The 117729-nt window shown below is 50.5% G+C and overlaps 3 protein-coding genes, 1 long non-coding RNA gene and 1 other non-coding gene across 5 annotated transcripts in view; 2 read left to right on the top strand and 3 right to left on the bottom strand.

Annotated features, from left to right (window-relative positions):
• Nucleotides 1–1551: 1551 nt before the first annotated feature.
• LOC121851062 (fibroblast growth factor receptor 1-like) lies at nucleotides 1552–2342 on the bottom strand. Its single transcript, XM_042344579.1, has 2 exons — nucleotides 2215–2342; nucleotides 1552–1841 (listed from the first exon to the last, which is right to left on the bottom strand). Exons 1-2 carry the CDS (start codon nucleotides 2314–2316, stop codon nucleotides 1665–1667), a joined length of 279 nt encoding a protein of 92 aa, XP_042200513.1. The 5' UTR covers nucleotides 2317–2342; the 3' UTR covers nucleotides 1552–1664.
• Nucleotides 2343–6296: 3954 nt separating this feature from the next.
• Nucleotides 6297–62468, bottom strand: LOC103190693 (fibroblast growth factor receptor 1). Its single transcript, XM_042344522.1, is given in 20 exon segments — nucleotides 6297–6593; nucleotides 6967–7072; nucleotides 8533–8650; nucleotides 8653–8669; nucleotides 9342–9412; nucleotides 10196–10318; nucleotides 11827–12011; nucleotides 12641–12751; nucleotides 13221–13342; nucleotides 14313–14458; nucleotides 18260–18456; nucleotides 22490–22634; nucleotides 26694–26884; nucleotides 30441–30564; nucleotides 33697–33866; nucleotides 37525–37635; nucleotides 37974–38237; nucleotides 53929–54154; nucleotides 61349–61505; nucleotides 62387–62468. Coding segments are annotated over 18 exon segments (2502 nt in total). The 5' UTR covers nucleotides 54053–54154; nucleotides 61349–61505; nucleotides 62387–62468; the 3' UTR covers nucleotides 6297–6416.
• On the top strand, nucleotides 15077–15149 carry trnat-cgu. Its single transcript has one exon. It is a non-coding gene; the product is annotated as a tRNA-Thr (tRNA).
• A 20632-nt stretch (nucleotides 62469–83100) lies between the features above and the next one.
• LOC121851039 lies at nucleotides 83101–103142 on the bottom strand. Its single transcript, XR_006085821.1, has 3 exons — nucleotides 103128–103142; nucleotides 94276–94511; nucleotides 83101–83259 (listed from the first exon to the last, which is right to left on the bottom strand). It is a non-coding gene; the product is annotated as an uncharacterized LOC121851039 (long non-coding RNA).
• Nucleotides 103143–113638: 10496 nt separating this feature from the next.
• Nucleotides 113639–117729, top strand: part of tacc1 (transforming, acidic coiled-coil containing protein 1) — a 37309-nt gene continuing 33218 nt past the window's right edge. Inside the window, exon 1 of the mRNA XM_042344465.1 lies at nucleotides 113639–114046. Within this exon, the coding sequence (XP_042200399.1) occupies nucleotides 113937–114046 (110 nt within the window). The 5' untranslated portion in view covers nucleotides 113639–113936. The remainder of the gene's footprint in view (nucleotides 114047–117729) is intronic.

Genomic DNA, 117729 nt, shown 5'->3' with positions numbered 1-117729 from the left:
AGACGTGATAAGGCTCCGTATCAAAGGCGAGGATTATTATTATTATTATGATGATGATGGTGATGGTGGGTTTACAAAGGGTGAATTGTCCTTCCTGTGAGCAAGTGGTTGGGAGCTTTATCTGAAGGGGGGGGAGGGCGGCATAATAATAATTATAATATAACGTGAGGCACAGGGAGGCCACTGGATGGAGTCACTGGTCAACGGAACAGGAAGTATGTCAAGCTGACCCACGCAGGAAGTGAGTCGCGTACGACCGAGGTTGGGAGGGAGAGCGGACGGGGTTTGCTTGTAGGTCACCGGAGCCATGACCTGTCGGTCAGGGATGATGGACTTCCTGGTACCACAACAACAACAACAACCGCCGCCGCCGCCGCCACAACTTGCGTTTGCGTTCCAATCGCTCACCGGGTGGTGAACACAACAAATTTCAATCCCAATCCCTTTTCCGCGCACAGTCCCACCTCACGCACGTCCCGGACTCCCCCTTACGTCGACAGTTTGTGCGGGAAAGTCCAACGAATCTGCACCACCACCCCCCACCCCCCCCGAACACGTACCCCAGCAAGAACAACACACACCCAAACCCCCCACCCCACCACCCACCCACCCACCCACTCTTTCTCGCCAGAGAACAGTATCACCATTTCGGGTACAAATCCTGGTCACCAACTTATTTTTTCCTTTTTTTTTAAAAAAAGTCTTTTCATGTAAATATATTTATATTTATACATATTTGGCTATATTTACAAAAGTATGCAAACACTGTCTCGTCTTCTGCAGTCCATAATTTGAGCGCTGGGGATTCAACGCGACCTTTTTTTTTTTTCGCACGGTATATAGAACAGTCCCCCCCCACCCCCCAAAAATAATCGAGTGCACCAGGTCCCTCCAGGAGTCCAGGCTAGAGTTCGGCAAACACCCCAGCAGTGGTAGTTGTAGCCGAAACTTGTCCACGGACACAAGTTTCCGGAGGTTTTCCAAAAGGATTTGACTCTTCCACTGAGCCGTGTTGTTCCCAGAGAGCGAGAGGGTTATTTCTGTCCTTTTATTACGCCCCCGTGTTTTTTTTCTCTCGCGCGGAACCTTAACACTTTTGACAGACCTGCACCCACGTGCGGAGGCTCGTTCAATCAATCGCAGTCTTGTCGCTACTCGCAGTATCACTGGGGGGGAACGGTTAAGGTGAACAGGGGGTAAGAGTTGCTGACGAGAGCGATGGGGAAAGGGGATACTGCGCCTTGTTGTTTCCTCAGTGTTTATATATGGCTTTTTCTCTCGTACAATTCCCATCCCTTTCCAGTCATCCGTAAAAGTCCAGGTAAATCTCCGTGGAAAAAGTGGGGTGGGGGTGGGGGGACATTTCTTTTTTTACACTTGATTTAACAGTTGCGGAACGAAGATTTGCGAATTGCTTCGACAACTTGCCTCGTGGAGTGTACACGTACACACACTCACGTTACGTACACACTCACAGACTTGCTACAGATGACTGTGTGCGGGTGTGTGTGTGTGTGTGTTGTGTGGGTGTGGGTGGGGGGTAGGGGGGGATGTGGGGGAAAGGGGAAAAGAAATAAAACAGTTATCGATTCGACTCAGTTACAAACTGAGATCTTACGAGTTGAGTTCCCACACTGGACGTGACCAAAAAGGCCCGACTTGCCTCAGTGTTTCCGCTTGAGTGCTCCGTTCATCTGTCCCGGGTACTTGGGAAGGCACGGTTCTTCAGGCAGAGGGTCGTGGGAGAACACTGAATCCTCCCCGGATGAACACGTCGAGCTCCTGGTGTCCGGGAAGCTGGGCGAGTACTGATCCAGAGTCACCGACAGGTCAAGGTACTCCTGCAAGTCAACAGCGACAGGTTACGCTCACACAGCGCCAGGCTTTCACGTCCCAAGGCACTGGGCTGGACAGCCAGGGGTTTGGACCCGAGCTGGGGGTCGGGATCAGGAGGGGGTGGAGGGCGGGGGAGAGGGTAGGGGGGTGACCGAAGGAGCGGTTGGTCGAAGAGGAGGGTCTTGAGATGGGCCTTGAAGGAGGCGAGGGAGATGAGCGAGGCGATGGGACTGGGCGATGGAGGCGAGGGAGTGAAGGGGTTTGAAAACGAGAGAGAGATGACTGGGGGAATGGGCTCCTGATTGTTAGCAATTGGCCTCCCTCCCTCCCACACTCCCTCCCACACTCCCTCCCACACTCCCTCCCTCCGCTCCTCACCTGATTCACAGTCATTGCAAGAATCCTGTCCAAGTCTTCCACAAGCTGCTTAAACGTAGGCCGTTGGGATGGCATGACGTGCCAGCAATCCCTCATTGTCATGTACCTGGGCACAAATATATAATACCATATAATAATATAACAATAGTCCAACGAAAGGTCATCGAGACCCGAAACTCACTTTCCTCTCTCTTCCTCTCGCTCTCCATAGGTGTTGCCTGACCTGCTCCCAGCGACTTCTGTTTTGATGTTTATCTAATATTCCTGGCGTCCGTTAGTTAAGACGTCTTTTCGACACGAACAGACGTGGAGGCGGTGACCAACTAACTATTATTTCATTTGCTTATTATTTTGAAGGGGTAATTACCCCCGGGAAAGCGATCCGCCAATCGACTAACAACCGGGTTCCTACCGACCGCTGGATAAACAGAGGCAAATATATCAAATGGAAGCATTATTATTATTAATATTATTATTAATATTATTATTATTATTATCCGCCAGGTGCTTTGACTGGGCGGCCACGAGAGGAACGAGAACGCAAGTCCTGATCCTTCTCTTGCGGTCTTCTTGATCCCGACAAATCTGTCTGCACAATGTTAGATAAATAAACCTGTTGGATAGGAATAAATATATTCTGTGCGTGCAGGAGCAACGTAAGTAAATTCCGAGCTCACTCTCGCGCGGGAAAATCACCAACCCGCATAAATAAATGAGGCATTTTTTTTTTTTTTTTTTTTTAGCTGAGAAAAAAAACGTGGTTCAAAGCCGGAGATGTTTGCTTGAAGAGTTTCCCTTCCGAAGCAAATACGCAGCGAGATGAATCGGTTTAATTGCACAAACAGATGAAATATTTCCTTCCGTGTGAAGGGCTCTGTGTTAAGACCCACCAGGAAGAAATCGCAAAGTTTTCAATAATTTTTTCTATCAAAATATGAGATCGAGACGTCTCAAAGCGCTCCACAGGATCCACTGTAAAGCGCAGTGACTGTGTTTTGTGGGCGGAACGCGGCAGCCGATTGCGCACAGCAGCGTCCGTCCCGCAAACAGCCGCGGGTCGAGCGACCAAACGATGCGTGTTTTTTTTTGGAAGGAATTATTAAATGCAGCGAAAGTTGCGCGCAAGAGAGTTCCTGGGCTCGTTCTCTGAGGCTGAGGAGAGGTGCGGTGTGCTGGGTGTTGCGGTCGAAACCTTTGCAGATAGGTTCGACAGAGAGAGAGAGAGAGAAATGCAAGAGAGTTGCGTTCGCAACTCGCGTTTGGTTCAGACTGCGCCCCTGATGGAACCTGGGTTTGCGCCAAAGAGCGAGCGTTTCACTAACCATGACCGTAGCGAGTCACTGAACCCCACTGCGTTCTCTCTGCTTCACCTATGTTAGCTCCGAGGAGCAGGTTTGCACACGAAACTCGTTGGTTTGCGCTTGGCTTCATGGAAACGCTATTAAAACCTCATTTTTCCCGCTCCCTGCGGAGCAGCGAGCCCCAGATTTGAAGAGGACAGACACCCTTGTCCCCAGATCCCACCAACCCGCACGAAACGTTCGTCGGACATTAATAATAATAATAATAATAATACCCTTGCGTTTGATGCAGCTCCTCATCACGTCTTCGAGACGTCTCAAAGCGCTTCACAGGATACACGGTCAAATGAATTGCCCTTGTGTTTTTGTCTGCATAACATGGCAGCCAAGTGTCCCATAAACAGTGGCGGATTGAGTGACCAAATTATTATTATTATATATTTTTTCATTTCCTCCCTCCCTCCCTCCCCTCCCTCCCACCTCCCTCGCCCCCAAGTCTGGGCTGGCATCTGTGCCATTAATTTGAGGCGGGGATCCGCATACCCTTACCAAACGGTACGTACAATAAGGTCCAAGTTCAGAAGGAACTCCAGGAGGTATTAATGATAATCCTCGCGTCAATAATCTTCGAGACGTCTCAAAGCGCTTCGAGGTGTTTGGAGATTCCATTGGGGATTCACAGTCGATTATCTGGGATGCCCGGGTCAAAATGTTCGAGCGAGCTCGCCTGGTATTACCTAATTTATTGGTTTTTTTTAATAAACAGAAAATGTTTTGTCTTTTTATATATGTTTACGCCGGTTTTAAAACGTGATATTGTTAACAGGGGCTGTAGTTATTCCCATATATTTACCATTTTGTGATTAAATTCTTTTTAACATCTTATCTGACTTTTGGGTTTTGTTGGTAGTTTCCTCGGGAAGGATTTCCGTGTTTGATCCCCAGTGTTTTATCATCTCCGTGTCTTTCTCGCACCGTTTCACACGATCAGTTGCTGTGGAGTTGCTCTAAACTCAGTGACTGCGCAGGTTACCAGCAGTGCGCCCAATGATAATAATAATAATAATAATCTTTGCATTTGACACAGCGCCTTAATCAAAGTCACCGAGACATCTCAAAGCACTTCACCGAATGTACTGTAAAGTGTCGTGACTGTGTGTTTTGTGGGCGAAACGCGGCAGCCGATCGCGCACAGCAACGTCCCCCACACACACGGCCGTGGATTGAGTGATAGACGTGATAGGGCTCCGTATCAAAGGCGAGGATTATTATTATTATTATGATGATGATGGTGATGGTGGGTTTACAAAGGGTGAATTGTCCTTCCTGTGAGCAAGTGGTTGGGAGCTTTATCTGAAGGGGGGGGAGGGCGGCATAATAATAATTATAATATAACGTGAGGCACAGGGAGGCCACTGGATGGAGTCACTGGTCAATGGAACAGGAAGTATGTCAAGCTGACCCACGCAGGAAGTGAGTCGCGTACGACCGAGGTTGGGAGGGAGAGCGGACGGGGTTTGCTTGTAGGTCACCGGAGCCATGACCTGTCGGTCAGGGATGATGGACTTCCTGGTACCGACAACAACAACAACAACCGCCGCCGCCGCCGCCACAACTTGCGTTTGCGTTCCAATCGCTCACCGGGTGGTGAACACAACAAATTTCAATCCCAATCCCTTTTCCGCGCACAGTCCCACCTCACGCACGTCCCGGACTCCCCCTTACGTCGACAGTTTGTGCGGGAAAGTCCAACGAATCTGCACCACCACCCCCCCACCCCCCCCGAACACGTACCCCAGCAAGAACAACACACACCCAAACCCCCCCCACCCCACCCCCACCCACCCACCCACTCTTTCTCGCCAGAGAACAGTATCACCATTTCGGGTACAAATCCTGGTCACCAACTTATTTTTTCCTTTTTTTTTAAAAAAAAGTCTTTTCATGTAAATATATTTATATTTATACATATTTGGCTATATTTACAAAAGTATGCAAACACTGTCTCGTCTTCTGCAGTCCATAATTTGAGCGCTGGGGATTCAACGCGACCTTTTTTTTTTTTCGCACGGTATATAGAACAGTCCCCCCCCCCACCCCAAAAATAATCGAGTGCACCAGGTCCCTCCAGGAGTCCAGGCTAGAGTTCGGCAAACACCCCAGCAGTGGTAGTTGTAGCCGAAACTTGTCCACGGACACAAGTTTCCGGAGGTTTTCCAAAAGGATTTGACTCTTCCACTGAGCCGTGTTGTTCCCAGAGAGCGAGAGGGTTATTTCTGTCCTTTTATTACGCCCCCGTGTTTTTTTTCTCTCGCGCGGAACCTTAACACTTTTGACAGACCTGCACCCACGTGCGGAGGCTCGTTCAATCAATCGCAGTCTTGTCGCTACTCGCAGTATCACTGGGGGGGAACGGTTAAGGTGAACAGGGGGTAAGAGTTGCTGACGAGAGCGATGGGGAAAGGGGATACTGCGCCTTGTTGTTTCCTCAGTGTTTATATATGGCTTTTTCTCTCGTACAATTCCCATCCCTTTCCAGTCATCCGTAAAAGTCCAGGTAAATCTCCGTGGAAAAAGTGGGGTGGGGGTGGGGGGACATTTCTTTTTTTACACTTGATTTAACAGTTGCGGAACGAAGATTTGCGAATTGCTTCGACAACTTGCCTCGTGGAGTGTACACGTACACACACTCACGTTACGTACACACTCACAGACTTGCTACAGATGACTGTGTGCGGGTGTGTGTGTGTGTGTGTTGTGTGGGTGTGGGTGGGGGGTAGGGGGGGGATGTGGGGGAAAGGGGAAAAGAAATAAAACAGTTATCGATTCGACTCAGTTACAAACTGAGATCTTACGAGTTGAGTTCCCACACTGGACGTGACCAAAAAGGCCCGACTTGCCTCAGTGTTTCCGCTTGAGTGCTCCGTTCATCTGTCCCGGGTACTTGGGAAGGCACGGTTCTTCAGGCAGAGGGTCGTGGGAGAACACTGAATCCTCCCCGGATGAACACGTCGAGCTCCTGGTGTCCGGGAAGCTGGGCGAGTACTGATCCAGAGTCACCGACAGGTCAAGGTACTCCTGCAAGTCAACAGCGACAGGTTACGCTCACACAGCGCCAGGCTTTCACGTCCCAAGGCACTGGGCTGGACAGCCAGGGGTTTGGACCCGAGCTGGGGGTCGGGATCAGGAGGGGGTGGAGGGCGGGGGAGAGGGTAGGGGGGTGACCGAAGGAGCGGTTGGTCGAAGAGGAGGGTCTTGAGATGGGCCTTGAAGGAGGCGAGGGAGATGAGCGAGGCGATGGGACTGGGCGATGGAGGCGAGGGAGTGAAGGGGTTTGAAAACGAGAGAGAGATGACTGGGGGAATGGGCTCCTGATTGTTAGCAATTGGCCTCCCTCCCTCCCACACTCCCTCCCACACTCCCTCCCACACTCCCTCCCTCCGCTCCTCACCTGATTCACAGTCATTGCAAGAATCCTGTCCAAGTCTTCCACAAGCTGCTTAAACGTAGGCCGTTGGGATGGCATGACGTGCCAGCAATCCCTCATTGTCATGTACCTGGGCACAAATATATAATACCATATAATAATATAACAATAGTCCAACGAAAGGTCATCGAGACCCGAAACTCACTTTCCTCTCTCTTCCTCTCGCTCTCCATAGGTGTTGCCTGACCTGCTCCCAGCGACTTCTGTTTTGATGTTTATCTAATATTCCTGGCGTCCGTTAGTTAAGACGTCTTTTCGACACGAACAGACGTGGAGGCGGTGACCAACTAACTATTATTTCATTTGCTTATTATTTTGAAGGGGTAATTACCCCCGGGAAAGCGATCCGCCAATCGACTAACAACCGGGTTCCTACCGACCGCTGGATAAACAGAGGCAAATATATCAAATGGAAGCATTATTATTATTAATATTATTATTAATATTATTATTATTATTATCCGCCAGGTGCTTTGACTGGGCGGCCACGAGAGGAACGAGAACGCAAGTCCTGATCCTTCTCTTGCGGTCTTCTTGATCCCGACAAATCTGTCTGCACAATGTTAGATAAATAAACCTGTTGGATAGGAATAAATATATTCTGTGCGTGCAGGAGCAACGTAAGTAAATTCCGAGCTCACTCTCGCGCGGGAAAATCACCAACCCGCATAAATAAATGAGGCATTTTTTTTTTTTTTTTTTTTTAGCTGAGAAAAAAAACGTGGTTCAAAGCCGGAGATGTTTGCTTGAAGAGTTTCCCTTCCGAAGCAAATACGCAGCGAGATGAATCGGTTTAATTGCACAAACAGATGAAATACTTCCTTCCGTGTGAAGGGCTCTGTGTTAAGACCCACCAGGAAGAAATCGCAAAGTTTTCAATAATTTTTCTATCAAAATATGAGACCGTGGGGTCAAATCTGTGGGCCAAGGTGAGACTTATGTAGAACCTCCTCCTCCTCTATCTCACCCCAACCTCTTTCTCTATATACTGAAGTCAGAGAAGCCAGGACCCTGGCGCAACTTAGCAATAATAATAATCCTTGCGTTCGACCCGGCGCCTTATCACGTCTTCCAGACGCCTCGAAGCGCTTCACAGGATAGATTGCAAAGTGTAGCGACTGCGTGTTTTGCGGGCGAAACGCGGCAGCCGATTGCGCACGGCAGCGTCCCCCCCCCACAAACAGCCGCGGGTTGAGTGACCAAATTATTATTATTTTTTGAAGGGATTATTCCCCCTGGAAAAGCGATCCCCCAATAGACTAACAACCGGGTTCCTACTGACTGCCGGTAACCAGAGTGTGTGTGTGTGTGTGTGTGTGTGGGGTGGGCGGGTGGGGGGGAAGTAAGGAAACTTGCCCAATGTTTCGCCCTGACCTGACCCGCCCGGGAATTGAACCCGGGTCCTCTCGCTTGCGAGGCGAGGGCTCTAACCCCTGAGCTACAGGGAACTCCACCATGTTCTTATCATCCTCCATCCAGCGCCATTTGGCCATGGGACACAAGGCTTCCAATCGGCGAGACTTTACTCACAGTTCGTTGGTGCAGCTGGATGGCTTGTCCATTCTGTGGCCTTCTTTCAGTAGCTTGAAGAGCTCCTCTACTGGGATGCCAGGGTAAGGAGATCCCCCCAGCGTGAAAATCTCCCAAGCAACACCCCAAAGGACCAGCTGTGGAGCACAAACCAGGCTTGGCGTCAGTGTGGTGGGAGGACCTTTACATTACAGCTTGTGAATGCACCACCATCTTGACGTACTCTGCTCGGTTGTTGTTGCTGTAGTTGTTCTTGAGGTCCAAGTCCAATACCGTGTACCAGGCTCACTCTGGACCAGCTATTTAATCCAGGTCCTCTTAAATGTGGTGCCAGGGTGTTGGCAAATAGACTTGCCCGCTGTGAAGCTGGGTGCTTACTTAGCAACAGGTCAGTGCAGGCGGAGCCCTCCACCTCTCCCTCCCTGCAGCCACTTCCCACGAGATATCTTCAGACTGATTTTACCAACCTTGAGAGGCCTATGGGGCTGAGGGAACCGTAGGAACAGGAGGAGGCCATTCAGCCCCTTGAGCCTGTTCTGCCATTCCATAAGATCATGGCTGATCTGTACCTCAACTCCAATTACCCACCTTTGCCCCATATGCCTTGATCCCCTGACCCAACAAACATCTACCCACCTCAGACTGGACAATGTGAAGATGGATTCAATGGACCCCAATGGAATTCGAAACAAGAACCTTTTTGTCCACAGACAACAACAACAACAACAACACACGTCATTTACACAGCGCCGTTCACGTTGGGAGGACGTCCCAAGGCGTTGGACCTGAGCCAAAGGGATTGTACTTACACGTCACTCTGGTGTGTGTATATTCGATCAAACAAAGCTTCGGGAGCCATCCATTTCACTGGGAGTCGACCCTACAACAACAACAACAAAATGAGATTTATACGTCGCCTTTCACATCGTGAGGACCTCCCAAGGCGCTGGACAGTCAGCTGGGGTTCGGGATCGGGGCGGGTGGGGAAGGAGGATGATCGAAGGCACGGTCGAAAAGGAGGGTCTTGAGATGGGTCTTGAAGGAGACGAGGGAGGGGGTGAGGCAGAGGGGCTGTGGGATGGAGTTCCAGAGGGTGGGGGCAGAGAGGCTGAAGGCCCGAACGCCAATACAAAAACCAAGAAACCGAGTGAGAAACAACAGCTTCTGTACTTTCACATCACAATGTCTCCTCAGCTGTTTCCCCATCTCCTGTCTACAATAATAATAATAATAATCCCGGCATTTGACCCGGCGCCTCGTCACGTCTTCGAGACGTCTCAAAGCGCTTCACGGGACACATTGCAAAGTGTAGTGACTGAGTGTTTTGTGGGCGAAACGCGGCAGCCAACTGAGCACAGCAGCGTTCCCCCACAAACAGTGGTGGATTGAGCGACCAAATAATGTTTTATTGGAAGGGATTATTACCCCCGAAAAAGCGATCCCCCAATCGACTAACAACCGTGTGTGTGTGTATGTGTGTGTGTGTGTGTGGGGGGGGTGGGGGGTGGGGGCTGGTGGGGGAGTTAGGAAACTTGCCCCACATTTCGCCCTGACCTGACCCACCCGGGAATCGAACCCGGGTCCTCTCGCTGGCAAAGGCGAGGGCTCTAACCCCTGAGCTCCCGGGAACTCCTACAATGACGGCAAAGGCTGACACACTCACATTTGTTGTCTTTTTGTAGTAGTCGATGTGGTGAACGTCCCGGGCCAGCCCGAAGTCAGCGATCTTCATCACATTATCTTCGGTAACAAGAACGTTCCTCGCAGCTAAATCCCGGTGGATACACTGTGAGGGGAATCATAGAATCATAGGATTATACAGCGCAGAAAGAGGCTATTCGGCCCATCGTGTCTGTGTCGGCTCTTTGAAGAGACCTTCCAAATCAACCCCACTCCTCCCCCGCTCTCTCCCCACAGCCCTGATCAACCCCACTCCCCCGCTCTCTCCCCATAGCCCTGATCAACCCCACTCCCCCGCTCTTTCCCCATAGCCCTGATCAACCCCACTCCCCCGCTCTCTCCCCATAGCCCTGATCAACCCCACTCCCCCCCTCTCTCCCCATAGCCCTGATCAACCCCACTCCCCACTCTCTCCCCATAGCCCTGATCAACCCCACTCCCCCGCTCTCTCCCCATAGCCCTATCAACCCCACTCCCCCGCTCTCCCCCATAGCCCTGGTCAACCCCACTCCCCCCGCTCTCCCCATAGCCCTGATCAACCCCACTCCCCCCTTCTCTCCCCATAGCACTGATCAACCCCACTCCCCCCCTCTCTCACCATAGCCCTGATCAACCCCACTCCCCCCTTCTCTCCCCATAGCACTGATCAACCCCACTCCCCGTGCTCTCCCCATAGCCCTGATCAACCCCACTCCCCGCGCTCTCCCCATAGCCCTGATCAACCCCACTCCCCCCTTCTCTCCCCATAGCCCTGATCAACCCCACTCCCCCGCTCTCTCCCCATAGCCCTGATCAACCCCACTCCCCCGCTCTCTCCCCATAGCCCTGATCAACCCCACTCCCCCGCTCTCTCCCCATAGCCCTGCAAACTTGTCCTCCCCAAATATCTATCCAACAACAACAACAACAAAATGACATTTACACGACACCTTTCATGGCGGGAGGATGTCCCAAGGCGTTGGACAGAGAAGAGTTACGGACCTGAGCTGGGGGTCGGGATCGTGGAGGGTGTAGGACGGGGGGGTGGGGGAAGCAAGGAGATCGAAAGCACGGTCGAAGAGGAGGGTCTAGTGATGGGCCTTGATGGAGGCAAGGGAGGGGGCGAGGGAGGGGGACTGTGGGATGGAGTTCCAAAGCGTGGGGGGGGTCACAGGCCGAAGGTGGGGCTGCCGAGGCAGGTGGACATGAAGCGGATGTGTGTGCGTGTGTTGTGCCTTCAAGCTGTGATGTTTTCTCTATAGGACAACCAAAACTGGCAAACTCTGTGCCAGTTAAACAATTGTTTTAACTGTCGCCAGCTATGCCAAGCTCTGGCCAATACAACAATCGTATACAACAACAGGATAGCGCCCCAGAGCACTTGACAGTGGCGGAGTCTGACAGTGAGACTGAGGGGCGAGGGGGGGAGAGAGAGAGAGAGAGAGAGAGAGAGGGGGGGGCGAAGGGAGAAAGAAAGTCGGGGGGGATGTGATCGGAAGCACGATCGATAAGGATGGTCTTTAGACGGGATTTGAAGGTGGGGAGTGAGGGAGAGAGGGAGGAAGGGAGAGCAGGAGGGAGGGGGTGTTATTCCTCAGGGATGTGAACCTGGAGAGTAGCGAGAGACAGACATACCTTGTTAGAAGCCAGGTACTCCATGCCTCGGGACACCTGGTAAGCGCAGGAAATGAGCTCCTTGAACGAGAGCTGCTCATCGGGAATGTGGTTGGGGCAATAATCCATCCCAGGAGGGCGTCGAGCTCGCAGGTATTCCCGGAGGTTGCCCTTCGAGGCAAATTCCACAATGACATACAACGGCCCTGTAGAAAAGTGTTCAAAGTCAGTCATGCACCTTTCTCATCCTGCATCAAATTCGTCTGCAAAACACACAGTCACTGCACTTTACAGCGCGTCCCTGTGATGCGCTTTGAAACGTCTCGAGGACCTGATAAGGCGCTGTGTCAAATGCGAGGATTATTATCATTATTATTCTTAATAACTCGTGCAGCCATTGCATCGCATTCTTCTCTTAGAATAATAATAATCCCGGCATTTGACCCGGGGCCTCATCGCATCTTCGAGACGTCTCAACGCGCTTCACAGGACACACTGTAAAGTGTAGTGACTGTGTGTTTTTGCGAGTGAAACGCGGCAGCCAATTGCGCACAGCAGCGTCCCCCACAAACAGCCGTGGGTTGAGTGACCAAATTATTATCATCACTATTATTTTCAAAAGGCATTATTACTGCCCGGAAAAGCCATCCGCCAATCGACTGACCCGCCCGGGAAGCGAACCCGGGTCTCTCTCTCTCGCTTGCGAGGCGAGGGCTCTAACCCCTGAGCTACAGGGCTTCTGAGGGGATGTGTCGAAGCAGTTGAGTGACGCGAGCAAACTTTCTGCCGACCGGTGACCTTCACTGACGCCTGACTAAGTGGCACCGTCACTCACCGTCCTGTGTACACGCTCCCAGCAGGTTGATGATGTTCTTGTGTTTCCCGATCATCTTCATCATCTCCATCTCTGAGATGAGGTCTGACAGGTCCTTCTCTGTGGCATCAGCTGAAAGCACAGGAGATAATAATAGTAATAATAATAATACTAATACTAATAATCCTTGCTGGGGGTTGGGATCAGGAGGGGGTGGAGGGCTGGGGAGGGTGGGGGTGGTCGGAGGGTGACCGGAGGCACAGTTGGTCGAATAGGAGGGTCTTGAGACGGGCCTTGAAGGAGGCCAGGAAGGGGGCAAGGCGGAGGGGCTGTAGGATGGAGTTCCAGAGGGTTGGGGGGTGCAGAGAGGCTGAAGGCCTGACCGCCGATGGTGGGGAGGGTGGGGGGGGACATGGAGCAGGCCGGAGCCCGCTGAGCGGAGGGAGCGGACGGGTGGATAAGGGGTTAGCAGGTCGGAGAGGTCAGAGGGGGCAAGGCTGCGGAGGGCTTTGAAGGAGATGTGTGCAGGGCGGTGAACTCGATGGGCCTTGGGCTTTTTTTCTCATCTGGCATTTCCTGTGTCCTTATCGGTATCACTTACATTTCAACATCTTCACGGCCACCGTGATGGGTTTGCTGAGCTTATCCTTGTCAATGCCAATCGTTTCTCCCAACACAACCTGTCCGAAGCAGCCCTCGCCAAGAGGTTTACCCAACATCAGCCTGAGAGGGGAGCAAGAGAAGCACTCAGTAAAGCAGCGCAGTGACTGTAGTGAGGAGTTCCCTGGAGCTCGGTGGCTAGAGCCCTCGCCTCGCCAGCGAGAGGGGACCCGGGATTTTTGCTGAATGGACGGTCTGCGATGGGAGAGACTGGCAGAGTGATGGCAGGGGAGAGAGTGTCAGAGTGATGGCAGGGGAGAGACTGGCAGAGTGATGGCAGGGGAGAGACTGGCAGAGCGATGGCAGGGGAGAGACTGGCAGAGCAATGGCAGGGGAGAGACTGGCAGAGCGATGGCGGGGGAAAGACTGGCAGAGCAATGGCAGGGGAGAGACTGGCAGAGCGATGGCAGGGGAGAGACTGGCAGAGCAATGGCAGGGGAGAGACTGGCAGAGTGAAGGCAGGGGAGAGACTGGCAGAGCGATGGCAGGGGAGAGAGTGTCAGAGTGATGGCAGGGGAGAGACTGGCAGAGCAATGGCAGGGGAGAGACTGGCAGAGCGATGGCGGGGGAAAGACTGGCAGAGCGATGGCAGAGGTAATTTCATGTCCCAGGAAATCCTGAGCCAAAATCCAATTCTAATTTCCGCCCATTTCTTGGCAGACTGAAGGCCGTATTCCTCGGGGCTTTCTTGCGTTGCCCCCCCCACCCCGCAGACATAGTCTGCATTACGGGGGTTCAGCATCCTTGCCCCCCAACACTCTGGAAATCTACCCCACGATCCCTCCGTCTCACTTGCCCCCCTACTCTTGCCTCCTTCAAGTCCCGTCCCAAGACCTTTTTCTTCGACCGCGCCTTTGGCCACCCTCCCAGCCCCAACCCCTCTGCCCTCCACCCCTCCTGAACCCCAACTCCCAGCTCAGGCCTCCCCCCGAATAAACCCCCTGACCGTCCAGCGCCCCCGGGACGTCTTTCTTTCCGACGTGAAGAGGGCGCTGCGCGAGCCTAACATCACCGTCGCTGCGGTTGAACTCACTTATCTCTGGAGAACTCCCAGTGCGGATCTTCGGGCAGCTCGTACTCCGAGACCCCGGCCAGCATTGGGGTCCCGCTGGAAGAGTGGCGGGTGGTCCTCACCAGCAGCACCCCCGAGTGCATCGAGGAGCTGGAATCCACCGAGACCTGTGGTGGGAGAGCGAGAGACCGGCAAACAAAAATGCTGCTGGTTACAGTCTGCGAGAAAATCCTGCGGCACAAACACTAACACCGTCAGCAAACACGACCCTTAAAAACACTTCCGGTCCAACGCCTTTCCTTCCCTGGTTGGAAATCCTCATTCGGGACCTACCGTTTGGCTAAAAGTACCTTTCTCCCCCCCACCCCCACCCCCCAAACGGTGGTGATAATTTACACACATACACACGCAATTGCACGCACACTCACGCACGTACTCAAACACGCACGCACACCCACAAGCGCGCACACGTCTCTGTTGGCGCTTCTAAAATACGCTTCTCCCGATACTGCCCCTCGATTCAAATCCGCCCGCAATGCCCGGAGCAACGCCCGTTTGCGCTCGAGCGACTGAGTCGCGAACGGAGACGGGGAGATTGGGAAGTGGGGAGTGAGAGGTTTCCCAAGAACACCGTTAGCCCCCGAGAGAGAGGAGGGGAGAAGAACAGCGAGACTGGCACTTAAACTGCCTCTGTTAAAGCCACCATCACCTCTCTCTCTCTCCATGTTGTTCCCCCTCCCCAGCAGCCCCTCTCCCTCCCCCCCCCCCACTGCCCCTGGTGGAGTTTCCTGTGGCTCAGTGGTTAGAGCTCTCGCCTCGTAAGCGAGAGGACCCGGGTTCGGTTCCCGGGCGGGTCAGGGCAAAACATTGGGTAAGTTTGTTTACTCTCCCCACCTTCCCCCCCCCCCACACACACACCCCCCCCACACCCCCACCAGCAGTCAGTAGGAACCCGGTTGTTAGTCGATTAGCAGATCGCTTTCTAGGGGTAATAACCCCTTAAATAGCAACAATAATAATTTGGTCACTTCAACCCACGGCTGTTTGTGGGGGAACGCTGCCGTGCGCAATTGGCTGCCGCGTTCCGCCCACAAAATACACAGTCACTACACTTTGCAGTCCGTTCCGTGAAGCGCCTGTGAAGGCGTGATAAGGCGCTGCTTCGCAGGCGAGGATTATCATTGATTGTTTGGTTGCCACAAATTCAGGACTTGCTCGTATCGGGTCAATATTAGGTCTTCAGAAACCACTCCATTATGATGAAGCAATAAAGACTCTTGGAAAGTGTCCTTCACCTCACCAGCTCACTCCAGCTCCCAGCGAGACACAGAAGTGCCACCTGAACCGTTCCCCTGTGTCAGTTTCTATTGACTTGACTATATTTTACACTAAACTCTCACGTGGAGCAAAGCGGAGGCTGCAAAGTGGACCTAAGTCTCTCTCTCTTACACACAACAGCAACCTGTGGCCACAATACCTACCTGCATCTGCTGCCTGCCCCTGAAAGCGATTATACCTGCAAGCGAGGAGAGACAGGAGAAGCACCTATAACCTGGTAAAGTACTGAGACATCTTCTGTCCTCCCGAGATGCTCTTAGTTCTGTGTAGAAGCAGCTTCTTGGTTGGGAAAGATTACGTTTACCTGACAGTTTCGGACACCAAACAGATCACCGCACAACTTGCCCACCCACCGAGGACGATCTTACCTGTCAAGGGCTCTGTCTCCCAAACTGTCTCGACAACGCGCTAAGGCGATATATTATAAAATGTAAGGACTGTCGTTGGATCCACAAGCCTCGTAGATGAGCCTAGGGTCACTTATGGAGGGTGACTGGGTTATTTTTCTCAACGCCAGTTCTTTCTCGAAGGAGGTTAGGGTTTTTTGAGGTGGTACTTAGCTGAATCATAGAACCTTACGGCTGTAACCTTGTCCTCCGGTTACCGACCCACCCACCCACCCGCCAGTTTCTCCCCTATATACTCCTCATCATCAAAACCCCTCCTAATTTTGAACCGCTCTGTTAAAGCTCCCCTTCAGCTTCCAGCAGAAACGTAAGTACATTCATTGACTCTCATTTGTTTCAGCTGCGCAAATTGGCTTTGAGCCACTGATACGATCAGTCTCTCAGCCCCACACACAGCGTACTGTGCGGTAGCCAAGCAACTTAACGTCAAGTAACAGCACTGGAACACGGGTTTAAAAATAGAAGTGCAAATTGTATAAAAACCCAATTCCACCACATTACTTCGCCCACAAAACATACAGTCAATTCGCTTTACGGTATATTCTGTGAAGCGCTTTCGAGACGTCTCGAAGACGTGATCAGGCGCTGTATCAAATGCAAGGATTATTATTATTATATTATTACGATAACTACTTCCAGTAGATATTAGCTATTGCTTTGTCCCAAGGAGAGATGAAAGGAGACCGTAAGATAATGTGCGGTGCCTTCAGATACCTTAACGGGTCTGAATAAAAACTTGGGAGAAAATATATTACCCACTCGCTCACTGCTCAATATAGAGGGAAACCACAAAGAAATAACAGAATTTCTACCCTTAATGCAGCGCTCTCGCAGTGATAGAAGAACATAAGAAATGTTAGGCCAAAAAATTACCAAGGTCCATCTACGAGGTCCTTGTGGAGTCCTGCAGCTCAGTGGTTAGAGCCCTCGCTTCACAAGCGAGAGGACCTGGGTTCGATTCCCGGGCAGGGCCAAACCTTGGGCAAGTTTCCTAACTCCACCCACACACACACACACTGATAATAATCCCTCAAAAAACAAAACCGCTTTTCTGGGGGCGATAATCGCGAAGAAACAACTAAAAAATAATAATAATTTGGTCACTTCAATCCGCGGCTGTTTGTGGGGACGCTGCTGTGCGCAATTGGCTGCTGTGTTTCGCCCACAAAATGTACAGTCACTTCACTTTATTATTATTAATATTATTATATTATTAAGGATTATTATTATCTCGTTTGCCTTCCACCCTGGTGGTCCCATACACATATGTCCTGATCCGTCTGTGTACTATCTAACTCCCATAATGTTATTTCCTAAATCTATCTATTCCGCGTTGGAAGGAATTACCATTTCCTGCTTCAACCGTTTCCCGAGGGAGGCTGTTCCACAGCTTTACTAATCACTCACTGAGATGTGAGTGTTTGGACTGTCGGGAAAATACTGCAGAGTTCAACAAGAACTCTGGACCCTTGTTTCAGTGCCCATTCACAATCAGGTTATTTATTCACTGTCAACAAGGGAGAGATCTTCATACATTGGTTCAGTGGCCTCTTATTTGGCAGACAACAGGGCATATGTGAGAGCAAGGGGTTGGAGGGGTGGGGGAGGGAGATACGTTGGGTTTCCTTGGAGCTGAACTGGCCCCAAGGTGACCTGCCCGGCAATGAAATGTCAGCCTCGAGCCCCCTCCTCTGTGCCGGTCTCGAGCCCCCGGTTCCTGAGCCGGGAGGGGCCGCGGTGTCCCAGGGCACTCGCTGCTGATGGCAGCACAGCCCGGCCCGGCTTATCGGCAGGACCTGGAAGGGCCGACCAGTCACTGGGGGCCGGGAATCCTCCCGCTCAGCTCCTGGTAACCCCACAGCCGAAGCCCTAACTAACTAATGGGGAGGGGGGGTCTGAGCCGGACAAGCAGTGGGAAAGCTCGGCCAGACAGTGCTCTCGCCAACCTGCGCCTAATAATCTCCGGAATTTGGTAAGCAGTGTGCATTCCTCCAGGGAGAGAGAGAGAGAGAGAAAGCGAGAGAGCGCATCCCATCCCAACAATCTAACTCTAAGACGCAGGGAATTCTCAGTTGGGTTTGGAGAATCTTGAGCAACGGTGACAGGTTTCCGTGTGGGTCTGACCCACAACCCCCCCCACCACCACCCCGACTGCCCGAAAACGAAGGAGCGCTGCCGCGAGCAAAAAAAGGGTTTTTGAACTCTTTATCTACTTTCTGTTACCTGTCTGCGGAGGGGAATGCTCTTAGCCAACTTGTGCACAGCCAGTTGGCTGTTGAAGTCGGGTTTCTTGGCTGTGCTTTTCATGCGGATGATCACAGCCACGACCACCATACAGCTCGTCAGGAAGGCTCCGGTGCAGTAGATGATGATTTCCAGGTAGACGGGGGAGGACAGAGTAGACGGTTTATCTTCTATGGCTGAGCAAGTCAGAAGAAGAGGTCAATCGAAGAGACACCTGGCCAAATGTTTCAATAGAAATAGCCATCCCGTGGGATGTGGTACGTACACAGACTCTTAACACAACAATCAATGGATTTAATCAGCGTTAAAATCTCCCGAAACATCGAATTGGTCTTTTTCTTGTTGTTATGAAGACATAAAAACGCTGTTCTGTGAGCCCTAAAATGCCCCAACATTGCACATCGTGTTTTTGTTTGTTAATCCCGAAACAATTGTTTCTCCTGAAGTTTCGCCCACAAAACACACGGTCAATTCACTTTACAGTGTATCGTGTGAAGCGCTTTGAGACGTCTCGAAGACGTGATCAGGCGCTGGATCAAATGCCGGGATTATTATTATATTATTATTATTATTATAGCTGCTTGGTTTGGGTGAAGGCACCAGCAATGTTTACTACCGTTTAATTCCATCTTTCATACCATTGAACTTTCCACCAGTTTAATTTTTTTCGGGCAAAGGGGGAGGTGGGAGAATAATTCTCTTTCTCAGGCTGAGCCTTATATTGACGCTACGATTGGGGGGGGGGGGGGGGGGGGAGGGGGTAGTGAGTGTGGTGTGGAGGAGTTCGGGAAGAATGAAGGGCCTTTGTGGACCAAAACTGATCTTCTGAACACCCTCGCACTTCAAAGCCGCCTGAAGAGTGGGACAATCCTGAAGGAAGCTTTGAGAAGTCCTCCCGATGTGAGAGAGGGCCCTTCAAATATCTCTTGCAAGGAATTCTTATGACTAACACACTCGCTTGTCCCTCGACAAAGGGCAAATGTGGTTCGTAGAATGGGCTGTGTGCGGTAGCCTTAATCGCTGGTGTTAGAGTGAGTCCCACTTAGCCCATCAGTTCACAAACTCTGCTAATTTGGCAATAACACGAGTAGCATTTTTTAAAAATATATATATATATGACTGATATTAGAATAAATGAGATACTGTACCTGACTATGAGAGTTCAAAACCCATTTAGCGACTTAGTGTAAAGCATCTCTTCTCTTGCGGTAACAACTCAAGTTCTCTATTTGCAATTACTCTCTCAGCACAGACCGAACGCACGCAGTGCAAGCTTATTGATTCAAACACAAGACACAATGCATACACAGGCACCTAACGTTCGCCCCCCCCACCACCCCCGCCCGACCCCAAACCCACCCCCCACACCCCCTCCCTCCTATCCCCTCAGCCCTCCCCACTCCCCTCACCCCACCCTAGCTTCTGCCTCGCACCAGCACAAAGATATCAAAGTGAAACGCCCAATTCGGAAGAGATGTCGACTCAAATGAACCAACCATTTGGTCTGAAGGTCCCTTGACAGTCAGGCAAGAGTGATTAAGACCACTGATAATTGTGGAAGTGTTTTGTCTGTAGCCTGCAGTGACAACTTCCGATTGCCGCCAATTATCAGCCCTTGCCAAATTAATCCCTTGATGGGACTTCCGCCTGAACGGAAGTGACATCAGCGGAACATGCCCACGCAGGGGCATGCCAGTGCAGCAAGCAGGTGGGTCAGTTTGTAGAGATCATGCAAACAAAAACAAAAACCAAACCAAAAACAAATGACCCCAAAAGAAACCCATAAAATCCGTAAAGTTTTTTTTTCCCCTCAAAAAAACATGTTACTTCAAGGCAAACGCGACTGCCAAAGTCAACCTGTCTGCCAGGGCATGAGACAGTAGGGTTCGAATCGATGGGTGTTGGGCTGAGAGCCAGTCTTTTACATTTCAAGAGGGATTCGAGAGGGAAAAGACTTGAATGGCAGTCAGTTTTGGGTCTGATTCAGGCGATGGGTTTGGTTTGACGGCAGGATTCCAGTTTGCATTGGAGTTTTGGCACTGCTTCTCAACACAAGGAGCTACTCCTGATTACCGAGTGTAAAACCGGGACTGTTTTGACTGATTGTATCTCGAAGATGTGATAAGGCGCTACATCAAATGCAAGGATTATTATTATTATTATTATTGGTACAATTTGGAATAAAGAATATTGCCCGTGGGCTGTGCTATTTATCATCGACCTCACAATACTGAACTCACAACTACTTGGAATTTTACAGAAGGTTTATAAACTACCTTCCCCCCCAGATCCCCCCAAAGAAAGATTTAATTCCCAAACCCTGAAACTGAGCCAGTCCGAATTTTCGGTTTAATTTGCACTCTCCTCATTGTCTATTGTGACTTAATTGGACCGACATGTCAGTTGCCTATATGTTTAACCTAAGCCCACTCTCTGATCTGCGTTCTTTCCAATTTCTTCCAACAGATAATATCCCTTACTCCAGGTTTAACTGAAGTCTGAGTCTCTGATGTGTCCATAACCCATAGCACCAGCTGATAAATTTGGTCACTCAACCCATGACTGTTTGTGGGGACGCTGCTGTGTGTAATTAGCTGCCGCTTTTCGCCCACAAAACATTCGGTCAACTCACTCTACGGTATACCATGTGAAGCACTTTGTGACGTCCTGAAGACATGATAAGGCGCTGTATCAAATGCCAGGATTTTTATTATATTATAATGCAGAACGCTGTAGACGTTCAAAGCCAAAGATTGAGACTGCATCAGCTGTGTTTTGAGTTGCTTTTATTCGGAGATTTGACCAGCTGGTCTATTCACTCAGTCACAATACCACAGATGGATAAAGGTTGACAGGCATTAGGTGTGGCTTTGAAAAGCATCACCTCGTCTCTTAATTAGAAGTCCACAAGAAATATTGTTCGGACATTGGCAAATTTTTCATAGAATCATAGAATTATACGGCACAGAAGAAGGCCATTCAGCCCATCGTGTCTGTGCCACTCTTTGGAAAGAGCTTCCAACTCCCCCGCTTTCTCCCCTTCTCCCCATAGCCCTGATCAACCCCACTCCCCCGCGCTCTCCCCATAGCGCTGATCAACCCCACTCCCCCGCTCTCTCCCCATAGCGCTGATCAACCCCACTCCCCCGCTCTCTCCCCATAGCGCTGATCAACCCCACTCCCCCGCTCTCTCCCCATCGCCCTGATCAACCCCACTCCCCCGCTCTCTCCCCATAGGCCTGATCAACCCCACTCCCCCGCGCTCTCCCCATAGCCCTGATCAACCCCACTCCCCCCGCTCTCTCCCCATAACCCTGATCAACCCCACTCCCCCGTGCTCTCCCCATAGCCCTGATCAACCCCACTCCCCCTGCTCTCTCCCCATAACCCTGATCAACCCCACTCCCCCGCTCTCCCCATAGCCCTGATCAACCCCATTCCCCCGCTCTCTCCATAGCCCTGATGCTGTTGCGTAATTGCCAACGCCTAATGCCCGGTGACCAAAATCATTCATCATTCATGCTTGCGAAAAACCATTGCCTTTGTCTGTGACGTCTGCTGAGATTTCCTGTCATTCCGAGTTATTTCCCCTTTTATGACAAAAGTCACTCGATCCACACAGTACTTTGAAGTGCGTCTTCCTGGAAAGTGCCAAACATGAGCTCGAACGCTGGGTTTTGAGCAACTTCATGGAATCATACAATTGTGCAACACAGAAGGAGACCATTCGGCCTATTGTGTCTGTGTCGGCTCTTTGAAAAGAGCTTCCAAATCAACCCCACTCCCCCGCTCTCTCCCCATAGCCCTGATCAACCCCACTCCCCCGCTCTCTCCCCATAGCCCTGATCAACCCCACTCCCCCGCTCTCTCCCCATAGCCCTGATCAACCCCACTCCCCCGCTCTCTCCCCATAGCCCTGATCAACCCCACTCCCCCGCTCTCTCCCCATAGCCCTGCCAACTTGTCCTCCCCAAATAATGATCTACTTCTCTCTTAAAAGTAGTTATCGAACCGGCTTCCGCTGCCCTCATATTTCACAGAGCAATGCCATGGTTGTGGCGATCGGAATCGGTTCGGTTTTTATGACCCTGCTTTCATGAGTCGCTCCTGGTTGTAGAAGCAATGGGTGTTGTGGGGTTTTGCACGGGAAGGGGGGGGGTGGGGGGGAGGGGGTTGGTTAATGGTAGAGAGACAAAGAGCAGTTTGTACCTGGAAGAACTGTCAACCATGCAGAGTGATGGGAAATCCCAATAGAGTTACCCGCCAAACACGTATACTCCCCAGCATCCTCAAAAGTTACATTCCGCAAATACAGAATCTCCATTTCCTTGTCTGTGGTATTAACACCAGCCGTCTAGAAGAGAAAACGAAAGCAAACGGACAAAGGAGACCATGTAAAAACTCGACAGATTCAGCCTGGGAGAAACCATCTTTGATTAGTCTCGTTTGCCCATCCCCCAGGGAGGACGAGAGAAGAGGCGTGGGGGTGTGGGTGGGTGTGTGTGTGTGTGTGGGTGAGGGGGGGTGTTAAGGCAGTTCCCAATTCACCTTCCAGGACCACAGGAGCTCAGACGTACCGTACGTACCCTAGGAAGCAAAAAGGTCTTTAAATGGATGTTAAACCCGCCACCATTTTGGTTTTATTGCACCCATCTCAACATGCGAGCGATGGGATTCATGGAGAAAAGTAAACCCACAATGTTTGGGAACAGTCAAGATTCGGAAAAAATCCATGGAAAAGGAGGCACATTCAAAATAACAGTGGGAGGCAATTTATCCCATGGCCCTTGAAAGTTACAGACCACTCTAACTTGACTTCTCATCTGTTTCCATTGAGTCGCTCTAAAGGCTTTAGTATTTGGCCACACTCAATGTTGCACCACACAATGCATTTTATCCCCTGTCCGTACATCTCACTCAGTTCAATTTGTTTGGCCTCAGCCTCGGAATAAAAGCGTCCCACTGTACGAGATTGGAAATCCAGACAAAAACAAGACAACTGTGTACTGAATCCACAGCAATAGGAAGACAGGAAAGAAACAAGACAGACAGTCAAACAGTCTCGTTTGCCAATGGGACTCAACTCAAATAAAATCCTGCCTGGAAACTGCAGCGCACAGGTTCAACTTTTCAACTCAACGTTGGCTGCTGTGTAAATATTGGGCGGTTTCGCTATCTTCGAACAGAAAAATCCCGTTCCTTCTTCCAAGGAAATCTCTCTGTTCTTCACTCCTTTCCTCTCTAAGTGATCGGGCTCGGTAGGACACACTAAAAGCTCTTTCTAAGGGAAAGAGAGGCCTAAGAACCATCAAGTCTGGCCTAAATGTGGAATAATAAACCCGTGAAATATAATATAAAAGCGTTGTGAGACGTCTCGAAGACGCGATAAGGCGCTATATCAAATGCAAGGGTTATTATTATTATTGCTTCACTCAAAGGGCAAGGGGGAGCCCGACAATGTGGAGGACTGAGTGCAAAATGCACCTCGACAGCGCTTAGGGAGTTGGCCGGTTATTTCTTTCCAAGAAAATACGTGGAGAACCTTTCTCCCCTAACCCACGCAGCATTTTAGCGTTGAAAATGTTGATAAATCAGCAAGTGGGTCAGTTTCAACGGTGGCTAAAAGTTTCTGGGCAGTTTTTTTGTTGCTGCTGTCCACGGCAAAAAAAAAAGGAACCTTGTTATTGTGATATAATTCAGTCTTGCCACAAAACGATGGATCTCCCATCTCAGATGAATCTCACTGGCGTCGAATCCAACGGCTGACAGACTAGTTATTACCTGCCCAGCCCAACTCAGCTCGGATTAATGCAGAATAGAGACAACCAGGTCTTGTGGCTTGAATTCCTAGTATAGCTGAACGTATACCGCAAATTACAAGCAACGTTTCGCATCTGCCTTGCTCCTCTTCCAGACTCAAGTCTTGCACAGATTCCTCTAGTCCTTCGAAGCTAGCGAAATAGTGTCTTCGTACCTTAAATGAGTCAATAAACCCACGGTTGTTTGCGGAGACGCTGCTGCCCGCTAATCACGCAGCCAATTCGCTTTACGGTATATTCCCGTGAAGCGCTTTGAGAGACGTCTCGAAGACGTGATAAGGCGCTAGATCAAATGCAAGGCTTTATTATTATTATTATTATTATTATTATTAAATGCTCTACTCAATTGCCGGGTCAAAAATCGGGTGTGAATAAACCAGAATAATAGGGTGGATTTTCCTGGGGCTCAACTTATTATGTATAACAGCCGTAAATTCCCTTATATATTGTTTTCACCTGCAAGATCCCAGTCTAACCCCCTGATCCCACACCGGGCAGTATCTGTGACCTACACGTGAAGCCCAAACACAGGCCGGGAGAGAGAGAGAGAGAGAGAGAGAGGAACCTTTTGAGGTAAGTCACACACAGAGAGAGACGACAAGGGAGACTGACACCAACAGACAGGACCTCACAAGCAATGCAACACGACACACAGACGCAGACACTGTTCGGTTACATTGTGGGCATTTTTCCATGCGTACTTCTGATTTTCTTTTGCACATAAACAGGGGGAAAAAAAAGGGGTAGAGAACAAAAGGTTTGAAACGTAGCCTCTCCCTGGTAGTAAATGGAGTATCTTGACCCATTCATTGCTCACAGCTAAGAGTTCCCAACCCCTTTTTTTGTGGCTTGTTTTCTGGCTTTTACCTTCTGCCTTTGGCCTGAGGACTTTGAGCCAAGCAGATTGATTGGCCTCACCAATATAATTGGAAACTTTACAAATATACTGTCCGCTGTCAGCTTCGGTCACATTGTGCAGTGTCAGAACTTCCACATCTGAGCTATTAATCCCCGAATGCTAGAAACAAAAAACCAATAACAGAGGAGAACATTGATAGAGCTGCAAATAAATTTAAAAGAGACTTTGAATGAAACGCAACATACATTGGGTTCATTTTCCCACGACATTGGAGGCACAGGCAGAAGTCGTCGAACTTGGGCCCCTTCTTCCATTTGACGCTCAGGAACCCAGAGCGTAATAATAAAAAAAGACATTGCAGCGATCGAAGTGGGGGTTAAATTCAGAACCAACCTGGAGAAACTATTTCAGTGGGAAACACACGGAACAGGCTCCCGAGGGGGAGACAGTGGAAGCAGAAGACGTCATGGGTTTCCAGAACAAACGAGATAAGATTTCTGCTGGAAAATAATCTCTCGGGGGATAAAACGGAATACAGTTCGGGGGACATGACATGTCAAGCCAAGATGGTGGAACTGGATGGAACTCGGTCTCCTTTCGCCCAGCAAATCCTTATGTTCCTATCGGAAAGTTTGCAAGCACCGAGGAGCACTCCGGGAAGAGCTTACCAGCCAAGCGAGATGGCTTCACCCGTATCACTGCGCAGTGATAGATGTACAATACATCTCCGGGACTCGTTAGCCAGTGAGTAGCTCCTGCAGTGCAAAAGTGGCTGAACCATTTTCCCCATTGTAATGGTGAGGTGCGGGGGCGGGGGTGGGGGTGGGGAGGTGTGGGGTGGGGAGAGAATTAATTGCCCTAGCTCCGAAGTAAGACGAGAAAACAATTAAGGATCTGGCACTTTTACAATTCCTCCATCTGAAAAACACACGCTCTCGTTTATTTATATAAAAACCCTTCAAAACGTCAAATACACTTCGAGGGTATTGTGCCTTCGGCCATTTTTCTCCACTTTGTACAAAGTTAGTTGGACTCGGGATGTCCTGGAGCTCAGGGGCCATGCCCTCGCCTCGCAAGCGAGAGGACCCGGGTTCGATTCCCGGGCGGGTCAGGTCAGGGCGAAATGTGGGGCAAGTTTCCTTACTCCCCCCCCACACACACGCCTGTGTTTACCAGCAGTCTGTGGTTGTTAGTCGATTGACCAATCACTTTTCTGGGGGTAATAATCCCTTCCAAAAGAATAATAATTCGGTGGCTTCAGCCCACGGCTGTTTGTGGGGGACGCTGCTGTGCGCAATTGGCTGCCACATTTCGCCCACAAAATACACAGTCACTACACTTTACAGTGCATCCTGTGAAGCGCTTTGAGACGTCTCGAAGACGTGATGAGGCGCTGTGCCAAATGCCGGGATTATTATTGGTATCGTTGAATGGCTGTTGTCCTGTGTGGTTTGGCTTTCTCTAAAAGCCGTGCGTGCCCTCGTTCAGCTGCACAAAGTGAGGGGGGGGGGTCAAAGGTCTGATCCGTGTGAGAACTGTGTCAATCGTTGTACTTACCGCCAGCAACACGCCTAAAACATGGGTACCAAAACACGCGCTTCCTTCCAAAAGAACCCGGCACTTCACACTCTCCAGCGGGAGACATTACCGAGAGAGGCCGGAGCGAGGGACAGTGTGTGGCTGTGACCTCCTAACCCATGGTGGGGTGGGGGGGGCAAAACCCGAGGATATTTACCTTGAGGACCTGGACATAAGGCGATCCGTCAGGACCCACTCTGCTCCCGTTCACGTCCACGTGTTTCAGCCACTGGATGTGTGGCTGAGGATCGCTGTAGACTTTGCACTCGAATTCCACGTCGGTTCCCACCACCACGCTCCTGTTGGCCGGCAGACCAGCCTGCAGGATAGGCCGATGAGGGGAGCGCTCTGGAAATAAACCCCCAAACGTTCTTAGTAAGCCAGCGCCAGGCGCCCAGCGGCGTCACGAGAAGCGCTCGTTGTCGTTACCGAAGGGTAAAACGTTGAGCTGCTTGAGTTCCGCGATGGGATTGGGCCTAATTTGGCGTTATAACTCGGTGTTAAGCGATCAAAAAAGGAAGGTCAACACCCTGCCTTTAGCCACTGCGCCCCGAAACTCTTGTCACTCTCTCCGTCAACCCTCTGCCTTGCCCCCCCCCCCCCCACCCCCCCTCCCTCCTTACTTTCAAATCCCACCTCGCCCACAAATATACAGTCAATTCACTTTACAGTGTGTTCTGTGAAGCGCTTTGGGACGTCCTCCCGACGTGAAAAGCGCTATATCAAATGCAAGGATTATTATTATTATTATTATTTGTGATGGTGTAACACCAAATGAATCCCATCGCATGGCGCGGAACTCAACCAGCTCAACCTTTACCCCTCGGGTGAACGACGACAATAACAACAACAACAATAACAACGACGGCGACGACGACGAATGCTTTTTCATGTTGGGAGGACGTCCCGAGGCTCTGGATTGCAAAGGTTTCTATGGAGCCTCGCGGTAGAGGGTTGAGGAATATTCAGTCACCACAAGGATTCCAAGACTTGTGAACGCTGTTGTAAATATTGGGGTTCAGCCCCTCTCTGTCTGTGTCGCTGGCGGGCTGCGTGCCCACAGCACACCATGCGCCCCATCACCCCAGCCCTCGCCAGGCTCCACCGGCTCCCAACCACCTCCCTCCCCACCTTCAAACCCAGCCTAAAGGCCTTCCTTTTTGGATCGTGCTCACGGTCCCAACCTCTTAAAATGTTTCAGCGATAATAATAATCCTTGCATTCGACACAGCGCCTTATCGCGTCGCTGGGACGTCTCAAAGCACTCCACGGAACGTGCCGTGTAACGTGTAGCAACTGTGCATGTCGAGGGCGAAACGTGCACAGCAAACAGTTGCGCCCACACCGTTATTTGCACTGCACGTGATTTAAATTTTTGTAAGAAAAAAAAAACCTCTCCCCGTCTTGGGAACCCTCTCCCCCCCACACCCCCCCCGCGCGCACCACCACCCGCTCCCCGCACTCTCCCTACTCCCAAAACAAACATGAGCGCGGGAGCGCACAGCAGCGCACAGGAGCAAGCCGAGAATTCCTAGGAAACCCGACTAAACACTGTGACGTATCGGGGACTCCTAAATTACGAGCGTTTTCAGGAAGTCAGTTTGTCCGAGCTGAGTGTTCCTGAGCTAAAACGTGCGCTCGCGTGTGCGCGTGTGTGTGCGCGTGTGCGCCCGCGTGTGCGCGTCTATCAATCTGTTGCTCACATCCGCCTTAAATTACACAGCGCACACTCGAAGTGCCTTCGATCCCTTTCCTTTCTTTTCCTCTTAGGGCCTCAACGGCTTCCTGTTCCTGCAAGCGATGGGGCCTGTCTTGGGGTGGTGATGGGGGGGGGTTGGGGGTGGGGGGGGGGTGGGGGGAGGAAAGGCACTTCGGTTTGAACACAATAATTAGGAGGCTGTCCAGCCGGCTCGAACGCCAGCCAATCCAGCCAGCCATCCTGGTTTCTTCCAGCGAGTTAAGTCCGAGCGAAAGAAAAAAAACAGCGGCATTTTAACCCTTCCGCCTCCCTTTTCCCGAAATCAACTTCTTTTCTTTGTTTGGGCTTTTGTTCTCGCAGCTCTCTCTCTCTCCCTCTCTCTCGCTCCGTCTGCCCCACATGGATCTAACCGCTATCAAGTGTCAGTCAGACATTCCACTCATTTCAAGATGCCTGGCCCGAGGGTTCAGGCAATTGCGAGGCGAGGTTGAGGCTGAGAGCACCACTGTTTCCTTCAATATAATAATAATCCGGTCGCTTCGAACCCCACGGCTGTTCGTGGGGACGCTGCTGCGGGCAATTGGCTGCCGCGTTTCGCCCACGAGCGCGTCCTGGCGAAGCGCTTTGAGACGTCCCGAGGACGCGATAAGGCGCTGCGTCAAATGCCAGGACTGGTATTATTATTGTTGTCGGTTCTCTCACTTTTTTTTAAGAGCACGAGCAGAACAGAGCGCACGCGATAATGAACGCAGACCCAGTATTTTGATTAAGCAGCAAATTAAAACCTGGCTTTATCAGCCGGACCGGCAGGATTTATAGCTGCTATTTCTGTGTCGGTCTTAACAAAGGTACTGCTGATGTAAATCATTCTCTCCCCCTACAGACCGCAGACTTGTGAGTTAACCCAGTCGCACATCTGAACTCTTGCGTACTCAATAAGCTCTTATTCCAAATGTCTTCACTTTGCAAATTTTGCTGCTTCCTCCCATTTATCAGCTGCTTTGCAGAGCGGGAGACCATTGGGGCTCGTGTGGCGTAAAAGAACTTACATTTTTATAGCGCTCCAACACATCTTTAAGCTCTTCATAATAGCTGCTGCCAAAGTGCACTGTTTTGCAGCCAAACTCAGCTGCCATTTATTTCTGAGCTTGTGAGGCTCCACCCGACAACCACCAGTGAACGGCCAATTTTATCTGGAGGATAGTAATAATCCTCGCGATTGATACAGCGCGTCACGGGATTACGCTGTAACGTGAAGTGACTGCGTATTTTGTGGGCGAAACGCGGCAGCCCATTGCGCACGGCAGCGTCCCCCACAAACAGCGACCAAATTATTATTATTTGGGGGGGAATTTGGAGGGATTACGAGCCCCGGAAAAAGAAAGCTTCCGCAAAAAAAAAAATGTAGGGGTTTCCCGTGAAAACGGTCGTCGTGCAAAACACTGTTTTTTTTTCTATTCTCACTGCGAGAACACAGTAAGTCTCAATTTTACTGAACACATCAAAGATCAATGAAGATACCCAAGTGAATTGCGCCCAATCGGCTGCCATATTTCGCCCACAAATTAAGCACGAGTGGTAATGAAACTGCGAGGTGATCGGAGGGCAAATGTTTTCTGAACCAAGGCGAGGTGAGCGACTGTCAAGGACAGAGAGAATTAACACCGTCACCACCTCACACTTTGTTCCATTAAGCAACGAATCCTTTCCGCGCCCTCTCTCAAATGAACCCGCGGAATCGGATCGAAAAATAATCACACATAAAAATAAGGTTAAATTGGTCCTTCGATCCAGGACTTGTTTGTGTGTGTGTGTGTGTGTGTGTGTGAGTATGTAAAAGTGTGTGTGTGTGCGCGTGTGTGTGACATTAAGTGTGTGTGCATGCGTGTGTGTGCAAGTGGGTGTATAAGTGTGGTGTGTGAGTGTGAGTGTAAGTGCGTGCGTGCGTGTGTGAGACTGCAAGCGCGTGTATGTGTGCGCGCGTGATTCCAACGCGATCCGACGCTCCGTTCGTGCGGCGTTTGCGCAGTCCAGTCAACATTAGAGCTGCGGATCAACACAATCCTTTTCTGAACGCTGACTCTTTCCAGATCAAACCTTTTGGGGGGAAATCTGACCGCAACACATCGGCAGAGAGGGGGAGGCGAGGGGGTGGGTGGGTGGTGGGGGGAGAGCGGCTGCAGGTTAACGAGGTTATTCTCTTACCCACGACATCCAGTTGGTAAGTGTGGTTGATGGTTCCATATTTATTCTCCACCACACAGGTGTAATTGGCTTTGTCCGATGGCACGACTCCTTCCATGATCAGACTCCAGTGCTGTGATCGGACCTTTGGAGAGGAATAAAATCATCCCATCAGAGAACTGTACAGCACGGAAGGAGGCCATTCGGCCCATCGTGTCTGTGCTGGCTCTCTTGTTACTCACTCAGTCACTCACTCAGTTACCAACTCGACACCTCCCTCCCTCAGTACCTCACTCACCCAGTCACTCACTCAGTACCTCACTCACTCACTCACTCACTCTCTCGCTCACTCACTCACTGACTCACTCACTCTCCTTAATTAATCAATCCCGTTAGAAATCAGCATACATTAAGCCCCAGTGTCTTCTTTGAGAGTGACAATAATTTGGTTAGAATCGTGGGTTAATTTGATAGTTGTCCAAATCCTGACTGCCCAGCACCCTGGGATGTCTTTCTGACATGAAGAGCGCTATACAGGTGTAATTGTTGTTGTTGTACATGTTTAGGTATAACTAAATACAATAAATAAGCTCTCGATATATCAGGCATCATACACATATCTGGGGATCATGGAGGGCCACTGTAATAAGAATAATCCTCGCACTTGACACAGCGCCTTACCACGTCTTCGAGATGTCTCAACGCGCTTCAAAGGATACACTGTAAAGTGTAGTGACTGTGCGTTTTGTGGGCGAAACGCGGCAGCCAATTGCGCACAGCAGCGTCCCCCACAAACAGCCGTGGGTTGAGCGACCGAATTATTATTATTAGAACTTTATTTTGAGGGGATTATTCTCCCCAGATCCGCCAATTGACTAACAACCGGGTTCCTACCGACCGCTGGTAAACAGAGGCGTGTGTGTGCGTGTGTGTGTGTGTGGGGGGGGGGGGGGGGGGGGGGGAAGGAAACTTGCCCAACGTTCCGCCCTGACCCGGGTCCTCTCGCTCGCGAGGCGAGGGCTCTAACCCCTGAGCTCCAGGGAACTCCACAAGACAAAACAAAAAGGGGGCAAACCACAATCTTGTGCGCGTTTACTAATCCGGATCGCTGGCCCGATCAGACTCAGGGGGGAAGCTCCGTACTGAATAGCTCTCCGTTTCCAGAGACCCGATTGTAAACGAAACTCAACGTCGTGTTACCTCCAGATAATCCCAAAACATTTGCTCTCTTTGACCCACCGGGGAAGAGAAGGGCAAAGAAAGGCCTTCGCGAATAACCTTGCCCTTTGCGTGAGGGATGGAATAATCTCTGTCAGCTGTTGCGGTGATAGCCTTGACTCCAGGGCAAACCGAATCCAAGCGTTTGAGCAGATGTTGCAAGAGCTTGCTGCTAGTCACCCTGGAACATCTGGTGTCAGCCATTTTGAGATAGAGGAGCCAACTCGGCCTTTCATCTCCCCGTAAATATATCCTCCGACCTTCCACTACGAAGCACGTTCACTGAATTATTTTCGTATCTGAACGAAAGACTGCGGACTCGCCCGCGGAATAAAGTCACAGGACATTCCGCATCCTGTGTCCTGCAGCTCAGGGTTAGAGCCCTCGCCTCGCGAGCGAGAGGACCCGGGTTCGATTCCCGAGTAGGTCAGGTCAGGGCGAAACGTTGGGCAAGTTTCCTTACTCCCCTCCCACCCCACACACACACACACACACACACACGCCTCTGTTTACCAGCAGTCCGTGGTTGTTAGTCGACTAGCGGATCGCTTTTCCAGGGGTAATAATCCCTTCAAAATAAAATATAACGCCTCATCGCGTCTTCGAGACGTCTCAAAGCGCTTCACAGAATAAACCGCGAACTGCAAACACAGCCCCGCAAACTTGTCCTCCCCAAATAACGATCTACTTCTCTTCTCTTAAAAGCCGTTGTCCAATCAAATGTATCACGGCAAATATTAAAAAAGAATAACAACAGCATCTGATCGATCGAAACCTCGGCCCCACAAAGTATAATAATCCTATCCCGTTTCCCCATTTCATTCCATACCGATTCGGTTCCAAGTTCTTTTCAAAACAGAAACAAATGCAAAATTACGTTTGTAAAGTGCCTTTCACGTCGAGAGGACGTCCCTCCCAAGGCGCTGGACAGTCAGGGAATAGGACCCCGAGCTACGGAGGGGGTGGTTGGGATCAGGGAGGGGTGGAGGGCAGAGAGGGTAGGAGGGCGACTGAAGGCACGGTCACAGAGGAGGCTCTTGAGACGGGCCTTGAAGGAGGTGAGGGAGGGAGGGAGGGAGGGAGGGAGCTGGGCGAAGGGAATGTGGGATGGAGTTCCAGAGGGGGTTGGGGCAGAGAAGGCTGAAGGCCCAACTGATGATGTATAACACAAAGATGTGCATTCCTCAGGGCAAAGACAGAGAGAGAGGATCCATTTTTCCTGAGTGACCCGATACCTGAGCCAACAGCGAGGCAGGGAAACCTAACACCTTTGCTGGAATGCAGACTGGTCTACCAGGCGTCAGGCAAACAATCCACTCAGGGGCCCTTTGAGATGATTCTTGGCCAACAAGAGAAGCTAAACTGTGAGTCCTAATATGCAAACAGACACTACTTGTCGGTCGGTCGACCCGGCAGAGAATAATTCAATTTATAGGTCGAACCCAAGATGGGATACATATGGATTTCATTCGGTTTTGACCGAGAAGATTTTACGATAATAGTAATAATTTGGTCTGTGTGACTGGACACTGCTGTGCGCAATTGGCTGCCGCGTTTCGCCCGCAAAATATATCACAATAATACGATACTAATCCCTCGCATTTGACACAGCGTCTGGTCACGTCTTCGAGACGTCTCAAAGCGCTTCACGGGATACACTGTCAAGTGTAGTGACCCTGTGTTTTGTGAGTTCACTTTACGGTGTATCCTGTGAAGCGCTTTGAGACGTCTCGAAGACGTGATAAGGCGCTGTGTCGAATGCCAGGATTACGTTGGTGTTGGTGGCCGGGATCGGGAGGGGGTGCAGGGCGGAGAGGGGGTAGGAGGGCGGGGTGATCGAAGGCGGGGTTGGTCGAAGAGGAGGGTCTCGAGACGGGGCTCGAAGGAGGGGGGGGGGTTGGGGAGGCGAGGCGGAGGGACTGCGGGATGGAGTTCCAGAGGGTGGGGGCAGAGAGGCACAATGGGGAAAGAGGAGGGGTGGCGGTGGGGGGTAAGACCAAGGGATTGAGGGAGGGAGTTCCATAGCTAAGCGAGGGGCATTCGCAGACTGTCGGACTACCTTGTATCCTCCGATCCGGTGATCTGGCTTGAAGTCCTTGCCGTTTTTCAGCCAGCGCAGGGTGGGGGTTGGGTTCCCCCCGGCTGCGCACCGGAACTTGACCGTTTTCATGGCTGGCACAGCATGAAGCTTCTTCTCCATCTTCTCTTGTTGGGCCCAGTACGGAGAACCTGTCGAGAACGCATTGCGGAGGCGTCAGCACCAGACTGAGATGGTTCACAGGTCTATATCGGTACGACTAGGGTCACAGAACACACACCGAGATAATAATAATAATAATAATAATAATCCTGGCGTTTGACACAGCGCCTTATCACGCCTTCGAGACGTCTCAAATCGCTTCACAGGATACACGGTAAAGTGTAGTGACTGTGTATTACGTGGGTGAAACGCGGGAACCAACTGTGCACAGCAGCGTCCCCCACAAACAGCCGTGGATTCAGTGACCAATTTTTTTTTTGACGGGATTATTACCCCCGGAAAAGCGATCCCCCAATCGACTAACAACCGGGTTCCTACTGACCCGCCCGGGAATCGAACCCGGGTCCTCTCGCTTGCGAGGCGAGGGCTCGAACCCCTGAGCTCCAGGGAACTCCACTAAAGGCTCTTAAGCCACCACAGAGACCGTCAGAGCCTCGAACGTCCTCGCAGTTAATTTTGAAACAGCTTCGAAACGCCAATCGATTGGAAACCACTTGGGCTTTTATTGAGTAGTGGGTTATTTATAGGCTTTATTTGTAGACCGTCTCTCTGGCCTGGAAATCGATGTGACCTGAGCAAAGCGAAGGCTGTAAGGTTGTATTTGTGATGCTTAATGTTTTTTAATTATATACGAAATATTAATTTCTACGCGTTAAGAATGTAACCCACCCATCACCACAACAACAACAACAGCAGCAGCAGCAGCAGCAACTTGCGGGACTTGGAAGAGGGGAGAGCGGGAGGGGGCGCGAGGCGGAGGGATTGAGGGAGAACGTGACAAGAGTTTCGGGGCGCGGCAGCTGAAAGCCCGACCTCCGATGGTGGGGCGGAGGGCGCGAGGGACGAGCAAGGAGGCCGGGGGGGCTAGTGAGCGGGTGGTGGAGTGGGGAGCGAGGAGGTCGGAGAGGAAGGGCGGGAGGTGCCGGGGGAGCGAAGGGATTTGAAGCCCTTTAATGAGGTCCGTTTGATTTAACGACTAGCTTATTAGCAGGGGTTAAATGTAGCTTCGCCGGACAGGTCGAGGTCAACTACTGATTAAAACGGCTACAGCTTCAGACAGCTGCGTATCTCAAGGCTGAAAAGCAAGTGTGGAAGGCTGCCCGGAAGTTGTCCATCTCTCTCTCGTTCCCTCTTTCTCCCTCTCTCTCTCTCTTTCGCTCTTTCTATCGCTCAACCCACGGCTGTTTGTGTGGGGGGGGGACGTTGCTGCGCGCAATTGGCTGCCGCGTTTCGCCCGCAAAATACACAGTCGCTGCACTTTGCAGTAGGTTCTGTGAAGCGCTTCGAGACGTCTCAGATAAGACGCTGTTTGAAGCACAAGGATTATTATTATCGCTGTTCTATCTCTCTTGCAGGAAGCAGAGATGTTAACTATTGATTCATAAGAGGGTGTTGAGCACCGAGAGATGACAAAGCTGTTTGGAACTTAATGATAATGATAATAATAATAATCCTCCCATTTGACACAGCGCCTTATCACGCCTTCGCGGCGTCTCAAAGCGCTTCACGGGCTGCACTGCGCAGCGAGTTAGGCCACTGTTATATTTTGCGGGCACACACTTTGAAGATGTTTAAGGCCGCTTAAGACTGAACGTTGGCTGCTATCATGTTTAAGTGGTCCGGGTATAAAACGTGTGCCTTTAATGGGGTCCTGGTTGAGTTTGCGCAATTCAGGCCTCACTATGTGGTGTTGCTCCTCAGCAAGCCGACGCAAAGATAAACGGTAACCTTTTGGCGTTGGCGACTTGGATCTATTTGATACCCGGGGTGTGTGTCGGGTGTAGCTGTCTTGAGCAGTAACACTCTCAGTGAACCCCAGAACAGAAATTATATCTGTCTGCACAAGTGGGGCCACGAGAAATGGCCTTCAGACCACCTTAAGAGCATCTGCTGATGTCGAGTCGCACAGCCCCGCAGTTTGGGAGTATTAACGGGACCTTTCCTTGGTGTTATTCTGAGCTTCACATGCCATTAGGCCCATCTTGCGGTGGGAGTTCCCTGTGGCTCAGTGGTTCGAGCCCTCGGCTCGCAAGCGAGAGGACCTGGGGTTCGATCCCCCGGGCGGGTCAGGTCAGGGCGAAACGTTGGGCAAGTTTCCTTACTCCACACACACGCGCCTCTATTTACCCGGTTGTTAGTCGATAGTGGGATTGCTTTTCCGGGGGTAATAATCCCTTCAAAATATATTAATAATAATAATTTGGTCGCTCAATCCACGACTGTTTGTGGGGACGCTGCTGTGCGCAATTGACGGCCACGTTTCGCCCACAAAGCATAGAGTCACTACACTTTACAGTGTGTCCTGTGAAGAGCTTTGAGATGTCTTGAAGACGTGATGAGGCGCTGGATCAAATGCGAGGATTATTATTATTATTATCTTTCCCTGGCTCCACTGGCTCCCTGTCCCACAGCACACAACACCCACACTATGTCAAGTCTCTCCGAGCTCTTGCCTCACCTCCTGTCTCCACCACCACAACCTCTCAACCGAAACCGTCAGCTCCACAAACATGGAGGCCTGAAGCACGTGAGCAAAAAGGGCAGGTTTGGCCCAACTGGCAAGGTATACACTCTCAACAAGAGATGACTGTGATCTTATCAATGGCATTGTCTGATTCCTGCATTCAATACAGACATCACAGGCTTCACACTGGGCTGACCTTCTGAGCAGCTTGCGAGTAGATTGATGGAGAAAGCCAGGGGCAAAATGGGTGTAGAATAACAGTGCTTGTAAACGAGAGGAGATCAGTACAGCCGTATACATTGCAGAGAAGCTGTTCGCTCACACGGCTTGCGAGTCCAATTTATCAAGGGAACAAAATAGCTTAAGTACAATATAGTCTACTCTTTTCCCTTCAGCGAAATACAAGTTTAAATGAGGCGAACGTGATATTTCCTGCAGTCTCAGGTTTTCCACTTAGGTTGCGCTCAGCTCACAATTTTCTTATGCGTAGGTACCAGCGAGTAATGAAGCTGAACATGTAGTAGATGCACCAGGAGCATTGGCAGAAAGAGTAAAGGATGGAGGGAAAGAGATGGGAAGTGTGATTTACACTGAAGGGCTATAATACAAAATGGTCTTCCTCCTGTAGCTCATTGGTTAGAGCTCTCGCCTCGCAAACGAGAGGACCTGGGTTCGATTCCAGGGCGGAACGTTGGGCAAGTTTCCTCACTCCACACACACACACACACACACGGCGCTGTTTACCAGCAGTGAGTAGGAACCCGGTCGTTAGTCGAGTGGCCAAATTAAATGAATAAGAATAATTTAGTCACTTCAATTCACGGCGGTTTGTGGGGCACGCTGCTGGGCGCAATCGGCTGCCGTGTTTTGCCCACAAAATACAGTCACTACACTTTACAGTGTATCCTGTGTGAAGCGCTTTGAGGCGTCTCGAAGACGCGATCAGGCGCCGTGTCACGTGCAAGGAGTCAATAACAATAATCCTTGCACTTGATGTATTTTTTTAAGGGATTATTACCCCCGGAAAAGCGATCCACCAATCGACTAACAAGCGGGTTCCTACTGACTGGTGAGATGCCCAAGTTATAGCCCATAGCTACCATAAACTCAGCCAAAAAATTGGTCCCAATCTCAAATGCTCCCCTCCCCTTCCCCTAACATACGTGCGTGCTGCTCATCCAGGTCACTCTCGTCTGCTTTGTCTTCATCATCACCTTCTTCCTCCTCCTCATCTTCGTCGTCCTCATCATCATCCTCCATGGTGAACAGAGAATCTGCCAATGAGAAACAAGTTATTTCCACCCCGGGTCTCTCTGGCCATAACAATCCTCGAAGCGTCTCGATGCGCTTTGCGGGCGAAATAAAGAAGGGAAGAGGGAACGGAACGTGCTGTGAATGACCAACTAAGAGTAAGTGACATTTACCAGAGCCTTTCACATCAGGAGGATGTCCCCAGGCGCTGGATGGAGAGCCGGGGATCCTCACCCGAGCTTGGGGTTGGGTTCAGGAGGGGTGAGTGGGGGGAATGGGGGGTGGAGGGAGCGGGGAAGGTAGGGGTAGGAGTTCGAAGAGGAGGGAGGAGAGGCAAGGCGTAGGGACCGTGGATGCACACCTGAGACGTTGACGGAGAAGTAGGAGGTCTCGCTCCCAGATGGACCGTTGGTTACACAGGTGTAAAGGCCGGAGTCTTCGCGGACAGATTCGCTGATCTGCAGGTACTCGGCTGTGATGCGGGTCCGATTGTTGGTGGGCAACTGCACCCCATCCTTGGTCCAGTCGATGCTCTGAACGTCATCTCTCAGGCGACATTGCAGCTCCAGGGGGCTGCCTGGGTGAGCGGAATAGGGCTTCACCTCGATCTTCTGCTTCAGGGACACTGAAACGCACAGAATCGCAGGGACTATAAAAGAGCCGTGCAAATTAATCACACTCCCCCCACGCTCTCTCTCTCTCTCCCCCCCCGCCCGTAGTCCTGCAAACTTATCCTCTCCGCAAATATCTATCTACCTACCTACCTACCTACCTACCTACCTACCTACCTACCTACCTACCTACCTACCTACCTACCTACCTACCTACCTACCCTACCTACCTACCTACCTACCTACCTACCTACCTACCTACCTACCTACCTACCTACCTACCTACCTACCTACCTACCTACCTACCTACCTACCTACCTACCTACCTACCTATCTATCTATCTATCTATCTATCCACATTTTAATTGACGACGAGGTGGGAAAGAAGTGGCTTCTCGGGTCAGAGAAAGCTCGGTTGAGAAATAATGCCTAGAGATAGCGGAAATCAACACCGAGCACAGTAACACTGGAAAGACATCGCAGTGTCATGTTACCGGCTGAAAGGGACAGATAATGTTTCGGATGTAATCCCTCATTAACAACTGCAAGTTTTCGCTGGTGGTGGGGATGGGTGGACTCATTTTGCTCCAATGTCTTCCAACTGCACTGCACGGCGAGTTGGGAGGTTGGGAGTAAACTTGGGAGCGAAAGTACAACCGGTACAATCTCCGGATTGTTAAGGAAATGGATTTAACGATGAACACTGGAGTCCTGTGGCTTAGAGCCCTCCACCTTGCGAGCGAGAGAGAGAGGACCCGGGTTCGATTCCCGGGCGGGTCAGGTCAGGGCGAAGTGTTGGGCAAGTTTCCTTACTCGCCCCCTCCTCCACACACCCGAGCTGGGGGTTGGGATCAGGAGGGATGGAGGGAGGGGAGGGTGGGGGGTAAGAGGGTGACTGAAGGCCCGGTCGAAGAGGAGATGGGCCTTGAAGGAGGCAAAGGAGGGGGTGAGGCGGAGGGACTGTGGGATTGAGTTCCAGAAGGTGGGGGCAGGGAGGCTGAAGGCCCGACCGTCGATGGTGGGGTGGACCGGGCGGGGGGTGTGGAGCGAGCCGGAGGGAGGGGACAGGTCGACGAGGCAAACAGTCACCATATCCTTTAATACTCCCCTTACTCAAAGGTCTATATAAATTCCTTTCAAAGAGGAATTTAGATCGACTCTGCCTCCGCAACTACTTATGACAAAGAATTCCACGTTCCAACCATCCTCCAGTGTCAAGAAATATTTTCTAACCTCCCCTCTAATCCTCTCTGCGATAATCTTGAACGCGTGCTGAGGGGAAGTAACTGATCTTTACTCATGTGTGCGGGAGCATTTTGGTTCAGGCCTGAGATTAAATTAAATTTAGCATTTAAACCAGAGCGAGAGACAGAGACAGAGAGAGAGAGAGAGAGAGAGTGCATTTCGTTCTGTGGTTGTCTTGCCCATTAGCTGTGGATCTCTGCAGAATTGATTATAATAATTATCTTCGCTTTTGAGACAAAGCTTACAGTGCCAAATCTCTCAAAGCGCTTCGGATGTAACTGCCGTTGAGTGCAGTCGTTGAGAAATTGTAGGGAAATATAGCAGACTTTTGCAAACAACAGCAGGATCCCCTCCAAACTGCCACGGCCTTGCAAGATTATTGGCTCGGAAACAATGAGAAAGTCTCTTCTCTCTGCCAATATTGCTGGCAATTACATCGAAATAATGATTCAATGATTTGAAAATGGTTACGTTCAACAAATAACGGGATGTTCCCATTTGGAGCCACGGGAAGGGACGATGCCAGGGTCAAACCAACTGAGCAGAGGATGCAAACGCTCACTTTGTAAATAAAAATAATCATAATCATAATAATAATCCTCGCGTTTGACCCAGCGTCGTATCACGTCTTTCGAGACGTCTCAAAGCGCTTCACAGGATACATTGTAAAGCGTAGTGACTGTACACTTTGTGGGCAACGCGTGGCAACCAATTGCGCACAGTAGCGACCCCACAAACAGCCGTGGATTCAGCGACCAAATTACTAGCATTATTTTATTTGTTTAGTGTAATTATTTTGAAGGGATTATTACCCCCGGAAAAGCAATGCGCCAATTGACTTACAACCGGTTTCCTACTGACTGCTGAGTGTGTGTGTGTGTGTGTGTGTGTGTGGGAGGAAGGAAACTTGCCCAATGTTTCGCCCTGACCTGACTCACCCGGGAATCGAACCCGGGTCCTCTCGCTTGCGAGGCGAGGGCTCTAACCACTGAGCCACAGGACTCCTCGCCTCGTTCAAGGCTACTGCCTCAGCTCACTGTCTCTCGATAGCTGCTTCAGTGTCAGGGTTTTATGCTCAGTAAAAAAGGCCATGATACTAGGCTCTGGCACAAGCCAATTGAAATCCAATTGAGACCAGACGTTCTGCTTCCCCTGAAGTGCCGGATTTCTAACGGCTAAATCTTAATTTCCCGAGCGGTAAACCAATTTCTCTGCTTGCGTCGTACATCAGAGCTGACAGTGGGTCATTCGCAGAGCGAGCATCTCAACAGGTTCAATCTCGATTTCCAATACGGGTTCCTTACGGGCAAAGCTGATGAAGCCATTTATCTGGGCGTTGAAGAGGGTCATCAATCCACCGGCCTTTCTATTTCCTGGACCTTTCCCCAAGTTCTGGTGACCTAGACTGAGCCCAGAGCTCAGAATGTGATCTCACCAGCACTTTTGTGTATCAGCATTACCTCAATAGCCTTAGACTCTGTGACCCTATTCGAACACACACGTCATTTTGTGTTTGTGTTAGCATCTGCTTTCCTGATGATTATCCTTGTCATCGGCATTGCCAACGACTTATTTAAAGATCCACTCTATATCCAAACAACACAACAGAAAATACACAGAACCTCCCGGCCATTTGAGCCTCAGGATTAGCGACTGTACATGTAACGCTCTCGTAATAATAACAACAATCCTGGCATTTGATACAGCGCCTTATCACGTCGTCGAGAAGTCTCAAAGCGCTTCACGGGGAAGTTTAGTGACTGTGGGCAAAACCCGGCAGGAAATCCATTGCGAACAGCCCCCCCTACAAACAGTCGGGGATTGAGTGAACAAATTATTTTTTTTTGAAGGGTTTATTACCCCCGGAAAAGCGATCCGCCAATCGACTAACAACCGGGTTCCTACTGACCCGCCCGGGAATCGAACCCGGGTCCTCTCGCTTGCGAGGCGAGGGCTCGAACCCCTGAGCTCCAGGGAACCAGAGGCGCGTGTGGAGTAGGGAATCAAACCCAGTTCCTCTCGCTTGCGAGGCCCTAACCACTGAGCTGCAGGAACTCCGCACAAAACCTGCGTAGACCAGGCACTGAACCATGGAAAATTCCCGGAGAGTATGGCTTAACCACTTAGGGAATTTACTCATGTGAGCGAGGGAGGGAGGGAGGGAGGGAGGGAGTGAGCGATTGGGGAAATCCCATTTCGAAGACTTCGGACTGTTGGTATCTAATTGTTTCGGGGCTCACGTCAGTTTGGGTCACTTGTCTACGCTGCCTTTTATTGCTTAGCGTTCGTCCAACATATCAATGGCCTGTGCGTTGCGTCCCGTGACTTGCCTCAAGCAGTTGGGAGTGTCTTGCCCTTTGACTCCGGCCTCAGCCCTAGTCCAATGGGAGCAAAACCATCCCCTAAATCCCTGACATTCGCTCTGATACTTCTGCGGTCACGCACTTAATGGGAAACAGGCCCCCTGGCTCTGTGGGAACAGAATCCTGCCTTGTGAAGTCACAGTCTCTGCCCCTGTTGGTAATCCTACCCTACCACAAGAGTATAGCTTAACCAGAAAAGGACCCCACTGCACTGACACGGTCTGATCCAGCAATTATTCAGGGCTTCAGCTACTCTCTCTCTCTCTCTCTCTCGGTCACTGCTCGGAGATCGCAAATTCTGCTCCGTATCCGATATCACGAGGGGTCTCGGAATGCTTGGCCCGGGATTTGCGGGATGGCAGAGGTTTTTTTTTTGTGCATTGCGGAAATCCGTCCCCTCTTCGATTCCAAAAGTCGCCGCCCGCAGTTATACGGCGAGTCTCATTCCACGTTGTCTCAGGACAAAATTTGGACGAACAGAAATATTTCTTTCCCTCAATCTCTCTCTCTGCCCTCACCCTCTGGAACTCCATACCACAGTCCCTCCGCCTCACCCCCTCCCTGGCCTCCTTCGAGACCCGTCTCAAGACCCTCCTCTTCGACAACCCTTCTCTTCGGTCACCCTCCTACCCCCTCCACCCTCCCCGCCCTCCACCCCCTCCTGATCCCAACCCCCAGTTTAGGTCCAAACCCCTGACTGTCCAGCGCCTCGGGACGTCCTCCTGACCTGAAAGGCTCCGTGTAAATGTTGTGTGTTGTTGTTGTTGGAAGAGAGAGAGAGAGAGAGAGAGAAAGAGAGAGAGAGAGAGATTTGGGACGTCGCCATGTGAGCAAATGTCCAACAGGACATTTGTTGTGTTCAACTCAACACAACTTTTTCATGGAGGAGCTTTTTTTTTTCTTCTCCCTATTCAAAACTGCGTGCAGTTCAAAACAGGCGCCACTGTTTGTGTTTGGGGGGGGGGGTCCGCGTTTCGCCCGCGAGAAACACACACGGTGGTCGCTGCGCTCTCGCTTTGCGTCCCGCCAGGCGCTTCGCGACGGCTCCAAGACGCGATCGGGCACTGCATCAAACGCAAGGGGATTATTAGTATTATTTTAGGCAAATTACGGGGATTAACATGAAATCTCGTGCCTCCAGCCAGCCGGTCCTCTTCATTCTCCTTCCCTCCCTCCCTCCTCCACCCGCACCTCTTTCTTTCTCTCTCTTTCTCTCTCTCTCTCTCTCTCTCTTCCTTGCTCCGCACAAATGGTGGCAAGCCAGGCTGCAAGGGGATTTCTTGAGCTGCATACATCAGACAAGCCTGAACAGAACGCTGTGTTTGCCCGTCAATGAGTGCAATAAAACGTACAACAAAGAAACAATGCGGTGGACAATGGGGGCATTGACTGTGTTTCATCAGCAGGTAAAGCCTCACTCCTTTCTTTTGCACACAGTTCCCAGCTGGGACCTGCTATAGGCATTTCCTGAAGACATCCACATACCACACAGTTCCACAAATCCCAACAGGAAATGTACTTAAGGCAGGAGGGCTTTGAATTGCAGAGCAGATCTCCGTGTATATATATATATATAAAAAAAACAGCCACTCAAAAGTCAGTCGCTGTTCAAAAACCCGCAGAGATCTCCCTGGTCCATTCATTAAAAAAAAAGCATCTGCTGTTCTTTCTCTCACTCTCTCTCTCTCTCTTTCTCTCTCCGCATGAATATTCAAGATACTCGAGAGAGAGAGAGAGAGAGAGAAAGAGAGGAGGGAGGGGTAGGCCTGTGGTTGAACCCAATCTTCTCTGCGCTATCCTCGATCGTAAAGAAGGGAGAAAAGAGGTGATGGATAATACCTCCCCCCCACCCCCATTATTATAATCCCAGTAATTAATAACCCTCGCATTTGATCCAGCGCCTTATCGCGTCTTCGAGACGTCTCAAAGCGCTTCGCAGGATGCACTGTAAATTGTAGTGACTGTATATAATTTGCGGGCGAAACGCGGCAGCCAGTCGCGCACAGCAGCGTCCCCACAAACAGCCGTGGGTTGAAGCGACCAAATTATTATTATTATTGTTGTTGTTGCTGGTAAGGTTTCGGGATGGTCTCACAGACACAAACACACACACAAAGACACACACATACACACACACACACAAAGACACAAACAAACACACGCACACACACACACTCCCAAAGTTTTCCATTTGCATTTTCACGTCAGGAAGGGATTAAGGAGAGACACTTTTTGTTAGAAAAACACAGACAGACAGACAGACAGAGAAAAGCTCCCACCTCTCTGAGCGAGACAGAGGAGATAGGGCATGTGTGTGGTGCCATGGAACGAAACTCAGAGTAAATGGTTTACAAAGCCTTGAATACATGCGCGTGAGCTGAGGAGGATGTGGGCGGAGGGGGTCGGGGGGAGGATAAAAGAGAATTTCCACAATTATCTTCGCTCCCCAGAGCTCACGCTGTTGCCCGACAGACAGTCGCACCAATGTGTCACCACAAGATCAGTTTTAATCAAATCTGCGAGGAAACGGCAAGCTCGGGCACACGGTGCAGAATCACCGCACCGCACAGCGCAGAAGGAGGCCATTCGGCCCAACGTGTCAGTGCTGGCTCTTTGAAAGAGCCGTCCGAATTAATCCCAATTCATTCACAGGCCACGCTGGAAAGTGTAGTGGCTGTGTGTTTTGTGGGCCAATTGCGCACAACGACGTCCCCACAGACAGCCGTGGGTTGAAGTGACCAAATTATCATTATTATCATTTTATTTTGAAGGCATCATTACTCCTGGATTAATTAATCCGCCAATCGACTAACAACCGGGTTCCTAATGACTGCTGGTAAACAGAGCTGTGTGTGTGCGGAGGGAGGGGGGGGAGCGAGGAAACTTGCCCAACGTTTCACCCTGACCCGACCCGCCCGGGAATGCAACCCGGGTTTCTCTCTCGCTCGTGAGGCGAGGGCTCGAACCCCTTGAGCTACAGGAACTCCACTTGTGCATTTAATTCCTCAAATTGGGGCTGCACATGCCGTAAAGCATGAACGCTCCTCATACACCTGTTTCCATTAGATGCGGACTGGATAGTCTCTGGACTCGATCCCACAAACACAAATGCTAATGGAATGCCGTAGGCTGCGCAAACTCCGAGTCATGGAAGATTCTGACTCACTCCGACCGCCTTCATTCCTGGACAATATTTACTTTTGAGTTAAGAGGAGGGTGGGAGAGGATCATTTAAAATGCATACACTGTGTGTCTGTGTGTGTGTGTGTGTGTCTGTGTGTGTGTGTGGCTGTGTGTCTGTGTCTGTGTGTTGTGTGTGTGTAAGCAGAATGTGTCACAGCAGTTGATTGAGAATATCGGCCAAAAATACCCAACGAAGTGACACAAGAGTTAGAGAGAAGCCAATTATTAAACAGCCATCTCTCCTCCCACACTCTTTGCCAGACGGAAGAGAACCACAGAAGTTTACAGAAGTCCTGTGACTCAGTGGTTCGAGCCCTCGCCTCGCAAGCGAGAGGTCCTGGGGTTGGATTCCCGGGAGGGTCAGGTCAGGGCGAAACCTTGGGCAAGTTTCCTTACTCCGCACACACACACACACACGTCTCTGTATACCAGCAGTCAGTAGGAACCCGGTTGTTAATAATAATATTAATAATCCTTTGCATTTGATACAGCCCCTTATCACGTCTTCGAGATGTCTCAAAGCGCTTCACAGGATATATTGTAAAGTGAATCGACTGTATATTTTGTGGGCGAAACGTGGAGTAAGGAAACTTACCCAATGTTTTCTAAGGAATATGTTTCTTTGCTGAGTAGAAACACTAATCTCAACATACAACAAACATACACTTTGTTACCCTCAATTTATAGTAATAAATAATAATAATAATAATCCTTTCATTTGATACAGGACCTCATCAAGTCCTTTGAGACATTTCAAAGCGCTTCACAGGATACACTGTATTATAATAATAATAATAATTTAGTCCCTTCAACCACGACTGTTTGTGGGAGACGCTGCTGTGCGCAATTGGCTGCCGCGTTTCGCCCACAAAATATACAGTCGATTCGCTTTACAGTGTATCCTGTGAAGCGCTTTGAGACGTCTCGAAGACACGATGAGGCTTTCTCTCGGGTTTTGAGTGGAAAGGACATAATCTTTCTAAGAGGTCAAGTCACCGTGAACTCTTCTCTGAGCCTGTGGATTCTCCATCAGGAATCCAACTAAAACAACAAGTTTTCGACCCTTCCCCCCCACCACCACTCACTCCTCGAGACCTCTGGAATAACAAGCGTTAATCTCTGGCTGTGGAACACCTGGTTCTGAGCCGGTCTCATCCATCAACATCCAGCCTCATATAAAATCCGCAAAGGGCCTTTAACTGTAGGTTACGGCAATGGCCGTTTTGCAACACGTGGAAAGGAAATCTCAGACAAAGCTATTTCCTCTGGTGGTTGGGTGGGGGAATCCCGAACAAGGAGGGAATCACCTTAAAATTAGAGCCCGGTCCAGTTCGGAGTTAAATCAGAGGCAGTTTTTCACCCAAAGGGTTAGTGGGAATCTGGGACTCTCTCTCTCTCTCTCTCTCTCCCCCAAATGGCTGTGGGTTATGGCTGTGGATCCATTCACGTTGCCCGGACTGAGGTGGGCTGATGGTTGTCAGGTCAGGGGATCAGGGGATACGGGGCAAAGGCGGGGAATTGTGGTTGAGGTACAGATCAGCCCTGATCTTATAGGATGGCGGAAACAGGCTCGAGGGGCTGAATGGCCTCCTCCTGTTCCTATGTTTCTAAGGCCTTTCAGTCATCTTCGTGCTTCGGATGATCTTATACATGATATATGTATACACACACACACATTAATAACCCTTGCATTTGATACAGCGCCTTAACACGTGTAAACCTCGTGTGTTGTTATTATTCTTGCTGCTTATCAATCAATCTGGATCCAAAGCATTCGGACGTGAAGCGGAACCTTACCACGCTCCACGACTAGCAATGCGGGAACACAGCGACCAGGAGGAAGCCATTCAGCCCCTCGAGCCTGTTCGGCCCCTTCTATCAGATCACGGCTGATCTGCGACCTCAGAGAGAGTCCCACTCACCCTTTGTGCGGAAAAAACTGCCCCCGATTTCACTCCAAAATGGCCTGGTTCTAATTTTAAGATGACTCCCCTCTTAATTCTGGATTTACCCCTCTCCGACCCCACCCCACCCCATCCACCAGAGGAGATAGTTTCTCTGTAGCTACCCCTGATCTGCGTTGGTAGGCAACAAGAGAAGAGCGTACGGATTTACCGAGAGACCCGCTGACTGTTCTGGAGAGCAGATTGGGCAATAAAACTGTGCACAGCCTGTGAGCCCAGGAGACTGGATTCTGTGCAGCGCAAAACACACACGTTTTTTTTTTCTTGTTCGCTAATAAACGACCAGAGATTTCAGAGCAAACTGGAGGGAGGGAGAGTGAAGCGAGCGAGCGAGCGAGCGTGCAAGCGCGCGAGAGAGAGACAGAACCTCTTTTGTCTGCTTGCCCTGTGTTTTAATAACCAGCGTCGAGTATTGTAGTATTTACAGCATTCCTTTCAGCACACCTCAGCCTACTTTTACGCGGATCAGATTTCTCTCCAGAACCTGCCTGGCGAAGGCTTCAGTGAATATTTTTCTTTCTCTGCAAAAGGAGCAGCTGCAGTTATGAACTAATCCTTTCAGTACCAGACAGGCTGGAGTTTGAGCCTGGTGTCTTCACGCACCGGACGCAGTTTATGGGCCCGTTACACTCCATGATCCGTGATTATATCACTACAGACTTGGAGAGGGAGTGAGTGCCTTTCACACAGCGACGGCTTCAAAGAAGCCATTCGTTTTTTTTTTGAAGTAATAACGATAATAAATAAGCCGAATAGTAATAATGATCCCGTTTGGACCCGGCGGCTCGTCACGTCCTCCCGACGTCTCAAAGCGCTTCACGGGGATACGCCGTCAAGTGCAGTGACTGTGTGCTTTGTGGGCGAAATGCGGCAGCCAATTGCGCACAGCGACGTCCCCACAAACAGTCGTGGGGTGAGTGACCGAATGATTATTTTTTTGAAAGGGATTATCCGCCAATCGACTAACAACCGGGTTCCTACTGACTGCCGGTAAACAGAGGCGCGCGTGTGTGAGTGTGTGTGTGTGTGTGTGTGTGGGGGGGGGAAAGGAAACTTGCCCAACATTTCGCCCCGACCTGACCGGGAATCGAACCCGGGTCCTCTCGCTCGCCAGGCGAGGGCTCGAACCCCTGAACCACAGGGAAACTCCACTTGCACGTAAACGGAATAAGTTAGTCCAGATTCTAATACCATATTCATTACAGTCCGTGAGCACAAAGGGGCCTCAAACTCAGGAGGTGAATAGGCGGCTCTAATTTAACTGCTTTAAGTAGTCGTCCGTTCACATGCGGAGGCAGCGGTTTTGGCCCGAGACGCAGGAGATTTGTGGGGGCAATTTCCAGAGGGATGTAAATGGTTGAGACTGGAATAAAATAAGAGATGGACCCAGACAGTTGGACTGAACTAGTATTTTCCAGGCCTGTGTTACTGAGATACTTCCCTCCAAAGAGTGTTCCGACCAAAAAGGTCATTGACCTGAAACGTTAACTCACGGTCCTCTCTTCTCTCTCTCACGCTCTCTCTCTCTCTCTCCATAGATGCTGCCTGACCTGCTGAGCCTTCGCAGCGCCTCCCGTTTTTATTTCGGATCTCCACCTGCAGTATTTCGCCTTTTTTTTGTGTGTCCCTCGCAAAGTGTGTTCTGCCTCCATCCTCCGAGTTTCTTGCTCGCTCTAAAGCCCTCTATTGCCTTCAGTTGAAGCCAGACAACGACGACGACAACAACAACAAATTGCATTTGCAGAGGGAGGTCTTCACAGAACAGACTGTAAAGTGTAGCGACCGTATATTTTGTGGGCGCACCGCGGCAGCCCATTACGCGCAGCATCGTCCCCACAAACAGCCGTGGATTGACGTGACCGATTTATCCAATTCTAATCTTAAAGCTTCTGCCCTTGGTTCGAAACCCAGTAAAGCACTTGCCTCCCTCCTCTCTCTCTCTAAGCTGGTCAGTTGCCCTCATAACTTAACACACAGTAAAGCCCTCCGCAAGCTTTTACAGCTAATGGCCTTCCGTAAAGATAACTTTCTGAAGGGCGTCAAAGAGCCTGGAAGCAAACGTCTGATAACAGTCGGTATCTGCTTCAGTCGAAATCCGTCACAGTAAATGGCCGACTTCAGAGTGGATGTCTGACCACAGCACTAAATGTTAATCATTCACAAAAAAACCTGTACCAACTTGGTTCAGTGCGTGGAGTCCCTGGTTAGTGGTTAAGAGCCCTCGCCTCGCGAGCGAGAGGACCCGGGTTCGACTCCCGGGCGGGTCGGGTCAGGGCGAAACGTTGGGAAAGTTTCCTTACTCCCCCTCCCACCCCAACACCCCCCCACACACACACTCACACTCACACACACACACACGCGCGCCTCTGGTTACCGGCAGTCAGTAGGAACCCGGTTGTTAGTCGATTGGCGGATCGCTTTTCTGGGATTAATAATAATCCCTTCCAGATATTTCGAATACATTTAAATAATTATAATTCGGCCGCTCAACCCACGGCTGTTTGTGGGGGGAACGCTGCTGCGCGCGACTGGCTGCCGCGTTTCGCCCACAAAATACACAGTCCCTACACTTTGAAGTGTGTCCTGCGAAGCGCTTTGAGACGTCTCGAAGACGTGATGAGACGCCGGGTCAGATGCGAGGATTATCATTATTATTATTAATAATAACAATGTGAATCCGTTGAGAGTTGAGGGAGGAGTACAGTTTGCTTATCGTGCGGTCGGTCTGGTTTCAAACATTTGGCCTCGAATCCCACGTAACAGTGTCCCCATCGGTTGCAGTTTCCCCGCTGTGGCCCGTGAAGCGCTTTGAGACATCTCGAAGACGTGATAAGGCGCCGTATCAAATGCGAGGATTATTATTATTATTATTATTATAATAATAATAAGTTAGCAGCATCTGCTGCTACCCCTTGTTGACGTGGAGACGCGCGAAGCAAATTAAGCTTCTCTCCGGCCTGTGTTACAGCAACGACACGATCCAGAGATGAATCTCCGTGTGTGTGGGCAACAAATGATAGTTCCCACCGTGTCACAGACACGATTAACAAACAGAGTTGCAACACAACCGGGCAGATGTCATCGGAATCAGTCACCGATATAAATGCAAGCTGTTGGTGTTGTTCAGCCAGACCCTAACACTGTAGTTGCCCCCCCCACCGCCCCATCCTTCAACTCCTCTGTCTCTCCCCCCGCGCTCCCCGATCTCTCCCCCCGCCGCTCCCCGATCTCTCCCCCCACACTCCCCGATCTCTCCCCCCTCTGCTCCCCGATCTCTCCCTCCCTCATCTCTCCCTCCCTCTCCCCCCATCTCTCCTTCCCTCCTCCCCCATCTCTCCCTCCCTCCCCCCTCCCCCACCTCTCCCTCCTCCCTCAATCTCCCCCCTTCCCCATCCCTACTTCCTCTCCCCATCCCTCCCTCTCTCCCTCTATCCCCTCAATCCATCTCTCCCCCACTCCCTCCTCCGCTCCCACCCCCAAACGCCACCTCTCCCTCTCCCCCCCACCCCCTGCGGGAAGCACTTTGTAAAAACATTGCCACAGCTGGCAAGGTTAGCCTTTGACACTCCGTCTGCGCGATAATGAATGGGCAGTTTCCAGATTCCAACCCCCCTCCCAACCCCGCAACCCCCCCCGCCCCCCCCCACCCACACACACCTCCCCCCGGAGCTGAGCAATTAATCACAGCTCCAGACCCATCACCTCCCTCTGCCCGGCAGCTTCCTGTCGCGCTGCCTTCAAGAAGGAGATGACCACAAGGCAGACACGTCTCGGCTTATACCAACGGTACCTTATCTAAAGCTCTGACAAATGCCAGAGGCCTCAATCCAGATACAGAGCACCATTACACACACACACACACGCGCGCACACCCACACTCTAATGGAGCCCAATAAAAGTTAGGATGTAAACACGAACGTGGACTGTGTGGGGTTGAGTGTGTGAGTAACACACCCATCACTAAAAGGATTCCTTTCGCGCCGTTAGACGTCTGTACTGTCTGCAGCTGGGCCATCCCCTCAAGAGTTTTGTGAGTCGTAAATTTGGGGGGAATGACACATCACAAAAGCTCTGCGGATTATCAAGTTTGAGGCCAATTTCATCAGGAAGTCCTGTGTGTGTGTGTGTGTATGTGTCAGAGGAACATAAGTTGCTTAACTGCCCCAATCTGGTTTTATAATTTAATACACTGTAATATAATAACGATAATCCTGGCATTTGACCCGGCGCCTGATCACGTCTTCGAGACGTCTCAAAGCGCTTCACGGGACACACTGTAAAGTGTAGCGACTGTGTATTTTGTGGGCGAAACGCGGCAGCCGATTGCGCACAGCGGCGTCCCCACAAACGGCCGTGGAATGAGCGACCAATTTTTTCAAGAAAGGAATTGTTACCCCCGGAAAAGCGATCCGCTAATCGACTAACAACCGGGTTCCTACTGACTGCCGGTAAACAGAGTGTGTGTGTGTGTGTGTGTGGGTGGGGGGGGGGTGGAGTAAGGAAACTTTCCCAACGTTTTGCCCTGACCTGACCCGCCCGGGAATCGAACCCGGGTCCTCTCTCGCTTGCGAGGCGAGGGCTCTAACCCCTGAGCTCTAGGACACAGGATACAGAATCCAGTTGTGCGCTTGTAAAATAATCAAAGCTCCCACACTTGATGACAAATCTCCCTTCAAGGCTTTAACAGGGAGAGGCCCAAACTCCTCAGTGAATGGCTAAGATGTTGGTCATCAGAATCGCTGCTTGTTAACTGCCAATGTTGAGGTTTGTCAGACCAAAACCACGAACAGGTCTGAATCACAGAGGCTGTGGTCTGTAACTGATCACTGAGATCACTTCAGGGCAGCGAGAACAGGCACATGTGCTCCATCACTTCAGAAGAACCTAAGAAATACCAGGCGACAACATAGACCAAGGTCCGTCTAGTTTGCCTTCCACCTTCCTGGCACGCACGCGCGCACTTATGTTACATGATACGTAGGTAGTTTGGTAGGTAGTCCCAAACTACCTACGTATCATGTAACATATGTCCCAAACTACCTACGTATCATGTAACATACGTTCCAAACTATCTATGCATCACGTTACAGATGTCCCAAACTCCCTATGTACTATATCCGGTCACACTATTCCCTAAAAGAAAACTATCTCGTCTGTGTTTGAAGGAATGGACATTTCCTGCTTCAGCTGTCCGTCCCTCGAGGGAGCCGTTCGTTCATTTCACGAGGGAACAAAAAGCTCTATTAAAGATTGCCGCACAAAACTGGAAACATCTCAGAACTACCAGACTGAGAAAGGGAGCAACAGAGAGAGAGAGAGAGAGAGATAGATGGATGGATTGAAAGAGGGAAAAAAATATACACGATAATAATAATAATAATCCTTGCATTCGATCCAGCGCCTTATCGCGTCGTTGAGACGTTCTCGAAGCGCTTCACAGGATAGATTGTCAAGTGGAGTGACTGTGCATTCTCCGGGGAAAACTCAGCAGCCAATTGCGCACAGCAGCGTCCCCACAAACAGTCGTGGGTTGAGTGACCCCCAATTTTTTTTTTGAAGGGATTATTAACCCCAGGAAAGCGATCCGCCAATCGACTAACAAACAGAGGCGTGTGTGTGTGTGTGTGTATGTGTGGAGTAAGGAAACTTGCCCAAGGTTTCGCTCTGACCCGGGATTCGAACCCAGGTCCTCTCGCTTGCAAGGCGAGTGCTCTGACCACTGCTGTCGGACTCCACAATGAACAGGACCCAACAAAGCCAAGCAGACATGGATGGTGAGGAACGTATCTGTACGTGACTCGGAGCAGACTTATCTGGAGAAGATTTCCTCCTGCATTTATCTGAGAGTCAGATAACCAGAAGTGCCATCGTTATAGATGTTACATAGAATTACTGAGAACAAGAAGGAAACAGTCCATTCGGCCGAACTATTCCACACTAGTGTTTTCGTTTTATATTCCACACAACAATAATAATAATAATCCTTGATTTGATAGAGCGCTTTTCACGTCCCCGAGACGTCTCAAAGCGCTTCACAGGATACACTGTACGGTGAACTGACTGTATATTTGTGTGCCAAACGCGGCGGCCAATTGCGCACAGCAGCGTCCCCACAAACAGCCGTGGATCGAGTGACCAAATTATTATTTTAGTTGTATTTTTTTCCCCCCCTCGAGGGTTGATTATCAGGCGCGTGGAGTAAGGAAACTTGCCCAAGGTTTCGCCCTGACCGGCCGGGAATGGAACCCAGGTCTCCCCGCTTGCGAGCCGAGTGGTCTAACCACTGCGCTACAGGGCTCCACTCATCCCCGTTTGACTCTCGCACGGGTGAAAGCTTCCTCTAAGGCACATTTTGGAAATCTATTTCGGTCGAACTTTGTTTATTTCAGTTAGAATTCCGGGCCGGACGCGATGAATGCAACCCATGTTTTCAGATGCTGCGCTCCTGACTGACGGATCACGCGACAACCACAACTTCCTCGGAGAGAGAGAGAGAGAGAGAGAGAGACAGCTCTGACCGAATCCCAAACCACCATCATCTGCCGTCGCCCCTCACTCCACAAACAATGGCCCCTGAATCCTCCTGTGGAGGACTTCTGGTCCAAACCAACAGCACCACCCGATCTGACCACATAATACAGACCGACCACAGCAACGACAACTTGCATTTATATCACACCCTTCACATCGGGAGGGGACGTCCAGGTGGCCATGAGCACGGTCGAACCGGAAGGTTTTTTTTTGGGGGGGGGGGGGGCGAGAGAGAGAGAAGGGGGGGAGAGTGGAGGGATTGAGGGAGAGTGTCCCGGAGTTTCGGGGCGCAGTGGCTGAAAGCGCGAGGGACGAGTAGGAGATCGGTGCCAGTCGAGAGGTGGGGGTTCGGGGGTGAGGGAGGTCAGGAAGGGAGGGAGGGAGGTACCAGGAGTGGTAAAGAGGGGAGTAGTCCTTACCTTGCTCTGGTAAGGTGAGGGCAGGCCGTGCCACGGAGAGGGACACGGATACCAAGACTGCCCAGTACACACAGTGAATCCAGCTGATCATTCCACTATTGCTTCTGCTTCTGCACTGCTCCATGTATCACCATTTGTGCTCCACTTGCATCCGGATTCCTGCTCCGTGCAATTCCCAACCGGACAGCAACGAGGGGGAAACTCGCTCGATTGGAATCTTTTAAGGCTGTGGAAAAGCGAATACGTTTCAGTGGAATACAACATTTGGTAGGAATCCTCCAAATTAATAGTAATAATTTTACCCCAATTATTATTATTATAATAATTATTAAAATGTTACCCCAATTATTATAATAATAATCATAATAATTATGTATTATAATAATTTGGGGTAAAATTATTATTAAAATTTCACCCCAATTATTATAATTATTGTAATATTTAATAATTATTGGAATTATTGTGATTATAATAATCTTTGCATTCGTTACAGCGCTTTATCACATCTTCTAGACGTCTCAAAGCGCTTCACAGATTACACTGTAAAGTGTAGTGACTGTGTATTTTGTGGGCTATGAATAACCCATCGGTTTGACCGCAACTAAAGTCGCCGAGTTTTCACAGTACGATTACTGGGAATAACGTCCGAAACATCTTGACGTTCACTGAAAGTTCCCTCTTTAGAAACGAGGACATTTATCGCGCGGAGAAAGGGCGTTCGGTCTCTCGTGTCGTGTGTTGGCTCTTTTATAAACCATAATACAATAATACTCCTTGCATCCGATGCAGCCCCTTATCACGACTTTGCGACGTTTCAAAGATGGTACTGTGAAGCGAATGGACTTGGTGTAATTTGTGGGCGAAATAACTATTTATCCTCTCGAAGCCTCGCAGAAGTTTTCGAACCCCCTGTTTGGATTCCCTTCTTAACCTTTGCTCCAGTGAAACCAAGACCGAATGCTTGGAGTGTTTAGTCAGACCTGTGAGCGGGAGGTTTGTTTAGGTGAGGATGAATCACTTTTCCACTCGCACATGTCTTGTGCCGGACCTCGTTGGTTCCTGATCCACCAGTCGAGGGTAAGATTCATTTCTGGAACCTGACTTGAACATTGTTCCTGGTTTCGGTCACCACCACTCGTGTCTATGAGTAATCCTCACACTTCTGAGAGCCTCTGAAGTCGCGCCAAAAAGACTCAGTAATGGAGAGACTAATCTGTTCCTGCCCTCGCACTTCCCTACCTCTCCGACCTGCTTACCCTCCCCGACACCGGCTTCCTGTTCGTCCCTGATCCACGACGGTTTGTGGGAGCTGCTGCTGTCCACAATTGGCTACCCGTAAATAAACAGTCACTACGCTACTCTACAGTGTATCCTGCGAAGCGCTTGGAGACGTCGCGAACGTGATAAGGCACTGTGTCAAACGGAAGTATTATTATTATTTTTCCATGGGGGGGAGGGAGTAAAGAAAACGACAAATATCCCTTGAAAAGGTTTTCGGAAAAGTCTCGCAAGGTTTGGGGGAATCGTTCAAGGGTTTCATTCATGTTTCTTGCCAACCAGAAAGAGCAACACAAGAGTTTATTGGCTTAAATCAACCAACGCCGAAAAGAACAACAAACAGAAAGTAATCTATGTCTTAATATTTTTGCTTAGCATCAATGCCTTGCTGTAACTTACTGTGAGCATCAGTCCACATCAAATATCTGCCCCCACACAATGGGGAGACTGTCTGTGCAAACCGATCAATGTTCGGGCCAAACCCAACAGCCCTGGTATCTGGGGTTAGCGTTGACCTAGTAGCCTGGCCTCGAAACAGCGGACACGCTGATAATAATAATAATAACCCTTGGCCATTAATACAGCGCCTTATCGCGTCTTCGAGACGTCTCAAAGCGCATCGCAGGTTTTTTGACTGGGCAGCTAATTGCACACAGCGGCGTCCCCACAAACAGTCGTGGATTGAGTGGCCAATTTACTATTATTGTTGTTTTTTGTTGAAGGGATTATTACCCCCGGAAAAGCCATCCGCCAATCGACCAACAACCGGGTTCCTACTGACTGCCGGTAACCAGAGCCGCGTGTGTGTGGGGACGGGGGTAAGGAAACCTGCCCAACATTTCGCCCTGACCTGACCCGCCTGGGAATTGAACCCGGGTCCTCACGTTTGTTGAGTGGGCGCCCAGATACAAACGCGGAAATGGAAGCTCTCGTCCTGTGGGATACGAACATCAAATAAATGGGATAACACTTCCTTCAAAATAATAACAGTAAAATGATCACTCAATCCACGACTGTTGGTGGGGAACGGCAGCCGGTTTTCGCCCACAAAAATACACAGTCGGTTCCCCAGGCCGCACGGTGTCTGAATATTCTACACTACGCCATCAATCTTCCCACACGTACGAACAGGAGGAGGCCATCCAGCCCCTCGAGCCTGTTCCACCATTCTGTTAGACCATGGCCGCCCTTGTCCCACATCCCCCGACCTAACAAACATCTATCCACCTCGGTTTGGACGAGGTGAACGCAGCCGTAATCCACAGCCTCGACCGACGATCGGAAGAGTACCGGCAGTTTGATTGCCAACCCCCTGACTCGTCAGAAACCTTCTCCCTGATGATGATGATGATAATAATATAATAATAATAATAACCAGAGAATCTAGTAAGCCTTGCATTTGGTACAGCTCTGTTGAGACGTCAGCGTGAGTGTTTTGCGGGCGAAACGTTACCTGATCTGACCCGGATCGGGCTCTGTTCACAGAATCTGTCCTGAGGTGAGAACAGTCCCACTGAACAACTGGTTAAAAGCGCCTCAACGACAGCTCAAGCCACCCCAAGCCTCGTTCAGACTGACACCCACAGCGGTGCAAGCTTCCAACGGGCTGAACGTGACAAACCGTGACAAACAGCGTGTTCGGAAGAGCCTCTCGCAAGGCTTCCTGCCTCCTGCTAATCTACAGAGCTGTTTGCACAGGAAATTGAAAATCAATCTGGATTAGTTTGAGTTCGGATGCCATCCGTTTACGCTGCGCCCACTCAGAGAAAAGGCAAACAGGCTCTGAGTGTTCAGAGTTGCTATCAATCAAACGTCGAATAATCACAACAACGATGCCTTCAGATGACGCCAGGGGTTCGCTGTCCTGACGGCAAAACTCTACAGTGCCATTCCCAGCCATTTCTGTTCAAAAAAATCAGATTTTTTTCCATTCCGCGCTCCTGTGAAACAGTCACAAGAGATTTTTCATTCCCAGTCCGCTGCTAACTGGAGAAGGTTTTCCACTGGAGTGGCGTTCCCATAGCTCCACTTTTATATTATTGTATGATTGCAGGTTATTATGTTATTACACTTTATTTTATTGCAGAGGGTCAGAGAGCTCGCCTCGCAAGCGGGAGGACCGGGTTCGATTCCCGGGTGGGTCAGGTCAGGGCGAAATATTGGGCAAGTTTCCTTACTACACACACACAGACACAGACACACACACACGCCTGTGTTTACCAGAGCGTTAGACGATTGTGGGGGACGCTGCTGTGCGCAATTGGCTGCCGCGTTTCGCCCACAAAACATGCAGTGAACTCGCTTTACGGTGTATCCCGGTGAAGCGCTTTGGGACATCTCGAAGACTCGTTAAGGCGGGGGCTCAAAAAAAAATGCAAGGATTTTTACCGTTATCTGCGGATTGAGGAGACACAGGTTAGGGCGATAGATCCTTCCGAATGATATATAGCTTGTTCCACTCCTGCGAGACGTCATGAGAGCCCGAAGCACTCGCGAGTTATAGGGCTTTCACGCTGATTGGAAACACGGCTGGTGATTGGCAAGCGAGCGTGGCAACCGAGGACACACGTGTCATTACCTTACCTCGACTGAAAGCAGCAACGCACCTCAATTCATTATTAATACAGCAATCAGTTCGAGTAACGTGTAGCTCACTGAGAAGAGAGCTCGCGGGTATTGACACGTATAAATTGCCGGTGCGCCGTAACTTCAGCCCAGTGGCTCTCAGCTCAACAACAACAACGACAACGTCATCATCGTCGTCCCCAATTCTATCTATCAATGGCCAAGCTATGTGTGGTATTAGCGGGTTAGCCCCCAAGGCACACGCTGGGCTCCCCCACCAACCTGCGCCTAATACTCTCCGGAATTAGGTAAGCGCGGGGGTGGGGGGGGGGGGGGGGCGTCCCTCCAGGGAGAGAGAGATAAAGAGAGAGAGAGAGAGATCGCAATCCATTCCAACGATCTATCTCTGGGGTTTCCAGGTGTGGGGGGGGGGGGATGTGGGGAATTCTCAGTCGGGTTCGGAGACTCTTAAGCCACGGTGACGGGTTTCCGCGTGTTTGTCGGGACACCCGGCCGGGAAAGAAATAACTCTTCAGGCAAAACGGTCTCACGAGGCTGGGATGAGGTGACATTTTGGGGTCTCGGGAACTGACAGGGATCCAGAAACACAAAGCAACGTTACGAGACAAAAATGCGCCATCGATAGGGATTAACCGCAAACCATTTGGAAGCAATTAAAAACCTGCTCCGCTTTAAACTTTCCAACAGCTGTTGCAAAGTTCCACAAACGCGGCGGTTCGGGGTGGTTTTGCTCTCTAACTTGCTCAAAGGAAAGCACTGACTGGCAAACCAGGTTTCAGTGTGTGGGGGGGAGTGTGTGTGTGGGGGGGTGTGTGTGGGGGTGGGTGGGGGGGCGTGTGTGGGTGTGGGCGTGGTGGGTTGTCCCTCTACGCCTAAACCTCAGCAACACATTGCATTACAAACACAGAAAGAAATATGGCTTAAACACCGGGGACTGTCTTACGAGAGCAACTCGGCACAAATGGGAGTCCCCCGAGCTCAGGGGTTCGAGCCCCGGGCGGGTCAGGTCAGGGCGAAACGTTGGGGAAGTTTCCTTACTCCCCCCCCCCCCCCACACACACACACACACAGAGACACACACACACACACGCGCGCCTCTGGTTACCGGCAGTCAGTAGGAACCCGGTTGTCAGTCGATTGGGGGATCGCTTTTTCGGGGGTAATAATCCCTTCAAAATAATAATAATAAATCGGTCGCTCAACCCGCGGCTGTTTGTGGTGGGGACGCTGCTGTGCGCAATCGGCTGCCGCATTTCGCCCACAAAACACACAGTCACTACACTTTACGGTGTATCCTGTGAAGCGCTTTGAGACGCCTCGAAGACGTAATGAGGCGGTGTATCAAATGCCGGGATTATTATTGTTATTATTATTATTATGATCTCTATTTCTTGTTATTTATTGTCATCTATTATTATATTATTATTGTTATCTAAACTTTGCTTTGAAACATCTCGAAGATGTGGTTCGGCACTGTATCAAACACAAGGATTATTATTGTTATTATTATTATTATTATTATTATAATCTTCTCTGTTTCTTGCTGTTTATTGTCATTTAATTATGATATTTATTATTATAATTATCGTACAATGGACTGAAAACAAACAGACGATTGTTCTTGATTGCGAACAGAAATAAGATTCTATCACCCACCCACACCCCCACCCACACATCCACCCACACCCCCCCCCACACCCATCCACACCCATCCACCCCCACCCATCCACCCCCACACATCCACCCCCACCCACCCCCCACACACCCCACACACCCACCCATCCACCCCACACACCCACCCCCACCCACACACACCCCCATACATCCACCACCCACCCCCAACCCCCCACACATCCACCCCCCCCACCCACACATCCACCCACACCCCCCCCCACCCCCCCCCCCCCCCACCCCCCACACACACCCACCCATCCACCCCCACACACCCCCCCCCACCCACACACACCCCACACATCCATCCACCCACCCACACCCACCCACACACCCACCCACACACCCAAAAATAAATTCACACGACACGAAGGAAAATAAAACACCACCGTTTAAAAATAAAAGCCGATTAACAAAAATAATCAGCAACAATTAATCGGTCCAAACTTTCCCGTCGAAGTAAGTGCGACAGAGCAGCAAAAGGGAACTGTCGCTTTCCCATCAATTGATGAACGAATTGTTAATTGAACGATTAAATCGATTGATTGTCGCTGATTCGTTTCTGAATTGGCTTTTTTTTTTGAGGGGCGATCACTTAATTAACGAATTGTCCGCGATTTCGGGACCGTATACTCCACGTGAGTTGGGATTCGACACCTGGAATCTACTCACTCACTCACTCAGTTACTCACTCCCTCACTCAGTCACCCCCTCACTCGGTTACTCACTCACTCAGCCCCTCACTCACTTAGCCCCTCAGTCACCCCCTCACTCAATCACTCACTCAGGCACCCCCTCACTCAGTCACCCCCTCACTCAGTCACTCACTCACTCAATCAGCCCCTCAGTCACCCCCTCACTTACTCCCTCACTCAGCCCCTCACTCACTCCCTCACTCAGCCCCTAAGTCAGCCCCTCACTCACCCCCTCACTCAGTCACCCCCTCACTCAGTCACCCCCTCACTCACCCACTCAGCCCCTCAGTCACCCCCTCACTCAGTCACTCACCCCCTCACTCACTCACTCACTCAGTCACCCACTCAGCCCCTCAGTCACCTTCTCACTCAGCCCCTCACTCAACCCCTCACTCAGTCACTCACTCAGCCCCTCAGTCACCCCCTCACTCAGTCACCCACTCAGCCCCTCACTGACTCACCCCCTCACTCAGTCACCCACTCACTCACTCACCCACTCACTCAGTCACCCACTCACCCACTCAGCCCCTCAGTCAACCCCTCACTCACTCACCCACTCAGCCCCTCAATCAGTCACTCACTCAACCCCTCACTCACGCCCTCAGTCACCCCCTCACTCAGTCACCCCCTCACTTAGCCCCTCAATCAGTCACCCCCTCACTCCCTGAGTGCCCCCCACTTCCCCCCTTAGTCACTCCCCCCCTCTGCCCCTCACTCCCTGAGTGCCCCCCACTCCCCTCCAGTCACCCCCCCCGTCACTCTCCCAGTCTCCCCCCCAGTCACTCCCCCACCCAGTCACTCTCCCCCCAGTCACTCCCCCCCCCCAGTCACTCTCCCCCCAGTCACTCCCCCCGGTCACTCCCCCCCCAGTCACTCCCCCCCAGTCACTCCCCCCAGTCATCTCCCCCCAGTCACTCCCCCCCCAGTCACTCTCCCCCCCCAGTCACTCCCCCCCCAGTCACTCCCCCCCGGTCACTCCCCCCAGTCACTCCCCCCGTCACTCCCCCCCCCCCCCCCCCCGGTCACTCCCCCCCCAGTCACTCCCCCCCCCGGTCACTCACCCCCCAGTCACTCCCCCCCCAGTCACTCCCCCCCCGTCACTCCCCCCCAGTCACTCCCCCCCCGGTCACTCCCCCCCAGTCACTCTCCCCCAGTCACTCCCTCCCAGTCACTCCCCCCCAGTCACTCACCTCCCGGAGGGAGTAACTGAAGTCTCGGTGCAGTTCCAGAGATGAAATCCAACTCCGGTTTAGTTGTTCTTTTGGAATCACGAACTCGGGGGAGAATCCAAACACTTTAACTCGAGTTTATCCCTATTTTCTCTTCGAAATTCTGACAAATCCTGGACTTTTTTGGGGGGAAAGAGTGGGGGAGAGGGGGAGTGGGGAGAGGGGGAGAGTGGGGGGAGAGAGTGGAAGAGTGGGGGAGAAAGACTTTTTTTTGTTGGAAAGTGTGTGGGGAAAAATTCTTGGCACTTTCTTCTTTTCCTTATCTCCTTCTTTCTTTTCTCTCTTCTTTTCTTCCTTCTCTCTCCCCCCCCCACACCACCCCTTTTCTTTCCCTCTTTCCTTCTCTCTCTCTCTCCTCTCCCCTTCTTTTCTTTCTCTCCTTTCCCCCTTTCTCCTTCCCCCACTTCTCTCTTTCCTTCCTTCCTCCCTTTCTTTCCTTCTCTCCCTCCCCCTTTCTCCTTCTTCCCTCTCCTTTTTCCCCCCTTTCCTTTCTCCCCCTCTCTCTCTTTCTCCCTTCTTTCCCTCCTACTTTTTCTTCCTCTTCTTTCTCACCTTCTCCCCCCCTCTCTCTCTCCTTTCCTTCCCCCTTTTCTTTCCCCTCTTCACTTCTTTCTCTCTCTCTCTCTCTCCTTCACCCAATAAAACAATTGCTTTAAAGAGCCAAACACTCCCCAACAGTAATGTGGATTACAATGCAAAGGTGTGTGTGTGTCTGTGGTGTTGTTTTCCTGTCTCCCTCTTATTTAAAGAGATTATTTCACAGAGAGTGAGTGTGAGAGAGAGTGAGTGTGAAAGAGAGTGAGAGAGAGAGAGCTGCCCCAGTCATCCCCAAATCTCTCCCCTACAAACCCCCCAAACCCAAACCCCCCCAAAAAAAAATTCTTCTGGTTTGCAAAACAAAGTTACCCCCCAACAAAAGAGAGAGAGAGAGAGAGAGAGAGATGCACTGATCTCAGTCACTATCACAGACCCAAACAGAGACTTTAAATGGACTTAAACCTCTCCCAAAAGCTCTTCCCCTTCTCCTCTGGAAGGTTTCTTCTGTGTGTTTCGTTGCTGAGTGTGTGTGTGTGTGTTTTGACTGCAAAAGTGCCCCCCCCCTCCCCTCCCCTTTCTGTTTAATTCTCCTCCTCCTAAAGCTGATTGTAATTCTATTCACTGCCTCTCTCTCTCTCTCTCTCTCCCTCCCACCCACTCCCTCTCTCCTCCCATCCCTCCCTCCCTCCCTCCCTCACTCCTGAAACTCACCCAACACTTGGAATCTCACTGCGCTGTGGGATTCGCAGTCCCCCCCCCACCTCCATGGGCATTTACGTCAAGACCCTCCACGTCTCGGAGGGCTTCACGGTGGCGGGACCCCATTCCGAGCCGGTGGGGAGGGCTGGGGGGTGGGGGGGAGATGGCGGGGAGGGGGGGGCGGCCGTTAGCACGGTCAAAGAGGAAGGTTTTCGAGCACGACTCAAAAGAGGGGAGAGAGAGAGAGAGAGAGGGGGTGGGTTTGGGTGGGGGCGGGGGGGAGAGGCGGAAGGATTGAGGGAGTTTTGGGGCGCAGCGGCTGAGAGTGATAGTGGGGCGGAGGGCGCGAGGGACAAGCGGAAGACCCCGGGGGGTGGGGTGTGGGGGGTGTGGGACAGTCGAGAGGTGACGCCGACCATAATCACATAATCGCTTTGCAGTATATTCTGTAAACAGGAGGAGGCCATTCAGCCCCTCGAGCCTGTTCCGCCATTTTATAAGATCATGGCTGATCTGGACCTCAAGTCCCCTCGACACCCCCCCCCCTCCAACCCGATCTGACAAACATACCACAAAAATACAGCGAGAGATCTGGGGTCGATTCCCAGCGGGACAGGGGGGACCTTCACTGCAGAACCTAAGTCTGATAGTAATCCCTCAAGAAAAGAAATAATCAGAATTATAGAGTCGTAGAATTTTACAGCGCAGGAGGAGGCCATTCGGCCCATCGTGTCTGTGTCGGCTCTTCGGAAAGAGCTTCCAAATCAACCCCACACCCCACTCTCACTCTCTCTCTCTCTCTCTCTCTCTTTCTCTCCCCATAGCCCTGATCACCCCCACTCCCCACGCGCTCTCTCTCTCTCTCTCTCCATAGCCCTGATCACCCCCACTCCCCCGCTCTCTCTCTCTCTCCCTCCCCATAGCCCTGATCACCCCCACTCCCCCCCTCCGCTCTCTCTCTCTCCCCATAGCCCTGATCAGCCCCACTCCCCTCTCTCACTCTCTCTCTCCCCATAGCCCTGATCACCCCCACTCCCCCCTGCTCTCTCTCTCTGTCTCCCCATAGCCCTGATCAGCCCCACTCCCCCGCGCGCTCTCTCTCCCCATAGCCCTGATCACCCCCACTCCCCCACGCTCTCTCTCCCTCTCTCTCTCTCTCCCCATAGCCCTGATCAGCCCCACTCCCCCGCGCGCGCTCTCTCTCTCTCTCTCTCTCCGTAGCCCTGATCAGCCCCACTCCCCCACGCTCTCTCTCTCTCTCTCTCTCTCCCTCTCTCCCCGCAGCCCTGCAAACTCATCCCCCCCCCTCGAGTAACCATCAGCGTCGCGAGTGGCCGCAACCCCACGACTCCGGTGCAAAGACTTCCCCCCCCGATGAAATAATGATGAGAATGCAGAGCCCATGTCGTGTCAGCACACAATGGGAAGCGTACGGACGAGATGGATAGTCGAGGGGGTTTGCTGAGCCTCTGCACACCATGCGTGTGAGGGGGGGGGAGGGGGGGGGAGAGCTGGCACTCTGCGTTATTACCGACAGTTTCAGCAGCTGGAAAAAGCCTTTGTTAAAGTACAATTCACCTGGAGCTCAACAGACCAAAAAAGCCCAGAGTGCACAGGCCAACGAGATAAACATTACCGCATTCAATGGAGACAAAAACATTTCAAAACGCCAGTGGGTATCAACCCCCACCCCTCAACCCCCCCCCCCCCCTCCCCCCCACTCCGCACCCACCAACACCACCACCTCCCTCCCCCCCCCCCGCCCCCCACCCGACCACCTCCCCCATCATCTCAATTCCATTTACAGTCCACCAACTCTATGAGTACGGTCCCGGAGCTCAGGGGTTTAGAGCCCGCGCCTCGCAAGCGAGAGGGAACCCGGGTTCGATTCCCGGGCGGGTCAGGTCGGGGCGAAATGTTGGACAAGTTTCCTTACTCCCCCCACCCCCCCCCACACTCACACACACACACACACACACACACACGCAGCGCCTCTGGTTACCGGCAGTCAGTAGGAACCCGGTTGTAAGTCGATTGGGGGATCGCTTTTCCGGGGGTAATAATCCCGTCCCCAAAAATTATAATAAAAATAATAATAAATTGGTGACTCAAATTGGAGACGTCTTGAAGACGTGATAAGGCGCTGTGTCAAATGCGAGGATTAGTATTATTATTATAGTCAATAGGATTGAAGAAATAATTGTCAAATCTAGAAAGGCTTTGTTAGAAAGTTTTTTTTTATACAGAGACACGATTTTGTTAACAACGGAATTATAAACCCATGTCACCCAAATCTCTAAATGTAGCAACAAAACAATACAATAACGAAGCAATTGACATTTATCCAACGCTTTTCGTGTCAGGAAAACGTCTCAAAAGCCTTTCACGCACCCGTTCTGTGAGGAGGGAGGGAGCTGAAGAAGGTGGGAGAGAGAGAGGAGAGAAAGCAAAGATAATGATGATAATAATAATAATAATCCCGGCATTTGACACAGTGCCTTATCATGTCGTCGAGACGCCTCAAAGCGCTTCGCAGGATACCCTGTAAAGTGTAGTGACTGTGTATTTTGTGGGCGAAACACGGCAGCCAATTGTGCACAGCGGCGTCCCCCGCAAACAGCCGCGGGTTGAATATTTCTTTTTGAAGGGATTATTCCCCCCGGAAAAGCGATCCGCCAATCGACTAATAACCAGGTTCCTACTGACTGTTGGTAAACAGAGGCGCGTGTGTGTGTGTGTGTGGGGGGGGGGTGAGGGGGGGAGTAAGGAAACTTGCCCAATATTTCGCCCTGACCTGACCCGCCCGGGAATCGAACCCGGGTCCTCTCGCTCGCGGGGCGAGGGCTCCAACCCCTGAGCTCCAGGGAACTCCACGCGTAGACAGAAAGACACCCACATCCGTGGTCCTATCCCCTGGGTCACCATTCTAGGTTGGGTTTCAATGGGGACAACATCTCCATTTAGCACGAAAGTCTCTTCAGTGTCGCTGGTCGCACTCCACCACGGAAAAGCCACCCGCCAACCGACTAACGACCGGGTTCCTACTCGCGCAGCGCACGGAAACGTCCACCAAAAGACTCCCCAACGAGATTTCCCCCTTCTCCCCAACAATTGAAAGCCACCAAGAATTCTCAGCAAAAACAAGAGTCAGAAACGTCCCAGTTCTTCTTCCCTAACAATCGTGTCTTGTGCGGGAGGTGCGACGCGATAATGAGACCCTTTGTGATTTCTTCTTCTTCGTGTCGGCAGATGAACGAGGAGGAGGAGGAGGATTTTTTCCCCCTTTCCCCGAAGACAATGGCCCTTTTCTACGCCTCCGTCAGGCTCTGAGACAAAGAGCTGCTAAAGATAACGCTTGGTGCTGCCTCAGAGGCTGAATGGAGTTACCTGGCTCTGACCCGCTCCTCGCCAGGCTCTTTTTGACCGTGTTTAAGGTCACCTCCGTCACTCCCCCTTCCCGCCAGCCCCCCCACCCCACCCCAACGGGCTTGGGGTCAGACTCCGCCACTGTACCCCACGTGTCTGAAGGGCCCAAGTCGTCGTTGTCGTCGTTGCTGCCGCGCCGGAGAAAAATAACCGTGTGGTAGTCTGGTTACTCCGTTAGTTAGCGTAAGGTTAAGGGTTAGTCAGCGTCAAGCAGCTCTGAACTGAACCCGAACACAGGTTTCATTTCCCACACCCGAATGTTTGTGGGGGGGGGGGACGTCTGTGGGCGCAATTGGCTGCCGCGTTTCGCCCGCAACAGTCACTACACTTTACGGGACATCCTGCGACGTCCTTCTCCAGAACTCGCTAAGTGGTGCATTTTAACCCGAAGATCTTTAAAGGATGAAAAATTCGGAGTTTCGGGCCCTCGAGTATTTATTTCTGCTTTGCTTTCAGACCGAGGACGGATACACGGAGGGAGAGTATACACGCAACACACACAACACACACGCGCGCGCAACACACACACATCACACACGTGCACTACATACACACACACACACACACAAAAGGCAGTAATTTCAGGGGGTCCCTAAACTAAGAAAAATGTCATCTTTCTGAACCATTTCGAACGTCCGAAATAAAACCGTGTACTTTTTCTCGCCCCTCCCCTTCAAACAAGGGCCTTTCACGGCTTTTATCGTAATTTTGTTTTACTGGTTTCGCCCCCAAAAATGCACAGTCAATCCACTGAACAACGTGTCCCGTGAAGCGCTTTGAGACGTCTCGAAGACGCGATGAGGCGCTGTGTCAAATGCCAGGGATTATTATTATCGTTATGAATTATAATAATATAATAATAATAATCCTTGCATTTGATATAGCGCTTTTCACGTTGGGAGGACGTCCCAAAGCGCTTCACAGAATATACTGTAAAGTGAATTGACTGTATATTTGTGGGCGAACGCGGCAGCCAATTGCGCACAGCAATGTCCCACAAACAGTCGTAGATTGAAAATGACCAATTTATTATTGTTTTGGTTTTTTGGAGGGATTATTATTAGGCTCTGTGTGGAGTAAGGAAACTTGCCCAAGGTTTCGCCCTGCCTGGAATTGAACCCAGGTGTCTTGCTTGCAAAGCGAGTGCTCTAACCACTGAGCTACAGGACTCCACATTATTATTATACAGAGCAGTTTTCCGTGCGTCCATCGTTCACTCACAGCTGACGATTCCATAACGTTCCTCATCTCGGGATTGGAGGACGCTCTCTTCGTTTCATTACACGAGCGGTTTGCAGTCGTTTTTTTTTCCGATAAAGCGATTGGAAAGGAGTGGAACGTTCTGAGCCAGAAGCTATAATAACAGCTTACAGCTGAGCTCTGCGCCTGACGAGTCCGCCACTCAATTCAAGACAGATTCTCCCAAAAGGCCTGTACCAAGGTCCGCAGTTTTGACAACCCTGACAACAAACTGTCTGGGAGTTTCAACCCTGTCAATTGTCACAGACACGACTGGGTAACCAGCGGCGTTGTGTGTGTGTGTGCGTGTGGGAGGGGTGGGGGGGTGTGTAAGGAAACTTGCCCAATGTTTCGCCCTGACCTGACCCGCTCGGGAATCGAACCCGGGTCCTCTCTCGCTTGGCTCCAACCACTGAGCTACAAGAAAACCGCCAGTCCTTTGCACCTTTGATGATTTATTCTGGTCCCAATAGAAACTTGTGCATTCCACATGGCAACCATCTCGATCAGTGTCACCCCAAGAACCTTCAACACTCTTCCCAACCGGAGGATCCCTCCGACGCAATCCATTCAACCGCCAACGCTCAACAATTCTGCAGGGTTTTGGGGGGTTTACAGAGAGAATATATTCCTATCGATCGAAACTTTTCTCCTGCGGTTCAGAGACCGCAGTCCAAGGTAAATACCACTTTTCCCGGTCGTTGCTTTAGAAAAAACAAACCCACGTCTTTTTTTTTCCAACAAAAACAGCCTCCGTTCGAGATTTCGGAGCCGAACTTTGGAATCCTGATTGTTTCTCCGCTCTGAACTCTCTCCAACACGTCAGCCTCAATTCAAGGATTGCCAGAACTGTACATGTTGTTCCAAAGGTGACCTTGTCAGCCATCCAACCAAAGTTAGGTGGCGTGTTTTGAGTTTATACACTTTGCGGAGATTTAGATCAATCTGTGATGATTACGATCAGCGTCACATTCACCGAATACCCTTTTTAATAATGATAATAATAATAATAATCCCGGCATTCGACACGGCGCCTGATCACGTCTTCGCGACGTCTCAAAGCGCTTCGCAGGATACACTGGAAAGTGTGTATTTTGCCGGCGAAACGCGGCGCACAAATAAGTGCAGAATAAATTGCTCACTCAGCCCCGCGGCTGTTGGTGGGGGGACGTCGCTGTGCGCAATTGGCTGCCGCGTTTCGCCCACAAAAGACACAGTCACTCCACTTTACAGTGTGTCCCGTCAAGCGCTTTGAGACGCCTCGAAGACGCGACGAGGGGCCGGGTCAAACGCGAGGACCAAACTCCCACCTGACCCTCACTCCAATGGAGTGCGGAGGAGGTGTTGAGATGACCTCCTGTCTGTCCATACACTCCCAAACATTTTTCAATGTGCGATGTTTTTCCTGGGCTCCCGGTCAAGATTCTTCCACCATCCAAACCAGGGCCTAATTCTAAATAAAAATAATAATCCCTGCATTCGAGACAGCGCCTTATCACGCCTTCAAGACGTCTCAAAGCGCTTCCCAGGATACCCTGTAAAGCGTAGTGACTGTGTGGGTGTGGGCGAAACGCGGCAGCCGACTGCGCACAGCGACGTGCCCGCAAGCAGCCGTGGGTTGAAGCGACCAAATTATGTTTTATGATGACGGTTATTTGTCCGCTAGTAAGTCCACAACATCTGATGGATCCCTCGTCTGTCCCCCTACAGCCCCCCACCCCCCAAAAAAAACCAGTGAAAGCCTGACGTGCAAGGGCTGGAGTTCAGTTTAACAGAAGAGGAAGCAACCTTGTAAACTATACCTACCGGCTTCAGACCACCTGGAGCTGAGAGAGTTTTATGAGCAGGAACAGTGAGATGGATAACACACATTTGCATTGGGCTTCGACTGATTTGAGGTCCAGGCTCACAAACAAACCCAAGACTCGACAACTAATTCTGTCCAAATTTTCGGGCCGAGTCTGGGGAGGTTGGGGTTCCAGTAAATAAGAAATAATCCTTGCATTGGGTAGAATAAATTGTTAATAATTTATGATAACGAACGTCGATGAGCCTCCATTTGACCCGGCGCCTTATCGGGTCTTCGTAGACGTCTCAAAGCGCTTCGCAACATACACCGTAAAGTGTAGTGGCTGTGTGTGTGTGTCGGGGGCGAAACGCCGCAGCCAATTGCGCGCAGCAGCGACCCCCACAAACAGCCGTGGGTTGAGTGAGCGCATGTTTTTTTTGAAGGGATTATTACCCCCGGAGGCGCGTGTGTGGGAGGGGGTAAGGAAACTTGCCCAACATTTCGCCCTGACCTGCCCACAGTTCCATCACTACCTAATAATTTGGTCACTCAACCCACGGCTGTTTGCGGGGGACGCTGCTGTGCGCAATCGGCTGCCGCGTTTCGCCCGCAAAATACACAGCCACTGCACATTACGGTGTATCCCGTGAAGCGCTTTGAGACGTCTCGAAGACGTGATGAGGCGCTGTATCAAATGCCAGGATTATTATTATTATTATTAATCGCAGTTTTATAGTTGCAATAGACAGGAGGACCACGTGCCTCTCAGAAGGTTAAAGCCCGGCCAAAGGCATCGCTATTTACATTCACCTCACAGGCTCATCAGCCGTCAGTTCCTCATCTGAACGATCGCAAGTTGACAGGTTCGTAATGGTCGGCTGCATCCTTTGAACCCTCAGCCGCATAAACCCCGGCATTCCTGATCGCTCCCAGCGATTAGACCGCCGTCCTCCGCGGCTCGTGGTCTCGGAAGCTGACCGAAATAGTCTCGGACCTACAGCAACTGTGACCTGTGACTCAGTTCCCCGGTGGTGGAACCTTCGATGGCTTGGCCGGTGGAATCACCTGCTCCATTTTCCTCTCCGCGGCACACGGTCACTCAACCTGTGCCGGCGAGCACGCGGGAAATGGAACCGATTAAACGCCTCGTTAGGTAAAGGCGTCCCTAGGATTCACCCGACCTCGTCACCCGACTCTTTTGAGGGAATAATATGAGGCAGCTCTTGTCTCGCACCCACAACAGCTGAAACCTTGGTCCACACCTCCCTGACTTCACGGCTGGACTATTCCTCCTCACTGGTCTCCCCAGCTCCACCCTAAACCCCCCCACCCCACCGATCACCCAAGTCCCCCCCAGGCTCCACTGGCTCCCCATCACCGAACGGATCAACTTCAAGATCCTCTCACTCGTTCTCAAACCCCTTCGCGCCCTCACACCTCCCTCCCGCCCTCCCCACATGCTCACCCCCCCACCCACCCACCCCCCCACCCACCCCCCCACCCGCTGCCTCCACTCGACTAGCTTCCAGCCTCCTGTTTGTCCATCGCCCCCTCCATCTCCACCATCGGTGGCCGTGCCTTCAGCCATTACGCCCCGAAACTCTGGAACTCTCTCATCTTTCCTCTCTCTGGTCGGCCTATTCCCTACCCCCCCAACCTTTGTTTTGCATCATTAACCCCTCTTTAACCCATCATCCCCTGTCCTCTACCCATTTTCTCCTTTGTCTTCCTTTCCCTACCTCTCCCCTCTCTGTTAGCCCTTAAAAGCCTCTCCCTCCCAACATGTCCCAGTCGTTGACTCACTTTCTCCTCTCTCCATAGATGCTGCCTGACCCGCTGAGTGAGCGTTCGCAGCGACATCTCTTTTTGGTTTCAGATTTCCAGCATCTAACAGTGCTTTTGGCCCTTTTGCACCAACGCTGTCTATTCTGTAAACACCACATTGGGGTAATTAAATAAGTCGGAGTGTTTTATAAACAGAAAGGTTCAGATCCTCCCAAAGGCTTTATATTGAATTACTGCCAACATTAAGCTCATTTACACAAGGCAATATCCAGGGAGAACTTCAGGATGTCCACATTGCAAACAAGATGGAGGAGAAAAACCTGGAATAATACTGTAGCAGATAATAATAATAATAATAATAATAATCCTCGAATTTGATAGCGTCCCCGCAAACAGTTGTGGATTGAGTGACCAAATTATTTTTGGAGGGATTATTACCCCCGGGAAAGCGATCCGCTAATCGACTAAGTGGATTCCTACTGACTGCTGGTAAACAGAGGCACGTGTGTGTGTGTGGGGGTGGGGGTGGGGGTGGGGGGGGAGTAAGAAAACTTGCCCAACGTTTCGCCCTGACCTGACCCGCCCGGGAATCGAACCCGGGTCCTCTCGCTCGCGAGGCGAGGCTCGAACCCTTGAGCAGCATAACTAGATAAGCGTGATACGGTGCTACATCAAATGCAAGGATTATTTTTAACGTCACTATTAATATAACTCAGTGACATACCCACCAAAGGTGCTTTTATAAACTCAGTATAAAGCCCGTACAGACAGACAGAGAAAGCACATTAAACAGAATATCCAACACAGCACAGAAAAATCAGCTTTGTTCCGGAGGACATGATATATAAACTCTAACCTCTCACCGCCCAGGGCCGTACATTTTGCACAGAAGAATGTTTACATAGACACTGAGGTTTCTCCCCAGGCGGTCACACCTTTTTCCCTGACTAAAACGATTCTAAACTCATTCCTAATTACAGATTGATTACTTCAAAGTCACCGTCTTATTCCAATTGCATCGTTGCACAAAATATTGCACCGGAAAGCCATATAATAATAATAATAATAATAATAATAATCCTCGCATTGATACAGCACCTTATCACGTCTTCGAGACGTCTCAAAGCGCTTCGCAGGACACGCTGTAAAGTGTAGTGACTGTATAGTTTGCGGGCGAAACGCGGCAGCCAGTTGCGCACAGCAGCGTCCCCCACAAACAGCCGTGGGTTGAGCGACCAAATTATTATGATTATTTTATTTTTGAGGGGATTATTACCCCCGGAAAATAGACCTGCCAATCGACTAATAAGTGGGATCCTACTGACTGCCGGTAAACAGTGGCGCGCACACGCGCGTGTGTGTGTGCGTGTGTGTAGGAAGGAAACTTGCCCAACGTTTCGCCCTGACCTGACCCGCCCGGGGGATCGAACCCCGGGTCCTCTCGCCTGCTCTAACCGCTGAGCTACAGGGAACGCCACAAAATATCTGACACTGCAAGGCACGAGGGCCAAAAAAAAAATGCATTGTATCCGGGTCCGCTCGGCTTTACAGTCGCTTTCGCCTGAAGACTTGACAGCGCATTCGCTGTAAGTCAGTGCTTTACGCTGTCTAAGACGCTGACTTATATTCGGTGACATGTGCAAACCTGAGCCGCCTGTGCATACCACACAATTAACTGAGGAAGTCGTTCAAGAAGACAGACCTCAGTAGTTTAACTCGATTGCCAGAACTCGGGGTCTGTAATTAACCACAACACTCTCCTGGAGAAGGCAATAACTTTCCAGCTTCAACCACAAATATTGTACATTCTGACCCCTCCTTCTCCACACAAATGGATTAAATGCTTCACAACAGTTTTTCGGCAGTAAAACTGCAATTGCCCCCCAAAAAGATCGAGCGGTTAAAACGGCCTTAAGATATTTGAGGGTGCATTACTTTGGCTAAATTTTGGCGGTAACGGTCTTCGGATTACTCTCTGCAGGAGGGGAGAGTAGGAAAATGGACCAATTTGGGTTTCCTTCCCCCACACACACGCAAAAAAGTTATTTTTGTTCAATTATTTAACGGGGCTTCGAAGATGGTCAACCAAACGACAAAAACGCTGCATCGAATCCACCGCTGGTAGAACAGAATCATCATCATAATAATAATAATAATCCCGGCGTTTGACCCGGCGCCTCATCGCGTCTTCGAGACGTCTCAAAGCGCTTCACAGGATACACCGTAAAGTGTAGTGACTGTGTGTTTTGCGGGCGAAACGCGGCAGCCAATTGCGCACAGCAGTGTCCCCACAAACAGCCGCGGGTTGAGCGACCAAATTATTATTAGTGTTATTTTTTGAAGGGATTATTACTCCCGGAAAAGCCATCGGCCAATCGACTAACAACTGTGTGTGTGTGTAGAGGGGGGGGGGTAGTGGGTGAGAGTAAGGAAACGTTTCGCCCTGACCTGACCCGTCCGGGAATTGAACCCGAGTCCCCTCTCGCTTCCGAGGCGAGGGCTCTAACCCCTGAGCTCCGGGGAACTCCACAATCTCTGGAGATATTTTGGCAACACATGAGGCGGCCCCCACTTCACTCGCTCTGTGTGAGGTCGCTTGCTCCCCACAGCTGTCGAGCCTCTGCTTTATCTGGCAAAACTACAAAGTATGGAGAGCCGTGACGCACAGATCTGAGAGTGTGTGTCCGTGCGTTACTCTGAATAATCCTGAAGGCTGAGAGGAAACCAGAAACAGATATCGGTGCTTCGCATCGTAGAGAAGAAGACGCCATTCGAAGAGCAAATTGCTCATCGCAAATCGGGGTTGGGGTGGGGAGGGGGAGCTGTGTGCTATGGGACTCCTCGAGATTGTAAGAGGTGTATTGGAGGTGTAAAGACATGTCCCATAACTCTATCACCATCACCCGTCCCCCACTATGGCAACTTTAGGTAAAATGGGGCTCAGAAGAGGCTTTAAGGGGACTCAGGGGGAGGTCTCGAAGCATTGAGGGGATCCAGTAAACCCTCTTTCAAACGGGAATTCCTACTATATAGCCCTTTAATAAGAAAGAGCTGCAACAGAGAGCGATGCTTCACTGTTCCCCGTACAAAGGGGTTCAGTCACTCAGACTATTGTGGAGTTCCCCGGAGCTCAGGGGTTCGAGCCCTCGCCCCGCGAGCGAGAGGACCCGGGTTCGATTCCCGGGCGGGTTAGGTCAGGGCAAAACATTGGGCAAGTTTCCTTACTCCCCCCCCACCCCCCGCCCCACCCCACACACACACACACACGCGCCTCTGGTTACCGGCAGTCAGTAGGAACCCGGTTGTTAGTCGATTGGGGGATCGCGTTTCAGGGGGTAATAATCCCTTCAAAAAAAATAATAATTTGGTCGCTCAATCCACGGCTGTTTGTGGGAGACGCTGCTGTGCGCAATCGGCTGCCGCGTTTGGCCCACAAAACACACAGTCACCACACTTGACAGCGTATCCCGTGAAGCGCTTTGAGACGTCTCGAAAACGCAATGAGGGGCCGGGTCGACCGCCAGGATTATTATTATTATCATTATTATTGTTGACGAGGGATTTGGAACTCAAATTTTGCTCTCGGAAAGGGAAGGTCGTGCAGAGCGCGCGGAGCGTTCGGGATTAACAGGTAAAGGCCAGAAGAGAAGCCGTATTTGGGTCGAAAAATAGGTGTATTTGGATGTTGTGACTGCATTTAGTGTAGAGGATTCCGAGTTTGCTGTATTTTTACACTCACTATCCTGCTCTAGAAATGTTATTTTTTCCCCTCAGTCTCTTGAGTCACCAACCCTCGCTCTGAACCTCCCGAAATACCTTCATCGTATCTTCGCGCGCTCTCTCTCTCTCTCTCTCTCTGGTTTCAACGCTCTCTTCAAGACCCGTTTCCATTCTGTTCCGACGGTCCATCTCTAGGATTTCCACGTGCAGGTGGGCGGCAGGGAATTCTCGGTGGGGTTTGGAGACTCTTAAGCCACGGCGACGGGTTTCCAAACGCGTCAGGCACCCGTCCAGCCCACGCAAAAATCTTTTTAATAACAATAATTAAAATAACAATCCTCACGTTTGACCCGGCGCCTTATCAGGTCCTCGAGACGTCTCAAAGCGCTTCACTGGATACGCTGCGAAGTGGAGTAACTGTGGATTTTGTGGACAAAACGCGGCAGCCAACTGCGCACGGAATTTAAGGGTCTTTTTTGATCCGAGACCCCCAAATTCTCCTTCCGCTCATTGCACTCAATCAACTTGTCCCATATCACACAAGCTAAAGAATATTTTTAATGGGATTCGAACAGTGTTGCTCTATCATGGAAAGCACAAGGTGCGAAGATTTCCAGGAAACTTTGGGTTCATTCTGAGCCATTTTCAAAAACCTTTGCTAAATATATATATATAATAATAATCCTCGCATTTGACACAGCGCCTTATCACATCCTCGAGACGTCTCAAAGCGCTTCACAGGATACACTGCAAAGTGAATTGACTGTATATTTTATACACAATAAACTAACCCAAACAGTTTTTAACGCTGTACGTACGGTGGTTGATAAATAAAATTTGCGTTTAACACATAGCCTTGTCACATTGAAATAATAATAATCCTTTGCATTTGATACAGCACATTATCACGCCTTCGAGACGTCCTTATTTCACGCGCCTGTATTTACCGGACAGTAAGTAGGTAGGAACCCAGTTGGTTGTTAGTCGATTGGTGGATCGCTTTCCGGGAGAAATAATCCCACCAAAAAAAAAATGTGGTCACTTAATCCATGACTGTTTGTGGGAACAATTATGCTGTAATTATTATGCTGCCGGGTTTCGCACACAAAGTGCAGTCACCGCACTTACAGTATATCCTGTGAAGCGCTTTGAGACGTCTTGAAGACGTGATAAGGCGTTGTATCAAATGCGAGGAATGTCGTTATTATTATTATTATTGAAAAACGATGCGATTAAACGAGAGGTAACGGAAAAGGATCTTCCTCTTAACATTCGCCAACTCCTTCAACGGGAAGTCTTGGGAGTGACAGTGGGTCATTTTGCACATGTGAGGCGAAGGGCACTCAAATCCGCTAACATTTCCCACAGCCCTTCCGTTTCCAGGGATCCGGCAAATCTGAGCGCGAGCATTTCCGGGAATGACCGACAGTCACCGATAGGAAGCACAAGCCGCGAACTCACCCTTTCCTTTTCAAAAAAAAAACCTGCAGATCCTCTCGATGCAGACTCCCGAATTAATGAGAGCGGAACGTCTCGGTGGAGAAAGCTCACACGCACCGTAACAATAATCCTTGCGCTCTACACAGCGCCTTATCACGCCTTCGAGACGTCTCAGAGGGCTTCACGGGATACACCGTGACAGTCTAGTGACTGTGTATCTTGTGGGCGAAACCACGAGTCAATTACTCATCATATTCTACAACTCGAATTGAAACCTAAGGGCAAATTGCCTTTTTTTCCCCCGTCCCCACACACAAAAATGCACGTTTTTGACTCGATAAACAATGGATTGCTGCCGCGTTCCTATTACGGGTCGTTTTTTTGATTTTTTAAAAAAAAATCATTATTATTAAAAAAATAAAAGGAAATACAAGCCGATACTTTCACTTTGGACCGAGAGAAAACCTAAGACAATAGCGCGAGAGAGCGCGAGAGACAGACAGACAGAGAGAGATCCATTAATTAATAAACCTTAATTAACTACTCTTATATTCTTCCTACAATTACTCTCCTATTCTTATGCTCGTCTTGCAATCACTCGTACATTCTTCTTGCAATCACTCGTACATTCTTCTTGCAATCACTCGTACATTCTTCTTGCAATTACTCCGATATTCTTCTTGCAATTCCTCCGATATTCTTATACTTTTCTTACGAGTCATTAAAGATTACATGTGCATCTAAACAGCCAAGTTGCAAACCTGGACTCACACACAACACACACATCTCACACACAATCTGATCTTAAGAGCAAACAACAGACACCTTCTAAACTCAAACCAAAGGCTCACAAAAGTACTTTTTCTTTCCCCCCTTAAACCCCCCACAAACAAAAGAAACCACGTCGCCATCTTCCTGAATGAGTGCCAAAACTTTGCAAAACTTTTTTTTCTGCCCCAAAAACTTTTTCCCTTCTCTCTCTCTCTCTCTCTCTTCCTCCTCTCTCTCTTTCTCTCTCTCTCTCACTCTTCTCCCTCTCCTCCTCTCTCTGTTTTATTCCCATTTCACATTTTTCCAAACTTCTGGAAGCAATGATTTCAAAGCAAATGGTTTGTGATTGCAAAGCAATTCTCTTACCTGTAAACACTCACACCTAAGGAATTAGGGCTCCAGAGAGAATTATAACAAGTCTTTCTCTCTCTCTCTCTCTTCAGTTGTTTTGCTGCTTATTTTTCTTGTGTTTTCTGGGTTGTTAACTGTGTATTTTTTTTTTGCATTTGCCTCCAAGCCCAGAGGTACTTTTCTCCAACTCAAACTGGGAAGAGTTTGATTTCACCCCCAACCAAATTTAACACACGTGATCATTGCAACTCCACACACACACACACACACACAGAGACAAAAAAAAATCCTCCAAAAATCCTCCAAAATCACCCCAAAATTCTCACTGGCACAGGGTTTTTTTTTTCCCCACTCCCTTCCAAATTTCCTTTCCAAATTTAATTCATTACTTACTGCATCTCCACCCAATTTGAATGATTGTGAAGTTAGTATTGAATTGTTAACCAATCTCATTATTATTGGATTATTATTGTTGAATTATTATTGCATTGTTGGTGGATTTTTATCAATGATTTATTTTTGCATTAATGTTATTGGAGTGTTACTGAATTATCAGTGAACGATGCAATTATTATTGGATTATTATTTAATTATTATTGTTGAATTATTGTTGTATTATTATTCAATTATCATTGACTTGTCAATAAATTATTATTCAATTATTATTGTATTATTATTCGACGGTTAATAAATTATCAATCAATTATTATTGTATTATTGAATTATTATCGCATTGTCATTCGATTATTATTGAATTAAAAATAATAATCCTCGCATTTGACACAGCGCCTGAGCTCATCTCAAAGTGCTTCACAGGTTACACTGTAAAGTGTAGTGACTGTATATTTTATGGCGAAACGCGGCAGCCAATTGCGTACAGCAGCGTCCCCCACAAACAGCCGTGGGTTGAGTGACCAATTTATTATTATTTATTGTATTATTATTATTATTTAACCATTATTATTGCGAAGCACTTTGAGCTGTGGTCCCGACTCATTGCAAGTTGTTATGATGGGCAAATGTATGTTGTATTTGTAGGCAAATACGGTAGCACAAGACTACAGGAACCTGTTGTTAGTCGATCGGTGGATCGCTTTCCCGGGGGTAACAATTCCTTTATAGCGCCTCATCACGTCTTCAAGACGTCTCAAAGCGCTTCACAGAATACACTGCAAAGTGTAGTGACCGTGTGTTTTGCAGCCGCAAACAGTCGTGGAATTTAGAAACCACATTATTATTATTATTATTATTATTATTTATTTTGAAGGGATTATTATCCCCGGAAAAGCGATCCCCCGATCGACTAACAACCGGGTTCCTACTGACTGCCGGTAACCAGAGGCGCGCGCGTGTGTGTGTGTGTGTGTGTGTGTGGGTGTGTGGGTGTGTGTGTGTGTGTGTGTGTGTGTGGGTGTGTGTGTGTGGGGGGTGGGGGGGGGAGGAGGTGCGGAGTAAGGAAACTTGCCCAACGTTTCACCCTGACCCGACCCACCCAGGAATCGCACCCGGGGCTCAAACCCCTGAGCTCCGGGGAACTCCACCTATCATTATTATCATGAATGATTATTATATCATTATCGTAACCGACGCTGTTGCTCGACCTCTGCTGTAGGTACATCTGCACAAATAGCGCAATGCTCCTTTATCCCCAAAGGCCTGGAATTCGATGAGGAACATGCCATCAGGATGAAACTTGCCACCACGATCCTCAATTGACTAAACACACAACATTGCACAGGTCCTGCCATGTGATTTTATCTCCGCTGCTCACTCTTTCTTGAACGCAAACAGATCCTTGTCTCGCTGTTGACACAGATATTTGCTTAGCAACGGTTGCAAGGTCATTTGACGATCAGGCACAGGAAACCTCGGTGTGAAACAGATGAAGTGATAGTCGGTGAGTCCGTGAGTGACCTATTTGGGATGTGGGGGTAACTGGGCCAACGTTACGTGGCCCGTCTCCGTCACCGTCTCTCACGCGCATCCCCACACACACCCCCAGCCTTGCCCGCGCAACCACCATTGGTGGTCAGACCTTCAGCCTCTCTGCCCCCCATCCATCCCTCGCCTCCTTCGAGAGCCCCATCTCAAGACCCTCCTCTTCGACCAACCGCTCATTCGGTCACCCCCCCCACCCCCAACACTCCCCACCCTCCACCCCCTCCTGATCCCAACCCCACAGCTCGGGTTCAAATCCCTGACTGTCCAGGGCCTTGGGACATCCTCCTGACGTGAAAGGCGCCGTGTAAACATCATGTGTTGTCAGCGTAAAGAAATCCAGTTGCCTCCCCCACCTCACACACACCCCCCAACTTCAGCACGACAAACAAAACACTTATCGAGTCAAACTCCGAAGCCAGAGTGGGGGGGAAGGGGGCGGGAGAGGGGGTGGGAGGTGACTGTAGACACGGTTGAAAGAGTCTCAGATGGACATTTAACTCACCCCATGACAATAATAATAATAATAATAGTCCTTGCGTGATACAGCGCCTTATCACGTCTTCGCAACGTCTCAAAGCGCTTCGCTTATGGGACGTGGGATATTTGCGCGATCTCAGCTGGTGCAATGGGTTACCCCCCACGCCCGGTTTGCACTTGAAAGCCAGTCACTACATTTGACATTTGATAAGCTGAGAGCACTTCGAGAGATATCGCCCTGAGTGCTGTGCAAACGAACGTTTGTTATTTACAAGGGGAACAAGGAGAGGAAATTGGATCTCCGAAAGGATACAGATAACGAGAGATCCAATCGATTGAGCACACAGACCAGTGACTAGGAAAAGACCCCCTGGGTTTTTTCCATGCTCCATCCGCCACAAGAACTACAACTTGACGGCGGAGAGGGGTGGGGTGGGGGGGGAACGAGGGTCAAACAGGAGGCCGGAGCCTGCCTATTGGGGGCAGCGGCTGGTGGAGTTGGTGGGGGGGGGGGTGAGCAGGTGGGAGAGGGCGGGAGGGAGGGAGGGAGGTGCGAGGGCGCGGAGGGGTTTGAAAACCAGTGAGAGGAGCTTGAAGTCGATCCGTTCGGTGACGGGGGGCTATGGACTCCTGTCATAGAGGCGGGAAAGGGTAGTAGAACCACAAGCATCGTCAAAGAACTTCACTCATCCGTGGAGTTCCCCGTGGCTCAGGGGTTAGAGCCCTCACCGGACGAACGAGAGGACCCGGGTTCGATTCCCGGGCGGGTCAGGTCAGGGCGAAACATCGGGCAAGATTCCCTACTCCCCCCCACCCCCCCAACCCCACACACACACACACGCCTCTGTTTACCAGCAGTCGGTAGGAAACCGGTCGTTAGTTTCCGGGGGTAATAATCCCTTCAAAATAAAATAACGGTCCCTTCAACCCGGCGGCTGCTTGTGGGGGAACGCCGCTGTGCGCCATCGGCTGCCGCGTTCCGCCCACGAAACACACAGTCACTCCGCTTTACAGCGTGTCCCGCGAAGCGCTTTGGGACGCGATGAGGCGCCGGATCAAATGCGAGGATCGTTACGATCATTTCAACTCCGCGCTTTCGAATGCACAACACGCGCTCCACTTGTGGAGTCCTGTAGCTCAGCGGTTAGAGCACTCGCTTTTCAAGTGAGAGACCTGAGTTCAATTCCAGGCAGAGGGCGAAACCTCGGGCAAGTTTCCTTACTCCACACAGAGCCTAATAATAATCCCTCCAAAAAAAACCCAAAACAATAATTAAATTGGTCATTTTCAATCTACGACTGTTTGTGGGACATTGCTGTGCGCAATTGGCCGCCGCGTTCGCCCACAAATATACAGTCAATTCACTTTACAGTGTGTTCTGTGAAGCGCTTTGGGACGTCCTCCCGACGTGAAAAGCGCTATATCAAATGCAAGGATTATTATTATTATTATTAATATTATTATTATTAAGCAACTTGAGTAACCTCGAGCTCACAGTTACACGAGAGGTACGTTGGGGGCTTTGAGGGATGGAACATTGACGATTTCAGTGGCTGTGAATGAGCTTCCGTCCGTAATAGATTTCTTCCAGCGTTTCTTTTCTTCGGGTTTCAATAGAAAGTCTTAATTTCAATAGAGTTTTCCCAGCGCAAGTCTGTTCTCTTGTTCGGACGGTTACCAAGGAGTTCGGTCTTGATCTCTTCCAGAAGGAGGGGGACAAATCATATAATGTTGCCAAGCTAACGATGTGCTTTCGTCTGTGAACAGTCACCGAGGATTAAGTGTCGGGAGATTTAATCCACCAGCCAGCTCCAAAGCAAATTTTAATTAAGTGAGACTTTGCAACTCGCTCTGCTCACTGAGCACCGAGCAAACTGGACACAGACGGAGGCCCCAAAATGTAGTTTCTTCACACGTCCGACCCATCGATTCTTCAGATGGGTTCGGTCGCTCTTTACTTGTTTGTTTGCTGTGGGACCTGTGGTTGAGGAGTTTTTCTCCTAATGACCGCAATAATAATAATAATAATAATAATAATAATAACATTTGACACGTCTTTCGAGACGTCTCAAAGCGCTTCACGGGATGCACTTTAAAGTGTAGTGACTGTGTATTTTGCGGGCGAAACGCGGCAGCCAATTGCGCACAGCAGCGTCCGACTAACAACCGGGTTCCTACTGACTGCCGGTAAACAGAGGCGCGCGTGTGTGTGTGTGTGCGTGTGTGTGTGTGCGTGCGTGTGTGTGTGCGTAGAGGAAGGAAACTTGCCCAACATTTTGGCCCTGACCTGACCCGCCCGGGAATCGAACCCATTCAGAAATTATATAGCATAGCTTCTGCCTGGAAGTGAGTATCCATTGCATTAGAGTGCAGTATCATAGTGTGGCCATTTATACCATGAAGGCCCCATGGCAATTATTTCCCAATGATACAAAACTCAGACCTGATCAATGTTCCTCTTCATCCAAATCTAATTCATCTCATCGGCAATGAGGGCCCAGGAGTGAGGGACTTCAGTCATCAGGAGAGGATAGAGAAGCTCGGATTATTCTCCCTGGAGTAGAGATGGGACGTCCTCCCGACGTGAAAAGCGCTATATCAAATGCAAGGATTATTATTATTATTATTATGGTTAAGAGGAGACTTAATAGAAGTTTTCAAAATTATGAGGGGATTCGATAGGGTGAACAATGAGGAACTATTCCCACTGGCGATCGGGAGGGTCGGTAACCCGAGGGCACCGATTTATAATAGTTGTTAAAAGAAACAGAGGGGAGGGGAGGAGAAACGTTCTCACACAGCGAGTTGTTGGGATCTGGAATGCATTGCCTGAAAGGCCGGTGGGAATCGATTCGATAAGTTCTTTTAAGAGAGTAGATAATTAATTGGGGAGGACAAGTTTGCAGGGCTATGGGGAGAGAGCGGGGGAGTGGGGTTGATCAGGGCTGTGGGGAGAGAGCGGGGGAGTGGGGTTGATCAGGGCTATGGGGAGAGAGCGGGGGAGTGGGGTTGATCAGGGCTATAGGGAGAGCGGGGGAGTGGGGTTGATCAGGGCTGTGGGGAGAGAGCGGGGGAGTGGGGTTGATCAGGGCTATGGGAGAGAGCGGGGGAGTGGGGTTGATCAGGGCTATAGGGAGAGCGGGGGAGTGGGGTTGATCAGGGCTGTGGGGAGAGAGCGGGGGAGTGGGGTTGATCAGGGCTGTGGGGAGAGAGCGGGGGAGTGGGGTTGATCAGGGCTATGGGGAGAGCGCGGGGGAGTGGGGTTCATTTGGAAGCTCTTTTCAAAGAGCGGCACAGACACGATGGGCCGAATTGCCTCCTTCTGTGCTGTATAATTCTCTGATTCTCTGAAATCTGATACCTTGGGACGATGGCTCCCATCTCTGGCCCAGTGGCTAAGTCTTGGGCTCTATCTATCTGTGGAGTCCTGGAGTAGGTTTGCTCAGTCAGTATGGGGCACGGCTCTTCTGACCCGGTATTTACCTGCAGGACTTATCGCAACGTAGTACTGTGCGGCTCTACATCAGGACCTTCTGGTTCCGTTCACGATTTGCAGCACCGTCTTGTGTGATCCCGTTCGTTGAGTCATTCCAGTATCTCCGCGCGCACAGACGTACATTCCCCGAGAGGTTTCGTGCAGCTGTTTCTAAGCTGCTTCGCGCGGGTTTGCGTCATCATGTTCCATTTGCCCACCTTTCTACACAAAGGCACAGACAGGTCTGTCGTTAAGTCCTGTGGAGTTCCCCGGAGCTCAGGGGTTCGAGCCCTCGCCTCGCAAGTGAGGGGACCTGGGTTCGATTCCCGGGCGGGTCAGGTCAGGGCGAAACGTTGGGCAATTTTCCTTACTCCCCCCACCCCCCCCCCCCCCCCCACACACACACACACACACACACGCCTCTGGTTACCGGCAGTCAGTAGGAACCCGGTTGTTAGTCGATTGGCCGATCGCTTTTCCGTTGGGGCAATTATCCCTTCAAATAAAAGAAAATAATAATAATTCGGTCACTCAACGGGGGACGTCGCTGTGCGCAATCGGCTGCCGCGATTCTCCCACAAAACAAACAGTCACTACGCCCTACGGTATATTGCGTGAAGCGCTTTGAGACGTCTCGAAGACGCGATAAGGCGCTGTATCAAGTGCAAATCTCTCTCTCTCTCTCCCTCGTCTCTCTCGCTGAGTGCAGGTAACTGGCAGAGCCTCACCCGCTGCACAAAACTGTTTCTTAGTTTTCTCTCTCGACGCAGGTCGATATATCGGGGGAGCGAAGTGTGCGTGAGGACCAGCAGTCGGAGGCAGTTAGAATCTGCGGCTGTCCCGCCTGGCGTGGAATCCAACAGAAAAAAAAGACCGGTGCCATGAACAACACAGCCACACATTTTTTGATCTCGACCCCAGCTGTACACACTTGGAAAGCCTTGGAAAACACAAGGCATCAGACAGGACATTAACAGGTTGGCTTCCCTTCACCCCCCGCCGCAGATAAACAAGCTCACGATGCAAACGCGACCGGCAATAGAATTGCGACCAAGGCTCGTTTCGCACCAACCAATAAGGATTAAAAATACTTTGACGCAACGGCGGAGCAGATGAATACATCAGGGCCTGCAGTCCAAAAGTTATTACCTGCAATCAATCCCAGATGTTTTCATTGCTGAACGAGGCGCAGATCAGTCAGTCTCCCCACGTTTCGTTTTTTTTTATGGCCGTGTTTCGCAGGGACTCTATTATCGACCCTCCGAAAGAAAAAAAAACCCAGAGCAAGAGGAACGGTTTGGGCTGGAAATTGATCGAGCGGTGGGGGGGGGGAAAAGGTACCGGCCAGGATTCCAGTCTGGGGAGCAGAAGCCCGGCCAAAAATGGAGCTGAGACTCAACGATTGACTGCAGCGAAGCCTGTGTTCGGAAAACTTAAAGATCTGCCAAGATTTCTGATTGTTATTCAGAGCTCCCTGCTGGCACATCAGTGGATACGGGGTTAGGACGGTAATAATAATTATAATCATAGTAATAACAATCCTCGCATTTGATCCGGCGTCTTATCACGTCCTCGGGACTTCTCAAAGCGTTTCGCAGGATACGCACAGCAGCGTCCCCCCCGTCCCCCCCCCCCCTCCACAAACAGCCGCGGGGTTGAAGTGACCAAATTATTATTTTTATTTATTTTGAAGGGGTAATTACCCCCGGAAAAGCCATCCGCCAATTGACTAACAACCGGGTTCCTACTGACTGTGTGTGTGTGTGTGTGGGGGGGGGTGGGGGGGGTGGGGGGGAGGAAGGGAACTTGCCCAATGTTTCATCCCGACCTGACCCGCCCGGGAATCGAACCCGGGTCCTCTCGCTTGCGAGGCGAGGGCTCTAACCCCTGAGCTACAGGAATCTACACAGCCACCTCAGCAATGGGTCCCACCACCAACAGTCGCAGAACTCTGCTCTATTGCCCACCCCCATCCCCCCCACCCCCCATCCCCCCCACCCCCCCCCCCCACCCCCCCCACCCCCCCCCAACCCCCCAATGTCACTCCGCAATTTCGCAACAAAAATGTTCGCGGATCGGCACATTTCCTTCCCTCTCTGGCCCCGCCCTCGCTGGCCCCACGACCCTCCACACCCCTCGCCCCATTCAAACCCCCCTCTACCACCACCCCAAACCCCCCCACCCCCACCCCAACCCCTCGCCCATGTGATTGTGAGCCCTGTGAACCTCCGGCGTTTTTATGCCACGAGTTTGCCAGAAACGGTCAAAACGTCACCCAGTTGAACGCTCAGGGTTTGTGGCCCTTTCGGACCTCTGAAGACCTCCTCCCGCGCGAGAGAAACAACAACAACAACAAGATTCCATTTACAGAGCGCCTTTCACGTCGGGTGGACGTCCCAAGGCGCTGTACAGTTGGGTCAGGACCCGAGCATTGGGGGGAAATGGTCAGGGTGAGGGGAGGGGAGGGAAGGGAGGGAGCGAGGAGGGGGGAGAGAGTCGAGAGGGCAGCTGAAGGCACAGTCAAGGAGAAAACATGTGTCGCTTTCCTTTCGGCGCTGCCCGGGCCTCCCAAATAGCCTTATTGTTCGTGGTGCCAACCTGCCTTGTGTGGCATGACCGAAATGTGGCCTCTCATTTAACGCCGGGTGAATCCATCCATACACAAGAATCAGCCAGTCAGAATAACTCTTTGATTGGCTTGTCTTTTGCCCCGTTATGTTATGTTTTTCCCTCGAACGAGCACAGCGGGCCACAGCGGGGAAACTGCAACCGATGGGGACATTGTTAACGTGGGATTCGAGGCCAAGTGTTTGAAACCAGACCGACCGCACGCACAGCAAACTGTATTCCTCCCTCAACTCTCAACGGATTCACATGGTTATTATAATCATGGTAATGATAATAATCCTCGCATCTGACCTGGCGGCTCATCACGTCTTCGGGACGTCTCAAAGCGTTTCGCAGGACACACATACAAAGTGTAGTGACTGTATATTTTGTGGGCGAAACGCGGCAGCCAATCGCGCACAGCAGCGTCCCCCACAAACAGCCGTGGGTTGAAGTGACCAAATTATTATTATTATTTTTAAATTTCGAAGGGATTATTACCCCCCGGAAAAGCGATCCCCCAATCGACTAACAACCGGGTTCCTACTGAGGCGTCTGTGTGTGGGGGGGGAGGGGGGGGAGTAAGGAAACTTGCCCAATGTTTTGGCCTGACCTGACCCGCCCGGGAATCGAACCCGGGTCCTCTCGCTCGCGAGGCGAGGGCTCGAACCCCTGAGCTCCGGGGAACTCCACAATAGTCTGAGTGACTGAACCCCTTTGTACGGGGAACAGTGAAGCATCGCTCTCTGTTGCAGCTCTTTCTTATTAAAGGGCTATATAGTAGGAATTCCCGTTTGAAAGAGGGTTTACTGGATCCCCTCAATGCTTCGAGACCTCCCCCTGAGTCCCCTTAAAGCCTCTTCTGAGGCCCATTTTGCCTAAAGTTGCCATAGTGGGGGACGGGTGATGGTGATAGAGTTATGGGACATGTCTTTACACCTCCAATACACCTCTTACAATCTCGAGGAGTCCCATAGCACACAGCTCCCCCCCACCCCAACCCCCTCTTTTTTGTTGGCCCGGCCGGGTGTCTGACACACACGGAAACCCATCACCGTTGCTTAAGAGTCTCCAAACCCAACTGAGAACTCCCCACATCCCCCCCACACCTGGAAACCCCAGAGATAGATCGTTGGAATGGAACCGCTCTCTCTCTCTCTCTCTCTCTCTCCCCCCCTGGAGGGACGCCCCCTGCTTATCTAATTCCGGAGAGTATTAGTCACAGGTTGGCGAGAGCCAAGGCTTGTGGTGGGGTGTGGGGGTGGGCGGGGGGAGCCCAGAGTGTGCGTTGGGGTAACTGCTGGAGTCTAACCAGCTAAACCCACACATAGCTTGGCCATCGAGAGAGAGAGAGAGAGAGAGAGAGAGAGAGAGAGAGAGAGCACTGTCTGGCCAAGCTTTCCCGCTGCTTGTCCTGCTCGGACCCCCCTCCCCGTTAGTTAGGGCTTTGGCTGTGGGGTTACCAGGAGCTGAGGGGGAGGATATCCGGCCCCCAGTGACTGGTCGGCCCTTCCAGGTCCTGCCCATGAGCCGGGCCGGGCTGTGCTGCCATCAGCAGCGAGTGCCCCGGGACACCGCGGCCCCTCCCGGCTCAGGAACCGTTCCGAGCTTTGGGCTGTGGACCATGGAGCTGAAGTTCCCGGTGCTGTACCCGGTGCTGTACGCCTTTCACCTGACAGACTGCGGGCGAGACTGGAAGCAGACCCAGAAGGAAAGGCGTGCGCTAACGCACTCAAACACACGGAGATTAAAACGAACCCTTTCGCCATTTCGATACAAACAACATCTGTTTCTGTGCTGCGGGGAATAAAACTACCAGTTTCCACTTTTCGGAGAAAAAATAACATCTGTATACGGCAACGCAGCACATTAAATCATTATTATTATTTATTGCAGCAGACAGTAGTCCTGTGGATATCCAGGAGGGAGAGTTGGTTCGCTGATGAAATGTTTTCTCATCTCCCGTGGATCACTGTGAATGGTTGCCTTGTTCTCGTGGCCAACGCTCTCTCTCTCTCTGACAGCGGGCAGTGACCTTTTTTTTTGTTCGCCGGTTTATCAGACGGGGGTGGGGATGGGGGAGGGGGTGGGGGGTGGTGGGGGGGGGGAATCCTTTCCCAGCTACGACAAACATGTGTTTAATACGTCCATCGTCTTACCCCAACCTGCGCAACGGGAATAATATTATTATTAATAATAATAATAATCCTCGCCTTTAATACAGCGCCTCATCACGTCTCCGAGACGTCTCAAAGCGCTTCTGGGGACACACTGTAAAGTGGAGTGACTGTGTGTTTTGTGGGCGAAACGCGGCGGCCAATCGCGCACAGCACAAACTGTCGTGGATTGAGTGACCGAATTATTATTATTGTCATTATTTATTTTGAAGGGATTACTACCCCCAGAAAAGTGATCCAACAATCAGCCAACAACCGGGTTCCTACTGACTGCTGGTAAACAGAGGTGTGTGTGTGTGTGTAGGGGGGGGGGTGTTGGGGGGGGAATAAGGAAACTTACCCAACGTTTCGCCCTGACCTGACCCGCCCGGGAATCGAACCCGGGTCCTCTGGCTTGCGAGGCGAGGGCTCGAACCTCTAGTACCTGTTAAAAGCTTTTTTTTATTAGGTGGGGAATAAACAGCCCGGGTTCCCAATCCTGATCTCCAGCCTTAGACGCTGCGCTGAACGATGGAAAGGTGTGGATTCCAGGGTATCTGACAATTCTGACAACCTCCTGAGTCAACAAGTTCTTTCTGCACGTTCCCTTTGCGTCTTGTTGCTCACAAACCCGAGACAGATTGCCACAGAGCTGAATTATTAAACTGCCTGTTTGTTATCAGGAACAATGCAAGTCTTTTGTACCAGAGTCCTTTCAGAATATACTACACCAGGTCTAATACTAACAGAAAAACATTGGGAAGTTTCCTTACTCCACACACACACACACACACACACACACACACATACACAGCGCCTCTGGTTACCGGCGGTCAGTAGGAACCCGGTTGTTAGTCGATTGGCGGATCGCTTTCCGGGGGTAATAATCCCTTCAAAATAAATAAATAATAATCATTTTGTCGCTTCAATCCACGGCTGTTTGTGGGGGACGCCGCTGTGCGCAATCGGCTGCCGCGTTTCGCCCACACAATACACAGTCACTCCACTTTACAGGGCATCCAGTGAAGCACTTTGAGACGTGTTGAAGGCCCGATAAGGCGCTGCGTCAAATGCGAGGGCTGTTACTATTAATATTCTTATTATAATACGAGCAGCTATTGAAGCAGGATTATTTCTAATCAAAATCGTGACAAGCGTTAGGTGTTTAATTGCTAACGTTTCCTAACGTTTTGATTTTATCGGCAGGAGCAGTTCAAATAGACCGTGAATGAATCCAGTTCTGGATACATCCTTCTGTCAAAAAGTAAATCAGAGCATTTATTAGATAGGAAAATATTAGGTATCTCCCTTGAGTTTATGCTAACAACTTACCAGGGAACTAATTAATCAATTGACTGCTTCAAAGCACAGACGGGCAGAGTTTTATAGGATGATGATAATGAACAGAATTAAATAATAATGGTAATGATCCTTGTGTTCGATGCAGCGCCTTCGAGACGTCTCAAATCGAACGTTATAGGAGTAAATGTAGAGACGCAGCTCGACAAACGCGCCGTAGCTGGTCCATTCCAAGCCGTGCAAAGGAACTGAGGGAACTTGTTCCGTATTCGAGACGTCCCAAAGCGCTTCACAGAATGTACTGTGAGGTGGAGTGACTGTGTATTTTGTGCGGGCGAAAGGCGGCAGCCAATTGCGCGCAGCTGCGTCCCCATAAACGGTTAAACCCCAATAGCGCAAGGAAGCCATTGGAGAGGAGAGCGCAATCTCTGAGCCATTGACACAAGAACCGTCAAACTCACTCACTCACTCACTCACTCACTCACTCACTGCCTCACCCACACACTCGCTCAACCACCCACCCACCCACCCACCCACCCACTCACTCACTCACTCACTCACTCACTGCCTCACCCACACACTCGCTCAACCACCCACCCACCCACCCACCCACTCACTCACTCACTCACTCACTCACTCACTCACTCACTCACTCACTCACTCACTCACTCACTCACTCACTCACTCACCCACCCACTCACTCACCCACCCACTCACTCACTCACTCACCCACCCACTCACTCACTCACTCACTCACCCACCCACTCACTCACTCACTCACTCTTTAGGGGGGGCTTTCTCCCTCTCACGATTGGGGGAGGTGGGGGTGGGGGGGGGGGGGGGAACCGAGTGACCGGGAAGTCCTTGAAAAGAGGAAAGAGTTAACAGAAGAAATTTCAATCCCCAGCGGTGAGATTTGAAGGCAAATCCTGTTACCCGATGCACAGTGCAGTCCCGCGCCGACCGCCAATTGAAAAGGAATGTGTTTGGCAAAGGCCAGGAAGTCACATGGATCTCCACGTGCTCCTGTGCCTGAGAAGAACAAAGTATTGGAAGCGAGGGCCGGGCGCGTGGAGATGAATGAAAGCGTGCAGGGAGGAGAGGAGGGGGAGGAGGGGGAGGAGAGGAGGGGGAGGAGGGGGAGGAGGAGAGAGGGGAGGGTTTTGTTCGATTGCTTTCCGAATAGAACAGTCAAGCTTTCTACTCTACCCAACAAATGGTGCGGACAGGAAGTCTCTGTTATCCTGTTATCACTCCAGCATTTCTACTGTTCCATATGGCCTACAGATGTACGGACCATTCCCGAACGTGAAGTTGACTTCAATGTCGGGGCTTAAACCCCAGAACCTTGGTGACCCGTTGGTGCGAGGTGGGCTGGTACCGTTTACCAATCTGTAGTGACTGTGTGTGTTGCGGGCGAAACGCGGCAGCCAATTGCCCACAGCAGCGTTCCCCCCACAAACAGCCGCGGGTTGAGTGACGGAATTGTTATTATTTATTTTTGAAGGGGTTATTGCACCCGGAAAAGTGATCCGTGTGTGTGTGTGTGGGGGGGGGGAATGGGGGGGAAGTAAGGAAACTTGCCCAATAGTTTCGCCCTGACCTGACCCGCCCGGGAATCGAACCCGGGTCCTCTCGCCCGCCAGGCGAGGAGGGCTCTAAATGCTGAGCTACAGTAAACATTTTATTGGGTCGTTCCCATCATCCAAAACACACCAGAATTCATTCAAATATACTGCGTATTAATTGATCCCATTACAAATGCTTCCCTGTGGAGCACATCGCGCTATAGCTGTGCAATTTAGAAAGGCAACACATGCTAAACAGTCCCAGATGCAACGACTACATGTTCGATAGCCGACAAAATACATGGATATATTTTTCCAGCCCATGGCTGAACAGAGGAGGAAAGACTTATTCAAAACACGAGACGCCTCTTGAGAGAGAGAGAGAAAAAAAAACCCTCCTTCTTTGGCCCGAAGAATATCACTTTTCAGCCCAGAACTGTTCTGGGAACTCTTTGACGTTCCTGAAGATTAAAGAGATCTCTGACACTTTGCAAAACATTTCAAAGCCATTCGATTTCCCGTTGAAATAGCACGGCACGGCTTCGAAGCACTTCGAGAACGTCTTGTAAGGGAGAGCGTTGACGTTCTGTCGTTAAGAACAGGCGCGTGTGGCGTTCCCCGTAGCTCAGTGGTTAGAGCGAGAGAGGGAGAGACCTGGGTTCGATTGCCGGGCGGGACAGGTCAGCGCGAAACCCTGGGCAAGTTTCCTTACCCCACAAATTGCTCCTCCTTACTTTTTTCCGGGAGTAACAATCCCTTCAAAAAAAAAATAATAATAATAAATCGGTCACTTGAATCCACCGCTGTTTGTGGGGACGGATGCTGCTGTGCGCAATTGGCTGCCGCGTTTCGCCCACAAAATGCGCAGTCACTACACTCTACAGTAGGTCCTGCGAAGCGGTTTGAGAACCTCTCGAAGAGGTGATAAGGCGCTGTATCGAATGCGAGGATTATTATTATTATTATTATTATTACTATTATTATTATCCACAGTATGAGTTACTTTAGGAAAATGTGAGGAATGGTACAGGTATTCTATCGTTGTGTATGTGCTCGCGTGTGTGTGCGTGTGTGCATGTGTGTGCGCGCGCGTGTGTGTGTGTGCATGTGTGTACGACTACATTAGTAAGTTCAGTTACGTTTATAATAAGGAGCTCCACCGGTAATCATTTCCATATGAATTCTTTGAATACTCCTTAAAATCACTGACGCCACTTTTCAATCATAATCATATGGTTCCCTTTCAAGATGCCTTTCATTTCAGACGAGGCAGGCAGCCTGCTCTTTGTAAAGCTGCGTTCTCCGTATAATAAAAGTCTTAAAATAAATATGTTTCGGTTAAAGTGGAGGGAACATATTGCAATAAATAATGCAGTCCAAAGCGGCCAGGAATGTGGGTACATTTATGGGTGGCTCCTTTTTTTTTTCAGGCAACTTGAGACATTTTTGCCGTCTGCAATCAAACCCATTCATTATTCGACTATATTTAGGGTTATAAACCATACCTCCTGTGCTATCGATGCCCACAGCAAAATATATTGGCCGGTGGCTGTGTGGGACCCGGTCTCCCGCTCTGCAAATACTGTACAAGTATTTGTATATATTCCCTCTGCCTCTCTCCCTCCATCGTCTCCTTCAAACCCTGTCTCAAGACCCTCCTTTTCGACCACGCCTTTGGTCGCCCTCCTCTCCCCCACCCTCCTTGTCCTCCACCCCTTCCTGAGCCCAACCCCCAGCTCGGGTCCAAATCCCTGACTGTCCAGCGCCTTGGGATGTCCTCCTGACGTGAAAGGCGCTGAGTAAATGTCATTTTGCGTTGCATTTAGGCTTATTCCCCTGAAAAATATACAGTCCACAATTCGCTCACAAAACACACAGTCACTACACTTTACAGTGTATCTTGTGAAGCGCTTTGAGACGTCTCGAAGACGAGATGAGGCGCCGGGTCAAATGCCGGGATTATTATTATTATTATTATTATTATTATTATAAAAGCACCTGTTTTTCGTGCGTGAAACATAGGTGGCATTTTATTAATGAGCTGTTGTCAGTTTATTTGCTGCTAAACCCGTTCGTTAAATAATCACCGTGAAGTGTAAGCATTTCTTTGAACTGAAGAGGAAGTTCCTGTTTGAGAAGAGTCCTGGAAATTTCCTTAGATTTCGTTGGCTGCTCACCAGCCCGAGAACAGGGAATGCTTTCAACTGAAACCTCCTCAACACCTCGAGGAATGCTATGGTCCAGTGCTTGAAGCCGCAGAGCAGACCACAGTTAATCCGGTCTTAAAATTCCCTTCTAATAATAATAATAATAATAATAATAATCCTTGCATTTTATATAGCGCCTCATGGGCCACAAAATGCACAGTCACTACACTTTACAGTGTATCCTGGGAAGCGCTTTGAGACGTCTCAAAGACGTGATGAGGCACCGGGTCAAACGCCGGGATTATTATTATTAACATCACAACTTCGAGAATTCTCAAAGCGCTTCACGGAATGCATTGTCAAGTGTCAAGTGACTGTGTATTCTGTGGGCGAAACGGGGCAGCCAATTGCGCACGGCGGCGTCCCCGCAAACAGCCGGGGGCTGAAGCGACCGAATTAATATTATTATCATTATTTATTTTGTAGGGATTATTACCCCCCGGAAAAGTGATCCCCCCAATCGATTAACAACCGGGTTTCTACTGACCGCCGGTAACCGGTGTGCGTGTGCGTGTGTGTGTGTGTGGGGTGGGGGGTGGGAGGGGGGGCGTAAGGAAACTTGCCCAATGTTTCGCCCTGACCTGACCCGCCCTGGAATCGAACCCGGGTCCACTTGCTTGCGTGGCGAGGGCTCTAACCCCTGAGCGACAGGAAGCTCCGCAGGTCAATGACAGGCAGTGTCAGAGCGCTGAGATAAGACTCATGCAGTGAAAACAAACTTGTGACCAAAACAACCTGAAGTTCAGGCTGAGTCGCCGCTCTTCAAATATCCGAATGTCTATCGCAACAGTCAACGATAAAAGTTCAAGTGGATCCTAATTATGTTTAGCTTGAATTTTCTTTGGCTCCGAAAAAAAATCAGTCATCAGCAAACTATTCGACGGTGATCGATAACGCGGCGCATCAGCCGGACACGCTGATAGCAATCCTCGCGTTTGACCCGGCGCCTCATCACGGCTTCGAGACGTCTCAAAGCGCTTCGCAAGGATACGCCGTAAAGCGTAGTGACTGTGTGCTTCGCGGGTGAAACGCGGCAGCCGATTGATTGCGCACAGCAGCGTCGCCCACAAACAGCCGCGGGTTGAGTAACCAAATTATTATTATTATTATTTTTTTTGAAGGGATTATTATCGCCGGAAACGCGATCCGCCAATCGACTAACAACCGGGTTCCTACTGACTGCCGGTAACCAGAGGCGTATGTGTGTGTGTGTGTGTGTGGGGGGGAAGTAGGGAAACTTGCCCAACATTTCGCCCTGACCTGACCCGCCCGGGAATCGAACCCCGGGTCCTCTCGCTCGCGAGGCGAGGGCTCGAACCCCTGAGCTACAGGACGTGCTCTAACCGGAATTACCGTGAAGCTTGAGCGATCGAGTCTGGTCCGTGCGATCAAGAAACCCACCAGACCATCCTTCTGACCGTTGGGCCGTCCATTTGATGCTTGTGAAGATATCCACAGCCGCGGCAGGAAGTGGTTAGGAACACACAGCTCCAATCCTTGTCTGTTCAACACATGTGGGAAAGGATCGTTCCCTGAATAATGCCGCGTTTCATCACATTATTCCGATAGAACCTTCAGCCACAAAATCTCACTCGTTGGGATACTGACACACAGCGACGAGGAAGGCCCAGAGATCACTGTAATAATAATAATAATCATTGCATTTGTTACGGTGACCTGTATTTCCAAGGAAGTATGTGGATGTCAGAGTCCAGAAATTCCATTCAATCTTATAATAATAATGATAATAATCCTCGCATTTGACCCGGCGCCTTATCACGTCTTCGAGACGTCTCGAAGCGCTTCACAGGATACACTTTAAAGTGTAGTGACTGTGTGGTTTGTGGACGAAACGCGGCAGCCAATTGCGCACAGCAGCGTCCCCACAAACAGCCGTGGGTTGAAGTGACCGAATTATTATTATTTTCTTTTTTTTGAAGGGATTATTACCCCCGGAAAAGCGATCGGCCAACCGGGTTCCTACTGACTGCTGGTAAACAGAGGCGTGTGTGTGTGCGTGTGGGGTGGGGGGGGGGTGGGGGGGGGGGAGTAAGGAAACTTGCCCAACGTTTCGCCCTGACTTGACCCACCTGGGAAACGAACCCGGGCCCTCTCGCTCGCGAGGCGAGGGCTCGAACCCCTGAGCTCCGGGGAACTCCATATATAACCGAGAGGCTCAAAGTGACTATGTTCCCATTGGAGAAAGGTATTCAATCTCTCAGCAGTGACACTCAGTGAGGGATGTGTTCGTGAGAAAGTTATTGAAGGTTACGCAGATATGGTCAGGGAGTGAAGAGTGTCATCCATCATTCTCAGTTGGATTTGCACCAAGCTCCCGGACAAAATGGACATAATTTAACTAACTCCACCGTCAAGAGCTCTATTTTTAGCACCTTCTTTGGCTCCCAGCGAAGTGCAAACTGTCCTCTGTCGCTCTTCAGAAAAACAAACTGACATTCTCAAACCGATTGGTGGAAACGACCATCTTGTGACCATCTTTGACTGCAGCAAGTTCCAGTCTTAAGGTTAGAACAAAAAAGAGATTGCTCCGGATTGCTGCAGGTAGAGCGCTCACATTTTGCTCTCTTAAATATGATCCAAAAACGAGAATAAGAATAATGTTTGCACTTAACGTAGCTCCATATCCTGTCCCCATTCGAGACGGCTCGAAAAGCACCTCACAGAATATATTGTCAAGGGAATTGACTGTTTATTTTGTGGCCGAAAGGCAGAGAAAGGCATTTGTTGTTGTCGGTGGTGGTGGTGGTGGTGGTGGTGGTGAGGAGCCATGACTAGCGAAACAGGTCCTGGTACAGGGTAGGATGGGACCCAACGATGACAAGGGCACAAGTCAATGGTTTGGGGAAGAGCTGGTGGCGAATCTCTTATTGCTAAGTGTCCAACAAGCTCGTGTGTGTCACGCAAACTTGTCGAGACCCCCGAAGTAATAATAATAATAATAATAGAGCACTATTTAAGAAGGGTGGGAGAGAAAATAGGGAAAACTATAGACCAGTTAGTTTGACGTCAGTTGTAGGGAAAATTCTTGAGTCCTTAATAAAAGACGTAGTTATGGGATACCTGGAAGACCATAAAAAGATTAGGCAGAGTCAACATGGCTTTACAAAAGGGAAGTCATGCTTGACTAACCTTTTAGAATTTTTTGAGGATGTACCCAGGAGGTTGGAGAAGGGGGAACCAGTAGATGTGGTATATTTGGATTTTAGGAAGGCATTTGACAAGGTGCCACACAAAAGGCTGTTACTCAAGATCAAGGCCCACGGGATTAATGGGACAATATTAACATGGATAGAAGAGTGGCTATCGGGTAGAAAGCAGAGAGTAGTGATAAACGGATCATTCTCGAATTGGCAGGAGATGTAACTAGTGGAGTGCCACAAGGATCAGTGCCTCGGCCTCAGCTATTTACCATTTACATCAATGATCTGGACGAGGACATTGAATGTAATGTGTCTAAATTCGCGGATGATACTAAACTCGGCAGCAGAGTGAGCTCTCAGGATGATGCAAAAAGATTGCAACGGGATATAGATAGGCGCGGGGAGTGGGCAAGTAGGTGGCAGATGGAATTCAATGTTAGCAAGTGTGAGATTATTCACCTCGTAGCAAGAATAAAAGAACAGATTATTTTCTGGAAGGGGAGAAGTTAGATAGTGTTAGTATTCAAAGGGATTTGGGTGTCCTTGTACACCAGTCCCAAAAAGTTAGTTTGCAGTGCAGCAGCAACTGAGAAGGCGAACGGCAGTTAGCGTTCATTGCCAAAGGTTTAGAATATAAGAGTAGGGAAGTCTCGCTGCAGCTATATAGGGCCCTGGTGAGACCGCACCGAGAGTATTGTGTGCAGTGTTGGTCTCCTTATTTAAAAAAGGACATACTTGCCCGAGAGGGGGTGCAGCGTAGATTCACTCGGTTAGTTCCTGGGATGAGGGGACTGACCTATGAGGAGAGGCTGAATAAACTGGGGCTGTATTCTCTAGAGTACAGAATTAGGGGGGATCTTATTGAAACATATAAGATTCTTAAAGGGCTGATAAAGTAGACACTGAGGGTCTGTTTCCCCGGTGGGAGAATCTATAACCAGGGGTCACAGTCTGAAAATTAAGGGTCAGCCTTTTGGAACAGAGTTGAGAAAACATTTCTTCACTCAGAGGGCAGTGACTTTATGGAGTTCACTACCCCAGAAGGCTGTAGATGCTCAGTCCTTGATAATGTTCAAGGCTGTGACTGATCGATTCTTGAAAAATAGAGGGATTAGGGGATATGGGGATAGGGCGGGTAATCAGAGTTAAGTGAGAAGATCAGCCGTGATCTTATTGAATGGCGGAGCACAGGCACGAAGGGCCGAATGGCCGACTCCTGCTCCTAATTCTTATGTTCTTATGTTCTTAAATTCTCATGTTTCCCGTACAGCTTCCAAAGGCAAAATTATAGAAAGATTTCGATTGATTTCTTGGGGGGTATTTGGTGCATTCGATGCATTAGCAATAGAAGCGAGTCCAGGAACCGAAGGTGAATAGAAAAGCCGCTGATTCAGCCGAGCTTTCCCGTCGAAAGGCCAGGGCTAATCCGATAAAAGATGAAATTCCTATTTATACTCACTGATGAATTATTGAGACCAACACTGACGCTGGAATAAATGCCCTCAGTTTAGTGTTTGTTCCAACACCAAGGACGTCTCAAAATGAGTTTAAATTATATTTTAAAATAATATTCGCTCTGCCGTGCGCAATTGGTTCTGCTGTGCGCAATTTCGCCCACAAAATACACAGTCACTAACTTTGTCCTGTGAAGCATTTGAGACATCTCGAAGATGTGATCAGGCGCCGTATCAAATGTAGGGATTATTATAATTATAATTATTATTATTAGTGGAAGGAATCGACAAACTCGATCACAGATCGACAGAGCGTAGTAAAAGATATTCAAAACAAGAGAAATAGGTTTAACAGAGGATCACGTGTTCGGAGATGTTATTTCATGCCGAGAATTCCCACATACTGAGTCGCAGATCACATTGCAGCACGACGGGAAACTTCATATTAAAATAATAATAATAATCCTTGCGTTTGACACAGCTTTGATCTTCGAGACGCCTCAAAGTGCTTCACAGCATATATTAACGCACCGTAAAGCGCAGTGACTGTATATTTTGCGGGCGAAGCCCGGCAGCCAATTGCGCACAGAGTCGTCCCCACGAACAGCTCAGTGGGTTGAGTGACCAAAATTATAATTTTTTTTGAAGGGATTGTTACCCCCGGAAATAACGTGCGCGCGCGCGTGTGTGTGCGCGTGTGTGTGCGTGTGTGTGCGCATGTGTGTGCGTGTGTGTGGAGTAACGAAACTTAAGCTCTCGCCCGGGAATCGAACCCGGGTCCTCTCTCGCTTGCGAGGGCTCTAACCGCTGGAATCGCAGGAAGCGATGGACGACAGCTGAGGAAAGGGGTTTGAGGAAGAAACGGACGAGCAGGAAAACATCTGAAAAGGAACATCTCGACCCAAAAAAAAAAGGAACGGTGTGGGGGGGGGGGGGGGTGGGGGGGGTTTGCAAAAGGAAAAGAGATCGCTTTAAAAACAAACCCCAGATGGAAATGTCTTCATTGTCACAGTTGAGAAGATGGAGGATGGATGTGTTCTGTGACATGGGGTGGGGGGGGGGGTGGGGGTGGTGGGGGGTGGGGGGGGGGATGAGTGATTGTGGAGTAAGAGTGAACTGATTCACTGACCCCTGGAGAAACTGCTCGGGAGAGAATCGGAAAGCCAGGTGTGTGCGCGGCAGCAAGAGAGATAACCATTATTTACGGGGGAAAAAAAATTCTTGGCCGCAGTAGAGAGTCATAGCGACTGTAGGTCCGGTGGGTTGGGGTGGGGGGAGTGGGGGGGGAATCCAGGACAACGAGGATGGGGGGCATCATCTTAAAATTAGAGCCAGGCCATTTAGGAGTGAAATCAGGGGCAACTTTCCACCCAAAGGATCTCTCTCTCCCCCTCTCTCCCCAAAAGGCTGTGGATTGTGGCTGTGGGATCCATTCATTCACATCTTCCACACGGAGCTGGAGAGATGTTTGTCAGGTCAGGGGATCGAGGGATATGGGGTAAACGCGGGGCAATTGGGGTTGAGGTACAGGTCAGGCCTGATCTTATAAAATGGCGGAACAGGCTCGAGGGGCTGAATGGCCTCCTCCCGTTGCTATGTAACAACGAACTGAGGGCGTCATATGGGGAACATATGGAGAACATACTCTGATTCAAGAACAAATAAATAACTAATACTCGCATTTAATTCCAGCAGCTCACCCTGTTGTTAAGTCTTAAACTGTTTCGCACCGTGACTTACTTCGAAGTTTACCGATTGATATGTAGGCACCTGATATCCACCAGCAATGTAGTAATGATCCTGGCATTCGATGCAGCGCCATCGAGACGTCTCAAAGCGCTTCACAGGGCTCGGCTGTAAAGTGTCGTGACTGTTAATTCCTGGTCGAGACGCGGCAGCCAATTGCGCACAGCAGTGTCCCCACAATTGAGCGACCAAATTATTATTATTTACTGTGAAGGGATTATTACTCCCGGAAAGCCGTCCGCCAATCGACTAACAACCGGTAACCAGAGGTGCGCGCGCGTGCGCGTGTGTGCGCGTGTGTGTGCGCGTGTGTGTGCGTGTGTGGAGTAAGGAAACTTGCCCAATGTTTCGCCCTGACCCGAACCGAACCGCCCCGCCCCGGGAATCGAACCCGCGAGGCGAGGGCTCTAACCCCTGAGCTACGGGGAACTCCACAAACAGCAAGGAAACGAGTGGCGTACAAGCCAATTGGACTGCAAAAAAAGAAAAAAAAAACACCAAGAAAGAAGAAAAGAAACAAGAGACGTACGTATTACAATAAGGTTTCCACGATATCTGGTGGATGGCGCCCGACCGGCCGACCGGCCGACCGGCGGCTCTCGATAGATGACCGAACGGAAAAATAGTCGGACTTTCGTTATGTTTGCGACAACGGAATGAAGAAAGCATAAGGGTTGTTGTAATCCAATGGCTAAAAGTTCAGGCTTCAGGAAGGAGCACAGAATGCGTGGAGGCAGGAATAAACCAATGACTTCCAGATTGTACTTCAAAACCCAAGGGATCGGAGCACACAAACAGCTTTTGCACTAACGCACTGTATCTCCGGTCAGACTAAATTCCAAAGGATTTAGAGAAAGTCCATCCCCCCCCCCACACCACCACCGTCCCACCCTTTCAGGAACGCTCAGCTACGCGCAATTAATAAAAACCGTCAGGTAACTGTAACAGTACGATTTGGGTCTGGGAGCGGAATTGCCTTCTGACCGTGCACTTTCTTTTTCAAGCCGAAACACACAGTCACTACACTTTATGTGGGACGTGTGGGACTGTTTGTGGGGACGCCGCTGCGCGCAATTGGCTGCCGCGTTCGCCCACAAATATACAGTCAATTCACTTTACAGTGTGTTCTGTGAAGCGCTTTGGGATGTAGAGAAAACGTGATAAGGCGCTGTATCAAATGCAAAGATTATTATTATTATTATTATTATTATTATTAAACAAAGACCTTTATGAACCACTTTGACTTGGAATAATGTGAGGTGAGACTCGAACGCGGGATTCCCTGATGTTCAGGCTACGTTTTGCGACGTCTTCGAAAAGCTATTTTTATATCTTCGCGCTGCACAGTTCGAAACAAACAAATAAAAAGGATAAGAATAATAACTTGGTCGCTTCACACCGCGACTGTTTTATCAATCAATTAATTAACAATGAATTATTTTATTCATTGTTAATTACGGCGGTTTTATTCAGAATGAAATAATAATAATGAATATAATTAATGGCTTAGTGACAAAACAGTGGTAATTAATAACTCGTAAAATAATGAATTACTTATACAATAAAATAATTAATAAAATTAATTCATTGATAAAGTAATTATGATCATTTTAATGTCTCAGGGTGGAATCGCAGAGCGAGTGGGGAGGCGGGAGATCATTTTTAGAAGGATTTTGAAGGCAAGGAGAGAAAAGAGGGGCAAACAAATTTTGGGGGGGGAGAGCGGCAGAGAGCAGAGGCATCATAACTGAGCCACAAAAAGTGGGGCAGAGGGGGTGAGCGACACACCCCAACAACAACAGCAACAGATTACATTTGTATAGCGCCTTTCAGGTCGCGAGGACGTCCCAAGGCGTCGGACCCAAACTTGAAGAGTGGAGTATGAGCGGGACAATAATCATCATCATAATAATAATACTAATAATAATAATAATAATCCTCGCTTTTGACCCGGCGCTTCATCACGTCATCAAGACGTCTCAAAGCGCTTTAGGATACACCGTAAAGTGCAGCGACTTTGTCTTTTGTGGGCGAAACCCGGCAGCCATGGGGTTGAAGCCACCGAATTATTATTTTTTTTGGAAGGGATTATTACCCCCGGAAAAGCGATCCCCCGATCGACTAACAACCGGGTTCCTACTGACTGTGTGTGTGTGGGGGGGGGGAAACTTGCCCAACGTTTCGCCCCGACCTGACCCGCCCGGGAATCGAGCCCCGGGTCCTCTCGCTCGCGAGGCGGGGGCTCGAACCCCTGAGCTCCGGGACACACACTCAGCGTAAGCTGTCTGAATCACCAGTGTTCGGCGAAGTGCTGGACTTGCTCTTGGCCCTCTGAGCGAGACAGACACCTGTTTCTTGGCCGTGAAATCGTTTGAAGAGTTTCCTCTGGATATGACAAACACTGGGGGTATTTCACTCCCCCCCCCCCCCCCACCCCCGCCCCACAAGCCACAAGATGATTCCCTTCTGCCCGGCAAACCTGGCTCACGCTCCATTCTCCTGACACACCAAGTCACGGGCCGATATTTCTGACGCACATCAAGATGCTTCACATTTCTCGAAAATTATAAAATCCAGATGCTGCGTTTTTTTCTAATAAGTCGCTCTTTACATCGCCCCCTCGGGATCCTTTTTTTTCCCCCTCTCACACCCCTGCGATCTCTCCCGGATCACGTGAGTGTGAACGTCCCGAAGGCTTTCGATTCGGTAGGAGTTTTCTCTGTCGCTCGGGGGTTCGAGCCCTCGCCTCGCAAGCGAGAGAGGGACCCGGGTCCGGTTCCCGGGCGGGTCGGGTTAGGGCGAAACGTTGGGGAAGTTTCCCTACTCCCCCCCACCTCCCCAACCCCCCCCACACACACACACACACACACAGTCAGTAGGAACCCGGTTGTTAGTCGATCGGGGGATGGCTTTTCCGGGGGTAATAATCCCTTCCAAAAAAAAATAACGATAATAATTTGGTCGCTCAACCCACGGCTGTTTGCGGGGGACGCTGCTGTGCGCAATTGGCTGCGGTTTCGCCCACAAAACATACAGTCACTACACTTGACAGTATATCCTGTGAAGCGCTTTGAGACGTCTCGAAGACGTGATGAGGCGCCGGGTCAAATGCCGGGATTATTATTATTATTAAATAAGTTATTACCAAACCACCCCCAGTTGAAAATTCTCGTCCTCACCTTCAAAGCCCTCCGCGGCTTTGCCCTCTGCTGCCTCTGTGACCTGCGAACCCCTTACCAACCTGTCCTCTCCCTCCCTCGCCTCCTTCAAGGCCCGTCTCAAGACCCTCCTCCTCGACCGTGCCGTCGGTCACCCTCCTACTACCCCCACCCTCCCCGCCCTCCACCCCCTCCTGATCTCAACCACCTCCCCACGCCCGCGTCCTAATGCCTAAACCGTTCAGCGCCTTGAGACGTCCTCCCGAGGTGAAAAGCCCTCTGCAAACGGAATTGTGTAAAGTATTTTATTTCTCCCTAGAATTTCATCTGCCAAGGCCATCCGAGGAGGATGGAATGGCAATGACTTGGCCTCGGAATGAATTTGGGGCACAATAGGTTAACGAAAAAGTCTGTTGGCCTTCTCCGAGTCCAATTCCGACTCCAAAAGAGCTGGAAAAATTCCTCCGAAGCCCAATGATAATGTAGCATGAGCTGAAGGAGTTAGCAGACTAACTTAGGGTGATTGTGTTACTGATTTTGACAGCAAAATGTTTTGGATGGTTTTGGAGGGTGTCATCGATACATTCCAAGCTCTGGCCGACATTTCAAGCGTGAAGGAACCGTGTCCACTCGGGTTGGTGATGAGACAAGACATTTGTGCGTCTGTCACACACCTGATGGTGGGCTTCACAAAGAGAGGTCACATCGTTTACTCGAACAATAATAATCCTTACCTTTGTTCTGGCGCTTTTCGCGTCTTCCAGACGTCTCCCTCCCTCCTTCCCTCCCTCCCTCCCTCCCTCCCTCGCCGACCTCTTTACTCCCACCAAACTCAGTCACGCTCTCCCTCAATCCCTCCGCCTCGCCTCGACTGTATGTTTTTATTTTATATATTTTGTCTTTAATCTAATGCAGTGGAGTTCCCTGTAGCTCAGGGGATAAAGCCCTCGCCTCGCTGGGTCAAATGCAGGGATTATCCTTACTATTATTATTATTATTATTAATTCTCCAGCAGGATATTAAGAAAGGAGCAAATCTGATCAACACTGCCATCTGGAGCCCTGTAACAGATACAACAAACTTCCGCTAAATGGTTTTGACGCTGATAAAATCCAGTCCAACGTCTTCGAAACAGATTGCTCAGATAACTGTTGAGTTACCCCACTCCAGGAAGGAGATTTATAGCTTTGGAACGAGCGCAGAATAGACGGACAACGACTTTGCCGGCGGATAAGTGGATGCAGAGATTGGGAAAGATTAGATAGGATGAATTTTTCTTTCTGGAGAGAGAGAGGATCTGATAGAGATATTTGAGACAACGAAGGTATTCAATAACGAGGACATTAATATGGGATGTTTCCATTTTTTGATGAGTCCGAAACGTAAGGGAATCAATATAAGGTGATGATGATAATCCCGGCATTTGACCCGGCGCCTCATCACGTCTTCGAGACGTCTCAAAGCGCTTCAAAGGATACACTGTAAAATGTAGTGACTGTGTATTTTGAGGGCGAAACGCGGCAGCCGATTGCGCACAACAACAACAACAACAACAAGATTACATGTGTATAGCGCCTCTCACGTCAGGAGGATGTCCCAAGGTGCTGAACAGTGGCAGCATTTCAGACCCGAGCTGGGGTTGAGGGGGGGGGGGGGGAGAGGGGTGGGGTGGGGAAGGGGGTGACTGATGGTCTGGTCGAAGAGGAGGGTCTTGAGGAGGGACTTGAAGGAGGCTAAAGGGGGGGGTGATTGGAGTGACCGGGGGATGGAATTCCAGAGGTTGGGGGCAGAGTGGCTGAAGGCTCTCCCGCCAATGGTGGGGCGGGTGGGTCGGGGGACGTGGAGCAGCCGGAGCCGACTGAGCGGAGGGAGCGGGCGGGTTGGTTGGGGGTTAGGAGGTGGCAGAGGTAGGGTGGGGCGAGGCCATGGAGGGCTTTGTAGGTGAGGACCAGGATTTTGAACTGGATCCTCTGAAGGATAGGGAGCCAATGGAGTCGGTCGAGAGTGGGGGAGATGGGGTCACGGAGTTTGGTTCAGGAGAGGACACGGGCGGCAGAGTTCCTGATTATCTGCAGCTGTGGAGGGAGGAGTTGGGAAGGCCGACACACAGGCGTTTGCATAGTCGAGTCTGGAGGTGATGAAGGCATGAACAAGAGTTTCAGTGCCTGAGGGGTGAGGTAGTGGCGGAGTCGGGCGATGTTACGGAGGTGAGGGAAGGCAGAGGGGGTCATGGCTTGAATGTGGGGGAGAAAAGACAGTTGAGGGTTGAACAAGACCCCCAGGTTCCTGACTGGCGGTGAGTTGGTGAGTTGTAGTGTACACCATGGAGGGTGATGTTGCCGGAGCCCGAGGTGCGGAGGCGCTGGGGGGAGCCAATCAGGAGGGCCTCAGTCTTGTTCACATTCAACTGTAGGAAATTTGCCCTCATCCAGAACTTGATGTCCGACAGACAGTCTATCAGGACAGCAGTGGCCCTGGAGTTGAGGGTGGGGCAGAAAGATAGAGTTGGGTGTCATCCGCATACATGTGGAAGTTGACCCCATATCTGCGGATGATGTCACCGAGGGGGAGCATATAGATATTAAAGAGGAGACCAGGACAGAGCCCTGGGGGACGGCAGACATGACAGTGCGGGGACTGGAGGACAAACCATTAGAGGCAACAAAGTGGAGATGGTGAGAGAGATAGGAATCGAACCAGGCAACGGCAGGTCCGCGAAGATCGAGTAAAGCACAGCAGCGTCCCCACAAACAGCCGCGGATTGAGCGACCAAATTATTATTATAATTTTGAAGGGATTATTACCCCCAGAAAGTGATCCACCAATCGACTCACAACCGGGTTCCTACTGACTGCCGGTAAACAGAGGCGCGCGCGTGTGTGTGTGTGTGTGTGGGGGGGGGTTGGGGGAGTAAGGAAACTTGCCCAACGTTTCGCCCTGACCTGACCCGCCCGGGAATTGAACCCGGGTCCTCTCGCTCGCGAGGCGAGGGCTTTAACCCCTGAGCTCCAGGTTTAATCAACAGCCCAAAGATGGCCCCAATCTAATTATTGGCCGATCACTGATGACCAGTAACAGATCTAAGAGAGAGTTTAGGAGGAACTTAAATTACTGGCAGCCCAAGTGTGACAACACCTGTTAATGACTCAACGACAGAAACATTCCCACGTGTTCCAATCGTTTCCTCCACCAACACACCCCTCCCAACTTAATATAGCGTCTCAGAGCGCTTAAAGAGTGTCGGAGCCTGACTCTCTCGCAGGAAATTATCGGGAGGAAATTCCAACGCAGCTGAAAGCAAACACCCAACAGCAGCGACTGAATACCGAAGCGACTGGGAACGCGCAGCAGGTCAGGCAGCGTCTATGGAGAGACGGGAGAGTGGGCTCGTGTTTCGGGTCGACGACGAGCGTGGAATCGTGCTACTGATCAGCAGACGGCAGTGTTTTCCGCAACTCCTTTTCCCCAAAGTCCCGCGAATCATTTGTCCGCGGATTAACCGGAGACCGAGCTTGACAGTTTGCAAATGCCCTTTGGAAGAACGTCGGCGCAGTGGACATCGCCATCTTGTGGGTGAATGATAATATAATGATAACATAATAATGTTATTAATAACAATATACTAATAATATAAATAATAATATTATATATTGTAAACAGCCGTGCAAAATCCACAGTCACTACACTTTACGGTGCATCCCGCTTTGAGACGTCTTGAAGACGCGATAAGGCGCCGGATCAAACACAAGGATTATTATTATTATTATTATTATTATAAAATCCTCGCTCTCTTTTCAGTACATTAACCTTCGGTTGGCTCTTTATTTGATTATATTAATAATAAACCCCTCATTTGAGACGGCGCCTTATCGAGTCTGCGAGAGGTTCTCAAAGCGCTTCACGGGATTGACCGGCGAGTGGATCGACCTGCGGGTGAGACGCCGTTGCCCCCTTTCAAACTGGGGAAGAAAGCGGGGTCTTTCCAGCTTTTGAGAGAGAGAGAGAGAGAGAGAGAGAGAGCGAGAGAGAGAGAGAGCGCGAAACGTCAGCGTGGAATTCATTTGCTCGTGACCGCTGGAAAGAATGCTGTGGTTTGATCGAAGTTGAAATGGGCTCAGGTTGGAAGGGGTAAAGCGCATCGAAACAGACGGATGTTCCCGACGCAGGAAATCCTTCGGAATGGAAACTCGGAACGGGGACTGGAGCAATCGGGTAACGCTGTTGGCCTGACACGTGCCGCGACACGGAGTATGTGGAGTTACACCGGAGCTCCAGGGGTTAGAGCCCTCGCCTCGCCAGCCAGAGAGGACCCGGGTTCGATTCCCGGGCAAAACGTTGGGCAAGTTTCCTTACTCCCCACCCCACACGCACACACACACGCGCACACACGCACACACACACACGCACGCACACGCACACGCGCGCGCGCCAGTCAGTAGGAACCCGGTTGTTAGTCAGTTATTATTAAACATAATAATGATGTGGTCACTCAATTCCACGGCTGTTTGTGGGGAGACGCCGCCGTGCGCACTCGGCTGCCGCGTTTCGCCCACAAAATACGCAGTCACTACACTTGACAGTATGTCCTGCGAAGCGGTTTGAGACGTCTCGAAGACGTGATGAGGCGCCGGGTCAGATGCCGGGATTATTATTATCATTCTCGCCTCAGACTAAGATTGACTCACGTTCTCACAGGGCGGAAAAAGGGTCTGGAAAAGTGTTGCCCTAACATGGTCAAAGCACCAGGAACTGGTGAACGTTTGCCAACACGCAGATAAAAATAAATGTGCCACGTGTGCTAACTTTCGTCTTACATAGGATAAACCTCCCCCAAAACCCAGTTGCGACAGAGCCGAATAATAATAATAACCCTCGCGTTTGATCCAACGCCTCATCACGTCTTCGAGACGTCTCAAAGCTCTTCACAGGTCACGCTGTAAAGTGCATCGATCGGGTATTTTGTGAGCGAAACAGTGAGATAAACTGGAGCTGCGCAACCTTGGGAAGCGATATCTCAGCCGTGCAGCACGTTGAGATTAACGTGAGGATTATTTTTATTTATTTTATCCTTACAACGAAGCATTCCGCAGGCACCCGGGGAGAGAGCCAAGCCCTCCGAGATGCTACCGCGCGTGTGAGGGGAGCTATCGGTAAGCAACTCGCTGTTGTGGTCCTGACGAGATTGACGCTTAAGAGTACTCAGTGGGGCAGAAGTACGCGCAAAATCAACGTAAGTTTCACTCAGTTATATCAGCGTAAAATAGAGAACACGCTTTTTAACACAAGGAATGTCCTGTAATTTATGCTTTGGTTGTGGATTTAGAGCAAATCAGTTGCACATGAGGTTTAGAGTCAATAATTCCTTCCCCCAAAAAATATTAATTTGGTCGCTCAACCCACGGCTGTTTGTGGGGAGGCCTCTGGACGCAATTGGCCTGCCGCGTTTCGCCCACAAAATACACAGTCACTACACTTTACAGTATATTCTGTGATTCATAATATTAGTAATAATCCTCGCATTTGATACAGGACCTCATCAGGTCTTCGAGGTGTCTCAAAGCGCTTCACGGGATACGCCGTAAAGTGCAGTGACGGTGTGTTTCGTGGGCGAAATTGTGTTTTTTGTTAATCGGCTTTGGCGATGCTCATTTTTTTTAAAAATATACCGTCGGGAAGGGTAGGAATCCGGCCACTGGCTGCTGTCCCGCACAAAGCTGAGAGCACGCCAGCTGAACAAACACTCCAGAGGGAAATTGCTACGCGATTTAAACCATTACTTCAGAGCCACAGGAAACTCCCGAGGAATTTCCACTTCCCGTCACCGATGTGCAGTAACCCAGAGTGACTCAACATCCTTTTCCTTCACTAAAGTTATTCAGGAGAGAACTACTCTCTCTCTCCCTCCCTCCCTCCCTCCCTCGATTCCTTTCCTCTCCCCAGGATTTCACTCGTGCTGGAGACGGTCAGTCCACATGGTGTATCCCACGTTCGAAAAGAATTCTCCTGCAGCGTCGATGCTGAACTGTACGAGGTAAGGAACGTTTAGATTTTCTGTGGGATTCACGTGGGATTCACGTCCTCCTGACGTGAAAGGCGCTCACACCATTCGTTCTCGTGGATCGATCACACAACGCAGTCTGCGTCTCAAAGAGAGAGAGTGTGTGTTTTGTGTCCTCTCTGCTGGTCACGCAAACTCGTTCCAAGTTTTATTAAAGTAAAATTTCAATAAAACTTCTTAAAAGTTCAATTAAGCTTATCGACACTTTCCTAAAACCTATCGGAACGTCAGTAAAACTTATTGGAACGTCAGTAAAACCTATTGGAGCTTCAGCAAAACTTATTGGAGCTTCAGTAAAACGTACGAAAACTTTAGTAAAACCTGTTAAAGTTTGCGGCAGCTTAGAAAGCGTCGTCCGTCCTGCGTTTTATTTAACGCCCGTACGGGTTGAAACGCAACCCTCCCTCGCAGAGCCGCGAATGGATCTCGTTCTCGTCGGGTCACGCCGCCCGCGACGTGCTTAACCGCGAGCCAATTGCAGCGTCACAGTCGCTGTCTCTGGTACAGTCGCCTCTGAGAAAATATTACACCGGCGTGGAATTCGGGGGTGATGGGCCATCACCGAGGAGCCCGGTGGTTAGTCGATTGGCGGATCGCTTTTCCGGGGGAATAATAAAACATTTTTGGGCGGTGAGAAAACGCCAAATTTGGTCACTTCAATCCGCGACGGTTTGTGTGGGGGTGGACGCTGCTGTGCGCAGTCGGCCGCCGCGTTTCGCTGACAAAGTACGCAGTCACTACACTGTACGCTGTGATCCCGTGAAGCGCTTTGAGACGCCTCGAAGGCGCGGTGAGGCGCCGGGTCGAAGGCGAGGATTATTATTAATATTATATAATGATATTGATTATTATGTATGTTTTATCTGGTTTCCGTCCAGTTACCACGACACTCATCGCAATCTATCAACAGTTTCAGGTATAGATCACAGGCTGCAGACCATCCGGAACTCTGCAGCCCGTGTCCTCTCCTGCACCAGGCGCCGTGACCCCATCTCCCCCCCACCCTCGCCAGCCCGGCTCCACCGGCTCCCCATCACACAGAGGATACAGTTCAAGATCCTGGTCCTCACCTTCAAAGCCCTCCATGGCCTCGCTGCCCCCCACTACCTACCTCTGTGACCTCCTAACCCCCCTACCATCCTGCCCACTCCCTCCGCTCTGCGGGCTCCGGACTGCTTCACGTCCCCCGCCTCGCCCGCCCAACCATTAGGCCTTCAGCCTCTCTGCCCCCACTCTCTGGAAATCCATCCCGCAGTCCCTCCGCCTCGCCCCCTCCCTCGCCTCCTTCAAGACCCATCTCAAGACCCTCCTCCTCAACCAACAGCGCCTTCAGTCACCTTCCTACCCCAATCCCCTTTGCCCTCCACCCCCTCCTGATCCCAACCCCCAGCTCGGGTCCAAACCCCTGACCGTCCAGCGCTTTGGGACATCCTCCTGACCTGAAAGGCTCCGTGTAAATGTTGTGTGTTGTTGTTGTTGTTGTTGTTGTTTGTAGAGTCCACAAGTCTGTGCGTTAAGGATGAGAAAGTGAGAGAGAGAGAGAGAGAGAGAGAGAGAGAGAGAGAGAGACGTAGCCAGGAGCCTGTGATGTCTGGCTGGCACAGAACATGTTTCTCCACACACGCGTGTGGAACCAGCTAAGGAGGGCAGAGGCTAGAGTTTGCCCCAACAACGACAACAACAACAACACCAACAACAACAACAACACCAACAGCCACAACAGCACAACCACAAGTTGTTGATCTGTAGCTCAGTGGTTGCGAGCGAGACACCCGGGTTCAATTCCAGACAGGGGGCGAGACCTTGGGCAAGTGTCCTTACCCCACACGGCGAATAATAATCCCTCCAAAACAAAATACTAATAAATTGGTCATTTTCAGTCCATGGCTGTTTGTGGGACAGACGCCGCTGTGCGCAATCGGCTGCTGCGTTTCGCCCACAAATATACGGTCAATTCACGTCACAGTCTATTCTGTGAAGCGCTTTGAGACGTCTCGAAGACGCGATAAGGCGGTGGGTCAAATGCGAGGATTATTATTATTATTATTATTAACAACAACCACCACCACCACCACAACAACAACCACAACAACAAAAACACACCACCAACAACCACCGCAACAACAATAACACACCAACAACTACCACCACCACAACAACAACTTGCATTTACATAGCGCCCTTCACACGGGGTGGCGTCCCAGAGGGCTTGACTATGGCGGATTCCGACAACACGCCAGCCCACCGATGGTGGAGCGGAGGGGAGCGAGGCCCGAGCTGGGCAAGCAGAGAGCGGCGGAGGAAGGGGGGTGGGGGTTGGCGTGGGGGGGAAAGGGGCTAAGCAGGTCGGAGAGGTAGGGAGGGAGGTGCGAGGGCCTGAAGGGATTTGAAAGCGAGTGAGAGGATCTTGAAGCCAATCGATCGGGAACCGGAGGGGGAGACATATCCAGACCTCGACTAATTCCCCGCTGCTGAGGTTAGCTGTTCGGCAGCTCACACGGAGAAGGAGAAGTCACACATTCTCGTCGCTTAAAGCAACTTTAAGTTCCAAAATAGCATCCACTTACATTGACCGTAGCAAAGATGTCAGGGTAGACACACAGATATATCCAGTGGTGGTGGGTGTGGAGGAGGGGGAGGGTGTAGGGGCCGGTGGGGCGGGGGGGAGACTTACATCTGCTTCTCGGTGAATGAAGAGATCTAATTCTTTTCTTTATTGGAACAAACGTAGCTCGAAACCACTTGGTTTCTTTTCCGGCGCGAAACGGGCTGGGAAGTGTCGACGGTCCTTGTTGGCGTGGATTTGGTTTGTCTCGAGCTTCGAAGACTTTTCTTACCTCGATCTTTTTGTTGTGTGGGTTTGTTGGGTTCCCGTTCCCCCCACACCACCCCCTCGCTCTCCGTGTCGCGTTTGCCAAACAGCGAGACAACAACACGTGATGTTTACACGGAGCCTTTCACGTCGGGAGGACGTCCCAAGGTGCTGGACGGTCAGGGGTTTGGACCCCGAGCTGGGGGTTGGGATCAGAAGGTGGGGGGGGGGAGGGAGGGGTGGGGTAGGAGGGTGAACGAAGGCGCAGTTGGTCGAAGAAGAGGGTCTTGAGATGGGTCTTGAAGAAGGCGAGGGAGGGGGTGAGGCGGAGGGACTGTGGGCTGGAGTTCCAGAGGGTGGGGTGGGGTGGGGGGCGGCGGAGAGGCTGAAACTCTGCCCCGCCAATGGTGGGGTGAGGTGAACGAGTGAGGTTGCTCTACAGCTGGGAGGCAAAGCCAATCCAGAGGACCATGAGACTAGGAATTTGCTCCCAAATCACTCAACACTTGATTGTGGAATTCCCAATGCGAGTGTGAGGTGAACGTGGAAAGCAGTCGTGACATTTTTAAGATGATCAGTGAGCTCATCGCTTGTGGAAAACGTTCTGCTGAAATTTCTTGGGTGGGTCAAAGGGCCCATCCCATGAGGAGAGTGTTCTTCTGGGGCCTAAACTATGTCTGGAGTTCCCCGTAGCTCAGGGGTTAGAGCCCTCGCCTCGCAAGCGAGAGGACCCGGGTTCGATTCCCGGGCAGGTCAGGTCAGGGCGAAACATTGGGCAAGTTTCCTTACTCCCCCCCCACCCCACACCCCCCCCACACACACACACAGACACACACGCACACGCACACACACGCCTCCGTTTACCAGCGGACAGTAGGAACCCGGTTGTTAGTCGATTGGCGGATCGCTTTCCGGGGGTAATAATCCCTTCGAAAAACATAATAAATAATAATAAATTGGTCCCTTCAATCCACGTCTGCTTGTGGGGGGGGACGGGGACGCTGCCGTGCGCAATTGTCTGCGCCTTATCACGTCTTCTAAACGTCTCGCGGAATATACTGTAAAGTGTAGTGACTGTATATTTTGTGGACGAAAAGCGGCGGCGCCATTTGCGCACAGCAGCGTCCCACGCAAACAACCGAATGGCCTCCTTCTGCGCTGTACGGTTCGATAAACTCGCTGCGGTGGCCGATTTGACTTGAAAGAGGAGTTTCGGGTAAGTTAGAAAAATGATCCGCTCTTCATTCCAGACTTCCTGTGATATAAAAGTCCCGTAAAACTTACTGTGCGATTCCCACGGGCTTTCGGGAAGCAAATTAGAAACAATGGCAAGAGATTCCTCCTGTCTCCATCGCCTCCTGGTCACGAAACCAGACCCCGAAAGGACGTTAAGATATAAGCACATTGCACCCCCTCGGAATTTCAGGAACCCCGATTCTTTTCCCCGAGATGACCGTTGCCCCCTTTTCGCTGGGAACAGCGATCAAGTCACCTACGTAACCACAGCAGCTAACAAGACTTGGTCACTCTTCTCTTCCTCCCCCCCCCCCCCCCACCCTCAACACTGCCCGGCAATAATAGCAATAGTCCTCCCATTTGACCCGGCGCCTCATCACGTCTTCGAGACGCCTCGAAGCGCTTCGCGAGATACGCTGCAGAGTGTAGTGACTGTGTGCTTTGTGGGCGAAACGCGGCAGTCAATTGCGCACAGCAGCGTCTCCCCCCCCCCCCCACACACACAGCCGCGGGTTGGAGCGACCAAATTATTATTATTATTTTATTTTTGAAGGGATTATTACCCCCCGGAAAAGCCATCCACCAATAGACTAACAACAACTGACTGCTGGTAACCAGAGGGGTGTGTGTGTGTGTGTGGGGTGGGGTGGGGGGGGGGTATGGTGGGGGGGGGAGTAAGGAAACTTGCCCAATGTTTCGCCCTGACCTGACCCCCCTGGGAATCGATCCCAGGTCCTCTCGCTTGCGAGGCGAGGGCTCGAACCACAGGGAACTCCAGTGTAGCACAGCGTTTAGTGTCCTGAGTATCAGGGAGGGGTGGGGGGGGGGGGGGGGGGTGGGGGAGCTGATAAGTTTGACACTCTTATGAAGTCAGGAATTTTTCCGAATAGCCGGGCAAACCAGTTTGTAAAACAATCCACTAATTCTTCCCCTAATCCCTCAACGCCACTCGCCCTGAACTCCAGGGCATATAATGCTATCTTTTTCTCCGCTCCCGGATCGGAATGCCGGCTATTTCCCTCAGCGGAAGAGCCCATTTTCACCCGGAGAGGTGGGGAAACACTGCGAATCGGGAGGAAAAGACGTGCGACTTTAAGGGGAAACATCCCTCGGGAGGGGAGGTCGGGAAGCCCCGGAATTTACGCTTCTCTCGTGAGTTCTTTGCCCTGTTAAAGAGACGCTTAAAGGACGTTTAAACCCAACAGCTGTGCTACCTCAGTGTAAATAATGTCCCGCGGACACTCAAATTCCTCGGGTGAGGAGTACAGATCTATTGTGCTTCGCTGTGCGGTCATGTGTGGCTTATCAGTAGGGATGTAGTTACAATGGTATGTGATTGGATCACAATGTTTTGGCGAGGGTTCAACAGCTGGAAGATAGAGCAATCAATGTAGGAGTCAGCCCGCAGTCCTTTACTGCACTGCAGCCCATTACTGGATGCTGGCGAACACCGACACCGGCTCGGAAGAAAGTTTGAGGATGGGAGGATTTCAATCCCAGAACCTGCCCAAGGGAGAGGCGAAAGCCATAAGACAGAAGCCAAACGTGTAAGTCTCCCTTTCAGCTCACCCATCTCTACCCCACATGGTTCCACAAAGAGAGTAATGATGATAATAATAATAATAATAATAATAATATTATTGTGGAGTAAGGAAACTTGCCCAACGTTCGGCTCTGCCCGGGAATCAAACCCAGGTCCTCTCTCGCTTGCGAGGCGACTGCTTTAACCGCTGAGCTACAGGACTCGAAGACTTGACAAGGCTTCTCCTTCTTCTTATTAAATAATAATAATAATATTTGCATTTGATATAGCGTCCCTTGCGACGTCTCAAAGCGCTTTGCAAGGATGCGCTGTGAAGTGCATTGACCGTGTATTTTGTGGGCGGAACGCGGCAGCGTCGTGGGATTGAGTGACCCGTTTTATTATTATTATCTTTTTTTGTGGTGCGTGCGCCGTCTATTTATACTCTGGCATTGGCTTGTGGCTACCATTTTATGATAGAAAGTTTCACTTCAATGCTTGTTTGTGTGTTGATTTAAGCCGGTTGACTGAATGCAATGACAAGGTCACGTTGCTGACTGTAAAACAATACCACTGGTACGTCCGCCTCAGTGTTATTTAATCATCTTATTAATCTGTGGGGGTGAGGGGGGGGTTGGAAAACGATGATTTTGAAGTGTTTATAGAGAGTTATTGCCTTCGGCCTCTTCAAAGATGGGTGTTTCTCAGAGACCGGGTTAAAGTTGTTTTTAATTCACTGCAATTTAGTGTCGATCAATGATGCGATGAAGTTCTGGGAGAGATGAGGCTATAGGTCCTGTGAGGTTCTGTCAGGAATTTCACTCTCGAGCAAAATACAGTGTGTGATGATGTAAACTGCGAACGGTGATGGAGAGACTCATTAATAATACAGGTTCCGCGATCTCGCACCTCCTAAACCCTCCCCCACCCCCCCCGGGCCTGCTTCACTTCCCCCCCCCCCCCCCACCCCGCCTCGCTCACTCAACCACCCCGGTCAGGCCTTCAGCCTCTCTGCACACCCCCCCCACCAAACCTCTGGAACTCCACAGTCCCTCCGCCTCTTGCCCTCCCTCACCTCCTTCGAGACCCGTCTCAAGACCCTCCTCTTCGACCAACTGCGCCGTCAGTCACCCTACTTACCCCCCCATGAGACAGGCATATACCTTTAAGCCCAGAATGATACCAGGGCTTGAAGGGTTAAATTACGAGGACAGGTTGCAAAAAGTTGGTCTCTATTCCCTTGAGTCCAGAAGGTTAATGGGGTGACCCGATTGAGATTTTTAAAACAATAAAGCGATTCAAAAGGGGCAGCAACAGAGAAACTATCTCCTCTGGTGGGTTGGGGGGGAATCCAGAATTAAGGGGTGAAATCAGGAGCAGTTTTTCACCCAAAGGGTTAGTGGGAATCTCTCTCTCTATATCTCTCTCTCTCCCCAAAAGGCTGTGGGTTATGGCTGTGGATCCATTCACATCTTCAACAAGGAGGTGGAGAGATGGTCGTCAGGTCAGGGGATCAAGGGATAGGAGGCAAAGGCGGGGCAATTGGAGTTGAGGTACAGATCAGCTGTGATCTTCTGGTATGGTGGAACAGGCTCGAGGGGCTGAATGGCCTCCCCCGTTCCTATCACTGTGGTCTGTTTTCTTGACCAGGATCATTGGTTCAAGCCCTCCATGTTTATTTGAACACAAATGACTTCATTCACGTGTGACCTCATCGAGACGTCTGGGATAATGGCTGTATTTATGTATTTATTTTACAATAAAGAGCCACTTATTCTCAATATTGAGGCCAAGGCGTGTATTGTGGAGCTTTTCTAAATACATTTGAGTTACAATGCTTCCTTGTTTGCCGGCGGTGGACTGGGCCAAGGAGGGTGACCGGTCGATCGAAGAGGAGGGTCTTGAGACGGGCCTTGAAGGAGGCGAGGGAGGGGGCGAGGCGGAGGGACTGCGGGATGGAGTTGCAGAGGGTGTGGGCAGAGTGGCTCAAGGCCCGCCTGCCAATGGTGGGGTGGGCGTGAAGCAGGCCCGAGCCCGCTGAGCGGAGGGAGCGGGCAGGTTGGCAGGGGGTTAGGAGGCCATGGAGGGCTTTGAAGGTGAGAAGAAAAGGAATACCCATGGTACCTCTAAGGCTGGGTTTACACATGGTTTACGCATGGTTTACACATGATTTACACATGATTTATGTGGTTTACACACGGTCTACACACGGTTTACACATGGTGCACAGACCTGAAGTCCACGTGATTTACAGCAGGGTTCACAGATACATCAGAAAACCTTTGCCCGAGTCTGATGTCCACATCCCTTTGGAACTGAACCAAGGTATCCGCAAACTGTGACAACGTGGGAATGACGGCTGGTTCCGGCCTCCTGTTTGTCCCTCACTCCCCCCCCTCTCTCCGCTCCAACATCGTGGCCGTGTCTTCAGCCACTACCCCCCCCGAAACTCTGTCACTCTCCCCCTCCCTCCCTCCCTCCCTCCCTCTCTCCCCACCTTCAAATCCCACCTAAAGACCTTCCTTTTTTTGGATCGTGCTGACGGTCGGTCACCTCCCTCCCTCCCTCCCTCCCTCCCTCCCTCCCTCCCTCTCCCCACTCGGGGTCAGACCCCGCCACTGCCAAGCCCCCCACCCCCCCACCCCCAGGCGAAGGGCACCGTGTAAATGCAAGTTGTTGGCGTCTCTGTTGTCCATCAAAGGGAACACGGTCCGATAGAATATACCACAGCATTTGCCGCGAGAAGGCGAGGCAAGTTATTCATTTATTAAAGATATGATACTTTTCTGTGTTTCCTGGGGGTGGGGTGGGGGAGGGGGGGGGGGGTCACGTACAATTCCCCCTTTTTCCAGCTGATGTAAAGGGGTAATTATACGGCATTGGAGTTCGAGCGTGTCGCCCACGCGGTGATGGAAGTCTCATTAAATCATACGTCTGAGGATTTATCGAACACTTGCAAACAGCCGGGTCTCTCTCTGCAGTGAAATTCCAACGACGTGGGACGTCCTCCTGACGTGAGAGGCGCGACGCAAACATAACTTATTGTTGCTTCTTCCGGTTTACCTGTTGTACGAGAGCAAACTACATCTTCGCCCAACTGTGCCTGATATATATACATATATATATACATATATACACACACACAGGTGTGTCAACAAAGCAAAGGGAACGAATCGAGTAAATCGTTTTGGTTCTGTCGTTGATTGGCTTCCTCGGGCCACGGATAAAATATTGATCACGGGCAGGAATTCAATGCTGTTGTTGGCTATTTTGAGCCGTGTTTTGTCCTGCCATTGGTACGCAGAATAGATGAGCGATGAATTATTCATCCCTGCTGCGATTCACAAAGCGCCCCATCTGTTATTTAACAATATCTTAAGTTAATTATTTGCCCTGAAAGGCCCGACCCAAACAAGACATGGAGCTCGCAGCCCGAGAACACCGTATACGCCAAAACAATTCTATCATTGTAAGAAGGATATAGATAGGAACCTGGCAGTCAGGATCGCAGGAGACATAGAACCGTAGATTGTGGAGTCACCTGTAGCTCAGGGGTCGGAGACCTCGTCTCGCAAGCGAGAGAGGACCCGGGTTCGAGTCCCGGGCGGGTCAGGTCAGGGGGAAACGTTGGGCAGGTTTCCCTTTGGAAAGTTGTCGTTGGATCGGCTCCCACTGTAACAACTCTCTGCGCTTAAAAGAAAAAAACCT

The sequence above is a fragment of the Callorhinchus milii genome, unplaced genomic scaffold (genome assembly GCF_018977255.1).
Source record: "Callorhinchus milii isolate IMCB2004 unplaced genomic scaffold, IMCB_Cmil_1.0 Scaffold28, whole genome shotgun sequence".
Taxonomy (NCBI): Eukaryota; Metazoa; Chordata; class Chondrichthyes; order Chimaeriformes; family Callorhinchidae; genus Callorhinchus; species Callorhinchus milii.
The sequence above is the reverse complement of the archived record's forward strand: the minus strand, read 5'-3'. Positions and strand labels throughout refer to the sequence as shown.

What these genes read in the sequence shown, in the direction of transcription:
- LOC121851062 (XM_042344579.1), bottom strand. Translation starts at nt 2,316, where the DNA reads ATGACAATGAGGGATTGCTGGCACGTCATGCCATCCCAACGGCCTACG. An exon ending in TTGCAATGACTGTGAATCAG is followed by an intron (nt 1,842 to 2,214) that starts GTGAGGAGCGGA and finishes GTTGACTTGCAG; the next exon opens with GAGTACCTTGACCTGTCGGT.